At 40.9% G+C, this 113126-nt stretch overlaps 7 protein-coding genes across 13 annotated transcripts; 4 read left to right on the top strand and 3 right to left on the bottom strand.

Annotated features, from left to right (window-relative positions):
• Positions 1 to 3508: 3508 nt before the first annotated feature.
• Positions 3509 to 8716, bottom strand: LOC142968222 (scavenger receptor cysteine-rich domain-containing protein DMBT1-like). The gene is made up of 8 exons (XM_076108021.1): positions 8596 to 8716; positions 7754 to 7909; positions 7553 to 7660; positions 6535 to 6852; positions 6157 to 6441; positions 5520 to 5849; positions 3690 to 3772; positions 3509 to 3589 (listed from the first exon to the last, which is right to left on the bottom strand). The coding sequence occupies exons 1-8, from the start codon at positions 8714 to 8716 to the stop codon at positions 3509 to 3511; spliced, it is 1482 nt and encodes a 493-aa protein (XP_075964136.1).
• A 1038-nt stretch (positions 8717 to 9754) lies between these two features.
• Positions 9755 to 16097, bottom strand: LOC142968220 (scavenger receptor cysteine-rich type 1 protein M130-like). The gene is made up of 4 exons (XM_076108020.1): positions 16055 to 16097; positions 14557 to 14667; positions 13530 to 13847; positions 9755 to 10107 (listed from the first exon to the last, which is right to left on the bottom strand). Exons 1-4 carry the CDS (start codon positions 16095 to 16097, stop codon positions 9755 to 9757), a joined length of 825 nt encoding a protein of 274 aa, XP_075964135.1.
• Positions 16098 to 22610: 6513 nt separating this feature from the next.
• Positions 22611 to 30333, top strand: g2e3 (G2/M-phase specific E3 ubiquitin protein ligase). Its single transcript, XM_076108019.1, has 16 exons — positions 22611 to 22653; positions 23038 to 23135; positions 23725 to 23826; positions 23951 to 24075; positions 24217 to 24385; positions 24638 to 24744; positions 25072 to 25188; positions 25705 to 25829; positions 25935 to 26070; positions 26375 to 26545; positions 26668 to 26822; positions 27664 to 27848; positions 27919 to 28091; positions 28169 to 28208; positions 28433 to 28598; positions 28912 to 30333. Exons 1-16 carry the CDS (start codon positions 22611 to 22613, stop codon positions 29250 to 29252), a joined length of 2253 nt encoding a protein of 750 aa, XP_075964134.1. The 3' UTR covers positions 29253 to 30333.
• Positions 30334 to 31008: 675 nt separating this feature from the next.
• On the top strand, positions 31009 to 49711 carry scfd1 (sec1 family domain containing 1). 3 transcript variants are annotated; one of them, XM_076108212.1, is made up of 25 exons: positions 31009 to 31131; positions 31855 to 31925; positions 32017 to 32105; positions 32235 to 32325; positions 33268 to 33390; positions 33540 to 33627; positions 33949 to 34038; positions 34537 to 34592; positions 35648 to 35733; positions 35821 to 35920; positions 37684 to 37823; positions 39225 to 39315; positions 39697 to 39770; positions 41516 to 41597; positions 41982 to 42078; positions 42241 to 42311; positions 45038 to 45117; positions 45335 to 45397; positions 46182 to 46257; positions 47397 to 47450; positions 48238 to 48290; positions 48383 to 48416; positions 48826 to 48891; positions 49356 to 49424; positions 49522 to 49711. In XM_076108212.1, exons 1-25 carry the CDS (start codon positions 31101 to 31103, stop codon positions 49543 to 49545), a joined length of 1899 nt encoding a protein of 632 aa, XP_075964327.1. In that variant the 5' UTR covers positions 31009 to 31100; the 3' UTR covers positions 49546 to 49711. The 3 variants fall into 3 exon arrangements, with proteins under 3 accessions (XP_075964327.1, XP_075964328.1, XP_075964329.1); XM_076108213.1 differs by having other exon boundaries at positions 48810 to 48891; XM_076108214.1 differs by lacking the exon at positions 31009 to 31131 and adding an exon at positions 31155 to 31293.
• Positions 49712 to 57834: 8123 nt separating this feature from the next.
• coch (coagulation factor C homolog, cochlin (Limulus polyphemus)) lies at positions 57835 to 68204 on the top strand. The gene is made up of 14 exons (XM_076108494.1): positions 57835 to 57868; positions 57975 to 58019; positions 59227 to 59383; positions 61117 to 61250; positions 62094 to 62165; positions 62631 to 62687; positions 62793 to 62940; positions 63312 to 63415; positions 64580 to 64806; positions 65758 to 65872; positions 66487 to 66630; positions 66715 to 66871; positions 67857 to 67951; positions 68032 to 68204. The coding sequence occupies exons 1-14, from the start codon at positions 57835 to 57837 to the stop codon at positions 68202 to 68204; spliced, it is 1662 nt and encodes a 553-aa protein (XP_075964609.1).
• A 3596-nt stretch (positions 68205 to 71800) lies between these two features.
• Positions 71801 to 87709, bottom strand: LOC142967994 (radixin-like). 5 transcript variants are annotated; one of them, XR_012959008.1, is made up of 13 exons: positions 85267 to 87709; positions 82617 to 82683; positions 81032 to 81115; positions 79780 to 79875; positions 78756 to 79030; positions 78089 to 78172; positions 77666 to 77812; positions 77334 to 77430; positions 76732 to 76895; positions 76473 to 76603; positions 75516 to 75676; positions 74658 to 74775; positions 74112 to 74243 (listed from the first exon to the last, which is right to left on the bottom strand). XR_012959008.1 is itself a non-coding variant. In XM_076107690.1 (11 exons), exons 1-11 carry the CDS (start codon positions 85276 to 85278, stop codon positions 74764 to 74766), a joined length of 1263 nt encoding a protein of 420 aa, XP_075963805.1. In that variant the 5' UTR covers positions 85279 to 87709; the 3' UTR covers positions 74161 to 74763. The 5 variants fall into 5 exon arrangements, 3 of the variants coding, with proteins under 3 accessions (XP_075963804.1, XP_075963803.1, XP_075963805.1); XR_012959007.1 differs by lacking the exon at positions 82617 to 82683; XM_076107690.1 differs by lacking the exon at positions 82617 to 82683 and having other exon boundaries at positions 74161 to 74775.
• ehd4 (EH-domain containing 4) lies at positions 86928 to 111905 on the top strand. The gene is made up of 8 exons (XM_076107691.1): positions 86928 to 87324; positions 91876 to 92052; positions 94102 to 94199; positions 102485 to 102651; positions 102738 to 102871; positions 104492 to 104603; positions 105804 to 105968; positions 107491 to 111905. Exons 1-8 carry the CDS (start codon positions 87095 to 87097, stop codon positions 108055 to 108057), a joined length of 1650 nt encoding a protein of 549 aa, XP_075963806.1. The 5' UTR covers positions 86928 to 87094; the 3' UTR covers positions 108058 to 111905.
• Positions 111906 to 113126: the final 1221 nt, after the last annotated feature.

Raw genomic sequence — 113126 nt, 5'->3', positions numbered from 1 at the left:
CCTGTATAACAAGTTGGCTATGTCTGGCTTTATTTGCCTTGTAAGTTTTATTTCTGTCGAGAATTATTTCAGGTTTGGAAACCACACATGCACTTGTTCTTATGTTTTTGTGTGGAGTCCAGCTGCTATCTGTCTTGTTCAGTCCAAAAAAATAGAATACATTATGTAGAGGTTATGCATAGTGGTTATGCATTGTAACAGGGGTTCACAACCAGTTTGGCTTACAAGTACAACCAAACAATGATTAGTTTCCCTTGAACACGGAATCATTTTAGTGATCTGAATATGTAAAAGTATCATTATCTTAAGGAAAAATGTGGTATTTCAGAAATACAAACACACACCAACCTTGCAACGTAGCCTCCGATGAAGGTTTGTACATCTTACGACAAGTTATTCCTAATTTTTCATGCGTTTTTATTCAAATGCCCCACAACACCAATTTACGCTTGATACATGCATACAGTCTTTTCAAAATAAACTTCCGTCTTATGACCCCTATGACATATAGTGCAGCAATGATGCAGGAAAGAGCATGACAGTGAAGAAAATGTTCTAGTCTAAGCTATAAATGCACACAATTTTATATTTAAAATTGCTTGTCACTGCAACATCAAACAAGACCTGGCCCCGTGCCTTTGGATCTGCCTTCAGCCATTAGATGTGCACAGAAAAGCAACAGAAGGAGTATCCGTTTGACAAATCCCTGTATTGGCCCCCTGTGGCTGGACCATCTGCTGTTTTCTACTTTGGCCACAGACCTGACTATCTATGTCAAAGACAAAAATAGTTCCACAGAGGTCAGCTATGGCATTGCATCTCCTGGTAAATTCTCTGTTTTTAGAAACATTCAAGGAAGGTTAAAACTGTCTGTTTTTGATGAAGCCCCGAGCAGGAAGACCATTATTCATCACATCACATTTAAAGTTTGACAGTTTTTCGACAGTGGGAAATACTGTTCATTTGTTCTTACTTCCCATCTAACTCTCGGCAAGAACTTCTACGGTTGAACCATTCTCTCTACTGACCAGCAGGGGGCGACTCCTCTGGTCGCAAAAAGAAGTCAGATCGTATAGAAGTCTATGAGAAAAGGACCATAATTTACTAAATGAACATCATGCTGTATTGAAGAAGACTTGAAACTAGAGATTGAGACCATAAACTCATGTTTACAATGTTTACTGAGGTAATAAATCAAGAGAGAAGTAGAGTCATTTTCTCATAGACTTCTATATAATCTGACTAGGAAACGAGGAAATATGTTTTAACAGACATGAGACGTCCTTTCCTCAGTTGCGTCACGTGAAGCGACGTCTGTTTCTGATGACGGTGCTGATGATCACAGCTGGATCAGCTGTCAGTCGGCTTTAACAGCTGGAGAGAGTTTTGAGAAGTTTGTGTCTGTTCACATGATCACTGTACTTAATAATAGTAACTTATAATACTAATAAAGACACAGTAATCACCACTGTAGAGGTGTTGACTCTCTGTAGTCTGTTAACAAACTGCGACCTGTGTTCTGTTTATAAGCGCAGGATCGATTTCTACCGGCGGAATGCGATCGTCTTATTTATGAATTATTTGCGTCTGTACGTTTTGAAATTCAGATTGTGACGTCGATATCCGCCCCCCCCCCCTTCTTCATAATGAAATATAACGATTAGATATTTCAGAAATGTTTTTATTTATTAAAACTAAATTAGTTCTTCTATTTTAAAAACAGAAGTACATGAAATGGCCTGAGATTGACTTTTTGCACATTTTAAATAAATGTGTTTTAGATACAGTGAAACTAAAAATTGGATGAAACATAAGTTTATTTTAAAAAGGTACGTTCAAAGCAGAGATTCGACAAAAAGAACCTTGAACTTTATATCTATATATAGATATAAATATAGATATAAACTATTAGGTCCAAATTAATATTCTCTTGGTTATTGTAAGTTGACTTTAGCTTTCCAGGACAAACTTCTGCCGAAACAAAGAGACAAAAATAAATGGAAAGTTTGGAACAATTAAAACGGGAAATACTGATGGTAAATCAGAATTAAGAGTTTAATTTGATTTATTTATTGTCATATAAATTCCAGAGAAGCAGTCGGCAACAAACATCTTAGAACTCAGCTTCCTCAAACAACGTTCATTAAATATGTATAAAAAGAAAATCACACAAGAAATAAGAACCCGAAGACATAAAACTGTGCAGGTATAAAAAATATGGATAAAATATAACATGTATGAAATAAAATCAGATATATTTGTGATAGATTTGTATGACTTAATATCTCATAACCCTGAAAGTACTTTGCCAAAGAAGTACTAGTGCTACATTTGTCTGTTTTGTTTTTTATTTGTCATAAAATGTTTTAATGTCTTTAGTTGTGAGCATGCGTCTTAAAGTGGGAGAATAAACCTCTCATTTGTATTCATGTTTTCATCTAAATGATCTCAATCTCCTGCTACATGTGTTCATATTCTATTCAGATTATTTGCTTAGAAAGATCAAAAATAATCAAAGTAGAAAATTCATAAAAAGTCTTTTTCACAAAGAAATTACCTTAATTATAAAAAAGCTAAATCTTTCAGCACAAAAGTGAATACGTTCTTCCTTTAGTAAAAATGAATTGAAATTCTTAAATACAAAAATAAGGTAAATTCCTGGGACCGATCCTTCTTAATTATTGAATACACCGTGTGTTTGATTTACTAACTATCCCACAAACTCTTATTTGTTTGTTTTCTTCTTTTTTATTACTTGCCCACTCTTCTAATAATGTGAAAAATAGTCATGAACAAAAATAAAAAAGTAAAATTCATATGAAATAAGAAAATCCCGTAATAAACAAAATTAAGTAAATTCTTACGAAATAAGTAAAATCTTTAATTACAACTTTTAATCAAACTCCTTACTTCCAAATTTCTTAATCACAAAAATAACCTTTTATTTGTGCTCCCATTTGTATTATTCTGATTATCTTTTAGATAAATGTTGCTCACTACAATAACAGAGTCATGTGAACCACAAGGAGCGCTAAAGTGAAGTCATGAAGCTCATTATATGTTTTGAAGGACAAACAGCAACAGATTGTGAACATTGAGTATCGTTCTGCAGAATGTAGAAGATATACGTCAATGTTTCATGTTTATTCTAATATCTCACATTAACATTGTTCCTCATAGTCTTTGGTTTCTGCTTGGACTTGGTAAACCTGCTCTCAAGTCTACTTTTAAATTAAACTTTATATCTGTGAGGTGTTTTTAAAGATCCACGTCTTCAGCAGGAACCAATGGGCTTGGAGCTGAGAGCCACAGACAGGAAGTCAGAAGGTATGGAGAGACCAACACATTGTTGAGAGTAAGACAGACAGGCTATAATAATGTGATATCATATTCAGCCTTCTGGTTTAAGGGAACATGCGTATAAAAGGAAGCTGATGGTGGTAGAAATCCATCTGGATGTGAGATGAGCTCCTTGGAGGAGCTACTCTGCTCCCTGAGCTCCTTCTTCTTATTCAGCTGCAGGAACACCCAGGTTATACTGATCCAGCTCAGTGTTCTTCTGTCTGTACGGCATCCGCCCCCTGCTGGCCTGGAGAGACATGACAGTCCGTGTTTAGTGAACTGAAGACAGGACTGTTCTGAAAGCTTCATTTCAGTCGCTGGTCTAAACAACAGACGTGTGTCAGTACCTTGCAGTAGAAGTAAAGGGCAACGGTCACCAACAGCAGAGTCAGCGTCAGGACGACCGCTTTGATGATCAGAGGTGTTGGATCTGAACAAACACATGGACAGTCATCACATCACACGACATGAGTCCAACAGCTCCCATTGACCCTGAAATCTACAATCACTGACACGTATTGTTGGAATGCTGCTTCAGCATTCCAAGTATTGTTATCCTGTTCTTTATTGTTGGAATGCTGATTCATCAGAATCTTTATTCAACTACTATTTCTTCCGTACATTGTTTTGATCTCTTCTTCCACATTTTTTAAGTTACAGAAACCGTTCGAATAACAAAATGTTCAGCTCTTTAAGGACATGCCGTCTATGACTTTTCATATTTCTACCTCTTATGCTTTTTGAAATATTAAGCTTTTTTCAAAAAAGTTTTTAATGGGATCTCTATGGAGAAAATCTTCCAATCCTCTTAAACTTCTTTAACTTTCAAATCCTTCTTCTTCCTCATACTTTCAGCTACAGACAATATCTTAACTCTAACATGTTGAGAAAACCCTGAACTATTACCACATGATTTAGCTTTTTCATATCTTTTACATTTTTTGAACTGTAGCAATTTAACTTTTAGGATTTCTTCAGTCCTTTTCTGCTTTCATAATGGGTGTGTATTGCGCAGCTTAGAGTGCGTGATGTCATCGCCAGAGTGAGGAGGAGCTTCAGAATCTTGTGAAAAAAATATTTCTATTTTGCCAAGGATTCCACAATTTTCACTCTTCATGCATAATTTTTGGTAGAAAAGTAGCTAATCGTGTGCTGGTCTAAAGAAATGACTGTGGAATCCAACAGATTTACACATTTGGCACACCGGCCTCACATTTAGAGGAAGTCCAACTTTCTGCTCAGTAGAGACCAATGTCAATTGTTACTCCAAAAACATCTTCCACAGAACACGGTACTCCATTTCTAGATCGCCAGTGAAGCCACATTTTTTACACTACAGACACAAGTTTCACACAATCTGTTCTTCAAGTCATCCTTCCTCTCCAGTTCTAATATTGGAGCAATAGGAGCTACGGTTATGGGAGTTTTGAGGATTTGTTTGACAGGTGTTTCAGTTTCATCTCCATGAAAAAGCTGCAGTCTAAAGCAGTCACATCCCGACCTTTCCCAGCCATTAAGATGTTAATGTTAGCTCCACAGGTTTTTAGGTAGAAACGTAACGTTCGGGTAACAAGTATCACTACTACACAACGTTTAACCATGATGAGCTCCAAATCAACTAAACCATCCTGAAACCATTGAGTCTTTGGAGCAGAGCTGGACTATGCTACGCTGTGATTGGCCAGTCAGCAGAGGAGGGGCGGGACTTAGTGAAGAGTCAATTGAAAGTGTAATCACTATCATTAACGACTGTCTCAACGTTTGGTTTCCAGGGTAACTCTGGTTCTCTGAGTGAGGTATCGGAGCAAACAAGCCCTTCTTTCTTCTGATAGGTGGAGGAACTGCACTTGAAAATGGCGAGTTGGGGGCTAAGAGGTGTTATGACCGATGTGGTGGCAGTGGAGCTTTGTGATTAGTCACGTCAGAAGGTGCTTCAGTTCTCAGAGAACCAGAGTTATCCTGGTAACCAAACCTGCTCTGTCCTACAGTAGATTGTTAGCTGTTGCCATTTATAGACTGTGTTTAGGTTTGGTTACTATATGACATGTGTGACACAATGACAGGAGTCACAGTGTCATTCCAGAAACAACAACATACATGGACTCTGTGGTCAGCTGATCATCTTCGGTCAGTTTGGACCAATCATCTTCAAACCTGCATGTAAACAGTCAGCTTACCTGAGACAGTGATGGAGAGCAGACGGCTCTCAGAGGAAAAGTTATGAGAAAAACCATAGATGTGATAAACACAGCTGTAGCTTCCTTGGTGGGCGGGCTCTGCAGCAGGAAACAGGAAGTGGGCAGAGTGATTGACAGCTGGCTGGGTGTAGTTGTGTGCTGAGTTGGAGGAGGTGAAGGTGAGCTGGAAGGAGCCTCCTGGGTACTGTGGCTGGATAGAGCAGCAGATGGTGAAGTTGGAGCGTTTGAGCACCTGAGCCCCCTGCTGCTGGGCCTCGGAGACCCCGTACATTGAGGAGGACACAGAGATGATTGGCTGAAGCAGCAGGTCTGTAAACACAGAGAGATGATAAAAGTTCATGTTTACCCTTCGTTGAACAAGATGGAGCCTGAATAAGGACGTGATGTCACAGGTCTGACAGGTGTGTCCTCTCAGGTGGAGCTCAGCAGTCTATGGAGGGTTTGAAGCTTCCAGAAACAAGTCCACCTCTCTACACTTCAGGATTTCGTTGTCCTGGATAACTTTACAGTTCAGTCCAATGGAAACCCATTGACTGTCACTGTGACAGAGGAAGGAAAATACTGGAAACATTGCTGTCAGAGATGATGTCATAGATGATGTCACTGATGGGCTTACATGAGCAGGTGAGATCCAGGATGGAGGAAGAGGAATGTGATGTTAAACACTCTCTCAGAGCAGATCCAGACAGAACACAGAGAGAGTCGCCCCACCAAACAGATCTCTCTGAGGACTCCTCTCTCTGTCCTACAGAAACAGCAGAGCCACAGTCCAGATCTCTACAGAAAACAGCTGCTTCATTCTGGGTCCAGTCAGAGTAATCTACTGGTCTCCAGTCTCCTTGAAGTTTCACCTCGAGTGTTCCTGCACAGCGACTGTCTCCTCCCACCAACCTGACAGGTTCTGAACAGAAACAAGAGAGTCGTCAGTAAAAGAACAAAGTGAGTTTCAGGAGAACAGAAATTAACCAGATCAAAGCTGCAGCTCCTCTTCTACCTGAGCAGGTGAGTCCAACAGCTTTGCCAGGTGAGCAGGTGTTTCTATCTGAGCCTGAGCTTCTACAGTCCAGGAGAGCAGACTCATGGCCTCCACACTGGAACTCCTTGGTCCACATTGGAGCCTCCACTTCTCCATAGAGCGCCCCCTGGAGGACTGAAGGAGCCCCACAGCCAAGCTCCCTACAGACCACCTCTGCATCCTGCTGGTCAAAGTCATCTTCACACACTGGGGACCACCACTGGTTAGACTGGTTAGACTTCACCTCCAGTCTGCCTGAGCACAGACTAGTCCCATTCACCAGCCTGACAGAGTCTGGAGAGATGATAGAAGATGAAAGAGAGAGAGAGATAAAAGACACCAGACACTAAATAACATTCTGTCTTATCTGATCAGTGACCCAGAATATAAATCTGTTTATTAAATGATCCCTAAAGTGTAAAAGAGTTGGGGGCTGGACTCTCTCCTTAAGGAGTGTCCAGGGTGAAGGACGGTGTGGAGATACTAATGAGCCCCCCGCTGAGCTGAGCTGCTCTAAGTTGTGTCCAGTAGGTCATTGGTGCCTGTTATGGTGGAAACCAAAGAAGCTGCTGGTGGAAACCAGTGAATAAGAAAGCTGTGGAGCTAAAGGAGGAGTCCTTTCAGGCTGGTTGGTGGTTGGCCCAGAGGACTCCTGAAGCAGCACACATGGAGGTTTCATATATAAAGATATCTTGGTGCATTCAGCACCTGATTTACTGAGGCAGCAGCTCATCAGACAAGTCTGCTGTCATTCTAGCTGATGTGTGTGTGTGTGTCAACCTGGATACATTACTGTCATAGATGATGTCACTGATGGGCTTACTTGAGCAGGTGAGATCCAGGATGTAGGTAGAAATATGTGATGTTGAACACTCCCTCAGAGAAGATCCAGACAGAACACAGTTAGAGTCGATCCACCACACAGATCTCTCTGAGGACTCCTCTCTCTGTCCCATAGAAACAGCAGAGCCACAGTCCAGCTCTCTACAGAGAACAGCTGCTTCCTTCAGGGTCGTTTCAGAGACATCCACTGGTCTCCAGTCTCCCAGTTTCACCTCCAGTGTTCCTGCACAGCGACTGTCTCCTCCCACCAACCTGACAGGTTCTGAACAGAAACAAGAGAGTCGTCAGTAAAAGAACAAAGTGAGTTTCAGTAGAACAGAAATGAACCAGATCAAAGCTGCAGCTCCTCTTCTACCTGAGCAGGTGAGTCCAACAGCTTTGCCAGGTGAGCAGGTGTTTCTATCTGAGCCTGAGCTTCTACAGTCCAGGAGAGCAGACTCATGGCCTCCACACTGGAACTCTTTGCTCCACATTGGAGCCTCCACTTCTCCATAGAGCGCCCCCTGGAGGACTGAAGGAGCCCCACAGCCAAGCTCCCTACAGATCACCTCTGCATCCTGCTGGTCAAAGTCATCTTCACACACTGAGGACCACCTCTGGTTAGACTGGTTAGACTTCACCTCCAGTCTGCCTGAGCACAGACTAGTCCCATTCACCAGCCTGACAGAGTCTGGAGAGATGATAGAAGATGAAAGAGAGAGAGATAAAAGACACCAGACAATAAATAACATTCTGTCTTATCTGATCAGTGACCCAGAATATAAATCTGTTTATTAAATGATCCCTAAAATCTAAAAGAGATGGGGGTTGGACTCTCTCCTTAAGGAGTGTCCAGGGTGAAGGACGGTGTGGAGATACTGACAAGCCCCCGGCTGAGCTGAGCTGCTCAAAGTTGTGTCCAGTAGGTCATTGGTGCCTGTTGTGGTGGAAACCAAAGAAGCTGCTGGTGGAAACCAGTGAATAAGAAAGCTGTGAAGCTGAAGGAGGAGTCCTTTCAGGCTGGTTGGTGGTTGGCCCAGAGGACTCCTGAAGCAGCAGACATGGAGGTTTCATATATAAAGCTATCTTGGTGCATTCAGCACCTGATTTACTGAGGCAGCAGCTCATCAGAAAAGTCTGCTGCCATTCTAGCGGCTGCATGTGTGTGTGTCAACCTGGATACATTACTGTCAGAGATGATGTCACTGATGGGCTTACCTGAGCAGGAGAGATCCAAGGTGTAGGAAAAGGAATCTGATGCTAAACACTCCCTCAGAGGAGATCCAGACTGAACACAGTCAAAGTTGATCTTCCACACAGATCTGAATGAGGACTCCATTCTCCGTCCTACATAAACAGCAGAGCCACAGTCCAGCTCTCTACAGAGAACAGCTGCTTCCTTCAGGGTCGTTTCAGAGTAATCTACTGGTCTCCAGTCTCCTTCATGTTTCACCTCGAGTGTTCCTGCACAGCGACTGTCTCCTCCCACCAACCTGACAGGTTCTGACCAGAAACAAGAGAGTCGTCAGTAAAATAACAAAGTCAGTTTCAGTAGAACAGAAATGAACCAGATCAAAGCTGCAGCTCCTCTTCTACCTGAGCAGGTGAGTCCAACAGCTTTGCCAGGTGAGCAGGTGTTTCTATCTGAGCCTGAGCTTCTACAGTCCAGGAGAGCAGACTCATGGCCTCCACACTGGAACTCTTTGGTCCACATTGGAGCCTCCACTTCTCCATAGAGCGCCCCCTGGAGGACTGAAGGAGCCCCACAGCCAAGCTCCCTACAGACCACCTCTGCATCCTTCTGGTCAAAGTCATCTTCACACACTGAGGACCACCACTGGTTAGACTGGTTAGACTTCACCTCCAGTCTGCCTGAGCACAGACTAGTCCCATTTACCAGCCTGACAGAGTCTGGAGAGATGATAGAAGATGAAAGAGAGAGAGATGAAAGACACCACACACTAAATAACATTCTGTCTTATTTTTCTTTGAAGATCTGTGACCCAGAATATAGATGTGTTTATAAAATGATCCCTAAAATGTAAAAGAGATGGGGGCTGGACTCTCTCCTTAAGGAGTGTCCAGGGTGAAGGACGGTGTGGACATACTGACGAGCCCCCGGCTGAGCTGAGCTGCTCTAAGTTGTGTCCAGTAGGTCATTGGTGCCTGTTATGGTGGAAACCAAAGAAGCTGCTGGTGGAAACCAGTGAATAAGAAAGCTGTGGAGCTAAAGGAGGAGTCCTTTCAGGCTGGTTGGTGATTGGCCGAGAGGACTCCTGAAGCAGCAGACATGGAGGTTTCATATATGAAGATATTTTGGTGCATTCAGCACCTGATTTACTGAGGCAGCAGCTCATCAGACAAGTCTGCTGTTATTCTAGCTGCTGCATGTGTGTGTCAACCTGGATACATTACTGTCAGAGATGATGTCACTGATGGGCTTACCTGAGCAGGTGAGATCCAGGATGGAGGGAGAGGAACCTGATGTTACACAATCCATAAGAGCAGATCCAGACTGAACACAGTTAGTGTTGATGAACCACACAGATCTCTCTGAGGACTTCTCTCTCCATCCCATAGAAAAAGCAGAGCCACAGTCCAGCTCTCTACAGAAAACAGCTGCTTCATTCAGGGTCCAGTGAAAGCCATCTACTGGTCCCCAGTCTCCTTGATGTTTCATCTCCAGTGTTCCTGCACAGCGACTGACTCCTCCCACCAACCTGAAAGGTTCTGAACAGAAACAAGAGAGTCGTCAGTAAAGAAATTAATTAATAAAATATCAAACTAAAACTTGACTGCTGATTCTGCTTCATTGGTTCTTTATTTCTCTTTTCTTTCTCTATTTACCTGTTGATGAGTTAGTGCCTTCAGACTGGAGTCCTGGAGAAACAGAAACATATTTGTTCTTTTGAGTAAATGTAATAGAAATCCACAAATACATATTTTTCATTAATGTATTTGCAATTTTCATCAAAAACGTATTTGGATGCTGATACATTTATATTCAGACAGTTGAGCCTGCATTACAAACAAGACTGTTTTTTAGATGTTTCCATCCGTTTCAGCCAATCACAGAAGAGTAGATTAAAGGGTATTTGTTGTGAGAATACGAAAAACAGGAAATTTATAATTAAAAAAAATAAATAATAATTTTTAAATCTTATTAACAAGGGTGGCGTGATAGAAAGCAAAGCATCCTGAGGGGAGGGGCTAAAGAAAGAGAAATGTCCAAAGTTAAGAAGACAGCAGCTCACATCCAAACATCTCCAACACACCATTACATAGAATCACAACAAGCATTGTGTTGCTTGAGTATACTTCAGTGTGAGAACCTTTCAGACAGAAGCAGTCATTAGCTGAGAACTGCTGTTGAAGTTTCTCTGAGTACAGTTGTTTAGCAGCTCTCACCTCATGGCTGAACCTGTGCTTAGACTGTTTAAACCTGTCCTTGTCTCCTCTCCTAAACACTTCCTCCTTATTCAAGAGTGTGTTTTACGCATCGCTGTGTCCCGTTGAGTGTTGTGTAACATAACTGTTGTGCTTGTTGCTGCCGTGATATTGTTGTTCCACTCTGCTGAGCTTTGCTGTGTTAAAATCTGCCACTGCGAGCTCAGTCAGTAAACTGTACTTTATTAGTTTAAGATCCAGTGACCCGTCGGCCGAGCATGAGTTCACCAGTTGGGCTTCTGTGTGATAGAGTTACAGTTACTGTACTTTACTGCTGCGGTGAGCATCTGCCTTGTATTGAGTGCCTCCTACTCTTCCTTCTTCTATCATTTCTGGCAGGAACGTGTTTGAGGAGTCGCTCCCTGATGGACATTAGAGAGAATGCAGGTTTAAGACTCTTCATCATCGGCTTCACTAGTCAGAACTGGAGGTTGTCGCCTGGTTAGAATCTGATCTACTCGATGTCTTCATTGTGTTTGTTCATGTATTGTCCTACTGGTCCATCTGTATACTCTGTAAAGACCATATCTACTTCCTGTCTGTTCTGAAGACGGTTCTCTCCTCTGGTGGTCCTCCTGGTGTTTCTCTTTGGTTTTTTGTGGAGTTTATCTTCATCTGAACAGAGACTGTTCTTTGTTGTACAAATCATAAAGTCCTCTGAAAATAATCAGCAGGAATAAAACTGAGCGAGCCGTAGATGCTCTCATATTTTCACGTTCTTCCCAATGAAGATCACCAGCTCCTCAGTCGTCCTGAACGCTTCTACATCCAACTGTTCGCCGTCGTGGCTGTCAAGGTTGTACCCAAACATCAACCATCTAGTGGTGGGGTTTATATGTTTTCCGAAATGATTCATTATTGTTTGTCTTCCCTCTTGTCTGTAATATTTTATCTTAGTTTAATTATTAGTTGGTGGGGGTTTATAAGGTGGAGCTGGTCGTCCACCAATCACAGGCTCGGTGGTTCCATCCTCCTGTCCACATGTTGAATAAACTGATCCGAAAGTCACACCAGCAGCTTACATGGTAGCTCACAGCCATCTATGTGTGAGTGTGAATGAATGAGATGCAAACTGTAAAGTGCTTTGGATAAAGATCCTCTAAATACGCAGTAAATTAGTTTAGTTACCACTAAGTTACAGCAGTAAGTTAGCTGGCAAGCTAGCTTGATGTCAAGGGAACGCTTGTGGTGTTAATACTAAAGCAATCACATCCCGACCTTTCCCAGCCACGAAGGTGTTAATTTTAGCTCCACAGGTTTTTAGGTAGAAACGTAACGTTCGGGTAACAAGTATCACTACTTCACAACGTTTAACCATGACAAGTTCCAAAGCCACTACACCAGCCTGAAACCATTGATGAGAGTATTTGGAGCAGAGCTACGGTGTGATTGGCCAGTCAGCGCTAGAGGGGCGGCACTTAGTGAAGAGTCAATTGAAAGCGTAATCGCTATCATTAACGGCTGTCTCAACATTTGGTTTCCAGGATAACTCTGGTTCTCTGAGTGAGGTATCAGAGCACACAGCCCTTCTTTCTTCTGATTGGTGGAGGAACTACACTTGAAAATGGTGAGTTGGGGGCTAAGGGGTGTTATGACTGATGTGGTGGCAGTGGAGCTTTGTGATTGGTCACGTCAGAAGCTGCTTCAGTTCTCAGAGAACCAGAGTTATCCTGTTAACCAAACCTGCTCTGTCCTACAGTAGATTGTTAGCTGTTGCCATTTATAGATTGTGTTTAGGTTTGGTTACTATATGACATGTGTGACTCAATGACAGGAGTCACAGTGTCATTCCAGAAACAACAACATGCATGGACTCTGTGGTAAGCTGATCATCTTCGGTCAGTTTGGACCAATCATCTTCAAACCTGCATGTAAACAGTCAGCTTACCTGAGACAGTGATGGAGAGCAGACGGCTCTCAGAGGAGAAGTTATGAGAAAAACCATAGATGTGATAAACACAGCTGTAGCTTCCTTGGTGGGCGGGCTCTGCAGCAGGAAACAGGAAGTGGGCAGAGTTATTGACAGCTGGCTGGGTGTAGTTGTGTGCTGAGTTGGAGGAGGTGAAGGTGAGCTGGAAGGAGCCTCCTGGGTACTGTGGCTGGATAGAGCAGCAGATGGTGAAGTTGGAGCCTTTGAGCACCTGATCCCCCTGCTGCTGGGCCTCGGAGACCCCGTACATTGAGGGGAACACAGTGATGATTGGCTGAAGCAGCAGGTCTGTAAACAGAGAGAGATGACAAAAGTTCATGTTTGCCCTCCTTTGAACAAGATGGACCATGAATGCTGGATACATTACTGTCATAGATGATGTCACTGATGGGCTTACCTGAGCAGGTGAGATCCAGGATGGAGGAAGAGAAATGTGATGTTAAACACTCCCTCAGAGGAGATCCAGACAGAACACAGCGAGAGTCGATCCACCACACAGATCTCTCTGGTAACTCCTCTCTTTGTCCTACAGAAACAGCAGAGCCACAGTCCAGCTGTCTACAGAGAACAGCTGCTTCCTTCAGGGTCGTTTCAGAGACATCTACTGGTCTCCAGTCTCCTTCATGTATCACCTCGAGTGTTCCTGCACAGCGACTGTCTCCTCCCACCAACCTGAGAGGTTCTGACCAGAAACAAGGGAGTCGTCAGTAAAAGAACAAAGTGAGTTTCAGTAGAACAGAAATGAACCAGATCAAAGCTGCAGCTCCTCTTCTACCTGAGCAGGTGAGTCCAACAGCTTTGCCAGGTGAGCAGGTGTTTCTATCTGAGCCTGAGCTTCTACAGTCCAGGAGAGCAGACTCATGGCCTCCACACTGGAGCTCCTTGGTCCACATTGGAGCCTCCACTTCTCCATAGAGCGCCCCCTGGATGACTGAAGGAGCCCCACAGCCAAGCTCCCTACAGACCACCTCTGCATCCTGCTGGTCAAAGTCATCTTCACACACTGAGGACCACCTCTGGTTAGACTGGTTAGACTTCACCTCCAGTCTGCCTGAGCACAGACTATTCCCATTCACCAGCCTGACAGAGTCTGGAGAGATGATAGAAGATGAAAGAGAGAGAGAGATAAAAGACACCAGACACTAAATAACATTCTGTCAAATGTTTCTATGAAGATCTGTGACCCAGAATATAAATGTGTTTATAAAATGATCCCTAAAATCTAAAATAGATGGGGGCTGGACTCTCTCCTTAAGGAGTGTCCAGGGTGAAGGACGGTGTGGAGATACTGACGAGCCCCCGGCTGAGCTGAGCTGCTCTAAGTTGTGTCCAGTAGGTCATTGGTGCCTGTTATGGTGGAAACCAAAGAAGCTGCTGGTGGACACCAGTGAATAAGAAAGCTGTGGAGCTAAAGGAGGAGTCCTTTCAGGCTGGTTGGTGATTGGCCGAGAGGACTCCTGAAGCAGCAGACATGGAGGTTTCATATATGAAGATATTTTGGTGCATTCAGCACCTGATTTACTGAGGCAGCAGCTCATCAGACAAGTCTGCTGCCATTCTAGCTGCTGCATGTGTGTGTGTCAACCTGGATACATTACTGTCAGAGATGATGTCACTGATGGGCTTACCTGAGCAGGTGAGATCCAGGATGGAGGGAGAGGAACCTGATGTTACACAATCCATAAAAGCAGATCCAGACTGAACACAGTTAGTGTTGATGAACCACACAGATCTCTGTGAGGACTTCTCTCTCCATCCCATAGAAAAAGCAGAGCCACAGTCCAGCTCTCTACAGAAAACAGCTGCTTCCTTCAGGGTCCAGTGAAAGCCATCTACTGGTCTCCAGCCTCCTTGATGTTTCATCTCCAGTGTTCCTGCACAGCGACTGACTCCTCCCACCAACCTGAAAGGTTCTGAAGAGAAACAAGAGTGTCGTCAGTAAAGAAATTAATTTAATTAATAAAATATCAAACTAAAACTTGACTGCTGATTCTGCTTCATTGGTTCTTTATTTTGGTAACACTTTATAATAACTACACACTATGAAGCATTAGTTAAGTGTGAGTAAACACTTAATTCATCATCTATAAAGTTGTGTTCCTACATTAACACTCTATATAATTTATAACAACAGTTATAAATGTTTTATTCTTGATTAAAAGCTCGTCTATTATGTGTTTCATGATTTAGTTTCTTTACTTTATAATGATGGATTCCTTATTTGTAAATGAAGTATTATATATATTACAAATCAATTATTAAGGAGTTGTAGATGATTAATACGATCATTTATAAAGTGTTAGTAAATGAGTAAGAACTTATTTAGATGTACATTATTCATGCATTTATATATATAATGATTTAGATATGCACTAATGGTTAGGGACTATGTTAACTATGTATTAATACTGCAATTCATGATTCATGAAACACATAATAGACGAGCTTATTAATCAAGAATAAAACATTTATAACTGTTATAAATGATATACTAATGAGTATTAATGTTGGAACAATCCTTTATAAATGATGAATTAAATGTTTACTCATACTTAACTAATGCTTCATAGCGTGTAGTTATTATAAAGTGGTACCTTTATTTCTCTTTTCTTTCTCTATTTACCTGTTGATGTGTGATTTCCTTCAGCCCGGAGTCCTGGAGAAATAGACACATTTGTTTTTTGTCACAAATTCCACTGCATATTAGATTGTTTTGATCCTGCCCCCCCTTTTTCCTACACACACACGCACACACGCACACACCTCACCACGTGATTGTTTGTTGTCTTTAGGTAGTCTGCTTATAGTTGTGTAATAGATGTTTGTTGATTTATATTATTGGTTTTAATCAGTAATGTTAATTAAATAAACTGTTATATTTTAAGGAGCAGTGTCTGTGATTATTTCGTACATGTGTTGTAATAACAGCGTGATGTTATTCAAACCTTCACTGTTCACTCTGAACGTAGAATACTACTTTGACTGTTTAATCCACTGTTTGGTTATTGGTCCCTGATCCCAGAGTGGTGCCCCGTTATTATTGATATGTTAATAATCCGATTGATATTAATAATTGAATTAATGTTAATAACTTAATTGTCCTACTTGTCTAATAACTAAACAGGCTTCTGCCAGATCCCAACACGGCTCTGATACGGCTGGTATTTTAACTTCAATTTGCAAAGTTTAGGGCACATTGTTGCATTTTATGTGATTGTGGGTGTCTGTGTGTGTTCTCTGGTTTAAAGATACAACATAAATGTTGTAATAAAACACATCATCTCTAAATCAGAGTCCTACCTGAGCTCCACAGCAACAGCAGCAGCATCAACAGGTGATCCATGACGTCCAGGTAGACCGTCTCTCTGCCCGTCTCTCTGCTCGTCTCTCTGCCCGTCTCTCTGCCCTTCTGTCTCTCTGCCCGTCTGTGTGTCTGTCCTCAGTGTATATCTGCATACAAAAAGAGGTTGAGCTTTACTGATACTTGTCTTTAGTTTTACAGATCATATTCACACCACTCTGAACTGCGGTTGTGTAAAACTGAGATCACTGGAGCACTGTAGAGGAGAGACTTAGCAGCATCAAATGCATGACAGCATCAAATGCATGACAACACTCAAGGGTGGCACCCGAATGGACCCTGGAAAGACAGAGCAGAGAGAAGACACAACAAGGCACCACACACCCCCTCCCTTAAGACCTCACGGGTTGGTAACGGACTCTTTTACACCCTCAGGGTTCTTTAAGGTGCCGTTCACCGACCAACCAACAGGGGGAGACCTGTCCTCAGACAAAAGCAAACAGTGATTCAGATAAATCTACATCCTGAGCCTGTTTCTGGGCCTAGGCTCCAGTCAAAATGCTAACTTCAAACACATCTGAATAACTCAGCCAGATCATCATACGCAGACTCAGAAATAGAGACATCCACAACTTCAGGATAAACTTCACCTTCAGCCATATTGTTTCCCATGATGAAATCCACACCATCGACAGGAAAACTGAGCAGACAGTCACTGGGACGAAACCAGTAATTGGTTTGGTCTGCACATAAACACAGTGGAGAAGGGCAGGAACGAAACCCCTTTCAGTACCTCTCACCACTGCACTCGCATCACTTACAGACTCTGCACTAAAGGTTAGAGCACTAGAAAGGATGAAGGATTGTGAGCCACCAGTGTCGTGTAGCACCGTCTCTGGGCACTGGTCCTCTGCCTCTCCTGTGAGGGACACAAATCCTATAAAGATTAACAGGTTCAAAGCAAGCATCAGGCACTTTTGCAGCAGCGGCCTGGCTAACGGGGGTCACCGTTTTCACTAACTCCACCCCCTTTGGCTGCTGCCTGGAAGCTGCCTCCTGCTGCTTCTGTCTCCAGGCTGAGCAGTCTGCAATCAAGTGACCAGGATCATGACAAAATTAAAGCTGCAAGCAGCATTGAACAGGCCCTCGCACCTTCCCGCACGTCGAGAGTACTGGCAGGACTCTGGTTGATGCGGCCATGCATTTCTGTGACCATCAGACACTGCTTGTATGAGTTAGATTGTATTTCCTGTGTGGACCAGCGGCGTAGCCAGGTCATTTTACCAGGTCTTAAGCCTCGAATGTTATGAGTGTACCTCTGATACAATCATAAATGTAAGCCTGCAAATATTACCAAAAACCTGAATGTGTGTGAATGCGCTTTAGTGTTTGAAACATGACAGACTGTCAAAGTAAATGCAGGTCTTAAAACCAACTGTTTGTTTGTGCAGGTAGCTCTGACAATCACTGCTGAGTGACTCAAAGCTGGAAGAGTCGAGGAGAAATGGCAGAATTTATTGTTCCATTTGGAAAAAGAAACATCTTCATGTAGAGAAATAACTTTAAGCCAAAAAGTGATCCCATGTTGTCTAATTTACAACATGAATTAGGTTGGGTGCAGGTTGATTTTATTGAACAAACTTCACATATGAAATTACTTTACATTACAGCCTGGCTCCAAAACGAACAAAAACAATTCACTGTACTATTTATGATTTGAAAACTATTAATTACTAACTACTCATTTTTGCTCCCCAAACATCTTAGTTTGCACATATTTAGATCAGAGAAGTCTTTTTATGGTGGTGTGCCCACGAACCCTTTCAATAACTTCAGTGTTTGGACCGCTGTAATTATAGAATTCTGCTTACGTCCAAGGTTGCCAGTAGGTGGAGCTATGACTATGAGTCAATATTGGCATGCAGAAGTTCTCAAGCAATGACTCATCAAGCATGTCAAGTTTGGGACATTTTTGACAAATAGAGTCCAGTTAAAACAACTTGATGTATGATGGCGAACCATGTAACATTGCTGCCACACCACGTCCATGCCATTCCATGAAACCTCTAGCTTTTGAGAACTTTTCATCACATGTTTTTAAATTGTCTTGACCAAATTTGAAGTTGATCTGATAAATTCTCGAGCAGGAGTTTGCGAGTACAGCACCTGGAAATGGCAAAAAAACATTCAAACAAAACTCAAACCCGACTTCCGGTTGGGTTTAGAGCATAGTACTAACAGACCTTTTTTTAGGTCTACATATGATACATGTGCTTGCTAAATGTTGTACATCTCGGCCCCTCAAAACCGCTGGCGAAGAATGCGTCGCCACGGCAACAGCATTCCACAAAAGTTCAAAAGTTTCATCGGCTGGTATTATGAACATCTTATATTTGTCTGGAACCAATTTGAAGTCGATCTGATTAACTTACTAAGAGAAACAAGCCAAAGTATAGACTGTTACTTCCTGTTACCAGTAGGTGGCGCTACGACTATGATTCAAAATTGACGTGCAGATGTCTTCAGGCCTGGAGTCCCATCAAATGTGAAATTTGGGAAAGATCTGACCAGTTTATTCATTCACGGCGAAGAATCGAAATTCGCTGAGCCGCCACATCGCTGCCCTTTAACGAATTCTTACAATCTTCACAATGAAGCATTATCAAATGCTTAAGGCTTTTCTGACTAAATGTGAGATGAATCTGAATAATCTGTGAGGATTAGGATGTCAAAGTACACAACCTGTAACTTCATGTTGCCACTAGGTGGCGCTATTACTGTGATTCTGTTGTCATATAGGGTCAGGATGTTATGACATATGAGAAATTTGGAGCAGATTAGGCAATGTACGGCCGAGTTACAACAACTTCCTGTTTCATGGCCAATTGTGTTTTATTGCCGCCGGGCCACGGATACATAGTTCGATAATTTTTTGATCTTTGAGTAACCTTTCACTGCCAAGGTCTAAAGAGCATATACTGACCGAATTTGAAGTCAATCGGGTCAAATCTCTAGGAGGAGGAGTTCAAATATGACACCTTAAACATAAAAATATGACACAGACTTCCTGTTTGGTTTAGAGCTTTCTGCTCATTTAAATACATAACACAATCACGCACAATCTTTAAATTCCTCCAACATCACAAGCTCACAGATGTTCAGCCTTACACCATCAACAAGATTGCTTTTCTCTCCAGCAAAGTCAACATTGGGTGGTAATACATCAGAATCGCTGTCTGTAAGCCTCTGGCACTAACTTCTCCACTCTCATTAAGGCGCCTTTAACCTTCTCCTTATACCGGGCTATGTTCCACAGAAAGTGAAGCTTCCTCAGCTTCAACTACCAACTCACGCTGAAGAAGTTTCACCCACACATCTTCTGAATCAACGCAAAGCAGCAGTGATGCGCTCAAACGCACCAAAATATTCCAAATATACCAAAGAAATCTTACTGACATCAAATGCAGCAGGAGAACCCGATGTTCACTGTGCACGAGCAGAGGTTGAGACCAGAACTCAAATGCAGCTCTGACTCACACATCTGGAAAGCTGCCTCTGCCTCCAAAATGGCACAACTCTTAAATCCCTCCCTCGTGGATTTATCTCCTCCCAGGACTACTCCGAAACAAGAGAGGCACAATAAAAACAGAGCCCTGAAGGTAGGACTGATGGAGCCCAGCTGGACTGCTCACCTTTCTGGTCCGGGGGGGGGGGGGGGGGGGTAAACACATCCAGCACCTTCCTGTGTGTTGCTATGGTGATCATACATCATGTGTCGTCAGTTTGTTTCTCCTTCACTGAATAGTTTTATTTTGATTTATTAGTTCTGATGATTTAGTGAACTCCTGATTCAAACTGACTCTGCTGTCTGCTGCTCTTTATCAAGTTGCTCCTGTGAGAGATGGAAGAAGTACTCACATATCATCTTATACTTCAGTAAAAGTACTAATACGACAGTGTAGAAGTACTCTGTTACAGTAACAGTACTAATACGACAGTGTAGAAGTACTCTGTTACAGGAAAAGCACAATGGACCACTTCAGAATAATATTATTTTATTGTATTATAATGATTGAAGCATTAAAGAGGACCTATGATCTTTTCTGCTTCATCCCTGTCCTTTAGTGTAGAGATAGACTTTATTTCAGTCTCAGGGTCCAGATAGACAAATACATCAAATGACATACACAAACAATTAAAGTACGGAGGCCTAGCAATGACTTACAAAGAGACAGCTGGACCAATGTCTCCACAGCTGGACTGGTGTGCTACTAAACCTTATGTTGGTTAAAACAACTATGATCTCATTTTCAGAATCATTAAGTCGATAAATTAATTTGTACATGAGATTTCTTAAAACAGTTTGGAAAGTATTGACTCGTGCAGCCACAAACATTTCACTAGCACTACTCCATCTCGGTCTCTTTAACAGTATTCTCATGGCGTCATTATAAGCTACTTGAAGTCTCTGTAAGCTCTTTTTTTTGTAGTTTGACCACAAGTGTGCAGTGTATATAGAATGTATATTATATATATTTATATATATATCTTTGTACGTTAAAAGGTTGTAAAGTTTCAAAGCCTGAAGTCCACGACCAAAGGGAGTTACTCTCCCCTCAGAAACTCTTCTCCTGAGCTCCTCAATTCTTGTTTTACTTTTAAAGTAATGTCACAAGTCACACATCTGTATGACAGCTGTATGACAGCTGCCATAAAGGCGAGTTTAACTCCATTTTAATATGTTGGCTGTTGTGGCCATTTATCAGTATTTTCTTTTTTATGTAACTTGTAAGAAAAGGGAAAGAGCTCTGACCATTCAGCTGAATTATTCTCAGTGTCAATAATATACTTCAAGACATTTTGACAGTTTTTCATCATGTTTATTTCTCACAGGGAAATTAATACAAATAATCAACATGGCGACGAGGACGGGATCGGCGGAGTGATCTTAGCTGATTCCTCCTCAGACGGGGTTCGAGGTTGCCGCTCCGACGCTGGAAAAAAGAATTCCACCCGGGGAGAAAGAATTTAGTGATGTAACAGTAAACAGGTATTCTCACGCATTGGGGTGTGTGGGACAGACGTGTGTTGACTTGTAGTGTTTAAGACGTTTGGTGTATCCTTTCAAAGTTGTACCAGAATCTTCACCTCCAATAATAAAATGTATGTCAAAGACAGACAGACTGACGAACAAGTCGAAGAACGGATAAAAACAGTGTTTTTAGACTACAACAATTGTAACAACAACAATTCAACTCAGAACGTGTTTGGAGCAGAAAAGAGAAGTTATGTATGATGGACATTTATAGGACAAAAAATACTGCTGCTGCCTCTGTTTCTCTGTCTCCCACACAGTCTGAGTTGTTTTCAGGGCGAGCGCCCACATGTGCCACTGGCACGAGGCCCATGAGAGGAAGGTAAGGACACGTCTGACTCAACTCCCTGACTTCAGTCTCACAGAGGATCCTGGTAAACTGCACCGCCAATATTATAACATATTATACATATATAATACATATGTTATATTATAATATATTATATTATATTATATTATATTATATTATATTATATTATATTATATTATATTATATTAGATTATATTAGATTATATTAGATTATATTTTATTATATTATTTTAAATTATGTTATATTATATTATAATATATTATATTGTATTTTATTACATTATAGTACATTACATTACATTATATATCAAATTGAATTGTATTTTATTACATTATATGATGTATTATTTTGGTATCATTATAGGTTAAGACAAGACTTTATTGATCGTAGTGATCTGAGATATATTTGAGTAAAAGTATAAACTAGCAGAAAGTGGAGATACTAGCCTCGAGGCTATTCACCTTCCGTCCACCAGGGGGCGATGAAGCGTCAAACCGGAAACAAAGAGCCGAACTGCCGAAGAAGAAGAAGCAGCGGAAGCGGAAATGAGCTCCTTTTTGTTTTGAAAGAGGGAAATTTAAAATAACTCGACGGATCGTGAGAAGTACACAAACAATAACTCGTCACGAAACGAAGCGAATAAATCCAAATCTAACACGTTTCATCCCTGAATGTAAAAAGTAAGTTCTTCTTTTAATGTTATTCATAAAGAAGATACATTTAAGTTTGTTTTTTAAAACGTTGTGACTTTTGAGCTTCTTGTAAAACTCACTTTAACGTGTTTCTCTGATTATTCTAATTTTAATAATTTAATAAAAATATGTTTACGGAACGTTAGATGTATTTATATGGTTTGTTAATATGTTCGACGGTAACAGATACATCTTTGTAGCTATTTCACTTGAATCAGCAGCTTCATTCACTACAAGTTTATCTGGTAAATATTTTTAATACTTTCATTATATATAATAATTCATTGTCTTTTATCTTTGTTTCTATTTCTTGGCTTTGTTGAACTTCTTCAGATTTATAATTGTACTCTTAAAAACGAAATCTGTATTTTCAGTTTTCATGTCTCTGAAGCACTTTTTCTGTATAAAAAAGATTATTATTATTATTATTATCTTTGCAGAGCCGCGTCACATCAACATGAAGAAGAAGAAGACGATGAGGTCTCAGGTCTCAGACAAGTGTGAGTGATCGACTGTTAACTGTCACCTCTTCTTCTTTTTCTTCTGCTTCTGTTTCTTCTTCATCTTCATCTTCTTCTGTTTCTTTGTCTTCTGCTTCTGCTTCTTCTTCATCTTCTTCTGTTTCTTCTTCTTCTTCTGTTTCATTTTAAAGCAGTCATCCATAAGTGTTGTGGCTCCTCCATCTTCTGGATGTCTATTTGTTGTCTTCGCATGTGTGAAAAGATGTGAATGTTCCTGAATGTTCTTCATGTGTGTGAACATTGAAAATGTAAAAGATTAAACTCAGTAATTTATGAGGAACCGTGTGTGAAAGAAGCTTCGTATTTAAATGTGATCACCAGTATACTATGATAATACGATGATAATACTTTCTGTGTGTTCAGGTTGTGCTCTCTGCAGGCTCAGTGATGATGACCCGGCCATGTTTGGGGAGAAAGTGACTCTCAAAGAGCACAAACTCTCCGTCCACTACTTCTGTTTGGTGAGTCTGTGTTTTAATGATCTGAAGCTCTTCACACAGACCTGTTGGTACTCCTGAGGTATCAACAGGTTCTGATGGAGGTCTGGAGGTTGTGATGGAGGTCTGGAGGTTGTGAAAGAGGTCTGGATGTTGTGATGGAGGTCTGGAGGTTGTGAAAGAGGTCTGGAGGTTGTGATGGAGGTCGTAATAGAGGTCTGGAGGTTGTGAAGGAGTGATTTAGGTTGTGATGGAGGTCTGGAGGTTGTGATGGAGGTCTGGAGGTTGTGAAAGAGGTCTGGAGGTTCTGATGGAGGTCTGGATGTTGTGATGAAGGTCTGGAGAATCTGATGGAGGTCTGGAGGTCGTAATAGAGGTCTGAAGGTCCTGATGGAGGTCTGGAGGTTGTGAAGGAGTGATTTCGGTTGTGATGGAGGTCTGGAGGTTGTAATGGATGTCTGGAGGTTGTGATGGAGGTCTGGCTGTTGTGATGGAGGTCTGGAGGGTGTGAAAGAGTGATATAGGTTGTGATGGAGGTCTGGAGGTGTAATGGAGGTCTAGAGGTGTGATGGGGGTCTGGTGTGATACTTTGTTCTCCTGTGTTGTGTCTCAGCTGACATCTTGTGGAGTTTACCAGCGAGGAGAAGAGGACGAGGGCGTCTTCGGTTTCCTGGTGGACGACATCAAACAGGAGATCCGCCGCTCGGCTCGACTGGTGAGAGATTAAAGAGATCTTTATCTTATTTATCTCTGTATGTTTACTCTTTGTTCACTGTGTGTTTACTCTTCGTTTACTGTGTGCTTACTCTTTGTTTACTGTTTATTTACGTGTGTTCCAGATGTGCAGCGGCTGTAAGCGGAAGGGAGCGTGTGTCGGCTGTAACGTCAGAAGCTGCAGGAGGACGGTTCACTTCCCCTGTGGGAGGAAACGCAGCTTCATCTCTCAGTTTACGGGACTCTTCCCGTGAGTGAACACAGGAAACACCTTTGTTCTATTACTATCATTGCTAGCATTGACAGCATTACTAGCATTGATAGCATTGATAGCACTGATGACCTCTGACCTCCACCGGTTTACGTGGTCGCCCTGTCTCTCTGTATCCAGGTCTTACTGTCCAGACCACAGTCCTACTCAGTCTCTGTGTGGTGGTCTAGACCTCAGTCTGCCTCAGACCTGCTCCGTCTGTCTGGACCCCATCGATCCGGTCCTGAGCTACTCCGTCCTCAAATGTCCGTCCTGCCACTCCAGCTGGTTCCACAGAGACTGTGTGCAGGTCTGTTTTATTTTGTTATGTTCACCAGCCGTAAAGGTGTGGAGTCATAGTGGTGCCATCATAAAAAGAATAAATCATAAAATAATATTAAGAAGAACAGACAAAATAATTCATAAGCAGATAACACAATGTGGGAATATAAAGATGCATTTATTTATGTATATATATATAATATGTGTCTGTCTGTCTCTGTCTGTCTGTCTGTCTCTCTGTGTGTCTCTCTCTCTGTCTGTCTGTCTGTCTGTGTCTCAGCGTCAGGCCCACAGCGCCGGCCTCTTCTTCTTCAGATGTACTCTCTGTAGCAACAAGGAGAGCTTCCAGGAGGAGATGCTGAGGATGGGAATCTACATCCCAGAGAGGTAACGTGGTCATGTGATCACACCTGAACTCTACAACAGTAGGCAATGACCACAGAAGGCAAGGGATTGTGGGGAAAAATGAGGCTACATCCACACTAGTACGGAGGTTTAAAACCCCAAAAATCAGAGGCGTTTGAAGGCGCTACAGACGGCGTGTTAGTTTGAGAACTCCGGGGTTTTGTCTTAGTGTGGACGAACAGAAACAGAGACCTTTAAAACGATGCTCGTACATCCACACGAATACGTTTTAGTTTTTAAAAACGCGGTATTATTGTGGATGAAGCTTAAAGCAGGAGACCTCTTTTTTCAATTTCTTCTCGTCTGCAGAGATGCATCATGGGAGTTGGAGACCAACGCGTACTCAGAGCTGCTGGAGGTTTATGCGCGCTGCGACGCTCTCACCTGCCTCTGCAACAACGGGCGAACGCACTCTGCCAAGACGGGGTATTTAAGTTCTGATGTTCCTGTTTTCATTCACGATGTTAGACTCACACACTGTTTACCTGCAGTGGTGGAGAACTATGTTAAGAATGTAACTAGCTCCCCCTACAGGCTGCAGGGGTCATTACAGACACCATCCTGATCCTGCACATCGAGGCTGACAATCTTTCATTCAATTAATCTATTAAATTGACATATTAATGTAAAAAAGCAACAAAAAGAAAACTCACTAAGATGTGTAGCTAACTAAATAATCCACATTTCTTTATTGTTCTTGTTTGTAAACAAATAGTCTTGTTTTGAGTTCTAAAGTCTTTCAAATTAAAATGATCTTTCATTGATCATCCTGTTCTTCTAGAAGCATTCTCTGCACATCTGTCAGAGGAAGTGTTGCATTGTGGGTACTAGGCACCAGGTGTATGTCTGGTTCTGCTGCTTCATCGTTGATCCGGTTTGTAAACTAACTGGAGCAGCACACACAGTGTGTGACCATGTTGTTGTTGTTGTTGTTTGTTTCAGTTGGTTCGAGGTGATTCGCTGCCGGCTCTGTGGCTCCAGAGGGAGTCACAGGAAGTGTTCTGGGTTGAAGTCGGACACCAGAGACTGGGCCTGCAGCGACTGCACACAGGCGACTGATGGAAGAGGTCTGAGTCTCTGATGGACCCACTGTAGTTTATTAATTATGAATCACTGGTGGGAACCGGATCAGGTCTAGATCCTCATATAACGTCTGTGCTCGTTTCCTCCAGCCTCCCTGGTTTCATCTCCTCGGGGAGGACAGAGGAGGAGTCTGCTGTCCAAACGCCACCTGTCCCCCATCCACTCCTCCGTCGTCTGTAAGAGGTACACGAACCTAACTCACCTCTCCTCCGTCGGCTGTAAGAGGTACGCGAACCTAACGCACCTCTCCTCCGTCGGCTGTAAGAGGTACACGAACCTAACGCACCTCTCCTCCGTCGGCTGTAAGAGGTACGCGAACCTAACGCACCTCTCCTCCGTCGGCTGTAAGAGGTACGCGAACCTAACGCACGCACCTCTCCTCCGTCGGCTGTAAGAGGTGCGCGAACCTAACGCACCTCTCCTCCGTCGGCTGTAACGCACCGTTGATTAACCGGGTGATGTTCCAGGTGTTTGTTGTCATGATGAATGGTCCTTTGATTGACAGCTACGTGACTCCTCCCTCTCTCAGGCCGGCGTTACCTGTTGGATCCGGATCACCTGAAGAGATCCTGCAGGCTCTGGGCCCTCAGCTCGGTCCCCTCAGCATGCAGGTGGAGGTGGATGGGGACCAGGCTCTGTCTGCAGGGGTGGAGCTTGTGAGGAGTCCCGACTTTGACCCCACACGCACTCTGTCCGTCCGGTGAGCGGACGACAAACGCACCTTTTTATTTTTCAGTGACCTTAGTCTCCACCCGGTTATTAATCAACGTGTTTTACTCCTCTGAACATTTTCTTTCGTCTCTTCTCATTGGCTCCGTCCAGGTTCAAAGACGACCAGCTGACTGCGTTTCCCAGCAGCCTCCGGGACAGCGACACGGCCAGGCACTACTTCCTGAAGCTGCTGGTGCAGCAGATCCAGAACTCTGTGGTGTTCGAGGGTCCAGACGGATCCAAGAACCTGGCGCTGGACTCCCAGGGTATGGATCTTTCATTTTTCCGATGGTCCTTGAACACATCATGTATGACCAACACTTAACACAAAGAAAGCAACCGAAACAAAGTGTCAAAACACTTTATTCTTCATGTTCTCATTATAAATCTCTCCTCTAATAAAGCGTTTTCTTTAACCAGGGGAGGGGAGGCTGGAAACATGTTAATAGTTTAATATTTATAACACGTAGAGTCTCAGTTTATTTATCCAACATTGGGAACATGTTGGATATTTAGATTATATTGTTTTACATCTTTTGTAAAATAAGTACAGGCTTTTGTTCTGTTCAACAAAAGATTTCACTGAATGTTCACCATCGAACCTAAAACTACTTTATTTTATTTATTTCATCTATTTAAAGGATACATTTGTTTCTCCTCTTGTTTCCTCTCCTCTCTTCTCTTGTTTCTTCTCCTCCTCTCTTCTCTTGTTTCCTCTTCTCTTGTTTCTTCTCCTCCTCTCTTCTCTTGTTTCCTCTCTCCTCCTCTCTTCTCTTGTTTCTTCTCCTCCTCTCTTCTCTTGTTTCCTCTTCTCTTGTTTCTTCTCCTCCTCTCTTCTCTTGTTTCTTCTCCTCCTCTCTTCTCTTGTTTCCTCTCTCCTCCTCTCCTCAGTTGGGAGGAGCTCTATCTCGCTGCAGTTATCAAAGATATTAAACTTGCCTTTCTTTATTTTTAATGATTGATTTCATCATAACTGTGTTGTGCACTAAAGACTTGTTCTAGTTATCTCTACTTCTAGTCATGATGGTTCTGTAGAGGAGCAGGACTTTTATTTTGAAGGCCCCATGAGCCCCGTGGTTGGTTCATGGCGCTGTGTTCTGTCTGCAGCTGTGAGGGAGGACCTGTACTTCGACGTGGGCTGCCTGCTGGCTCTCTCTCTGGCTCACGGTGGTCCTCCTGTGGGCTTCTTCTCCCGCGCTCTCTACCAGTGTCTCTTCAACCACCCGGCCAACCGCCCGCTCTCCCTCACGCACATGACCCCTGACACGCACGTCACCCGCCGGGTCAGCCGGGTGAGTTATGCTTTACACACAGCACAGGCTGCTCACCAGCCAAAGGTTTAATGATTGTTGCTGGTTTCAGATGGCGGAGGCGGAGTCTGTGGATGAGCTGCAGGAAGTCATGGCGGCGAGTTGGGAGTTCCTGGAGTTGGCCGGCTGCAACCGACCAATTGGCAGCCTGGAGGAGAGAGAGGCTCTGGTGGAGGATGTGGTCGGCTTCACCATGATCACCAGGATGCAGCTTCCACTGCAGAGGTACGCCGACTTCTCTTGAGACTCTGATCCCTCCAACTAGTTATTCATTATTATTTGTAATGTTTTGTCTCCTGCAGGTTTCGGGCCGGTCTGCAGACGCTGGGTGTCTTTGATCAGGTGACTTAAAGACGTATTAACCCATCTGTGCTTCTTCCTGTGTCTGTTTAACCCACAATGCATCAGTGCAAAATCTGCTTCAAATCTGACGTCTCATTTAATCAGTAAATGAAAATGTTCCGTTCTTCAGTGATGATCGCTGTGAATATTATGAGAGAAAGATGTGACGTGATGTTAAATACTAAACCAGTACACAGACCTGAACCCTGTTAAACGTGGTCCAGGTGCAGCTCTACCCGTCGCTCTTCTGTCACGTCTTCTGCTCGGCTCGTCTGTCGGCTCAGACGCTCGCTCACATCTTCAGCGTCCTCGTCTCCCAGCAGGAGGACAGACGCAGCAGAGAGACGCCCGTCTGCAGCTTCTGGACACGCTTCCTGCTGGACTGTGAAGGTGAGACAGGATCCACTCGGGGTCCAGGATCCAGGATCCACTCAGGGTCCTGAACTTCAAGTCTGGACTCGGGTTCCTGAGTGGATCCTGGACCCAGGACCTCAGAGAGGTTTAAATGTAAACGTCTCCACAGCAACAGAAGCTTTGGTTTTGTTCACCATCGAACCAAAAACTACTTTATTTTATTTTATTTTATTTTATTTATTTAAAGGATGGAAATACATTTCTCTCCTCTCTTCTCTCTTGTTCCCTCTCCTCTCCTCCCATCTTGTTTCCTCTCCCCTCTCTCCTCACTCTGCTCTCCTCTCCTCAGTTGGGAGGAGCTCTATCTCCTTGCAAGACCTCCTTCGTTTCTCCACAGGAGGTGAGGAGCTCCCAGCAGCCGGCCTCCTCCCTTCTCCCTCCATCTCCTTCCTCCATCCCGTAAAGCGAGGAGGAGGAGGAGGAGGAGGAGGAGGAGGAGGAGGAGGAGGAGGGAGGATGAGACTGAGGATGAGGAGGGAGGAGTTGTTGAGGGACAAAGATCTCTTCCCTCAGAGCGAGCCCGACTCCAGACGCCTCCTCCTGCCCGTCTCCTCCTCATACGAGGCCTTCAAGAGCTCCATGGAGCAGGCAGTCAGCCACCACATGCACCTCCTCCTCACAGCCAGCTAGAGGAGGAGGAGGAGATGAAGATGAAGAGTCAAATGATTTTAAAAAATCTGAAACTTTGAATTCATAAAACAATACAAACTTTTTTTTTTTTCCTGCGATGTGATGTCGTGAAATATTCTCTGCATCATGTTTTGTAAATTGATAAATATCTTTTATGTTTTATGACTTTACAACTTTTATCTTCGGAGTTACTTTTGATTCTTATATTTTTATTGTACATAGTTTTAAGTTTTTAATGAGGAGCGCACCGTCAGCTGATACAGAGAACCAATCAGAGAGCAGCGTTTTATTATTGATCTGTGTGAACAGACTGGAATCATTGATCAGACTCTAACACTATGAGATATATTATATATTATATATATATATCCTGATATCAGTGTCGGTGCGTCCCTTCTGTTGTTTCTTGTTCTGATGAGATTTTCCGTATGTTTGTGTTGTTGTTTTTTGTTTTCTGAGAAATGAAAATGTAAAGATCCTGATTGGATCAGATTCTGAGGAACATTTATTATTATTTGTTCTCTCGTGTTGTTTGAAGACTTCACATCGCTGCCTCCTGATTGGCTCGAATCCCAAATTATAAAATGTTTTCAGTTTCAAACTAGACTTGAAACCACAGGATCCTCACAATATGTGTCTTATTAATACCCTCATTTAATAACTTTAACTAATTACCTTAGCGGTAATAAGGCACTTTGTATATATGTATATATCTATATTAGTGGATGCTTCTCATTTGATTTGGTATATTTTAAGGATTGTTTTTCTTTAACAATAACTATAAATATGCGCATAATCCGTCAGAAATACTGTGATATATTTTATATATTATAACCTTAAAACTACGTCCTTAACGGTAAATTCTGGAAGATTTACAGTAACAATGAAGTGCTGCAGTGTAGAATCATTTAGGTTTGTACAGGATCAGTTATAAAGTGTTTTTAATATCTTCATAATAATTTGTTCACTTCCTGATTATCACTTTATTTTTTTGTCATTTTCTTCAACTTTCTTGTTTTCTGTGTTTTCTTCATGTTTTAAACTTTTATCTTTAATGTGGATCATAAATACATTTATTAAACTTTAAAGAACTGAACTCAACATCTCTGACTCACATTATGAATATAATGTGTAGTTATATCCAATAGGAACATTTAATTATAATAAAGTTCTTTACTTGATTGAACCAAAAATTAAAACATTTCAGGAAGCAAATAAAATCAGAATTAGTTCAAAATACAATAAAATATCCAACAACCTGCATGTTTTTCTTTTTATACATATCTGAAGTGCAAAATGACTTGAAGCATATGAGGAATTAGCTTCAGTGTTTTAGTGCATAACAATAAACAGTCAAAAAAACATTAAATAGCAAAATTGAGGATCAAAATATAATAAAAAATATGTACATGAAGTTTTCAGATTCTTTCCTGCACTGTGAAAAAGTAAAATATAATACATATACATATATATATGTATTATATTTTATATATATTATTGATGATTAATGTCAAAATAGTGCTAATATAAACAACTTAATAAACTGTTTTGTAGTTTAATTTATAAGAATGCGTAATCATTTTAGAACTGATAATATGTGAAAGTATAAAGTAGAGTCAAGAAAGTCAAATCAGTTGTTTGTCCATGTTTAAACCAGCAGAGTGAGACCTCTTCGATTATTTCCTTATTGTTTGTCTCTGGAGAAACCAGCAGAGTGAGACCTCTTTAATTATTTCCTTATTGTTTGTCTCTGGAGAAACCAGCAGAGTGAGCCCTAATTGCATTTCTCTCCTCTTTGCCTCTCTTGCCACGTCATCAGACGCTCTGTCACCACCAACAACATCCAACATGGCGGCGTCCGTCCGGGAGAAGCAGACAGGTTGGTTCAAACTGATCTTATTCTTCATTTAACGGTTATTTTTCAGGGGCCGACAGCGACGGTAACCGCTGGCGGAGAGTTTAAACGACCCACAGCGAGTCAGACCGGAAGAGGTTGATCCGGGACTATAGCTGAAGCTAACCAGCTAAGGCTAGCTTTAAGGTGCCGCTCGTTGAGCAGATACACTGATTTCATCTCATCAAACATCTCTTTGACATTTACATTAATGAACTCACTAGACTGTCATCTAGTTAAATGAAGAGTTAACCAGGAGCGTAGCTTGTTGGCTAACTAGCTAGGTGAAGCTAGCCTGTTTCTACCGGTGAAGAAATCATTCAGCGTAGTGTCTTCAGATGTAAAACTAACTGAGTCAGGACTACAGGACTCTCAGTGAGGTCAAGGTTAATTTACTGTCGTTATACAACACAGGGCTGTAGTCCAGACAGAGCGAACATAGGGCTCAGGGAACAGAGGGAACATAGAGCTGAGGGACAGAAGGAACACATAGGACAGAGGGCTGAGGGAACACATTGGGCTGAGGGAAGAGGGAATATAGGGCTGAGGGAACAAATAGGACAGAGGGAACATAGGACAGAGGAGACGAAGAGGGAACACACGGGACAGAGGGAACACACAGGACAGAGATAGATTCTCGTAGATAACATGAGGACCCTCTGAAGGATCAGTAGTTTATCCACACGTTGTTTTTCTCTGTTTCTACAGTCGCTCTGAAGCGGATGCTGAACTTCAACGCGCCTCCTCTGAAGAACACAGTAGCTGAGCCAGTATGGAAGGTAACAAACACTCTGTCTCATTAAGTTAAGTACTATGTAGTTCAACTTTTTATTTAAGAGTACTAAGTTATTACTGTGTGTGTGTGTTCAGGTGTTGATATACGACAGGTTTGGTCAGGACATCATCTCCCCTCTGCTGTCCGTCAAAGAGCTGAGAGACATGGGCATCACGCTGCACCTGTAAGAGACTCACCTGTTCACAATAACACCAAGTTAAATCTCTTCATCAGCTCGGTCCTCACAAAGATAGAAAAGCTTGTTTGTAGGTTTAAGTATTACATTTACTTTGTGTGTTTGTTTTTTTTTCAGTCTGCTTCACTCGGACAGAGATCCGATCCCAGATGTTCCAGCCATCTACTTCATCATGCCCACAGAGGAGAACATTGACAGGATATGCCAGGTAGACACAGACAGACAGACAGACGCAATCAAAATAATTAGTCCGTCTCACTTGCGTGTTTCACCTGTCTGTCTCACTTGCATGTCTCACCTGTCTGTCTCACTTGCATGTCTCACCTGTCTGTCTCACAATTGGGGCGGCCGTGGCTCACTGGGTAGAGAGGGTCGTCCGGCAACCGCAAGGTCGGTGGTTCGATCCTTGGCTGCTACATGTCCTGTGCCGAAGTGTCCCTGAGCAAGACACTGAACTGCTCCCCGGGTGCTTCTCAGCAGCCCACTGCTCCCAATAAGCTAGGGATGGGTTAAATGCAGAGGACAAATTTTGTATATGTGTATACAAGTTTATTGTATGTGACTTAAAACTTAAAAACGTGCGTGTCTCACCTGTCTGTCTCACTTGCGTGTCTCACCTGTCCTCTCACTACAGGCACAAGAACATCATGAAAAACATTTTTTTGACAAATCAACCAGCAGTGAATATTAAAGACTTTATTGTTGTAAACATAACTGTTGCTGCTCCATTAACAATATTTACATATATTTTAAATATAAATTCTAATCCTGTTCTGAATTTATTTGTTTTAAAAATTCTACAAAAACAATAATTTCATTAGGAATAAGAGCAGAGTATTGATAAGAGCAGCTCATAGTAGTACTAACGTCCTCTCTCTGCCTGAAGGCCACCATAGTTTGTAAAAGGGGAGGGGCTTAGCTGAGGGATATTTAATTAGATGCAATCTGCAGCTTCACCACTAGAGGCCACTAAATCTCACACACTGTCCCTTTAAGAGCTGTGAAACACTCTAAAGCCATGTCGGCCAATCACACAAAGAAGAAGATGAAGATTTGTGGCCAATCAGAAGCCTGAAAGACGCCGTTAGCAGAAGGCCACCTAGGTGAATTAGTGATAATAATTAATAATAATGATTTCTTTTTGGTTAAGGACCTGAGGAACCAGCTGTACGAGTCCTACTTCCTCAACTTCATCTCGGCCATCAGCAGAAGTAAACTGGAGGACGTCGCAAGCGCCGCTCTGGCCGCTAACGCTGTCGCCCAAGTCACCAAGGTTAGCATGGTTAGCATGGTTACTCTGTATTATCTGACACCATCAGAGTATTATTATCATTATTATTATGTTGGAGCGCCAGAGATCCTCAGAGTTAGAGCTCACAACTATATTTATATCTATGAATTCTGTGTGTGTTTGTGTCTCAGGTGTATGATCAGTACCTGAACTTCATCACTCTGGAAGACGACATGTTTACCCTCTGCCATCTAAACAAGGAGCTCATCTCCTACCATGGTAATACACACACACACACACACACACACACACACACACACACACACACACACACAGAGCTCCAAAACACAAAGGATTATGGGTAGAGTGAGGTGGAATAAAAAGCCATTATTCAAACATTACTACAACTCTGTCCAATAAACAAGCTGCACCTGAGTCATGTGACCTTTTCTTTACTCCTGAATGGCTCCCGATTGGTCCATTTGAATCCAGTTGAACCCAAACAAACTACAGACAACATTAGTCCGTCTCACCTGTCCGTCTCCTCTGTCTCACTTATTTGTCTCACCTTTGTTTCTGACCTGCATGTCTCCCCTGCAGCCATCAACAGAGCAGACCTCCAGGACACGGACATGGAGGCCATCATGGACACCATCGTGGACAGTCTGTTCTGTTTCTTCGTCACTCTGGGTGAGTTAGTGTCTCTCTTGGTGAGCTAGTGTCTCTCTTGGTGAGCTAGAGTCTCTCTGGGTGAGCTAGAGTCTCTCTGGGTGAGCTAGAGTTTGGTTCCTACCAATGTTTGGTGACGAATAAAGAAGCACCCTGATTTCTCTATTTGACCCTTTTGAGTTATTGAACAAATGATTGAACTATGATTTAATTATATGTTTAGATTAGAGCAGCTTTCTACCACAAAGACATAACGCATCATCAGGTTTCATAAAGAACAAACTAACTTATCTCAGGCAGAAATTAACCTTTTCTCAGTGTAGTTTCTGTCCACCAGGGGGAGCTGTTCCCTCACTGTCACACTGATTCTCCTGGTTTAAAGTCTTTCTTCTTATACAGGTTTATGGATGATGTGACTGTATTTAAAGGGTTGTTGTTGTTTTGTTTCTTCTTCTATAGGTTTATGGATGATATGACTGTATTTAAAGGGTTGTTGTTGTTGTCTTGTTTCTTCTTCAGGTGCGGTGCCGATTATTCGTTGTCCCCGTGGAAACGCAGCAGAGATGGTCGCCGTGGTGAGTTCACGCTGACCTCAGTCGATCTGATTGGTTCAATGATGTCGGAACAAAAACTCTGATACAAGCAGACATGTTTGTAGTTTTTACACCTTTGTCTCCACCAAACTAACATTCAGTTTAAACTAGGAAATGTTATCAAGTACTCCTCCTCCAAATGTTTTGATATATAACTTATTGATCTTATTATTGTTGTTTGATGATGTGATGATATTTACGTTCCCTTTATAACACTTTAGCTTTCAAATGTATCAATTACTAATTTATGGTAAAATGGCATCAATATGACGAAGCGCCTTCATTTTATCTGCTACTTCATTTAAATGAAGTAGCATTTAACTTCCTTTCTAATAAACAGTTTATCAATGCAATTTTCAGAAACTGTACTATATATATATATATATATATTATAATATGATTTATTTATTATATATTATAATATATATTATATTAAAATTAGTGCTGGGCAACGATTACAATTTTTAATCGCGATTAATCTGCAAACCTATCTACGTCATGTTTTTATGTTTGTTAAATTCTCAGTAGCGATAACTAAATGATGCTTATTATACATATTACAAACAAAACACTTTAAAAACTCTGAAAAATAATTTAAATTAATCATTGCTTTTTTGGTATTTTGGTCAGACACATATGCAACGCTGATTACCGTGTAATATGTGTGGTATTTGTTATAAATGTGCGTTGGTTGATAGAGGGTGAGAGGAAGCGAGAGTGAGTATGTGGAGGGACCGACGGTGACGGAGTGTCGGAGGGGTTCCGGACCCGGGGGGGGGGGGAGAAGGGAGAGACGCCACACAAACAGCTGTTCACCGCTCGCTGCTCGGTTCTTGTGTTAAAAATGTCCGCTTAATAATAAAAAAAAAACTGCGTTAACGTGCGATAAAATAATTGTCGGCGTTAATTAATTTACGCGTTAACTTGCCCAGCACCAATTAAAATATATATTATAATATATATATATAAATAATATAATATATTATATTATATTATAATATATATTTTAATATAATATATATTATTTATATTTGTAGAAGTTGGACAAGAAGCTCCGTGAGAACCTGCGGGACGCCAGAAACAGTCTCTTCACCGGAGACAACATGGCCGCCGGACAGTTCAGGTAAACAGTGTGGGGGTCATGGGGAAACTCCACTTCCCATAGTGCAGTGCTCTCTGTGTGTGATGATGTAATGATTCTCCTCTCCAGTTTCCAGAGGCCTCTGTTCGTCCTGGCCGACCGTAACGTGGACTTGGCCACGCCCCTCCACCACACTTGGACCTATCAGGCGCTGATCCACGACGTCCTGGTGAGCTGTCAATCATACACATTAAAATGTTATAAATAACTGCGACCAAAGGGTTTTTACAAACACTGACTCACATTTAGTTTATCTGTCTGACTTCCTGTCTGTGTCTCTCAGCTCCAATCCCATTGGCTCCTACTGCAAACCTCCTAAAACAGCTGGTCTTTGTAGTTTTTAATCAAACAAACAGGAGGAAATAGAGACTTTGGGGTCTATTTTCTGCGGTGGATTAATCCACATGTTGTGCATTAGTGAGTACTCGTTAGGAGACCCACTCACAGCTGGTTAGAGTTCAACATGAAGATTTATTTTGACTTTATTTTAGAAAACTGAGACAGAAACATTGACCAGTTCCTCTTTCAAGACCTTTAACCTTTAACACAAACATGAAGCAGATGCTCCTGTTTGGAGTTTCAAAGGTACACACACACACACACACGCACACACGCAGAGCCAGAGCGCTGTCAGCTGCTGAGGTTACTGATGACAGCACAGGAATGTGGAGCTCCATGGATGTGTTACGTAACACGTCATCAGTCTCTGACACACACACTCTTACTGGCACCAGCAGAGTAAATCCGGCACAGTTAAAGGTTTAATAATATGTAACGTTTCCTCATTAAAACGTCTATAAATGAGCAGACCTGTGTTAAATATGTTGTTGAGTTGTGTTCTTAGTTTATCACAAATGTTTCCAACACTTTTCACACCAGACACATCTGTAATTGAATCCATATAAAGGTTTCATTCTTTCACCTTTCAGGACAAATTGTCCTTCAGAGGAACAAAATTCAGCTGGTTAATAATTCTACTGACTATTACCAATGTTTGAGACGTTAAAACATCGATATGATGCACTACATAAACAAATATATCATCAGGATCCACACATTCTTTTTGTTTTTGGGCCCTGATACAGGTTATTTATGACTGGATATCTGCTGGTACCAAGTCTCCTCTGATACATAAGAATATTTACATCAACATACATAAACCAGTCGTTGAGAGAAACGTGTTGCTGCATCAGAGTCATGAAAATAAAACTTGAAGATGTTTTGGAAACGGGTGACTACTTTGGATAACTTTCCTCCATCTTTTTGATTTACTTTTTAACGTCTGGTCCAGAATCCAGACCCTGGTCTGGTGTCTGTTATGGCCCCTTTATGCCAGCTTTCTGTATCTCTCTCTCCGTCTGTCTTTCTGTCTGTCTTTCTCTTTCTCTCTCTCTCTGTCTGTCTGTGTCTGTCTCTCTCTCTCTCTGTCTCTCTTTCTGTCTGTCTTTCTCTTTCTCTTTCTCTCTGTCTGTGTCTGTCTCTCTTTCTCTCTCCTATAAACTAGTCCAGAGTCTGAACTCACCCGTCTACCGCCCAGCAGGACTCTCATCCCTGGTCTGTTCCCATGATAACAGTGATATTTTGATCCACTGTAGTGTCTTCGGTCTGGACCTCGTCCCAGATATCCTGCACACTGCGGCGCTCTCTGGGCTTCAATCTGTTGGTGTCGGATCTGGTTTTATTTTCATTAGCTGTCTGAGGATCTCCTCCAGGTCTTTAGGGCTGTAAACTGAAGTTAATTAGATGACGTCTTTGGTTTTTATTTGTGTTTTTTTTACTTTGGATTCAGTGCGTTTAATAAGACTTAAAGAGCAGGTTTAGGTCATTAAACGCAGGAAAAACAAGTAATAACACAGAGAAGGGCATCAGCTGTGGGTTTATGAACCAAAACAACCACTACAGCCAACCTTTATGGATGTGTGTGTTTTGTAGGACTACCAGCTGAACAAGGTGGTGATGGAGGAGGGGTTGGGGGCGGAGCCATCTCCCGCCGGCGCCAGACCAAAGAAGAAGAACAGAAAGACCTATGACCTGACTGCTGCCGACAAGTTCTGGCAGAAACACAAGGGCAGGTGAGTTCTTTAAATGAGGCTTTAATTATTGGGTCCTTATCAATTCATCCGGTAATAACAAGTGTTTCATCCAATTCCAGACAGTTTTACTCTACATTTGTACATTTGGTTTTTGCACCTTTATCAATAATCTTTGTTTATATTTTGTTTTCATTTGCACTCTGTCCCTCAGAATATAAATAAAGTTCTATCTTATCATAAAGTAGCTAAAACTCATGTGCTCAAGAAAATAATAATTCATAGAAAAAGACAATTTTAGCCCTCGAAGAGCTGCTGTCTTTGTTCAAAAGCAAATGTTTCATATTTGTGTCTTTTAGAAACCCAAATAAAAATGTTCATGCTAACATTCACGTCCTTGAGTACATTTAAGTGTGTTTTTTTAAATGTCTGTGTGTTTCTTTCACACCTTGACAATGATTATTTCTTACCAGCATTAACTGTCTTATCTCCATATTAATGTAGGGCGCCTCAGCAGAGATGGGCGAGACTGTGGCTAAGTGGATAGCAGGGCCGTCTTTCAATCAGAGGGTCGGTGGTTCGAACCCCGGCTCTGCTAGTCGTACGTCGATGTGTCCTTGAGCAGGACACTTAACCCCAAAATTGCTCCCGTAGCTGTGCCTACGGTGTAGAAATGTGATAGAATCTGATCTGAATTGTAAGTCGCTTTGGATAAAAGCGTCTGCTAAATGACTGTAATGTAATGTAATGTTGATGGCTAACGTTAGCTAAACAAAGGGAAAATGCTAATTTAGTTCATTTTCAAACGGAGTAACGAGTATAAAGGTCCGGATTTACAGCTGGCTAACATTAGCCCTAATGACTATTATTAAATATAATTCGTATCAGTTTCTGGTTGGTTAGTTATTGATAACACAAATGCTCTATTACAATTCATGTAGGATGGTACCGGCTTGGCACCAATGTGGGTTCAGTTCCCTCTTGAGTAGGTTCTCTGGGTCTGGGGTTAGGGTCTGTTTGGCTCCACCCCATTTTGGATTTGGTCAGATTGTTCTTGTGTCCGTTTGAAAAAGGTCTGACTGTCTGCGGGTCCCTTTCGGATCAGGAGAATATTGAAAATTTGTCTTCACCTCATGCTCAGTTTGACATTCGATCAAAAATTCTCGCACCCTGAAACATTTCTAATTTGTGTAGTTGTGATTAATCAACACACATAAAGATTATTCTATGTACAAAAAGACACAATTATCCCATAATAGGCATTAAGTGCAGCTAACAACATCATAAGTTAAATCTATATGCTGATGATATCTTATTGTACTTGACGAACTCTTTTGTCCAACCGGAGTGTTGATGTTTTGGACAAACCCTTCAGGTTTCGATGTTGATGCATGTTTTTAAAGTCAGAAGCTCATTTATTGGTTTGGTCTTGTTGTGTTTCAGTCCATTCCCAGAGGTGGCGGAGTCGGTCCAGGAGGAGCTGGACACTTACAGAGCCCAGGAGGACGAGGTCAAACGCCTGAAGTGCATCATGGTGAGACGCACACATCATGGTAGTCAATGTGGTCAACAAATGGCTTGTAGTTAACAGAGGTCAGAGGTCACATTTGAGTCACAAATCGGTCGTTTTCGGGGTTCAATGTTGACATCCGAGTCAGTGAAGTCAGGTTCAAGTCCCCGAGTTAATGTGTCCAAGTCTTTAAAGGTGATATTTAAACCCTCAAGAGCTTTTCAGAGTCCCTGAAGTCATGTCCAAGTCATCAAGACAATGTCCAAGCCTCTAAAGGTGATATCGGAACTTTAAAGAGCTTTTCAGCCCTAGGGGTCACTTTTTAGTCCCTGAGTCCAACTCGTCAAGTTGGTTCCAGTTGATCCCAGTTCGGTATTGTTTGCTCATGTTGTTTTGTGTCTGCAGGGTTTAGAGGGAGAAGATGAAGGAGCCATCAGCATGCTGTCAGACAACACAGCCAAGCTCACCTCTGCTGTCAGGTACTGATCACCACAGAGTAGTTATTTTACCATTAGATTACACTTGCATGTCTTTAAAGAGAACAGACTCTCTATACGTCTCTGGTGTCGACCTGTCAATCACCGTGTAGCCCCGCCCTAAAGCATACCCTGCTTTATGGTCTGTTTGACTCTAAATGGACCATAATCTACTAAATGAACATCATGCTGTATTGAAGAAGACTTGAAACTAGAGATTGAGACCATAAACTCATGTTTACAATGTTTACTGAGGTAATAAATCAAGAGAGAAGTAGTCATTTTCTCATAGACTTCTATACAACCAGAGGAGTCGCCCCCTGGTGGACACTAGAGATAATGCAGGTTTTAAAACATGAAGCTTTGACTTCATTCAGCAGAACCTTTACAATCTTTAGTTTCTTTTATAAAACTACCAAGATCAAGTTTTATAGGGCCAAAGGAACAGAAAGATATTTTTATGAGAAACAAAAACCACTGTTGAAGGTCAAATCAGGTCTTAAAGCTGTGCAGAGAGAATTACTTCATTTCCTCTTTGAACAGCCTGTTAAAAATAGCATTGAATAGCTCTGTTTTTGTGGAAAATGTGACTTCCAGTAAGTTTCCCTTCAACAAATCCCCAAACAAACATCCATCAGACCACGCTGTGCCTGAGAATCCCTCTTTTTTTTAACTTCTTTTCCCCCCTCAGTGAAAACCTTCTCTGGTTCATCAATAAGGACAGATGAGCTCAGAGCCAGGGAACATCTGTTCAGATTTGTGTTTGTGTTTTCCACCATCACAACATCTGTAACCATGAAACTGTGATAGAGACTCAAAACAACCTGCTGCTCAAATAATTAAATTTAACTGTAAAAGGGGATTTACAGACGTGTTTGTGGTGACTTGTTGTGTGTTGGAGTTTTCTTATCGTGGCCCTGAGATCATTTTCTAAGTCTGATCTAAATACTTTTCTCTCCTCTGAATGCATTTTTTTGGCTCCTGTCACATTTCTCTCTCTGTGGTCTTGATTTTCCCTTCAAAATAAAAGTCCTGCTCCTCTATAGAAACAGAACCATCATGACTAGAAGTAGAGAGAACTAGAACATGTCTTCAGTGCAGAATAAGAGTTATAATGACATCAATCATTAAAAATAAAAAAACGCCCCTCTCTCCTCTCTGCTCTGTGTTCACTTCCTGAAGTTCAGTCAGAGTTTCTCTGATTTGTTGTCACATGACTGTTGGTCTCAGATGAATCAATCATGACTTCATAGTTTCACTGAGGAGCTCACAATTTAATGTTTTTACACAATCTGGTTAAAGTGAACGCTTTATTAGTGGAGAGATTTATAATGAGAACATGAAGAATAAAATGTTTTTGATGAAATATGATTTTAAGCTTAGTTTCTGACTGAAGCGCTCATCACACATGTGTTCAAGGACCTATAACGTTTTATTTTAGCAACTATGAAAGGTGTAGTTTTGGCGATTGTTTGAAGGAGCTGAAAACCAATGCCTGTTTCACTTCTGCCTCTTGTGGCCAAAATGAGTGTTACAACAACTGTTTCACAGATGGATAAAATACTTTATCCTGACAAAACCCTTTTTTTCACCTGTTCTTAAGACATAAACACAGTAAAGAAAACTATTTAGATCAGACTAAGGAAATTGATCAACAGAATTCATATTCTTCCCGCTCTGGGCTTCCGTAGATTTGGCTCCAGATGAAAGTGTTGAGGTGTTTGTTAGAAGTTGCTCTTGTGTTGCAGCTCTCTGCCTGAGCTGCTGGAGAAGAAGAGGCTGATCGACCTGCACACCAATGTGGCCACGGCCGTCCTCGACCACATCAAGGTACCACACGCTGCCGACCAATCACACGGCTCCATTCCATTACATGGGTTCATCATTACTGACCTCAGCCAACAGCCAGTTCCAGCAGTACTAGTACACGATGTATACAGCAGTACTAGTACACGATATATACAGCAGTACTAGTACATGATGTATCCAGCAGGATTAGTATACAATGTATACAGCAGTATTAGTACAGATTATAAAGCAGTATTAGCACACAGTTTATACAGTAGTATTAGTACACAGTTTATACATTAGTATTAGTACACAGTTTATACAGTAATATTAGTGCACAGTTTATACAGTAGTATTAGCACACAGTTTATATAGTAGTATTAGTACACAGTTTATACAGTAACTTGATGCTGTTTGTGTCTTCAGAGCCGTAAACTGGACGTTTACTTTGAGTACGAAGAGAAACTGATGAGCAAGTCAACTTTAGACAAATCTCTGCTGGACATCATCAGTGACCCCGACGGTACACACACACACACACACACACACACACACACATATATATATACACACACACACACACACAGTCTTGTACTTTATTTAATTTATACAATTTATAAATTAAATGTATTTAATTTCAGTAAAATAACAAATTAAAGTGTCTTTAAATGTTTGGGTTTATCAGCCGGAACCCCCGAAGACAAAATGAGACTTTTCCTCATCTACTACATCACTGCTCAGCAGGCTCCTTCAGAGGTAACACACACACATACATACATACATACATACATACATACATACATCCATACACACACACACACACACACACACACACACACACACACACACACACACACACACACACACACACACACACACACACACACACACACACACACACACACACATATATGAATGAACACCCTGCAGCCAATCAGAATCCAGTATTCACCCAGACCATGGTGTACAATAATATAAAGCATACTTTGATTTATATTCAGTATTAATTATCTCAATATGCAAAGTTACTGAAGTTCTCAAACATGTAGTGGAGTAGAAGTGTATGGTATACAGTGGAAATACTCAGAGTACCTCAAAAGTGTAGTTACATATATAACTACAGTAAACGGTATAACTAATAATATCACTGAGTAAAAGTACAGCTTCTTTTTGTTAACATCCAAATATTTTGCGTGATGAGGAACGTGTTTTCATTTCAATTCAGTTCCACTTTGTATTCTCCAAAAATGTGAGTGTGTCCAAACCGCTGCTGTGACGGATGTGTTCAGAAGTGGCTTACTGGAGCTGTCATTGTGTAATGAACTGGGACCACAGACCAGTGTGAGTCACTGAAACCAGCGACTGAACCACAACCGGAGCCACTTGGCTCTTGTGTCTCAATTGTTCTGGTGGTTGGTTGGGTGCTTAGGTGGTTGGTTGGTTGGTTAGGTGGTTGGTTGGGTGCTTAAATGGTTGGGTGGTTGGTTAGTCGGTTGGGTGGTGAGGTGGTTGGTTGGTTAGTTGGGTGGGTTGGTTGGTTAGGTGTTTGGTTAGGTGGTTGGGTTGGTCAGGTGAAAGGGTGGCTTGGTTAGGTGGTCGGGGTTGGGTGGCTTGGTTAGGTGGTCGGGGTTGGGTGGCTTGGTTAGGTGGTCGGGGTTGGGTGGCTTGGTTAGGTGGTCGGGGTTGGGTGGCTTGGTTGGGTGGTTGGTTGGTTAGGTGGTTGGTTAGGTGGTTGGGTTGATCAGGTGAAAGGGTGGCTTGAAACAACAGATACAACAGAAATCAGCCCACATGAACACGAGGACAATCGGATGCATCTTGCTGATCTGAGAAGCTTCAGACTCTGGTGGTTTCACCTCGGTGGATGTGGAGACTCGGTTTATTTCTGATATTCTTCTTCAGATTTGTTTTGTTGGAATCAAACAAACTAAGAGTCACTCTGCATCTCAGAAGACAGACCTCCAGTTCTTCCCGTGGGTTTTGGCAGAAGGTATAAATGGATTAAACAGATGTAAAAACCCCATAACACTGATCGATGGACTCATTTTGGACCGTGCTTCTTCTTCTTGGCTCTAGGTTCATTATGAGCCGTCATGATAGAACAAAGATGATTGAAACCAAGCTCCTCGAGACTCGGTTAGACCTGGATCAGGTCTGGTTTGGCAGAAAACGCCTCCCATCCTTTATGAAGTGACAGCGACTGTGATTGTTATTAGTTTCAGTTTGCTGCTAAAGATCTAATGGACCAGGAGGTCAGTCTTAGTGGTGGAACGGATGGAGTAATGGTTTAATAACACAGATTAACGTTAACCATCACAGTGTAAATATAGTTTTACCGTTAACCATCAGAGTGTAAATAAAGTTTTAACGTTAACCATCAGAGTGTAAATAAAGTTTTACTAACTCAGTAGAACATGTGTTTCTAGTCTCTGATCTGTGATCATGTTTCATTGTAAACAACCAATCAGTGTTTAAACCAACAGGAGGAGAGCTAGTAACGTTAGGTGCACCGCTAACAGCTAACCAACGGAGGTTCACTTCAGTTACATTATGATGCCTTCAGGCTCTGCTCAGTGAACATGAGTACTGGCTGAAGGTACATTATAACGTTATCATGATGTGTTCATGTGTAATCTGTAAAATGTAGTTTTGGTGATAAACTTGAATAAATCCAGTAGTTTGAAGGAGAGGTTTTCACATGAACATAAAATATATATTAGAGATGAATTATGAACTGTTTAACTTCCTAACACGAGCTCTAAGCACATTATTATACATCATTAATAATAATAATGACAATAAAATAAAATATTTAATTTCCTTATCTTTTGAATTGTGTGTTTTATGAAGAAAAAAACACCATAAATTACTATAACAAAGTAAAAGTATAACATTTAGTATTTTTGATGGTTTACTGACTTCAGAACGTTGAAATCATTTTTGAGACAGTGACGAAAACAAGAAATCTGGATCCTTGTAGACCAGCTGCTATAAGAAAATAAAACAATAAAAAGTAACTTCTTTAGCATGTTTTGACAATGTTTGCACTCATTCCCATGAACTCCAGAAAGTATTTGAATCAATCATGACCAGAGAACTTCAGCCCCAAAGGTTCAGAAGCAGTCATCAGTGGCTCCAGGAGAGTTCTGCTGGTCCACCTGCAGAACTAATCAGAACAATCCAGCTCCGTTAGTCAGTGACATCAGCTTTTGGGACGGAGAGGTTTTCACTCAGATACACATCTCAGCTTTTCCTCCATTTGACTTGGTAAACATAGCGTGAATGTTAGCATGCTAACAAGCTAATATGCTAAACATTACGTACCATAAATCGTGCTCGGGATGTCTCTTCTTCCACAGACGGACTGCTTGTCTCTTATATATTCAGCTTGTTAGGACGCTGCTGTGATTTTAAGAGTTTCTCTCTTTCAGATCGTGATGTTAAGTGTTTGATCTCTTCTTGTTACTTGATTTGTGTTTCAGTCTGACTTGGATCAGTATAAGACGGCTCTGTTGGACGCAGGCTGCGACCTTTCACCTCTCAACTACATCAAGCAGTGGAAGTAAGTCTGTGTTGTTTTAACTTTTATATTTGTGAACCAGACTCCATTGAAACAACTGGATTTATGTCCTATAGTCGTATAAAACCTCAGCTAGAAGAGAGCAGGTGACAGTAACGAGTCGTCTCACTTCTGAAGAATTCATTATAAATGAATTAAGTCATGTTTCTGATGTGAATGAAAGTGTTGAGTCATTCTGGTTTCCTCTCATCTTTTCCAGGGCGTTTACCAAGATGGCCGCCACCCCGGCTAACTATGGCAACAGTGGAGTCAAACCCATGGGGTAAAAAAAAAAAACAGTTTAACACTCTTTAACAGTAGATTTTTAGATCACATCCCTTTTTAATTTTTAAAACCTTCATGTTTTTATTTCTTATTTCATGACTTGTGAAATCAGTTTTTTTATATCGTCTGTTTTAGTCCCATTTCGATTTCATCACTTTTAAATAACAAACACTCGGTTACCTGTTTATTAACTCAACAGTCCTTCATTTACATCCTAACGTTCTTCACGCTTTCTCAGCTCTTTTCTTACAATAACACTTCTGTTAGAACGCTTGTTTTGTGAATGGAGTTTGGATCCTTTAGTGCTAAGCTATGCTAACATTGTAGCTGCCCCATCAACCCTTTAAATAACGTTGCCTCAGCGTAAATACGGCTGCGACATTATTGTATGTACCATAGACAGTCTGATTTATACATTATTATATATACACATAGTTTTGTCTGGTCTGTGTACTAATACGAGGTATCATACTTTTTATGTCAACGTGAGCACAATGTGACGGATGAAAGCAGTTGAAGTGTTTGTTGGTCAATAAATGAAAGTTAAAATTAGCTGAAGCGTTAATTGAATCTCTAAAAACACGTCATCACCTTGTAACTAGTAGGTTTTACAGTATAATATTAGTAGTAGTAGTAGTGGAAGTGTTGGTGGTACTCTTTGTAGTACCAGAGACATTAGCAGATGGTTTACAGGAATATCAGTATTAAATATCGAAACAGGACTTTTGTTCAGAATACCAGATTAACCCTCTCCTCCTCTCCCTCCTCATCCTCCTCCCCAGTCTGTTCTCCAGAGTGATGAACAGTGGTTCCCAGCTGGTGATGGAGGGAGTGAAGAACCTGGTGCTCAAACAACATGTGAGTGAACTGATGGATGAGTTTGTGGCTCCGATGCTTCACAGCCTGAAGGACTCGTTAGATGTTTGATGATGTTTTAAAGAGTCACACAAACTAACAGACCAGAGACTCCTGAGTTCTGAGGTCAAATCACTGCTTTTATGAATGAAGTCTGGTGTTTGAAGAGAGCAGAGATGAGAGCAGGAAGGTAAACATCCTAAATATAGCTGATATACTTTCTTTAAGGCGTCTAAAATACTACAGAAGAACATCACTTTACTCCAGCTGTTACAGTCCGGCTCTAACGACATAGAAGAGAAGCACACGTGAGGGATTAACTCAAAGAAGGTAGTTTAACAAATGTAACAAAATACAAATTCTAACAAGTGATATAAAATATACAACAAATCAAAAGTCTAAATATAAACTCAGTAAACTGAACTGATATTGAGATCTATATTTTCTCCAGACCTGATATGGAAATATGATTTAAAACTAGTGAAATTATTCAAATGAAATTGATAAAATGGTCAATATAACGTTAGGAAATTCATAAAATACAATGAAAAACATATTTTGTGTAAATAGTTTTTCACCCATCTTTTCTTAGATTACACAGGTGTGATTTAGATGGACTCTGGTTTTTAGTCAGCAAAACCTGTGATTTACATTTTTCTATTAGTTCAGGTGTTTTGAAGTGTCTGTCTGAGGCACACAGAGATGAACCGCTGTGGACGTATTTTAGCCAAATAGAACTACAAACGAACCGAACCACCAGCTACTCTAAAGTCACTGTTTTGTTGACATTAAACCGGTGAAAGTGTTCTAAATATAGCGTCATTCAAACTGATATTGATTCTATTTGGTGAAAAAAGGTTTTCTCAGCTACTTTAAAAACAGGTGACATTATTTTTTTATTATTAAGTGTTTGTTGTTGTAATACTCATTCTGTCCACAAGAGGCACCACTACCTCGTGCTCTTAATGAAAATGTTTAAAAGAATAAACACGATGTACATGTGTTGTGTGTTACGTTTGGTAAATAAGAACATGAGGTAGTGGTGCACTTCAGCCTCGTGTGGACAGAATGAGCATTACAACAACCAGAAAGGCTTCCGTACTGATTTAATCTGACACCGAAACACATGATCTGTGTTCCAGAACCTCCCCGTCACTCGGATCCTGGACAACCTGATGGAGATGAAGTCCAACCCTGTGAGTTTGTTTCTCTTCTCTCACTCGTCTTATTATTTATTTTTACTTTTTAACTTCCATATTTTACTAACATTTAGCCGGCGGAGTCTGGTGTTACTCTGTGTGTTACTTTATCGTTTAGCTCTCAGCTCATTGGTTCAGACTGTTTCATCGTTCAGCTGGTCTCTGTAGCTTTTAATCAGACAAGCAAACTGTGATGAGTTGAGACTATTTTATATCCCACATACAGTGATGAAGAGATTATATCACCAACACACACACACACACACACACAGAGACACACACACACACACACACAGAGACACACACAGAGACACACACTGCAGGTTTCTCAGTGTCTACAGTTACAGACGACCAACAAAGATCCTGTTGTTGTGAACCTGGAGGAGGAGACAGGACTGGGATGAAGATGAAAGAAATAGAAGAGCACATTCTTGTGTGTGTGTGTGTGTGTGTGTGTGTGTGTGTGTGTGTGTGTGTGTGTGTGTGTGTGTGTGTGTGTGTGTGTGTGTGTGTGTGTGTGTGTGTGTGTGTGTGTGTGTGTGTGTGTGTGTGTGTGTGTGTGTGTGTGTGTGTGTGTGTGAGAGAGAGAGATGATTCTTGCCGTAATCAAGCAGCCTCAGTCTGTATACATCAAATAAACCATGGAGACAGTTTATATGATGTATATATACATATTTATCATATAAACTGTCAGAACCAGCTGACGGTGTTTTTAACTGTAGAGACGCTGCTTGTTTCAGATCCAGAACAAATGAATCAGCAGTTTGTCTCTTTGATCTTTCAGGAAACAGACGACTATCGATACTTTGACCCAAAGATGCTGCGAGGCAGCGAGAGGTACCACTCTGACTGATCTTTATCATCTGTTGTCTAACTCTCAGTAACTTCTAGAGAGTTGAGTAATGTCTCTTCTTCTTCTTCTTCTTCAGCTCCATTCCAAGGAACAAGAACCCGTTTCAGGAGGTGAGTTCAGTCAGTTATTATTTAATTCATCTTCACATACAAGCTTTACCGTTTATCTCCTGACGAGTGTCGACTGTTGTTGGGTCATAACTAATCAATAATTATAATAATGTAAATGTTAACAATGTCCTTACCTTTGTAAAACTAATAGACGTTAATAATAGAAAACAAACCAGAAAAGTTACATTGAAAGATCATAATTAAATCATAATTAAATAGTTTGTCTGCTGTCAATATCTGTTAAAATGTCCAATAATTCTTTCTTTAAGATAAATACATAACATAAATAAAACAATAAAAACAAAGATTTGGTTATGAAAGAAATGTGAGCATGAAAGGTTCAGAGTTGAGAAACAGACTTGCAGTGCATGATGGGTAATGTTGTTGTAACAGTGTGGATGTGTTTCAGGCCATCGTGTTCGTGGTGGGAGGAGGAAACTACATCGAGTACCAGAACCTGGTGGACTACGCCAAGGTACTGTAGTACTGCTAGTACTACTGCAAGATACTCAGATTATTCTGTGTACAATTAGTTAGAAATGTGTCACGTCTGTTATTATGAAGTTGATCAGACGTCTCTGGTGTCGACCTGTCAATCACTGTGTAGCCCCGCCCTAAAGCATCCCCTGCTTTATGGTCTGTTTGACTCTAAATGGAGCATAATGTACTAAATGAACATCATGCTGTATTGAAGAAGACTTGAAACTAGAGATTGAGACCATAAACTCATGTTTACAATGTTTACTGAGGTAATAAATCAAGAGAGAAGTAGAGTCATTTTCTCATAGACTTCTATACAACCAGAGGAGTCGCCCCCTGGTGGACACTAGAGAGAATGCAGCTTTAACACATGAAGCATCTTCTCTTTAAAGAACTGGAGGTTGATGACTCGGTGAATTAGTTTTGTTTACCTTCACAGACTCTGTTCTGTGTTTTCAGGTCAAACAGGGAAAGAAGGTCGTTTATGGCTGCAGTGAACTCTCCAACGCTGCTCAGTTCACCAAACAGGTGAGACGCAACACCTGTCCTCTTTATCACCCGTCCTCCCGTCGCTCACCTGTCTTGTACTCAGTCCACCCTCTGACCTCTTCCTTTGTCTCCACAGCTCTCCCAGCTCGGTCAGAAGTGACGACCCCACCGATAATGTGAATCTCTCTCTCCGTCTCTGACCTCTTTATTCCAGATATTTTGTATTAAACTCTTCTTCTGTAAAAAAAAAATGGACTAAACACTTCCTGTCTTCATTGTGATTTCTGTCTCTTCCACTCAGCACTAATAAAGTTAAATAAAAACAGTCTCGGCCTCTTTCTCCGTCTTTCCCACGAAGCTAGATGGTTGAAGAACTGATTTCAGGTGATTCAGAATCAACGTGACGTCTTTCTTCTTCATCTGTTTGTATGTTTTTGGAGTTAGTTTGTGAGCTCTCTAACTTCACCTGTACGGAGTGTACAGTGTCATTTTTATTACTACGACACTTAAAGGAAAACATCAGCCAAGAAAGTTTTCTATCAAATTATCATTCAGGAGAATAAAAGACGACAAATAAAAGGTTAGAAAACGTCCTTGTTTTCATTTGTTTCTATTTTCACTAAATTAACATTAAGCGTTTTCTAGATGATCAAATACAGAAGAAGACTTTTAATAATTCTGATCAGAGAGTTTCAGATGTTTTACAGTCTTTTTTTATTTATTTCTGCCTCTGATATGTTTTTGTTAATCGGCGTTCCTTAAAGCCGTTTGATAGTAAACCTTTTCTGGGACCAAAGATCCTCAACTTATCTTGTTTTAATTTGAACTGTTCCTTTAACCTGATGCTGTGTATGTACAAAGAAAACTTTAGAAGAAAGCTAAACTCATGATTCATCTTCGGTGACAGTGCTAAAGTCTAAATGTCTTTAAAAGACAGTGAAGCTGTATTTTCCCAGCAGGACTTGAACACATCACATGAGCTGACGTTTCCTTCTGATCCGGAGAGAACGTCAGTGTTAAAGGAAAGGACATGAAGGTATCGATAAGGAACCAGGACATTATGACCAACAGAGACATAATTGGAATCCTTATTGAGGCCCAACGGAGGAAGAAGTTTAGAAAAGAGTCCAGCAGCTCAGTGTGTCCACATGTCCTCTGTGTCTCTATAGTGTCTCTCACTGCTCAACAAGTGGTCTTCATTTCCTCAGTACATACAATACTAAGTTTCCTCTTGTTTCCTCAACTCTTATTTCCTCTCGTCTTGCTCCCTCTCTTCTTGTCCCCTCTTCTTGTCTCCTCTCCTCTTGAGTATGAAGCAGCTTTGTTTGTCGTAACAATGTTTCAATCATCACTTTATTATATAATTTTTATTAGTTTTATTCAGTTTTTTAAAGAATACAAAGATGGAGGTAAAGCACATTTAAAATGGAAAGATGAGCCTTTAAAGTATTTAACTGCTACATCATATATATATTTATATGTATATATGTATATAATCATTTTATTTATAGTTGACAGATAGTGTGTTTTCATCTGCAGCAGCTTCAACTTTCCGCCTCATTTAACCCTCGACTGTTTTTATCCTGCAGACGAACTGGAAAAATCTGTCAACCGAGAGGACGAGTGTGTGGTGCTACACACACACACACCTACACACACACCATCACACACCATCCATCACTTTAAAGGCGGCCTGGCTCAGTGTGGTTCAGCTCTGCTGCCATGTTCCTTCAACACACCCAAAAAAACAAGGAGATCAATCTGAGGATTATGTCACCGTGGCATTTTTGTGTGTGTGTGTGTGAGAGAGAGAGAGAGAGAGAGAGAGAGAGAGAGAGACTTCATAGGTTGGTCTCCTGATGTTATTTCCACGAGGCCCTAGAAGAAAACAAATACAAGTTTAACTAAACTTCAATTAAACGCTAGATTCATGTAATTTAGGTCAAATAGTAAAAGTGTGTTTTTGAGACGATAAATTGGATTAAGGTTAAAACTTAAAGTTACTACGAAGAACTTTTATCTTGTGTTGATTCTGGTGGTCCCTGTGGACTAAAGTGGTAGTGTCTCTGCCCCTCTCAGTCCTGGTTCTGGTTCTCCCGTGCCTCCCTTCCCTCCAGCGGGTCCAGCAATACGTCCTGGGTTTCCAGCAGCGTGGTGTCGGTGTTGACTCCCAGAGAGGAGAAGCTCTGCTGGAGGAGGAGGAGGAGGCTGCTGCTGAGAGCTGAGCTCTCCTCCTCCCTCCGGAGCTCTGGGTCTGTCCACGGTGGACCGGTCTCTGCTGGAGGATCTGGGTCTGTCCACGGTGGACCGGTCTCTGCTGGAGTCTGAGCTGAAGGAGTTTCTGGTGAACCTGCATGATTTCATCTGGTTTCACCAGAATCCGAGCCGGTGGCTCCGATGACAAGCATTAAGAATAACTCTATAGAAATAGACCATCTTCTCTCTGATGGTCTCTTTACTGATGGAGGTCTGATAGAGGATCAGGACTAAACTGAGACTGGTTCATATAGAGGATCAGGACTAAACTGAGACTGGTTCGTATAGGATCAGGACTACAGTGAGACTGGTTCAGGACCAGTTAAAAGTTCCCTTCGTTCTTCTTCAAAACACACATTTTAGTGTTAAAGTTCATCTCAGTGTGACGGCACCATGAAACTCCACGTGTTTCTGTTTCTATTGTTTCTACTGCAGAGACCACACACACACTCACACACACAGAGTTAATCCCAGCTCGGTGTCGGTGATGTCGACTCTGTTATGTTGACTTTTTGACCCGTGAGCTGAAATAATGAGGAGGAAGAGGAACAGGAGGTAAAAAGGAAAAACATGGGATAAAAGGAGGAGAAGAGTAGCTGGTTTAAAATCTTATAGAAATTCCATTAATTCATTTTTTTTAAATGGGATAATTATTGGATAAGATATTGAATTGTTATATATTAAAGTTTAAAGAGTAAAGTTTATAGAATAAAGTTAATTTATTCCATTAAAATAAATAAATGATATAATTATTTTTATTTATTCAATAATTAATACCAACTACTAAATTAATGACAAATGAAGTCGCATCTTTAATTTTTTCTTTTCACACATACACCTACACACACGCACCCTTGTGACTGTCAGCAGCTGCTGATCAACGTGGGAGTTCAGTTTTAATGTGCTGGATGAGAGGAAACTTTAATTAAATGTTAACACCAATGTTCATATTTAATCAACTGGAACAATAACAAAGTTTTAGTGAAGAAAAGATTTAGATTGAAAGTCTGAAGATAGAAAATACAACGAGCCATTCTTCTTATTCTTTTTCTTCTCTACATATTCATTGTTTCTAAAGAGAGAACTTTTTATATACGGTTCAAGTCTCCTCTCCCTTTGTCTTCTCTCCTCTTGTCTCCTCTCCCCTTGTCTCCTCTCCTCGTCTGAAGCTCCTGGAGGACGTTCAGGTGAGATCAGAGAGATGAAGAGGACAGCACGTGAGGACAGATAAATGGAACCTGTCCTGTTTTGACGCCACTTTGTATCCACAGAAAACAAGAGCAGAGCGATCAATAAAACGCTGCTACAGCTGTTACTGTACATATAGTATATGTACATATATACAGTATATATATACATAAAAGAGCCCACACAGATCCTGGGTCAGCCTGGTAGCCCCGCCCCTTTTCTTTTTTATGTAACCGCTGTGATTGGCTGCTGCTTGTGACCCCCAGCTGACCATCAGAGTATCATGAAGCATGTCGGAGACGACATGGTGGTTCACACAAAGAGCCGTTTGTTGTGTCGGGACTCTCACGGATCAGGTGTCTGCCTCTCGGGGGGGGGGGGGGGGGGGGGGGGGAGGGGATTCGTGGCCGAGGTGACTTGAACTCAGCAAACATGGACGTTGAGCACTTTTTGAGCGTTATTATCCGAAACATCTCAAGTTTGAGGTTTTCTGGTACGAAGTCAGACTCAATAAATTGATTTAAAGGAGAACTTTAAACTGTTTAATGCTCCTTTAAATATCTAACAACATTTAGAAGATATTCTTAACCTAAACGCTCGTCACACAGGACGTCTACCAGGAGTGAAGTCAAAGCTTCATGTGTTAAAGCTGCATTCTCTCCAGTGTCCACCAGGGGGCGACTCCTCTGGTTGTATAGAAGTCTATGAGAAAATGACTCTACTTCTCTCTTGATTTAATACCTCAGTAAACATTGTAAACATGAGTTTATGGTCTCAATCTCTAGTTTCAAGTCTTCTTCAATACAGCATGATGTTCATTTAGTAAATTATGGTCCATTTAGAGTCAAACAGACCATAAAGCAGGGTATGCTTTTGACTTTCTATCAAAGAAGCAGATATTTTCTGAAACAGTTAACCAGTAGAGTTTCACATTTGTCAGAAACTTAAAGAGCTCCAGCTGTGAGTCACTTCCTGTTGTCTACAGGAACCAGACTTTCACGTCTAGAAACCCAGAACAGCTTCAATCAAATGGGAAACATGTTGAGGAGCTGAGACCTGAAACAGACTCACAAATACAGTGTAGTTTGTTTTCCATTTGAAACAAGTTGATAGTAAACTGCCCACAGAGATGTTTCTTAAGCATTGTTCTCGTGTATACTTCATATCTTTTTATCTGTGTCTCTCTATGAAAGCCTTTCAGAAAATGTCCTCCCTCTCTGCAGAAACATTCCTCCTCCAGACATTTTCTTGTTCGCCCTTCTCATTTTACTGGCGGCCGGCTGGGAGCTGGCCAACGCTGAATTCCTGACCGCTGCTGTCTGGTGATCCTGTACAGGTACCTCCACACAGGTAACGTTACCTGAGCCGGCCGTCCACATTGAGAAGAGCTTCAGAGGTGATAGAACGAGGCCAACATGACGAGTCCTGCAGCGACGAGTCGTCAATACGTGTCAGAAACCTTTGTAGAAGATAAAATATCAGGTTTTGTTTTGGTGCAAAGCAAATGCAACACTCAGGCTACATTCAACTAATTTGACCATTTTTGTCTAGAGTAAAGTCAGAAACATTCCTTGTCAAACCGTTTCACTCAAAACACCAGATTTTTCTTCAGAAAAATTTGCAGAGAAGATTACAAAAACTGAATAAACGCACCTGCAGAATATTTGTGCGGGCGGAAATATGTTTAACCAATGAAATGATTAGTTCCTCCCTGATCCTCAGAGTGTTTTGTTGGGACTCATGAACAAGATCACATCATCTGCCAAAAAACAGACTTTAATTCAGACTTTATTGTATATTGGAAACTCCCCCATGCCTCGCCAACACTGAGAGATTCTTTCCATGAAGATCACCACCATAGTTGGTCTAAAGGCACATTTCTTTACATTTTCATCTTTGTCAACAGAAGAACACTACAGCACTCACTACTAGAAACTGAAACATTTGTGAATTTAACGAAGTTTAACAGCAATTATTTTGTGTGCACAGATAAAACTTAGCTTGTTTTGTTTTATCCATAAATTTCAAAAGCATTTGTAAAGTCATGACTTTTTAGCTGTAACATCTGCTGACTAATGGACTCGTCTCTTTAGTTTTGTTGATTCTTTTGTATGTTTTACCCACGATGAGTTTATGGGAACCAGTTTTTATTAAAGGCTCTACATTTGGATAAACCTCAATATTAAATTGTCTTTTTTTCTAAACATGGGGAGAACAACACAACACTGTAAAGTAAGTTATGTTCAGACTGTAAACGCTTTAGTTTAATATGGACGCCATGAAGAGAACAACTTGTTTACAAAGTAACAACTATAAGTAAACAGTAAACATCACTCAGCTGTTGAATCATTAATGAACTGTGGAAAGTTTTTAATTTTTCTGTTTCTCTCTCTCAGGTCGACCTGTCAGTGAAGCCCCTCCCACCTCCCCCTCTGATGTCACAACTGTAAGGTGTGTGTGTGTGTGTGAGAGCTTATTTAAAGGGCTGCCTCTCTCTCTTGCGGGGCGATCGACACCAGCTCAGCATCATCAGCTTACCGGCTGCTGCTTCCAGGGAATAAACTCTGAATAGTTTTCATGAGAGACGGCTGCTGAAGAAACAGTAAGACGAGTTTACTGATTAATGGATGACTGAACTAATGAATGACTGGATTAATGGATGATTGAATGATTGATTGGCTGATTTAAATCCAAACAAAGTGACTCGCTGGCCGTTTTAACCCAACTTCTTTACTGACTGACTGGTTAAATAGTAATTAGTTTACTAACCGGCTGCTAAGTTAACTGACTGACCAACGATTAACTGTTTTTACTGACTGGTTAACCAGTTAGCTGTTGATTTTGCATTGTTTCACAGACTGGCTGAATTGTTTAATAACTGGTTGACTGGTTAACATGTAGTTTAGTTAGTAGTAGTAGTAGTGAGTGGTTTATTGTGTTAATTGGTTACTGAGTTAACTGACCTTTTTAACTAGTTACTGTCTGGTTTGCCCACTGGTTGAGTGATTTACTGGCTCACTGGTTATTGGTTTACTGGTTATTTATGAATTGTTTATTTGACTGCCCAATAGTTGGAAGACTGGTTTAAAGATTGTTTGCTGGTTGACTTTGTCTGTTAACTTGTGATCTCACTGGTTTACTCATTGATTGATAGTTTTAAATGACAGTTTTCTTCCTGGCTGACTGCTTAACTGTTGTCTTGACTAGTCTTTACTAGCTGACGTTTACCTGGTTTACCATTACCTAACTAACTGGTTCACCTATTGCCTGAATAGTTTGCTTACTGGGTAACTGGTTTACTGCTGACCAGTTTCACAGTTTATTCTCATTGTATTCTTGTTTGGCTGGATATCTCAGTGTAACCATACATCATGTATGAAACGAGTGAACTGACTGTTTTAATTAACTGAGTTAACTGTTGTTTTAACCACTCTGTTCTTAACTAGTTGACTAGTTGGTTTATGGCTGACTAGTTAACTGAGTTGACTGATCTGGTTTGACTGTTTACTGGTTTACTAACAGGGTTGGGAGGATAACTTTAGAAATGTAATCCCATACTATTACTAATTACCTGTTAAAAATGCAGTAACTACTCTAAACCCTCAGTATCACAATATCAAAGTAAAGTAACTTGATTACTTTCCGTTACTTTTGGATTACCTCAAAACCAAATTTATAAAGACAAAAGAAAAGTATTTTGTAAGTAAATCAGAAAAGATGAAGAACATCACGGCTGAAGTTCTTCCTTCCAACTGTGGAAACGTTCTCATCATCAGAGGACTTGAATCATTTCACACATTAGTGTTCCTGGATCTGAACTTGGAGCAGCAGCAGAACACTTTTATATCAAATTAAATGTGGTTAGTGACGGATTATGTTTGCTGGAAGCGGTTCTCTCGTGATATCTTGCGCTGTTCTGTGATGTTCTTCCTGTTTCCTGCGTTACGTACAATAAAATGGGAGAATTCGTAAAGTGTTGTAATGTGTTTGTGTGTGCGTGTTCGTATATATCTCTTAAATCTGACTTTCAGATCATTAATATCTCATCAAACAACTATCATCTATGTAAAGGTATAGTGGAGTAACGTCTACGCATCCTTCTGTTCGCCCTCAGGTAAACACTGTTAGCACCGTTAACACTGTTAGCACCGTTAGCACTGTTAGCTGCTAGCCGCCGGCTCAACAGTCACCATGTTGAGAGGCTATATAAATGCTCCTTGTATCTTGTATTTAGCACCTTTTAAAACAAATTTGGAAATTTGGAAACAAAATATTGGTAATCTGATTACATCTTTTTTTTTTTCTTTAACATCAACAGAGTTAATTATGTTGTATTCTAACTACGTAGCGCCGTTCCATGTGAATCGTTCCTCCCTCAGCCTGGTTATGTGTAACTAGAGTGGTTTGCTGTCTGGCCAACTGGTTTTGTGTTGTTTATAATTCATCTGTATCTTGTGTGTTGACTTGGTTACAGTTGACTTGTTAATTCATTGTTTAATGGTTTAACAGTCAGTCACTGTAATCTTTACTGTGACTGACCTTGTTTGATAACTGGTTCACAGCCTCTCTGACTGGTTTCATACACTTTACTCTATTTAAATCTTTGTTTAATGTTCTATCATGTACATAAACAGCCTGTAAAACTGAGTTAGTTGTTGATTTAACCAGTTTACTCAGTTGATTTATTGACTAACAGCTAATGTGTGAGTTAACTTAAAAAACTCGTTCCGTACCAGCTGACTGATTTTATTAACCATTTACTAACTGGTTCACCATCACTTACCTGCTTTGCTGACTGGTTTCGTGTTCTTTGATCGTGTCTCTTGTGTACAGTGTGAACTCATTTTGGTTGTCTGATGTTCTGATTGTTTACTGGTGAAGATGTGAATGTCTAACCCTGTTTCATGTGTATAGTTTAGTGTGAGTGTCATCATGTGTACAGATAGATATATAAACTTTTAATGACATTCATTATTGATGATTGATGACAGTTTCAGGTGCAGAAATGTCTCAGCTGTCTGTGCTGCTGCCTCTGACAGGTGAGCTGCTCTTCTTCTTCTTCTTCTTCTTCTTCTGTGGTTTAACTTGTCTGTCCTTCTTGTGTATTTGATGACGGGTTCATGTGATCTTTCTTTTTATCTGCAGGCCTTTTCTTCTTGATCTCCTCAACGTCTGGATCAGAATCCAGCGGTCAGTCCTGAATGTTTCTTTCTTTTTTCCTGAACCTAACTAACTAATTTAAGTAATTTATATGTGCTCTTCTCTTCTTCTTCTTCTTCTTCTTCTTCTTCTTCTTCTTCTTCTTCTTCTTCTTCTTCTTCTTCTCCTACTTCTCCTACTTCTTCTTCTACTTCTTCTACTTCTTCTTCTTCTTCTTCTTCTTCTTCTTCTTCTTCTCCTACTTCTCCTACTTCTTCTTCTACTTCTTCTACTTCTTCTTCTTCTTCTTCTTCTTCTTCACTTTGATGAATTGTTTCTGTTGGCTCTCAGAAACACATAGCGGTAACTTTAAACGTCTCTGTATGACTCCTTGTTGATCCTCAGAAGTTGTTTATTTTGAGCCTGAATCATACAAAATGTCTGAAGCTCTGTTTCTCTCTAATAGATGAAACAGATGAAAAGCTCCTTTTATCCAAAGTCAAAGAGGCGATTTATGATCCTGAATAATAATATAATAATTCTGACTCTCTCTCATGAATAGTGTTATGTAACAGTAAACCTGCTTTTTTAAAATCCTTTTTAAATGTGTTCTTTCTATTATTTTAACTTTAGTCTTTCACAAGTTAACAGCTGAAAACATTATAACCGAAAACATATTCAAATATATATATATATATATATATTTTTCAGTTTCTTTTATTTTCTTTAGCTTTTAACATAAAAACGAAGCTTGTAGAGGCCAAATGTTCCCCTCAGAATTTAGACACTAAATGCATGAATGTGTTGCACTATATCCGTACCGTTAGCATAATTCTCCTCACACAGATGTAGCGTTAGCAAGGCAGATAACAAAACAAATGAACTGATCAACAAAAAGGTGATCGACACATAATCTAGGGACTAACGTTATCTTAAACCTTAAAAGTGATGCAAGACTTCTTTACGTCTCTAAATGTTGTACGTCGCTCTGGTAACGTGAACTCCAGCGGTCACAACAACAAGCGATCGTGAACGCTAACGTTAGCTAATGTTTATTTAAATGTCTTTGTTGTTTTTATTATAATATTGTAACACATATTTACATGTATATGGACGGAGGATATGAGGATCCATTTTATTTAGATATAGAAAAACATGAAATAGAGAAAAATCACAAAGAAAGTACAACAAAACTTGAAGACAAACAGTACAGATGTATTTGCTTGAGTCCCTCTGATGTCGCTGTGTTATTGATCAGTGCCGTACCCGGTGACCTGTGTGACCCGTGGAGCCGACCTGGTGGAGGACGGCGTGGAGGTCTTGTGTCCTCCAGACTGCACCCAGTGGAGGGTGCCGGTGTTCGGGACGGGGATCTACGCCTCCGTCTCCTCCGTCTGCGGAGCTGCCGTCCACAGGTGGGTCGATTGTTTTCGAACCCTTTTGTTTTTGCTTTCTTGGCGTCCTCGTTTCACACTCGTCACACTAAAGCAGATCTCTGTGCTGATTGGTGGAAGTCAGGCTCGTCGGGCAGGTTAGCTCGAGGTTTGCGTGGACAGACACGTGGATCAAAGACTCTGCGACCGACTGCAGCTGCAGATGTGACATAATAAGGAGTCCTTCTGTCTGCTGAACCTCGACTAAACACCAACACCACGAAGGAATGTGCAGCGCTGAAGGATTAAGCTCTCAACCCTGAATGACCTCCTCCTTCCTCTGCTGAGGGCCACGGGGGGGAAACTCCTTCCTCCACTGCCTCACATCTCTTCTTCCTGTCCTCTCTGCTTTAGTTTCACACACTTCCCTCTGAAGTCTGAATCTCTTAAACGTATCGAACAATGTTTCCTGTTCTCAGATCCGGGGTCAGTCCGGAGACACCATTGTTTTTATTCTACTTTCATTATAATAAGGATTATGTGTCCTTTCCTTTATCATCTTATTTATATATTACAACTTATTGTGGTCTGTTCTGGCTGCCATGTGTCATGTTGGCCAAAGCACAAAAATATCATGAATGTAAAAAATAATAACGGCTGAGATCTGTGATGTTCATGTAAACAAACAAGATACAAAATGTGAGTTATTTAAGTGCAGTCATACCTGCAGCCTCCGGTATTCAGGAAAAAGAAAAAAAAAATTCAAAAAGTATGACCATGAATTATTGATATTCAGTTAAATAAATATAATTAAACGAAAAACAATTATCTTTTTAAAAGCGTAAATATTTCTAAATTCTTCTCAATTAAAAAGATATTCTCTCCCCATCACGTTTTAACAAAAAACAATTAATTTAAAATAATTTGATCAATAAACCATCAGGTAGCACCGGGAGGAGCTTGACAGACAGCGTCGTCATCCAATCACGACAGCGACTGTCATTCCATTTTTGATATTTTAAGTTGAATATTTAAAGTCATCATGTCACAAGTCGTTTATTTTCTTTCAAGTCACAAAAACAGAGACACGAGTCGACTCGAGTCCACATCTCTGGGACGGAGCCGGGCTAGCTGTTTCCCTCCATTTCAGTCTTTATGCTAAGCTACGCTAACCTGCTGCTGGCTTTAACTTTACGTTTTATTGGACAGACGTGAGAGTTATCAATCTGAACATCTAACTCTCAGCTAGAAAGCAAAGTGTATTTCCTAAAAATGTCAAACTGTTGCTTTAACACAGAAACTAATGTAGTAAAACATGTTAAACATGCTAAACATGTTAAGCATGTTGAACATGTTAACACAACAATTAGCCCATAAAACATCAACAGTCTGAAAAAGTTGACGAAAGATTAACATGGAAACATCACTTTGAACTCGTCTGTAAAAATAAGAGTTCTTAAAACTTCTTGAGAAGTTTTGCTAAAAGAACTCATGTTCTCTCAGCAGAAAAGACAATATTCAGTTTTTAATACCAGATTTGTGTATAAGAAATATTAATAACAAGTCTGTTGTTTGATTAAATCTATAACTCTTGTTTTAACACACTTTTAATTTGTTTGTTTATCATATTTGGTTGTAAGTTTTGATATTTTTTTATTCTTAAATGATTGCACTTGTATGTACAAACGTAGAATCAGAAGCAGAATAAAGTTTGTGTTGCTCAGCCGATGAACAGTTTAAACGTTTGATGTTCTGACCATGTCTCGGCTCTTCAGGGGGGTTCTGGGTCAGTCCGGCGGCCCCGTCAGGGTTCACAAGCTGCAGGGACGACACAACTACATGAGCTCCTACGCACACGGCATCCAATCACAGGCCCTGTCCCGCTGGACCGCCTCCTTCAGCCTCACCAGTAGGTCGGAGCCCGTTTTGTTCATCCAATCGATCGGATGGTTGATTGATTAGTTTATTGTCCTGTGAAGTTTAATCATTTTTGGGTTATTGGTCCGGAAAAAAACCAAGATATTTGAAGTCACATTGGACATTTTTTAGTGTCCTCAGCTGCTTTTATGTCTTTCACAAAACAATCTCAACTCAAGGTCCGAGCATGTTCTGGAGCTTTCAACAGCACCTCACCGTCTTCATCAGCTGATGGAGTTTTCTTCGTTGTTCAAACTTGAGCACTCTGAGGACTTTTCGACCACGTTAGTTTAAAAGTTGAAATTGGATCTTCGTCCTTGACCTCATAATCAGCAGTTTGACCAACAACTCAAGGTCCACTTACTCACTTGTTTAGTAGCTTTCAACCAGTAGATGGAGTTTACACATGCTGTGTAAGTAGAGTAGGCCTAAAGGGTCAAGGTTTACAGCTTGTTGTGGCGTTCCACCGCCTCCTAAAACAAGCCGCTTAATGCAGCTTTAAATGTTTATTTCCTCTCAATACCGTGTACTATACAAATATATTAATATCAATAATACTGCATCATCATTAACATCTTTGTCCAAAGGTTAAACTGGGAAACTGCTTCACTGAAATTAAGGAAATCTACCAGATATGACTGATGTTTGTTCATTAAATATACTTTAATATACAAAACTAATTTGCTAAACCTGTTTGCGTGTGTGTGCGTGCGTGTGTGTGTGTGTGTGTGCGCGCGCGCATGTGTTGTGTGTGTGTGCGCGCGTGTGTGTCTGTGTGTGTCTGTGTGTGTGTGTGTGTGTGTGTGCGTGTGTGCGTGCGCGCGTGTGTGACCAGAGCCTATTAACGTCCCACTGGAGTTGACCAGTGGGACCAGTACCACATCTCTGCCTGCAGCAGCACTACCAGGTAATGATACATATTATTACATCATTAAAAAGTATGTTATTTAAAGAGCTGTGCAACAAATCAATTCATTTCCTGAATCATCTAACGTAAAAGCTGTTCCAGAACCAAGAAGAAGCAACGTTAGGTTACTGAGCGTCTACAAAATGGTGGAAGCTCAAAAAACAATATGCAGATAATTATCAGATTACAAAATAAATCTGTTCATGCTGGTGATTATTGAAGAATGCTGTTATTTGAATTCCAGCTTTGTTTTGAAAATTTACAGAAATGATGCAGAAGTAAAGAAACACTTTTACTGTTGTTATCAGGACTCTTCTTCTTCTTCTTCTTTCCTGAAGCTTCCAGACACAACAGGAGTGTGATGTTTCCACCAGACATACTGTGTTACCCTAGATGACGTGTGTGTGTGTGTGTGTGTGTGTGTGTGTGTGTGTGTGTGTGTGTGTGTGTGTGTGTGTGTTGCAGCAAAGAAACCACTGAAGAAGCCGTCAGTGAAGAAAGCTCTGACAGGCGGAAATAAAGGTAAACTGTGTGCTCGGTGTATTTGATATTTTGGACTTAAAAGATTGAACATGAATTAAGATTGTTTTAATGTGTGTGTGTGTGTGTGTGTGCGTGTGTGCGCAGACTGTCAGATGGATATCGCCATAGTGATCGACAGCAGTAACAACATCGGGCAGCGGAGGTTCAACCTCCAGAAGAACTTTGTCACCAAATTGGCGGCCATGTTGAGAGTCGGATCAACAGGGCCGCATATAGGACTGATCCAGGCCAGGTGAGACACACTTAAACATAAATTGTGCTTTGTGTGTTATGGATGAAGCATTAAGTTGTTCAATTTTACTCATTTAGGGGATAGCTACTTAGCTAGCTAGCTTGCTAATTCCTTGCTCCTTTCATGCTACGGTTAAAGAACATCAAAAGCAATTCCTTCTACTTCTTCAGCTAAATAAACTCTTTCAAAAGCCTCTTGGATCAGCTGGAAAATGCATCGTCACAAAGCTGAAAATGGCTGTTTTTCTTTTGAGGGATTCGTGGTTCTCACGGGACTTTTACTTGAAGTACATGTTGTTCATAATACTTTTATACTTTTACTTGAGACAACATTTTCAACTGGCGTGTCTTTCACCTGGATTGCGTTTGCAGTGATTCTCCCAGGACTGAGTTCTTACTGACCAACTACACTCAACCTAAAGAGCTGCTGTTTGCCATCAAGGAGCTGGCCTACCTGGGAGGAGACACCAACACAGGTAACACACACACACACACACACACACACACACACACACACACACACACACACACACACACACACACACACACACACACACACACACAACATAAAGCATTGATGAGTCACTAACCTTTGAAGATGATCCCTAAAGCAGCCCTTTGAAGAAGTAAAGACAAAATGTCCTTACTTTCCTGGTCTGAAGTTGTAGTCCTCACATAGGCATATAAGAGAACTCACATACACACACACAGACATGTATGCATCCCTGTTGTGACCGTATTGACTTGATTTATAATGTTTTCTCTTTTAAACTGATGGTTCTGCCCACTTCCTGCATAACTTTAAAAAAATATATTTCTTTTGTTTTTTAAACTTCAAACAAAAGAAGAACATTGTTGGGATCTGGAAGGAGCATGTTCGGTTATCAGCAAATATGAAAACTAAATTATTAAGATCAATAGAATTATTAATGTCCATAAATGGTAAATGGACTGTACTTGTATAGCGTTTTTCTAGTCTTTCCGACTACTCAAAGCGCTTTCACACTACTTGTCATCATTCACCCATTCACACACTGATGGCAGACACCTGCCTATCAGACTAACTCATTCACACACCATAGGCACAGCTACGGGAGCAATTTTGGGGTTAAGTGTCTTGCTCAAGGACACATCGACATGCGACTAGTGGAGGCACCACCCTGACATTAGGAACCAATAACCAAACTATAAATTAAATCTCATATTAGTATTCAATGTCAACAGTCAAAGTACTATTCCACATTCAGAGTGAACAGTGAAGGTTTGATATCAGCTATAATCCCAATACACATGCACAAAGTAATCACAGAAAGCTGCTCTTTAAATCAATGATTCTCATGTATAAGTGTGTAAGAGTTAAAAACACACAAGTATGATGAGTTGAATTATAAGATATTGTAGAAATAAACAAGAAAAGAAGTTAAAATCCAACATTTAGAAATAGATCTCAAGCATTTCAATTAGGTGCAGTGAGATAAGGGTCCACATCCACTAGAAAACAAAACCTCATCATTTTAACCAAGATAAAACTACAAGGGTGAACTACAGCTCCCATGAGGCTTTGGCAGCCCCTCGGTGGCTGTAATGGTGTTAAACCTGCATTAAAGCGTCTCTTTAACTGGTTCCTCGTCTCGTTGCAGGTAAAGCCATCATGCACACGGTGGAGACCTTCTTCACCCAGGAGACCGGGGGTAGGCGGGGTCACCCTCGGGTCATGATGGTGCTGATCGACGGCTGGCCGTCTGACGACCTGGAGCGGGCGGCCATGTTGGCCAGAGAGTCCGGCATTAACGTCTTCCTGGTGTCTGTGGCCAAACCGGCGCCCGAGGAGCTCGCCATGGTGCGAGACAAGGACTTCATGAAGAAGGTGCCCGTGTTATTCACATCTTCTCTCATTTATTAAACATACGTATGTAATGTACACAACCGTTTTCTAAAAGTTATGAATCAGCTGTTATATTGATGAGCAATAACAACTATTCTAACAGAGTTTAATTCAGATACCAAATGTTTAATTTACATGTGAAATGATTCAGACTTCCTCACAGGGTCACATGACAGATTACTGTTGAATCAGTTTGATTATTGATCAGAAAATATTGATTGAAGAGGTTTAAACTGTGATTAGTTCAGATGGTATTATCGTGCTAAATAGACAAACCTTCTGTTTCTATTGTGAAGTCTGAAGAAGTTAACTCCAGCTTGTTCTGGGCTGGTTTTATCGTGAAACTGATTTCTTCTCTTTTTCTTCTGTTCCTCAGAGGATCTTTGTCTCTTTTAGGCCATGTCCACACTACTCCGTCCACACTGCGTTTTCAGCATCGTTTTCGAATTGATCTCCGTCCAGACGAAAACGACTGAAAACGAATATCACGTGCCTATTCACGTACACTGGGCAAGCGCTGGGTGCCGGTGTAAACAGGAAGTAGATTGGTTGCTAAGTTAAAAAAATACGACAGAGTAATAAAGTAGTCTTTAATAATGAAAGGTCGTGTTTGATACTTAAGATCTTCTCTAAAATCTTCCTCTATGAACTCAACCCAACCCGGAGTTTTCAAACTTATCCGTCTTCGGGAGCGTTTTCAAACTTATCCGTTTTCAGTGCTCGAAAACGCCGGCGTAGTGTGGACGCACAGTGTAAACGTAGCAAAACATATGCGTTTGAAATGGAAACGGAGTAGTGTGGATGTAGCATGAGTTGAACCATTGAACAGCATTTAGTTCTCCGTCGACTAAACATCTGTTAGAAAAGAGACTTTTTACCAGATAAAAGACGTGTAGAGTCTGAAACGTTTTGGTGTTTCTCTTCTTCCTGCAGGCGGTGTGTAAAGATAACGGTTTCTTCAGTTATTCCATGCCCAGCTGGTTCAGCACCACCAAACACGTCAAACCTCTCGCTCAGAAGCTCTGCTCTCTGGACAGCCTGCTCTGCAGTGAGACACAACTACAACACAGCACTCAGCACCACGACACGGTTCAGTTCAGCCTCTCACTGTGTTAGGACTGTGTTAGAAATTCAACATATGCTTCATGCAGAGTTGGATTTTAATACTGTTCTAAGACAGTTGTTGTTAGCTTAGCATTAAGACGGGGTAACAAAGCTCTGTCATTAACACGTTGTATCTTGTTTTGTTTAATTCGGAAAAAGTTTCTTACCATCAGCCCAACGTTTACTTCGTCAGCCTTATTTCTGCGTAAAATGACGTCAACCCTTTATCCAAGCACTTCTGACTTGAGGGGGATTTCACATGAATTTTCCCGGTCATTAAATACTTTTTCCGATTATTCCGACACTATATAAATGCAGCACAAGTGAAATGTGGTTGTAGTGGGCGAAGCTAGAGAAAAGGTCAGGAGGTCACAGAAATCCTTGTATTTCTGAGGAGGATTTAATTTCCACAGCAGATTTCCTGACAGACTGGACCTGCAACAAGTACCACAAGTCATAGAACATGTTGTATTACCACATGTTATGGATCCTGCACAGTTCTTGGTGGTAAAATAAGTTGAGTGCCAAGTTGAGGAAATGTTGATGTGTGTTCTTAAGGTAAAACCTGCTACAACTCGGTAAACATCGGGTTCCTCATCGACGGTTCTTCCAGCGTCGGGGAGGGAAACTTTCAGCTGGTCCTGGACTTCCTGGCGGGAATCACCAGAAGCTTTGACGTCTCAGACGTGGGAGCTCGCGTCGGTCAGCTTCACAATATGAAAATTAACTGATTTATTGATTCATTGACGAGCCGATTAGCCGGCTGACTGTGTGTTGGATGTCCAGGTGCGGTGCAGTTCACCTACGATCAGAGGCTGGAGTTCGGCATGTTTGACCACTCCAACAAAGAGGACTCCATTAACGCCCTGAGGAGGATCCCCTACATGAGTGGAGGAACGGCCACTGGAGCCGCCATCAGCTACACCACCCAGAACCTGTTCAGGTAACAACACATCTGAGTCCATTACAACACACCCAACCAGGTTTTAATCATTTAAAGGGCCAGTGTGTCGCATTAAGGGGGATCTATTGGCAGAAATGGAATATAATATTAGAAGTATTAAATATTAGAAAATCATTCTCCTACTCGCTTGGCACATGGGAGAAGTTTCAGTTGGTTGCAGTCTGCATCCTCACCACTAGAAACTGTCCCATTAAGTTGAAGTCTGGTGATAATTAGCATTTTTTTAAACACAAACTAAATATGAATTAATCCTACTAAATGTGGATTCATCCACTGCTGAAAATAGTCCCCAACAAATCCACTAGTTCCTCCCGTTTGTTTGATAAAAACTACAGTGACCAGCTGTTTTAGGAAATAACTGAGCCTTTTTGATACAAAAGGAAACTATCGTTTTGTGTTTTTAAGGATTCATATCTTCATTAGGAACCAGTGGGTTTGGAGCTGAGAGTCACAGGCAGGAAGACAGACAGTATTGAGAGACGGACTAACGAGTTGTTGGTTTGGATGTGCACGTGGGTTTTTTGATGATGAGAAAATATAGAATGATATGAGACACATTGAGAAACATTAAATGCAGCAATGTAAAACATGTTGATGCATGTCACAGGTGACCAGTTACCCAAAGAGTAAGTGAGGCTTTAGGATTAGATTTTAAAACAGAAATATATTTGTTTGTTTTTCTACCATGTTAGTCACCTCAAAACCCTGAAAGTTGCTGACTAAATGACAAAATGTTTGCCTGCGTAAAAACAACAACATTTGAATCGAACATTTTCACAGAGATAAAGAGAAAATTGAGATAAAAAAATGAACTCTGAAGTGCTGGAAGCTCCCTGCAGGGAAATGTGACCAAATCCTGAAGTGGTGTTCTGATTGTTGAAGTTTCTTTCAGCAGGGTTCATCGTGTCCGAAGGAGAAAAAACCACAAATACCTGAATTAGATTTGTTTGTTTTTCTTCACCAGGCGGACGGGACCAGGACGTAACTTCCTCATCGTGGTGACAGACGGCCAATCATACGACGACGTCAGACTTCCAGCGATGGCTGCACAGAGACAAGGTGCGTGTTGAAATAAAGGAAAAACAGCAGCAGCTTGTGTTCACTTCTTACACAAATGTCCTGTTTCCACCAATCACCAGGCATCACCATGTACTCGGTGGGCGTGGCCTGGGCACCCCTGGACGACATCAAAGCGATGTCATCAGAGCCGAAGGAAAGCCACACCTTCTTCACCAGAGAGTTCACCGGCCTCGACGAGTTGATCCCTCTGCTGGTCCGAGGCGTCTGCCGAGACTTCACAGAGAACAACTAAGAACACACACACACACACACACACACACACACACACACACACACACACACACACATGTTTGTACTTCTATACTAGTGATGACAAACGTAACTCAAACCTAAAAATCTGAAGCCTCAAAACATCCTGGCAATGAAAGAGAAAATATATTTGATTTACAAAATATCCTCACTTTGAGGGTAGAGAAATATACAAGTACACATTTGTACTTCTATACTCGACAAAAGTTGCCAAGACACTAAAACCAAGTCTTAACCCTTAAAAAGCCATTTTAAGAAGAAAAAACTAAATAAAATGTTGTTTTCAAAATGTCCTTACTTTGCAGGCAGAAGATCAGGTCTCCACAAAGATAGAAATACGTTCACACACACACACACACACACACACAAACACACACACATACACACACACGCACACACACACACACACTGTATATATACTGTATACATATACCAACTAGTACTGATACATACACATGTATATAAAATACATAGAAAGACACGCATATATACCAAATATATATATTTAATAAAGGAGATCATCATCATCAACAATAGAAACAATAGAAACCAAAATCATTCACTTTTCACTGAACAGTCCAGTGTGTTTGATTCTGTAATCAGATATAGTATAATAAATTGAAGTACAACAAAGAAACTAGTGAAAATATATTATAAATATATTATAATAAAATAATTTAAAAAATATTACTGAATTGATTTGATTAATTTGAACCCAGATAACTTTAAAAATAACTATAATCAGCACTAATTAATTTGAAGCGGAAGAATCTAATTTACATAAAATAGATTCTAACTATAAAATAAAAACCTGCTGGATCCTCTAATGAACTGCAAATTAAAGAGAAAGAAATGTGGTACTGGATACTGTAATTATGACTTTTAAGAATCTCATAATCAATAATAAAATAAAGTTTTTTGAGAACCGCATCTAGTAATTACAAAATAAAGATGTGATTATGATATATATTTCTCTTGATAAGATTTGTATGTTTTTATTATTAGATCTGTATCTTCTATTATTTTGGGATTATGAGATCTTTATCTTGTATTTACGATAAGGATCTCGTAAATACAAGATTTTATTTAGACTGTTATTTAACAAAAAGCTTAAATGAATCTGTTATAATCAAGATTCTGCAAAATAAACAAAAATACGCCAACAATTCTGAAATCATCTCATTGTATTCGCATTTCATTTTTTGATAATTTTCAGATTTTTATCATGAAACACAAATCAAAAATCTTTCTTTCTTTGTTCTAATCTTTAAGCTCCATCCTTGTTTACGTTGTAATCATCCCGATGTACATTTGCCAAACACGTTGATATCTTATGGTTTGTATGTTTCTGTGCTTTTGGGAAACAGGCATCATTCTTTAAAAAAAGACATAAAACATTTATAAATCTGATTTCCTGTCTGTGTAACTGAAACCTTCTCTGTAATTTGGATGTTAAATGCTGATTCTGTCCTTTTTCTGTATTTATTACCTCTTTTCTTTGAGTCTCTCAATAAAGAATAGTTATTTTTACAGCTTGTCCAGTGACGTTTGTTCAGGTAGCTGAAGCTCAAACTCTTAGACGAGGACGCTGCGCCCCCTGGTGTCCAAACGGCACATTACAAGACAACAAAGTGAGTCCTGAGAGAGAATCAGATGCAGTCAGAAGACAAAACTGTGTCCACATTTCACATCTGTTGATTCTCATCATGTTTGAATCTGTTTACATATAAATGCATCAAGTAGAGCATCTCAAAATCTTGATTTAAAAAGTTTAAATGTTAAAATATTATTTCTACATATTGATTCATATTGATATTGACATATTGGGTATTTTTGATCATTTCTCACTTTCCATCTGTTTTTTCTTTCTTTTCTTGTCAGAAATGATCTTCCATACCGGGTGAGTTTCATTCCAAACTGTTGCTCTCAATGAAACAGGAGAATATTTTAATATATCAAAACCTCAGGCTGCCTGTTTGCTCAGCAAATGAATCTAGTATTATGGTATATTCAGCTGAAATAAACTTCATGCCAGACTTCATATAAAATGTCCTGTTTAAACCTCTCTTGCTTAGCAAGAAGGGAACACAAGTCGTACGGCTTAATATAAGATGTTGAATAAATTAAGTCTTTTAGCAAATTCAGCAGGCAGGTGTGTAAAGTCATAATTATTAGTCGTTTGTCAGCGCTTCTAAACAGCAAGGATGTCTTAAACATGCACATTTTTCAGGAGTTTGGCATTGGTTTCATCTTCAGGGTCTTGACAAGTTGAACCTACAGTACAGTATGTGAAGCACTGCCCAATAAAGCCAGTATAGTTAGTGTGTACTATGTATTGCAAAGGCTTCTTCCAGCAGGGGGTGCTACGGCACACAGAAACATGATGACGATGATGATGATGATATCTATCTATACCTTATGCTATCATAAGTTGATGATTTATTTAACTTCAATTCAATGATTGTTTGAGTTATGGAGAGAGAGTTATGACGAGGTCGGACCATATAAGTGTATACTTGTATTTTTACTGAGGCTATTTCCGGGCTATTATGACTGGTCCGGGGTCACTGTAACAATAGTACACTGTACTGTGTGTTACATTTGATCACTTTTATTAAGTGGGATTGTGATGTTCTCAGATAAGCTAATATGTTGCATGTTTTGGTGCGTTGGAAAGGAAGGCGCCACCGGCCTTCACCCCAACAGAAACTGGCCTCTGGGTTTGACTTCTTTCCAGCTGAATGGGACATCGAGTTTGAACGAGTGTTTCTATTATTTTGTCTACCACCATTTAATAGAAACAGCTCTCTGTATAAATAAAGTTCAGCTGCAGAGAGCATCCCTCAAACCCTAACCCTCATGAAGGTAGGATTTATACTGCTACTGTAAGAGACTGCATTGGCTTTAGCTAGCTGTGTTTAATAAACTGCTAACTGAGTGAAAAAGTTTAGTTTTTCAAAATAGTCACTGATTATTAATTCGTTTTTTTAAGCTGTGTCCAAATCGGGGTTATTATAGTAAAAACTACATCCTTTAAGAAAAAATTAAATAAAATAAAAATCGTAAATCAATTTCAGTTTTAGTTTTTTAGCTAAAATATATCGCACCAAAAAAAGGAAAAAGCAAGAATACGGTCAACTCTCGAGACAGAAATTCAAGTCAATATTACAATGGATGGCGGATCAGACACTATATAGTATGACGATTATTAAACATTGGACAATAGAGTCCTCCCCATGTGTTCTGTATGTTGATGTAAACTTTTATATATTGTTATATAGATACATTATACCTCGCCCTAACAAAAACAAACCTCATGTATAAAAAGTAAACACGTCTGACCAACTGAAACTAAACTCGGAACTACGAAGCACACTAAAATAAAAACAAAAACTAATTAAAGATTCAAAACTATTAAAACCTCGGGCTGGATGCAAGCAGGTTTTGAGTTTATAGTAGCCTACTTGTGTATTTTTCTGGATATTATGTTTAGGCACCTTAACCTTTAATTTGAATTAAAACAAATGTTTTAATAGCATTGATAGGCCTCCATTACATGAGTAATACTGTAATTGTGGAAATTGAAAATTGCAGTGTGAAAAAAAGACTCCAGTTTGTAGATGTTGTTTTCACAGTATATTTTTATTGCTTTTTTGACAACCATCATTTCATAATGCAGGTTTATTTCTTAAAACATCATAATAATGCACAAATGCACTCTATCTGTATGACATCACTGCTGAGTACCACTGAATACTACCTGGATCAAATAATAGCTTTCAAAAAAATCCCAAACAATTGCCAGGTAAGCTTGGTATTGCATTTTTATCACTTCATTGCTACAAATTGACACGTTCACAGGAACATATTGTGTTGATGCAGTTAAACCTGAATGATTGTGGCTCACAGTTTGATGTGATTTACATAAATCCGTATCAATAACTTTATTACGCAGCTGTGTTCAGAGAACCATCACACTTTACCCTCCAGCTGCTTGATGTCAAAGGTCAATAAAACATCCACGTGACTGGAGTCTCCCGAGGCGGCGGCGGCCAGTTTCAGAGGTTGGAGACCGTTTCCACTGAAGACCTCGCCCTCCCAGACTCTGCTCTTATTCAGTTTCAGATCAGTCCACGTCTCTCCTATCATGGTCACGACCCTCTGGGCCCCGGGGACCCTCACCCTGAAGCGGACCCACGCCAGGGGCTCCAGCAGGCCCACGAGAGGCTCCAAGAGCACGCAACCTTTCCTCCAGGCGGAGTCGAAGCCGGGGAACGGAGGCCCCGGCTGATCGCAGCTGTTTCTCAGAACAAAGTCACACATGGGGCTGAAAGTTCTACCAGGGGTGATTTTGGCGTACAGGCCCAGCCGATACACCCCGGCGTCGGGCAGGCTGACGCTCACCGTCACCTTGCTGTCCGTGTACGTGCAGAAGAGCCGCCGTGACAGCGGGACGGCTGCCGGTTTGTTCTCCTCTCTGCTGAGCACAGTGTGAATCTCGAGGTCCCGCTGGTTGTGGAAGGTGACGTTCCACTTGCCCTGCTGGGTGCTCACCAGCGCTGTCGTGTGGCTGAATTTGGACAGCCCCGCCTCTAACGTGCGGGTCCCCGGCCCGCACTCTGAGCTCAGGTTAGGAGGGTAGAGCTCATCCGGTCCGACCACCTTCCCTTTGCAGTGCAACAGGAAGTTTCCAGCGTTCTGGAGCTCGACTTCTGTTTTCTCGTAGTCTCGCACAAACACCGACAGCCGGTAGAAGCCGCGCAGGGGGCACAGGACGTGGCAGGTCAGGACATCCGGTTGGATCTGCGTAGCCAGGCAGCGCTTGGCCACAGCAGCTTTCAGCCCTGGGTGGACCAGCTCACACACCACCATCAGAGGCCTGGACGTCTTCAACGCCAACTCGAAGACGCCTTCTACCGCCTCGGCGGCCTTGCTGCCCTGGCTGCTGACTTGGCTGCTGTCCGCGATGCCCAGAGATTCGGCAACGGGCTGCAGGCCCCAACACAAGAAGGGGTTCTCTGGGATCTCCTCCATGGCCCTGGGGATTGGACACTCCACCCTGAAGGAGCAGACCAAAGTCAGAGACGTGGTGGCCAAAGGCCCGGCAAACACCTCGACGTCGTACACGCCGCTCGCGGGTGGCAGCAGCTGCAGATTCATGCTCCGATGGGAAACCGTCATGAGGCCGAAGGAGGAGTTGCTGTAGTCTTTCTGCTTTGGAGCTCCATGATGTAGAAGGTCCTGGTGCTGTGTGATCTTATAGGTAAAAGTCGCTGGCCTGGAGAAGCTCAGGGACACGTTTGCCTCGCCATCATCTGAGAAGGAAACCAGAAGTATGTGTTTTTAAGAGCTTTTCTCTTTAACTGAAAATAGATATTGGTGGGGCATAATAGCTTGAATCCATTTCACAGAAGCAAATACTTAAATAATATGCATATCATTTGATTTCCAGTGCCTAAAATGACGTAAAAACGGGAGGATTGATACATTTGCACCCCGTGAGCTGAGGACGGACCTGTGACGATGTGGAAGTGGTGAGGCTGAATCAGCCGGAGCCCCATGGTGAAGAAGTCTGAGGTCTTGAGGACCCTCCTCTCGAACTCCTCCAGGGGGATGGGCGGGTCCAGGAGCTGCCACTTCTCCTCATCGGGGAAGTGCGATTCTATGAACTCCTCTGGGTCCGTCAGGAAATAGAAATCGTCTAACCTTGGAGGCAACAGATGGCGACGGCAGACTGGTTTGAGACTCAACTCGCTGCTGGTTTCGTGTGTGTGTGACGATAAGCGAAAGGGCAAACTCAATCTTAGCTTTTACGGAAACCTTCGCAAACCTTTTGATGAAGCTTTCGTGTTGCATATCTGTATGTCCGGCTCCCCAGCAGGCGTCCAATAGGAACCACTGTCCTCCCAGAAGCACAGAGTTCCACATGTGGTCGGATTTTACATTCTTGAGGCTCTGGCCCTGAAGGTACCCGACGCCCTTACTGTGGCCCGGCACTTCTTGGCAATCAATGCCCACCGCTCTGCACAAACCAAGCAGAGCGCTCACTGCTTCTTTTATTTATTGCTTCTTTTTTTTTTTATCCGGTGTTAAGCGCATGTTCAAGGTTATGTTTGTGCTGTAGGTCTTTAATAAAACCACATTATTTATACTATATCTTCAACTCAGAAGGGAAGGACGCAGCACAATGCCTAGGTGGAAGAATCTGAAGAGAATGAGCGCTTAGCGGGTTTAAACTTTGTATTGACTACTGTTGAACTCAGAAGAACTCAAACAGAAAAATGTGCTGCAATATGGAATCATATTTTGTGACATGTTTTTCACTTTACACAGGAAGCTCTTATTGCATTTTTATTCTTTCAACATCTCTTGAAAATCTCAATGAAGGCATAACGGTTTAGTCTAAGACATAAGATTTTAATTTAGTTGTGTTTACCTGCACATCTCTCTACAGAGGCTGGAGTAGCCACAGCACACGCCCCGACCGGCGGCTATCACCTCCTCCGGAGAGCACAGCATCTTTGAGCGGCCGAGGTACCCGCTCACATCGTACTCTATGAAGACAGCATTCCTTTTATCCCAAAACAACGAGTACAGTGCCTTATATTCCCCCTTCCTGGCGTTTTCCCTATTTTGTTGCATTACAAACTGGAATTAAAATGGACTTTTATTTGGATTTTATGGAATAGACCTACAAAAAATGGGGGAAATTGATGAGGTAAAATAAAAACGTTCAAAAAAAAAATCACATAATTAGTAATATATAGTCCTCTCTTGGCAGGTTTGCTGTGGAGCCATATTCTTTAATGGTGCTCCGTTGGGTCATGTGACACTTAGATTGCACACAGGTGAACTTTTTAAAACGAATTATGTGACTTCTGAAGGTAATTTATATCACTGGATCTTTATCAGAGGCTTTACAGCAAAGGGTTGTGAAAATGGACTGTACTTGTATAACTTGTATAGCTTCTAGTCTTTCCGACCACTCAAAGCGCTTGCACACTACATGTCATCATTCACGCTGATGGTTGGGGCTGCCCACCATCAGGACTAACTAACATTCACACACACACACACACACACCGTAGGCACAGCTACGGGAGCAATTTTGGGGTTAAGTTTCTTGCCCAAGGACACAACGACATGCGGAGCCGGGGACCGAACCGCCGATCCTTTGATTGAAGGCCGACCCTGCCGACCCTGCTCTCCACTAAGCCGCAGTCCCACGCACCGCTTTTCGGTTTTTTATTTTTTTGAATATAAGATTTGAGTGCTTCTTGCACCGTGTACTCACCAGCTGCTCCTGGCTCTTTATCTGGTCCTCAGCTTGCCTGACCAGCTCCTCCTTGAATATTATGACCTCCATCCTCTCAGCCTCCAGCCGGGCCGCCTCCTGCTCCGCCCTCCTCCTCTCCTCCTCCAGCCTCATGGCCCTGTCCAGCTGCTCCTGAAGCTCTGCAGGACAAAGTCAGTGAAATTATTCTACAGGGTGAACTCTTTACTGCATTCTGCTGCAATTATAAATCATTTGTTTTACTTGAGGTAGTGGTTCCTGTTCTTTGTGGCTTATAAACCCTAAATATGCAGCATTTTGAATGTAGGTGATGTAGTTTCTGATGTATTTGATGATGAATATGACACAGTGTCTATAAATACCATATAAGTTGATAATAATAAGTATGGCTTTTGTATTATTGTTTTTATGTACTTTTTCTTTGCATTTTATTGCATTGCTAATAGTTTGTGGATGTTTGATCACTCTGGTTCAACACCCAGGTTGGGAACTTCTGATTTGATGCATATGAGCAAAAGTGTTTCCCAAATCAGACCATCCCGCAGCCTGGGACTTGTTCTTTGTGCTTTGCATGTTGTCGCACCATTTTCTAGTGCAGGAAGCTGCATTCTTATTTGTTTTACGAAAATACTCGGTTATTTCTTGCTCAGAAATCAGCTGCAATCATTGTTTCAAAGCCATTTGATGCAAATTTAGGGAACTTTCAAAGACAAGTCGGCCCTGTTAATCTCTGGCTCAAGTATTTGTAAGCAAATACAAACATATTCACTTCACTGTTAACCTTTTTAATATAAAGATGTATTTCAGTAAACAGAAGAGGGCGGTAAAGCCTTGCTACTTATTTAAGTTTGAAACGTGTAAGACAATACAACATAACTTATACTGTTGATTTACTTCAGTAGCGTAATATGACCAGTATGGTCCATAAGGAGTCCGAGTTGAGCTTCTCTGTCTCACCTCTCTCTGCTCTCTTGGTTGTCTCTTCAAACTGGCAGAGCTTCATCATCAGCGCCTGCTTCTCTCTCTCCATCTCGTCCTTCTCTTTCTCCATGGTCGCCCTCTTCTTCTTCTCACTCTCCAGCTGATCCCTGCAGAACACAAGAACAAAAGACTGATCATACATATTAATCACGGCCTGAAGATTCAAATCCTAATGCTGAGAGACCATGACAGCAACACGTGTGACTTTAAAACTTTTAAAACCCCTCCCCCTTACCTCTCCATCTTCTTGTGCAGCCTCTCCTCTTTGGCCTGAGCCTTCATCTGCTGAACCTCGATGGTGTCGGTCTTGCGGCGGCGCATGTACACCTCAAGGTTGCCAATGCACAGCTGCCGGATGCGCTTGTTGACTCGCAGTCGTGGAGCGTAGAATAGAAAATCCTTTAGAAATGAACAAAGTGTCAGGGTTCGTCTGTATAGTTGTGGTTCCATTTTCTTAACCTCTAACTAAAATGTAGTATATCCAACTTATTTGACAAATAAACGTCCTCAAGGTTTATGTTTGATTTCCTATATATCAAGGATGTAATTATGAAAGGAAACGGTAAAAAGCTTTTCTTTTGTAAGAATGTTTGAATTGAACTTTAAGTGTGTCAGAGTCTCTTTGCACAGATACCTAAAAACATGTACATACAAATGTACCTACAATTGTTGCATATGGGCTTTTTCAATACGATTTGTACAACTTTAATCCCGTTCTTTTTCTGTAAATGTGCACCACATTACTGCTGCTTCATGGTGCAAATCTGCAGCATATCTTTACACATTTTTACATACACATGATATGCTACGGAGGACTAAGACTCGTTAAATACTTACAGGAGCTTTCTTATCTATGGGCTTGATGACGAATTTCTTTTCGTTGAAAGAAATTCTTCTTATTTCACTCCAGGGGAATCCAATCTTTGGAGTAAGTCTAGAGGACGAAGACAAATCAGACAAACTCAACAGGATGTTTAAAACGTTGGTTTGGGCTTACAGAATATTCACAGGCGGAAAAGTCTTTGCACGTAACATACTGACAACAGTGTTCATGTTGTAGTGGAATCAAGAGAATTCGGTCAATGGCCATTCGGTCAAACGTTATTTAAAACTTGACCGACTGGAAAGGGATAGCAGAGGTCGATCAAGTCACTGATTTGTTGACTCACTTGTCGTCCTTCTCATAGATGTTCAGTCCCAGAGCGTCGACTCCCAGCCACAGGTCTGAGCCCTTCTTGTTCTTGATCTCAAAGTAGTTGACGCCGTACATTTCCAGGTCCTGAGCGATCTTCAGGTACTCAATCATGGACTCTTCCCTGTTCAGGGTGAACAGACGGATGAAAACATGGAACAACACACACTGATTTCATCAGTTTATGGTAGCATTTCCTTTTTAATTAAAGCATTTATCTTTTACTCAAACAGGTGAGATGAAAGAGTTGATTCTTTTGAGTTTCATAGACTAACACAATAAGTAGGGTTGGCTTCCATTTCCAGCTCCATTTAGGTTCAAAGTTGGTAAAATACACAAACTTGTTTAAAAATGTATTATCGAATATTTTCAGTTTAACATCAGTGAATTTATCACTTACTTCAGCATCGATCTGTGCTCCTCGTGCCAAACCTGGATCCTCTCCTCCCACTGCTCCTTGGACAGCTTGTGTTGTTCCAGCACTCTGAGGGGAGAGACCGGTTATCAGCAACCCACTGGTGAACATGTAAACAGTCTGTGTATACCTACACAGCTAAATCAAACGCATGCTGCATTGTCTTGTCTTGTTATATCTATCGTTGGCGATTGCGAGTGTGTAATAGTACACAGGTTCATATTTGAGCCATTGAGGGAGCTATTCAGCTGGAGGATTTACATTATTTTCCAATTTATGGAAAGTAAATTCACAGTAAATGGTAAAGGTCCTTTTCTTTGTTGGTTAACCCTGTTTAAGTCAGTTAAAGCAATATATTTATCATTCTTTGCCCACAGAAATCAAAGCAAAGCACATATTTAGACACTTAAACAAGTTGCTTCTCCGACAATAGAACAGTCCTTTCATACATTGGTGCTTCATTAACTCATTTCACGTATAGTTACTGTCTGGAGAGCAGGGCTTCCACCAATATTCATTTATCAATACATTTATTATCAATTACACAGATAATTAACACTTTCAAGGATTGAAAAGTTGTACTTGACAGGTGATCTCAGGCAGTGAAGTAGACACCAGAGATCACACAGAGCTCATACATTCTCACACTCACCTCTTGGGCAGCAGGCGCTCGGAGGACAGGTAGCCGGGCTTAAGCGCCGACTTGTCCTGCTCTCCGTACTTGGACTGGACGGCGTAAGAGGCCAGCAGCACAGCGGACTCTGGAGGGCAGTAGATCTCCTCCCCCAGAACGTCCTCCTTCACCTGCAAGAAGAAAAGCCTGCGGGTGACGTCCTGGATCAGCTCCTCGGTCACGTCCTCTGGGTAAAACTTGGCCCTCAGCTTGAACAGCAGGGGAGTCTCCTTCCTCACATCCTGGACCATCACCTGAGCAGAGCACATGTCATAAAGGAGTAAGGCAAGGTGTTGGAACAAAGTAGAGTAGAGAAGGAAAAGAGTGAAGCAGTGTTCCATTACAGTCTGACGGAGTACAGTAGAAAAGACAATAGAGTGTGAACATATAGAGTAGAATACAGTACAATGGAGTGTAATAGGATACAGTAGAACAGAAGCAGGATAGAGTAGAATAAAGTTAAATATAGAAGTTTTGACCGAACAGAGTGAGAGAAAGTTTGTTAACTTATATTAATAATTAGTAAATTAAGATAGAAAGAATATCTTGGAGTAATAAAAAGTAGTTTTCCCAATCATGGGTACTTGCAGGAGTAAGTAAATATGTAATCCCACATGTTTGTGTTTAGGTTGAAAAGAAGCACACAAAATAGGTTTATAACCAACACACGACCAGATTAAGGCAAAAAAAGACTGCGAACCAACACAGTAGAGTAGAACAGAGTGAAGTAGAGTAATTGTAAAATAGAGTTTAGTAAGATTTAGTTCATTCCTTTATAATATATCAGAATATTCCAGGATAGAATTAAGCACAGTGTAGCAGTCAATGAAATAAAGTTAAAGAATATATTAGAGTACAATAGAGTAGAGTAAAGTAAAAAGATGATACTGTCACTGCAAGAAGAGCAGCAGAGAAACAGCAGGTCAACAGAACAGGATGATGAACAAGAGCAACACAATGTGTCAGTTATCATCACTCTGACTCAGTGAAATCACAGATTCACCTTCTTTTCAGAGTTCAGCCAGGTGATGAATCCTTTGGAGTCGATAAACTGAAGCCCAAAGTACCAAATCTCACGCAGTCCGATGGTCCTGGCAACCTGAGAGAGAGAGAGAGAGAGAGAGAGAGACACAGAGAGAGAGAGAGAGAGACACAGAGAGAGAGAGAGGGAGAAACTTCACTTCTTATTTTCTTCATTCTTCACACTTCTGCTCCTGAAGGAACAACCTTTGGTTTTAGGTTTATGCACAGACTGTAAATCAGTCTCACTTATGATAATGTCACTGTGAACAACTGCAACAGCAGCTGAGGTGGTGAATATACTTTAAAGCCTCGGGGACCCCTTCATCACCGAGCTGCCCGTCAAGTACAAAGGTTTAAGTTGTTTCACCTCTGATATAATTCATTACAATGAAGTTTTTTTTACCAATAGGATACATTTAAATGAAGTATTATCAATGAATAATTCAAATAATAGGAGTTTCTGGAAAAGCCTGGGAGTGCTACCTTTTACCTGATTTAAAGATCTGACGTCTAATTGCTCTTTCATAAGATATCACAAGTGGAGGAAAGTAACTGAGTACATTTACTCAAGTACTGTACTTTTTTGAGGTACAAAAAAAAAAAAAACTTTCATTTTATGCTGCTTTATACTTATTCCAGCACATTTCAGAGGGAAATATTGTGCTTTTTACTGCCTTTGGCCGACAGCTGTAGTTACTTTGCTGATGGAGATTTTACATTGAAAACATCTGATTATCTCATAAAAAGCACATTTGTAATGGATTAAACAACCCAACGGTATTAAGCTACTTCCATATTAATTCAGGAGTAACAATAATCCAATAATATTATAACAGTGTAGTGATTATAGGGGCCATTTTTGTGCATAACAAATACTTTCCTTTTTTATATTTTTAGTATATTTTGCTGATAACACTTCTGTGTAAATAAGATTTTGAATCCAGCACTTTTACTTGTCGGCAATTTTTTTCTACACTGTTGTATTTCTACAAAATATCTGAATACTTCTTCCTCTACTGAAAACAACAGCATCAAGTCGGGTCTACTGACCGACTTACTACAATCAAATACTTTGCCAAAAATGTTTATGGCTAGACATGAACAGAACTTCCGGTGCAGCTGTACTCTCTGTGCTCAAGAAAGCTGAAACCACTGAGTTGAAGTTCCCAACTAAGACAACAATGATCCCATGAATCTGCGTCCTGGTGCTTTTCATACAGTAACATACGGACCTGGTCAAAGAGCTGCTTCCCTGTGGTGTTGGGGTGGAAGGAGAACTCCAGCTCTGCGTCCATGGTGGTGACGCGAACGTTGACCTGAAGCAAAAAAAGATCAGTGAGTCTCGTGACGACACGGATATTGGTTTGGATACATAACTCTTCTCATTCACGTTCATTTCGAGCATTTATCTGTTTTCACTGATATGTATCGGAATCCATCAATCCTGCATCTCCCATACCTTTTCAGCATGCCCGATTTAGCAGAAATATTGCTTTTTATTTCGGGCACATTTGACGGTTACATTATGAAACAACTTTTTCAAAGTAAAAAACTTAAATAATAGAGTCAGTTGTGAAAGCTGAGCTGTGAAAAGGATTGTTCATAAACCATAATTGCTCACTATCTCATCAGACTTTGGACTACCTTTGCGAGGTGCCACAAGGTTGAACATACGCAGATTAAAATATCAAAATACTCCCTGTTTGCCAAGTTGCCTTTAGACTTTACCATTGTTAGTAAGATCAACCTGTTTTATAACAACAGCAATTAAACTGCCACATAAATCTGACTTTTAATTGTTTCTAGAATTAATAATTAAGTATTATTCTCAATATTTTCCACAAAAGCCCAATAAACTTTGAATAAAAATTGCATGACCCTGGCCTGCAGACCAGATTGGGCTTGTAGCAGTTACACAATCATTTTATGAAGTTTCACGAGAGCACACCCTGGGTGTCATAAAGATAAACCCACTGAAACTTAGGCAACAAGAACTGGAGCATCTATTTCTGAAACCTCCACCATGTTTCTCAACTGTTTCCCCTTTCCATGATCACAAGCGTAAGATAACTTCTTAACTCCACGACGTCCTGCTGATGCATTGCTTCCACTTTGAGTTCCAAACTTTGGAGGCTTTTTATGTTTAGTGTATATTTGTTTTGGTATCTAATGGTTAACTGTTCAAATTACAGACAGAGTTCAACTCTTGAATCACGTCTTCAGCATTTTCCAGAACACAAGCGATACCTGCCACCATGACTCACAATGTTTGAACTCAAGTTAGTTTAACATCAGTGAAATCATGGAGGCAGACGTCAGCATGACCTCTTAAGAGGGGCTTTCTCCTTGGAGAGTCCTGGGACCCAGCCTATTCATTTTTGTCCTCTGTAGTGGACAGTTTGGTTTTGCATCTCTCCTTTTACGCATTTGAGTTACCCTATCAAGTCCTGCTGTACTCTAAAGAGGACACCCTGGGCTTTCCAGTGATATCACATGGTAGGGGTGGGATGATGACAACTTCCTCTTCCTTTTGACACAAGATGGCGTCTGTATCAGCCAGCACATTTTATGGAAAGTCAAAGGGTAAGTCAAATATTGTTTAGTTATTGTTTATTTACTATGATATTCATATATTTTCTTGTTTATTAACATGTCAGGAATGATATATTTAGTTCTGAAAGCACTTCAGTTATTTGTTTTTTGAAATAATAGTCATTTTATGAATGTCAATTATAGTGGACACCAGGACAAGATTAATGTATTTGATGACTCAACATTGTTGTAGGAGACAGAACCCAAGCAGAAAGGATTCTGTACCGGATAGTTGAGGGAGAGTCAGATTTGGAGCTTTCAGATGATGAGAGAGATGAGGATGAGTGTGAGCCTGGTGAAGAAGAAGAAGAAGACGATACAGGAGGCTCAGATGATACAGACACAGAGACAGACAGGGATGAGCAGGAAAGACGTCGTCCTCTGTGGGCCAGGAGTAGCACGTAGGCCTATGTTTTATCCCAATGATGCACTACGACCTGACTGCATTTAATCCAAATAGATTTGTGTGAGGTTTAATTATTATTCCTGTTATTACCTTTCATTTATTGGTGTTATTTTCCATCATAATAGATTCACACCTGTGCTACCTGGGCTTCCTGACTGTCAAGATGACTCTACAACCCATGCAGACTGGAGTCCAATTCAGTACTTTTCCCAGTACATTGACAACAAAGTCTCTGAAGATTTGGCAGCATTCACAAATCAAAGAGAGCTGCAAACTAGAGGAGTGGCTCTGAATACTACTCCACAAGAAATTAAGATCTTCTTTGGCATATCAGTCCACATGGCCTGCCTTGGCTACCCCAGAATTAGAATGTATTGGGCCAAAAAAACAAAAGTGCCAGTTATAAGCAGCAAAATGGCAAGGGATAGGTTCTTCAAGCTGAGAAGCTCACTCAAGATTGTGGATGACCTGGATGTAACAGAGGAAACAAAGGAGGCAGACATTCTTTGGAGAGTCAGGCCATTACTTGACTGCGTGAGGCAAGGCTGTCTCAGCCTTACAAAGTCTGAGAAGGTCTGCATTGATGAGCAAATCATCCCTTTCACAGGCCGCTGTCCAGTCAGGCAATATGTTCCAGGCAAGCCAAACCCGACTGGCCTAAAGGTCTTTGTTCTTGTCCTTGCTTCTCCAAATGGTCTGATGCTGGATTTCGAAGTGTACCAAGGGAAGAAGACATTCAGCGGCCAAAGATTGGGCGTTGGAGCAGCATCAGTCCTACGCATGGTTGAATCTGTTTCCACAGGAACTCACCTATTCTTCGACCGATACTTCACAACAATCGATCTCATGGATGCATTGCTGGCAAAGGGCCTTCCAGCAACTGGAACCATAATGAAGAACCGAGTCCCAAAGCCGTGCCAGCTGCCAGGAGACAAGCAGTTGCGAAAAGAGGGGAGAGGAGCATCAGTGTCTGTGGTCAGAAAGAGTCCTGAGCTGGCAATCACGAAATGGTTCGACAACAAACCAGTGCTGATGGCTTCCACTGTACATGGGAAAGATCCTGAAGATATCTGCGGCAGATGGTCCAAGAAAGAAAAAGTCCATGTCCATGTGGGAAGACCAGCAGTGATCAGACAGTACAATGACAACATGGGTGGTGTGGACCTATGTGACCGCATGCTGAGCTTTTATCGCATGTCAAGCAGGACCAAGAAATGGACATTGCGTGTGATTACTCACTTCTTTGACGTTGCCATCACAAACTCCTGGATCCAATACAAGTCTGACAGCAAAGCGCTTAACCGACCAGCGAAGAACACCCAACAGTACTTGGACTTCAAATTACACCTGGCTGAAGAGCTGTTGGATTGTCCAGAGCTTGATGACAGCGGTGAAGACAGTGAAGAAGAGTATGAGCCACCAACCAAAATGAGGATCCCACAACCAGAGTCATCTGTGCGTAGACTAGGAGCCAGGCACATGCCAGAGATGATGGATACCAAGCATGCAGAACGATGCAGAAATAAGGGCTGCAGAAGCAAGACGTACATGAGGTGTACCAAATGCAAGATGTTCCTCTGCATCACCAAAAAGAGAAAATGCTTCCAGGATTATCACCGCTAAAAATAAAACATGCTAAAGAAGAAATGAAGAACAATAATATGGAAGCCCATTTCTGCCACTGTGAGGAAAAAATAAAGGTCCTGTTATCTCGAAATTTCGACTCACTATCTCATAATTTCGATTTACTATCTCATAATGAGATTACTTACTATCTCAGTAAATCGAAATTATGAGATAGTAAATCGAAATTATGAGATAGTAAGTAGAAATTTCGAGATGGTAAGTCGAAATTTCGAGATAGTAAGTAGAAATTTCGAGTTAACAGGGCCTTTATTTTTTCCTCACAGTGGCGGAAATGGGATCCCATACTATAAAGAATGATGAACAAAAGTAGATTGGTTTAGGTAAATATCTGTTCTAATTTAGTTCTACTGTTCACTCTTCAAATAAACCAGATGGATGAATGATTTTGTTTTTTAATCAAGTTGAATGTATTATTGGTTTAATATCACTCTACAGCCATAATTTGTTAATTTTGTTATCTTCTATATTTGGCTGTCTTTTCACACTAAAATGGTCCTGTGGTCCACTACAGTGGACATGCTGTAAAATTAAAAATTAAAATAATTTTTGAAAAGTCTAAATTAAAAGATGTTTTTTTTTTAACTCAAAGTAGGTAGGAAATCACAAAAAATAAGAAGTTGGAAGACTTAAGCAGCGCTGCAGTCGTAATGCACAATCCGGCCTTTCTGATCAGTTTTCCTACAGACTGATGCTGAATACTTAAGTACATCTAACTGGAAGAATTAGGGACTTATAGCAAATAAATGCATAAGGGATTCTTTTGTTTAGGATGGAAAATTGATTATTGTAATAATCTGTTCACCAAAATCATGAGAGTCTTACTGTTTTGGGCATCTTGGCTCTGGTTGGTGGACGAGGTCCAGCAGAAGAAAGTGTTTCCCAGGTAGACCGAGGCTGCAGTGGTCGACTCCCAGCAGAATCTCCACCTGATAAAGAACGCAGCTCCGCTCTCGCCGGCAGACTCAAAGGCAGGGCTTGTGTCCTTTGAACTCGAGTGTAGAACACTCAAATTGACGTGGGAGGTTCAACTTGGCTACGATCACACAAACAGACAGACTTACCTCCAGTGTGACCATCTGGCAGGGCAAGACGCACGGCTCTACCTAAAGTCAATCACCTCATCTTATATTCGTAGGATTTTTACTTGTAACAGTATTTTTGTACAGCCAAGAAATATTCTGCCTTAAATAAAAGTCCTGCATTCACAATTTTACTGAAGTAAAACTACAGAAGTATCAAAGTACTGTGAAAGTACCAGACGTTAAAGTACTCATTATGCAGAATGGCCCATTTCAGAATGACATACATTATATTATTGCATTATAATCATTGATGCATTAATGTGTACATCACTTCAATGTCGCAGCTGGTAAAGGAGCCGCTAATTTTAATCACTTTATAATTTATACCGCCTGGTAGTTTAGCTCTTATCTGATCTTAATAATATATAATAATGTATTTGTTGATTGTATTTTGTATTACTAATCTTAATCAGAGTAATTTAAGGTGTCGAATGAATGTAGTGAAAGTACAATATCTCCCTCTGAAATAATACCAACGTGACGGCAAATCCCTGGAACTCTGTCGCCATTCTGTGTGGCGTCTTCATGGCTCTCTTCAAGGCTGCAAATTTTGCCAAACTCACGATTCAGTGGATAATCAGAATGCGTAAGAGGCATCTGAGGAACAAAACTCGGGAACTGAATCAAATAAACTGAAACGTTTTGCATAAAAACACTGATGACACAATCTGACAAGATCCGAATTATCCAAGTGGGTTTTATTTTCACAAGACTGTGATTTTCTTTTTAGGTCAATACTTAATAATCTTTTAATGATTGGTAAATATTCTCCACACTAGGGAATGTTTATTCATAACATGTTTTATAGATACAGGGATATGCTCTAACTGAATACTATGATGGATTAATCATTTAACCTCCATGCAGTGTGTGTGTGGAGCGCTGTGGTACAGAGAAGGTGTGGTGATGTAATGCTGGGCTTCATCCAGCAGGGGGCGCAACAGGACACGTGATGAAGATGACGATGACGATGATGCAGACGCACACATTTATTTATTTAAGAAAGCAAACCAGTTTAAAGAGAAACAGATTTTCTATCGTCTCTTGTTCTTCGTTATTCATTGATTTCATATTGATTGTGAGAGTTACTTCTTTACCTCCGAAATAATAATAATAATTATTATTATTTTATGTTTATTGAGAACTTCATTCACAAATGACCAAATTATGAATCTGTAGCGTACATGTGTTCACACTCCAGCGATCAGCTGATGTGGCTGGTTTATAATAATAAACAAAATGCATATGCGCGTGTGTCCGCGTGTGCGTCCGTTAGGCTGCGTCACAGGAGGCGAAGGGCGGTGCCCCCCCTCCCCCCTCCCCCCTCCCCCAGGTAGGGCGCACCAGCAGCGGTCACGTCACCACAAACACGCGCACAGAGGAGGCAGTGTGTGCAGAGCAGCGGAGACTCCCAAGGTGCCAAACACACACACACTCACAAACTCACACTCACTTTCCTCCGCCTCCTTAGTCTGGAGGAGGAACGACGGAGCGAGAAGGAGCCGAAAACATCCCGGAACATTTGGAAACATCGAAACAGGGAAGTTGCGGAGCGCGTGAGCAGCAGCATGTTCAGCTGGGTGAAACAGGAGCAAGGTGGACGCAACAAGGACGGAGAGATGTACCAGACGGTGACGGAGGGGCTGCAGAGCCTCTACCTGAAGAAGCTGCTGCCGCTGGAGGAGACCTACCTCTTCCATGACTTCCACTCTCCGGCCCTGGAGGCCGCCGACTTCCAGAGCAAGCCCATGGTGCTGCTGGTAGGCCAGTACTCCACCGGGAAGACCACCTTCATCAGGTGAGCGCGCGCCCCGCCTCGTACAGTCCGTATCATGAGTTCTAGAGCAGAGGTCTTCAACAGGGGGTCCACGACCCCTAGGGGGTCCGCGAAACGTTTGGTTGATTAGACAATTTTTTATTATTTTTTATTATTATTTTTTTTTTTCCAATCATGAATCTTTCCATTATTTTAATAGTTCAGTATTGTATGCAAGATAACAGGTATGTTTATGCATGACAGTGGCACTAATAGGCCATCACTCATTTTCGTTTCCACATTTATGTTTAAAATGAAAACATAAATTTGAATAGCTTGTATGCATGATTATCATGCAATTGACAGACAATGTTGATATTGGCATTGGTATCAGTTGACAAGGTCTGTTTCTAAATGGCAGTGGCACGGCCTCCCTACTCACTGCACCTTGCACATGTTTAAAATAAAAACATGAATATATGAACCTGTGTATTATTTGAATAGCTTAGTATTGAATGCACAATAAAGAGGTATGTTTATACATGGCACTAGGCCCAGTTTAATATAAAACACAATTTTATACAATATATATAGTCGGGGGTCCCTGCTCCATCTCTCTATCAGTTTGGGGGTCCTTGGCCTGAAAAACGTTGAAGACCCCTGTTCTAGAGAGTTCCTCTGCATGTGGAGAAGCAGCTTCATCAGGTCACACTAGTCCCGGTCTCTGGTCCTGTAGACCTGTACAGTGAAGCTCTCTTCTCCTCAGGTGTGCTTCAGAGTGTCAGCACGAACATCTGAGGAGGCAGACTCGTGTGTCGGGTTTCTGGAGAATTCGGCAAACATAAAATCCAACAAGACCGATTCTTTTATTTTATTTGAGTTAAGTTCTGTGTTCCTTCACTGCGCGGATGGAAGCCACATAAACACTTCAAAGATCATTAAAAGACACAAAGTTGACCTTCTGTAGTTGATGCCGAAGTGGATAATGTAACGGTAGTAAGTACAGCATGTCTCCAGTCTTTCTCTCTAAAATGCAGAGCTTTGCTAAATAACACGAAGGTCTTAATAAAGACACTTCTTAAACGCACTTTGGCGTTATGTCCCCTTCAGGGTGTTGAAGGTATTTCACTCTGAGGACACATTTGAAACAGTCTGCGTGTGTTTACTGACTACCTGACATGTGGGCTGTTGTCTCTAAAATGTGCCTTTATTGTGAAAGCCTGAGCACCAGCTGAGGCTCATGGGAAGTGTAGTGCTGTTAACAGCCTGTCAGACGTGTGGGGTGAAGGTGTCCTGGATGTGATGACGGCTTCCTTTCGGTGTCACTGATCTGCTATTGTTCTGTGTATTTACACGACCTCTCGTCATGCTGCTGTTCCGGCAGACGCTTCTGATATTTCCTGCACTTTTTAGTTGTTGTTGAAGATGAGAGGTCTGATGGGGTCCTGCAGCAGTCCTGTGGGGGGTTTGCATCCTGCTTCTATGTGCTGACCTTTGTTTTAAACCAGGAAATCGTTCATGTACATATTGAAATGCTGTAGTGAGTGCATGGCCTCCACACGGTAACATGTTTGATTAATAAGATGATTAACACATAAAAGCACTACATTCAGAGCGTTGGTCACTCGTTGGTGTCTTATTGTGTCATGAGTACAACGTGATGAACCAGAACCACAGCACATTAAAACAGTGAAAGAACTTCAACAATCAACGCTTCAGACCTCCGCTGTCTGCAACAACATTCATAAACCACTGACAAACATTTACTATCTAGAACAATCAGAGTGAATACTAAATACTTTCTCCTTCTTTTGCAGGATTTTGAGACAAAGTTAACAAACAAAATGAAATGAAAATACGTTTTTTGTTTATTTGTACACCCGAGTGTTTCAGGGTGTTTTTGTTGACCCATTAAATGCACAATATGTCATTTTTAAATGATAGTGTATCGATATGTCCACGACTACATTCGACACAACAAAAATTCTGTTTTAAACGGATATAAAATTGGCTCGAATCCCTGTGTGACAAACAACCCCCTCCTCCGCGCCTGTTACGCTAGATATCGCTAACTATTACCTCTTATATACCTATAATATTACCTCTTATATAGGTATATAATATTACCTCTTATATACCTATAACATACCTATTCTAAGGTCAGTGACCTCCCGGCCTGTCACATGACCCGGCCAAAATCACAAGCAAACGACCGTGACCCCGACACGTGATGGATGTAGCAGTGTAGTGCCCAGGACTTGCGTATCAATACACAGCTCTAATGCTAACGTTAGCTCAGCTTGTTTCTCTGATAACTTAAGATTCAGACATCTGATGCTAACGTTAGCTCAGCTTGTTCCTCTGATAACTTAAGATCCAGACGTCTGATGCTAACATTAGCTCAGCTTGTTCCTCTGATAACTTAAGATCCAGACGTCTGATGCTAACGTTAGCTCAGCTTGTTCCTCTGATAACTTAAGATCCAGACGTCTGATGCTAACGTTAGCTCAGCTTGTTTCTCTGATAACTTAAGATTCAGACGTCTGATTCAAACGTTAGCTCAGCTTGTTGCTCTGATAACTTAAGATTCAGACATCTGATGCTAACGTTAGCTCAGCTTGTTCCTCTGATAACTTAAGATCCAGACGTCTGATGCTAACGTTAGCTCAGCTTGTTTCTCTGATAACTTAAGATCCAGACGTCTGATGCTAACGTTAGCTCAGCTTGTTGCTCTGATAACTTAAGATCCAGACGTCTGATGCTAACGTTAGCTCAGCTTGTTCCTCTGATAACTTAAGATCCAGACTTCATAATAATAACCGTCATTTTCTAACCAACCCAGGCAAAAGAAAAATACAGACTTTTTATCCATAAAAGCTGCATGTTAGACCCATGACCTCAGTTCTAGTTAATCCTGGCGTTTTTAGCCTGGAGGCTGGTACGTAGTCATGAGTTAAAGAGCTGATCAACACACACACACACACACACACACACACACACAGAGGCTCAAACCTGTACAGTGATGCAGACAAATCTCACTTACACACACTAAAACATGAACACACTCAAGAGGTAGAGAATATTCTTGGAGTCGGTAAATTTAGGCTTACGTAGAATTCCCCCTGCAGGTCTGTAGTGAAAGTGAAAGACTTGACCTTAAATCTGTCTCTGCTATAGAAATAGTAAGAGGGCCTTAAATAGGCAGATCTTTCAGTGGAGTTTGGTATGACTTTATTTCGGGTCTTGACGTGTTTAATGGCTTAAAAAGCACAAATGTCAAACATTCTTTGCTTCCAGCTTCTTAAATGTGGGGGTTGCTGCTTTTGTCTTTTAAATAGGTTTACTGGATATATTAGAGTTTTGAAATGTGGTTGCGGTGCCAGACTTCATGTGGAAATCTTCATATTTAAAGCGGTCTTGCTTTGGGTTAGATTCATGCTGCTGATTAACTCCTGACACCTGTGGGACAGACTGTATGAAGTTTAAAACCAATATTATTAACAGCTTGATTGTGTTACAGCCTCCTCTGTTTACTGTTCTGCTATGTGAACACATGATTCTACGGTGACCTGGAAGGAAAGAAGTCAGCGTGGTCGTTCTGTCTGACTGAGCTTATCTCATGTCTGAGAGAGAGAGAGAGAGAGAGAGAGAGAGAGAGAGAGAGAGAGAGAGAGAGAGAGAGAGAGAGAGAGAGAGAGAGAGAGAGAGAGAGAGAGAGAGAGAGAGAGAGAGAGAGAGAGAGAGAGAGAGAGAGAGAGAGAGAGAGAGAGAGAGAGAGAGAGAGAGAGAGAGAGCCCAAACAGTCGTACGTTTTGGAAGCAAACCAGACCTTCAGAACTAACCTGCAGTCAGTTTACGTCAAACACGAGCTGCAGAGTAATAGCTGCTGCTGCTACAGTGTGTGTGTTCCGACGCCCCACCCTGCCCCAAGGAATGCTATGAATCATGGGAACTGAAAAGAATGCAATGAATCATGGGAAGAAGTTGCCAGTAAATTGCAGAGTCAACATATTTTTTGTTCGTTCTTCTTCTTTGGTGGAGGTGAAGTGAAACCGGCGTCGCAGCGCGGCCTCTGATTGGTCCACACGTGTGGACAGAACTTTATGCTTTTAGTTTTCCTTATTTTGATCTTTTTATCATGTGCTTGAATCTCCTGTCAGATTGAAGCTTTGTCAATAAGGTTTTGTGAACCTGTGATGTGTGTTTGTGTATATAATCTGGATTTGGACAAACTCCTGTTGATGCAGGTGAAGACAAGTTTAAACACCGCCCGACTCTTCCTGTTAGCTCAAGCTACCTGTCAAAATAAAAGTTCCAGACGACACCAGGGTCATGTGACCTACGGGTGTAGCCGAGCTAGCGCTTAGTGCTAATTTAATATAGTGCAGAAGAAATGTGTGATGGCAAACAGAGTTAAAAATGAAAATATTGGTTTGTCTCTCGTTGAAGTCCAAACAGGAAGTGAAAGGAAAGAAACACGTCCTCCATCTCTTCCTTTCTTGAGATGAAAGGATACCTGGGAAATGTAGTGTGTGAGGAGGCTGCAAAACTAAATCTCTCTCTCTCCCTCTCCCTCTCCCTCCCTCCCTCCAGGTACCTGTTGGAGCAGGATTTCCCAGGTATGCGTATTGGTCCTGAGCCGACCACCGACGGCTTCATCGCCGTGATGTACGGTGAGAACGAGGGCATCATCCCCGGTAACGCTCTGGTGGTCGACCCCAAGAAACCGTTTAGGAAGCTCAACGCGTTCGGAAACTCCTTCCTCAACAGGTACACACACACACACACACAGGTATACACACGCAGGTATACACACACACATTGTCTGTCAATTGCATGATGATCATGCATACAAGCTATTCAAATTGACTTTTTCATTTTAAACATAAATGTGGAAATGAGTGATGGCCTATTAGTGCCACTTCCATGCATAAACATACCCGTTATCTTGCATAAAATACTGAACTATTAAAATAGTAGACAGATTCATGTTTGGGAAAAAAACAAATTTGTCTAATCATCCAAAAATTTCGCGGACCCCCTTCAGTGGATCCCCTAGGGGTCGCAGACCCCCTGTTGAAGACCTCTGTTCTAAAGGATGTGAAGCTTTTCTTTGATATGACCTGAATATCTTTAATAACACAAAACAATAACTGGAATACGTCCCGGTGAGTCTCTGATCGGCTGATTAATCCATAATCATAATGAAAACACTCGTTAAGGTTTTTTCACAATAAAATTGTTAATATTAATATTACGTGTAATTTTTTTCTCCAGAGCTTTCTAACCACGACTAAAATCAACAACCAAACTCCGTTTAAGCTCCGTTAAAACTTGCGCTTGATACCGATAGTGATCCTCCACGGATGGCGAACAAGCTCCGAGGACACGCAAAGGAGTTTATGCTCAACGAGCTCTTCGTTGCTTTATTCTCTGAAACGTCAGAGGATGAACAAACAAAATTAAATGCGAAGAATCAAAAAGACGATGAGTGAAACCAACAAAACACCATAAACCAACCTGTCGAGGAGGGATTGTAATTATCAGTAAACTCATATCTCGTATTCATATACTACTTTATCACCTTCATACAAACCCTGTAAAGAAAGAAGTCAAGTATTAAATGTGTTATAAAGAAACAAAGGTTGAATATCCTGTAAACTCTTTGATTTGGCTGCAAAATATTTACTATAATGTAGATTTTAAACACCTCCTGTTTCTAAAGCATCTACAAACTAACCTTCTTTGTTTAATCCTCAGAAATGTAAATAACGTTTTTATCAGTTAACTATTTGTCACATCGCCAAGTTACAAAAATCCAGAGGTGCACAACAAAGCGTATAAACGAAGCTTTCTTCTTCAGTCGTAGAACTCTTTTTCTGACGTACGGCTGCTGAAAAACCGTCCTGACTCCACACACTTAGATCAGCTCTTCACACTGCTGTCACTGCTTTCCTCAAAACACCCACGACCTGGGAAATGACCCCTCCAGGCCTGATTGACATGTAAACACACACACACACACACACACACACACACACACACACTGTTAGTTCATAGCGAGGATTTAAATTTAGCTAAAAACACTCCGATCCAAACGTATTTCCTCCGTCCCAAAATATTTCTCAGAGTGGCAGCAGGAAGTGGAGGAGACAGTCAACCCTCGAACTGTGTGTGTGTGTGTTACAGTGTGTGTGTGTGTGTGTGTGTGTGTGTGTGTGTGTGTGTGTTAATGTGTGTGTGTTGAAGCGCATTCCTTTAACCAGGAATCCCACCTCGTCCCTGTGTGATGGAGGAACCACAGTAAGTTATTGTTTCCAGGGGGAAGTGTGTGTGCGTCACCACGTGTTGGCGTGGCCGTTTTGTTTTTTCCCCGGCGCCGCAGTCAGTCGGCTAAATTTAAGTTTATATTTATGACGAGGTAACAAGGAGGTCACACACACACACACAAATATAAGTGAAACAAAAAGTTTATTTTTCGTCTCTAGATTACATCCTTTAACGGTTTAACATTTTGGTAAATATTCTTTTTCTCTTTGATGTTCACCATAACCAGGACGTGGTTAGCCTATCTTAGCATAAAGACTGGAAGCGGGGGGGAAACTGCTAACCTGGCTCTGGACAAATTAAAAAACTACTCCTATTAACATGTTTTATCCGGCTTGTTAAATGCAAACACAAAATGTAAAAAACAGTCATATGCTGTAAATGAACGTGCATATTTTTAAAAATATCTGTTTATTGTTTTCTCTGAGATATAACCACACACACACTCATGATAGACGATACTCTGATGGATTCCTGTCTCTCTGTGTTCAGGTTCATCTGCTCTCAGATGCCCAATCAGGTTCTTCAGAGCATCAGCATCATCGACACTCCTGGTATCCTGTCTGGAGAGAAACAGCGAATCAGCAGAGGTAATAACCTCTCTCTCTCTCTGTGTGTGTGTGTGTGTGTGTTAGCTGACTAAGCTCTCGCTCCTTTCGTGTTGTGGCATAATAGTCCTTGAGATTCTTTCACTTCCTCATATTGTATGAAGTCAGAGAGCAGTCGGCCTCTTGGGATCCAAACAGTTGTTTCGTTCGTCGCTCACAGTTTAAACTCACAGGCAGCAGAGGTCAGAGGTCACAGTACCCCGACAGATCAGGGAGCGGGCTTATTATTAACACTGTTCACTCCCAGGAAGTTGGCACTTAATTCACCCTTTTGTTTATGAGTTCACTCGTACTTGTTTTAACAAACTTATTTTAACAGATTAATAAAAAATCATTATACATTAATTGAATGTATTATTACTTGGGTTGGGTATCGTTTGGGTTTTTTCCGATACCGGTGCTAAAACGATACTTTTAAAACGATACCGGTGCCTAAACGGTGCCTGAACCGATACTTTTTTCTTCAAATTGAACAATATATTAACTGTTTAAAGTATACTATAAATATAAATAAATACAAAACACTTGGCTTCAAACTTTTTAACTTCAAACTATGAACAATACTGTTAACAGTTTACAGTATACTTAAATAAATAACAATAAATACAAAACACACACACACACTCTGTACACACACTACAGCTTCAAATTTCAGCAATTCTTTTGCAGAAATATGAGCATATTTGCCCTCTCTGGCGAAATATGACCTCTCCTGACTTATTTTATTTTATTTAACCAGTTGGTGGCGCTAATGCGCCAATTCATCGTTTGCCAACCGCCACTACACCTCAAAGAAGAAGAAGAAGAAGCTTCCGCGTGCCTGTGTTGTTGTGCTTATGAGCGGCAGCGGGACCGATGAGCTAACCTAGGACGGAGTCATCAGAGTAGTGTAAAAAAAGTATTTCAATCTGCTCAGGTACCGAAAGGAAGCACCGAAATCTGCGTTGCATTTCAGTCCGGTAGATACCGGTCGTATAGGAACCGGTACCATACCGGCACCGGTTTTCGGTACCCAACCCTAATTATTACTCTGTTGTTGAAATTGCAAAACAGAGTCCATTCAGACTTGCTTATGACTCAAAATTCAAAGTTTGGGATTCGGGATTTAACAGTCTTGATTTGGGACTAGACTGAATCCTAATGATTTTGGGAACCTTCTCTAGCACCACCATCGGGACATAATTTCTACTTTTACCCCAAAAAACACAGATTTTCATAAACTGTCCTGGTCCTTGGCACCAACAGGTGCAGAAGGTTTTTCACAGTAAAATGTTCTTGTGAAATTCTTCATCCCTCACTTCCTGTTTTGTCTCTCGGCTGTTTCCTCTGATGAATCACTGCTGCTGATCTTTAACCACAAGAGTTACTAAATGAGGACCTGAAACCAGAGAAACTATCAGGATGTTTCTCATCTAATCTGTTTTAAGATCTGCAGTAACAATACAGGATTAGTACTTATGTATTTATGTACCTTTACTCTTTGTGCTAGTGTTACGACCGGCTCGGGTGTCGCAACATATAGGAGGGACACAACACCAAGTTATGTTAAAAACAACCACAGCTGACAGTTTATTTACAGGACACAAGTAAACTGTAGTGTGCAAATCCCACTGCAGACCAGGGTCTGGTGCCAGGCAGATGAGAGAGAGAGCGAGGGCGGAGCAAGGAGGTGCTTATATAGGTAAACCACATCCTCATCCAGGTGCCTTCAATCACTCGTTAGGGAGCTGCACCTAGAAGTCAAAAGACACAGAATACACACACACACACACACACACACCCAAGCACAAACATTCACAGCAGGATATAGAACCATACGTAACAGCTAGTACTTTGTTAAACATTAAACATCCTAAAAAATATAGGATATTATAGACGGATACATAAATATAAAGAATTCAGTGAATTAGGCTGTAATGTATACGTAATACTGAAATATGGAGTATTTAATCAATAAAATTGCATCCATCTACAGATCATTATGATTTATTGACAGGAGGTTTTAAACATGTTTTGGAGTAACACCGTATAAAATGTGCAAAAGCTGGCAATTGTATGAAAACACAGCAAACCGACTGTATATTTACACACTTATTGATATATGCTTTTTTAGTTGCATGTGGGTAAAAAAAAAGGCATGGAAGAATAAAAAAGACAAATTCAATCTGACTTCCATAAAGACGCGTTGTAGCCGGCACCTAGTGGCCATGAGAGGAACTGCACCGAAACACTCAGAGACATTGTTGGTTTTAAGTTAATGACAGCAATGAGACCTCCAGTATCTTGTGTGTGTGTGTGTATATATATATATATATATATATATATATATATATAAATATAAATGACCTCAGGAGGAAGCTGAGAGTAGAAGTTGTTACAAATCTGGCAAGTGAAAGTCAGCAGAGAAACAGATGTGTGGCCTCGATGACAGCTGGATTCTCTGATACAGATTTCTGGTGGATGGAAGCAAAACATTTGGGATGAGGAGGCAGGAAATGTTACTGAGACACAAAAAACGCAACTTTTGTCTCCAAATACACAACTGTGGACATGTTCTGAATCAACAAACTCATTTAGAGAAAACGTCCTTTAAAGAGATGTTTAGTTCAATTACAGACATTTAGAAGACACTACAGGTGAATAGGTTCAAAAAATGTACTCATAGATATCACCATGAAACTTCACCAGTTCATTACTCACATTAAGAAGATTATTTATTGTATTACAAGTTTTCTGAAATGTTATGTTTCAATATAGAAATGAGGCATTATGTAATGGCCGACTGTGGCTAAGTGGAGAGCAGGGCCGTCCTTCAATCAGAGGATCGGCGGTTCGATCCCCTGCTCCGCTAGTTGCATGTCGATGTGTCATGCTCCCGTAGCTGTGCCTACGGTGTGTGAATGTGATAGAATCTGATTGTAAGTCGCTTTGCATAAAAGCGTCTGCTAAATGACTGTATTGTAATGTAATGGTAACTTTTGGTGAATTTAGGAGAAATCTACAGACGTAAATAAACAAAGTAGTAAAATAAATGTTTTATTTCCACGAGTCTAAAAGAAGACGTGTTATGGAAGAATGTTAACTACAAACTGTCCTTCATTGTCTTTGATTTATGTTTAATTTTAGGAGAATATTAGCTGTTATGAACCCTAAAAAACATGCAAATGAGGAGGCAGTGCCTTGGCTTGTTCTGCACAGAGATGATGAAGTTTCTCCTGCTGCTCTCGTAGCGAGTCATGATGATGATGATGACAGCATCCGTTAAAGGCCTCAGCTGGACGGGGGGGGGGGGGGGGGGGGGGTTAGAGGGAGGGGCCACAGGAAGCGGCGGCGGGCGTTCCCTCCATCTGGAAACATTTAGATTTAAATTCCTCCTGAATACGTTAAACACACACATTACATCAGCATCATCACTGACAGATTACAGCTACTGCTCTGACAGAACGTGTTTGTGTGTGTGTGTGTGTTCTGCAGCTGCTTCACTGTACACACGTTTTATTTTACCACCTGTTGTGTCGAGGTGTCGACCTCCATGTTTGTTTTGTAGAAGTTCTTGTGTGTCAGATTCTTTTTTGTTTTCTTGCTCAGTTAGATTTATTTCAAACAGTCAAATTGTTCTGCAGTAATAAAGTTGAGGTGAGTCCTCTACAGCGTCCACACTTAACCTGCAGAAACATGAGACCAAACGTGACGTGTGATATCTACGTTTGTAGTAGAGATGAATGGCAGGCTGGTCTCATCCAGCAATCATAGCAAAAGCTACGAAAAATAATGCGCCGTGATTCGTAGATTTTGTTATTGACGTAATCATGAACCAGGAAGTATAAATACCACAAAAACACACACAAGGTGGGAGGGGGGGTGGTAACATTAGTACTTCAGTAATGTGAGTAGTACTGCAGTAATGTGAATAGTACCGCAGTAACTTTACTGCAGTAAAGTGAGTATCGCTGTAATTTGACTTGCTGTAACTAACGTTAATACTTCAGTAACGTTAGTACTGCAGCATTAGTTGTTTGTTTTAGTTGTGTAGAATTGTGTTTGGAGCATGTAAGAATGGCTTACATGATCTTGTAGCCCAGACTTTTTTCTTTAATTGGGTATATAACATGTGTGTAACATTCATTATATTCGTTCCTGATAAGTGCATTGTACGACGCGCTGTACGCTAAACTTTCTCCGTAAAATCGAGAGCCCCCTACCTGGTTCTTCTCCTCTTGTCTTTAACCTTTTCTTAGTTTTTGTTCTTGTTCTTGTTCTTGTTCTTGTTCTTCTTCTTCTTCTTCTTCTTCTTCTTCTTCTTGGGTTTAAATCTCTGTATTTCATAAACCTGACAGCTCGTCCTCCTGGGCTTTCAGCCAGTAGTCCCTCCCTTCTTCCCCAGAGACTCTGTCCTCTGTCCCACCCTTTCCAGTCCAGTCCAGTCCTGGTTTCTGGTTTCACTGGTCTGCTTCAGTCCTGGTCCCGTAAATGAACTCAGTGACCAACATGACATCGCTTCACTTCTACAGCAGGAATTATTTATTAAAGGAACATTTCTGTTTGTATTCACACGAAACAAACCAGCATGTTAATTAGTGAACTTTAGAGGACCTGCTCTCTGTGTGTTTGGCCTTTAGACAGAGCCAGGCTAGCAGTTTCCCTCTGTTTCCAGTCTTTATGCTAAGGTAAGCATAAAGATACATCTCTTTCTTTCTGTGTTTCCCAAAATGTTTGACTGTTCCTTTTAAATGTATTTACCAGGCATCAAACACATTATTCCCAAACAAAGAGAAGAGATGCTTAATAGCACTTTTAGCTACTTTTTTTCCCTCGGTGTGGAGAAGTTGGGAGACGAAATATGATCTAACCGTCCCCGTCTGGATTTAAATGTAGTTTTATGACTTCTTTAGAAACTGAAGCAGTTTTGTTGCAAATTAAACATGAAAAGTTTGGATCAAACAACTTGTTTGGCTCGTAGCTTTCTCTTTTAAATACAGCCTCACGGTGTGTCAATCACGTTTTTCACACCGTCTACATCATTATAGTTTATGGAACAGGTTTGATTTTCTGCTTTTTATTCACATCTGTCTGAGTTGTTTGACCACTCAGAGACACCGTACATGCATCATCGAAAATGACATCTAGTAAACCGATTCACTTTGACAAACAAATGAATGAATACAGAGATGCAGAACTTAAAGATAGATTGTGGCAGGTGATTGTACGTAGAACAACTGTGATCACAAAACGAAGGATGTACTAAACATTAGAGAAGTGGTTGAGCTCTAATTGGTAGCTTCCTGCTAAAGTCGTTCATTATTTAGGGACTAGCGCTGTCCTCTGCACCCACGTAACTAATTCAGTTTTGTTTTGTATTGTGAATTTTCACATTGAATAGAAAAATACAATGAACTCATTGCAACAATTTGTATTTAGTGATCCAAAAAATATGAACTTAGTGCTAAGAAACTTAAAGTGTTTTGTTTTTGTTAGCTATTTTCCTCTATTTAGTCTTCGTCTGGTGTCAAATGTCCTTTGTTAGTTTTAACATTTAGTCACGTCATCCTGCTTTTTAAGTCAAGTTTGGGCATTTTAGTTTTCTCTTCATCAAAGAAACGGTAACTATTTTCTTATATTCAACGTTTTAACCAAAATATCAGCTGGTTTCTGTTGTCATTGTTAACTTTAAGTTACCCTGAGTCCTCCTGACTCGTGTGTCGATGTGGTCCTGATGTGGATCTTTTTTTGTCAGTGATATTACCACAGTTAGTGTTTGATGACTTCGTCATTGTCACGTCTTAGTCGTGAAAAAAAAATGTCATTAACCAACATATTTAGTTTTCGTTAAGGAAATAAACACCGGAGACAGTTTCCTCTCGTTAAGTTCACTAGCAACATGAATTCAGTAAACGCCCAAATAAACATTGCATACTTATGGTGCATTGTCATGTGTACACTATATTTTATTAATTTTAAATCCTATACCAGTTTAGTATTTATTTACCGGTCCTACGTTGTAGCACGGTCCCCTGTTTGTATCCTAAACACCATCGTGTGTGTGAGTAGTGAAGCTTATTTTTAAAATAAATTTTAAAAAAATGATGTGTGCAGAGTGCAACAGAGGAAACATAAATGAATTCCTCTGTTGCACTCTGCACACACATCATTTTTTTCCAGGACATGAATACAGTATGTTGCAGCTCTAAAGAGGAAGTGGTATTGTTAGTCTGAAGGTGTTTCCCTTTGGAACAGGAAGTGGAACAAGTGGAGCAATCAGTCGTCCTAGAGAACCGTTTTTAAAACCTGGAAGGAAGTGTTTTCAGTCTCAGAGGTGCAGGAAGTTTCTGATGAAGCTGATGTATCCTTCAATCACTCACTCACTCACTCCTTCTCTCTTTCACTCACTCACTCCTACTCACTCACTCACTCCTACTCACTCACTCACTCCTTCACTCAGCATCACAAACACCTGAACAGGTGTAACCTGAAGCTGTTCCTGACACCTTCACACATCTTTTATTCAGGATTCCTTCCAGCTGAGCAGCAGGAAGAAGAAATAAAAACCTTGTCACTTTATTCTGAAGAGGTCGAATAAAAACCAAAGAACAACTTTATTCATAAAAGTTTTTATCTGAAACTGAAAGTGAAACTAAAATGATTGTGCGTAGACTGAATAAAAAATATATATTCTTTAAGAAAAACGAAACTGAAACAATATTGTCTGGCTAAAAATAAACAATAAAAATTAACATGAATTAATTTTAGTTGTGTAACAAGGGTTAATAACTGTGTGTGTGTGTGCGCGCGCTGTGTTGTGTTGAGTTGTGCGTGTGTTGTGTTGTGTCCACAAACAGTGTTGTTGTGATTGTGGACAGCAGCTCCTCCACGTTAAAGGTTGAAATGTGAAACCTATTGTTCAACACGGCAGCGTCACAGACATTGATCAGGTGACTGATTGATTGATTCTGTTTTAATGAATCAAAACTGCAGATGTTATGTTCAAGTGTTGATTTTAAAAGTTCTGAAGCCGTTTTAAAAGGAGTCTACAGACTGAAGTGAACCTGGATGGTGGTGTGTGTGTGTGTGTGTGTGTGTGTGTGTGTGTGTGTGTGTGTGTGTGTGTGTGTGTGTGGACTTTAAAGGTGACCTTGAAGACAAATACTGAAGTGCGTCAAAAGAGAGATCAGCTGATGTGAGTGTGTAGTTTTCTAGATGTCCTAACAGGAAGTGGAACTTTCCTCCTGCTGGTGACTCATGGATGATGTTCTTGCTTCTATAACTCTTAAAGGGACAGTTCACCTAAATATTCCTCTCTTCCTTCTGCTCGTGTCCCTGCAGTCGGATGGTTTTGTTTTTATATGTCTCTGAGATGTTTGTGTTGTGTTGTTGTGTTAGTCATGATAAACCACAGAACAGTAAAGAACACAGTAAAGTAGAACACAGTAAAGTAGAACACAGTATAGTAGAACACAGTAAAGTAGAACACAGCAGATTCTGAACTCTGAGCAGGATTTTCCAACATCAAGACAACTTTAAAAGCTTTTGTCTCAGTTTAGCTTCAGAGCTGAGTGTCACCAAGTTTGAGAGGAACCACACCCAAACTGCTGCCACATATCACTTTACACACACACACACACACACGCACACGCACACACACACACATTTAAAGACATAGTGTAGCAGCTGTAATGCCCTCGTTGCTCTGTTGTCCTGTTCTCAGTTGCATGTTTGCGTTTCCGTCATTGAATATTGGAAAGCTTCCTACTCCGTCATTACTATCATGATATTATATTAATATTACATTATTCCATCATTAATATAATAATACTACAGTTACCAAAGGGGCACTGGGATGTCAGAAATCAGCTGGTGCGATCACTTGTTAATATAAGATTAAATATTCTGGGAACACATGTGAATTTGCTGTACTTTTCCTTTTCAGTTTTCTTTTAACTTATTCCTTCAGAGTGGTGCTCAATAGAGACTCCAATAGTGTCCTCGATGACCCCTCAGTCTAACATGGACCCTGTTTGACTGGTTTACACACACTGTAGTTAAACCAGGCATCTGAAAAGTGAAGTCAACAAATAAATCATCAATAACTAGACATTTGTTGGAATATCCAAGTAATTAGAAAAATAAAATCGCAACTAAATATAATTGAAATTTAAAGCAAATTCTTTGTCACAGAAGTAGAAATTCTTACCTTCACCTTCACATCGGTCAAAGTGGGTTTAAGTGTTCTTACAGACTTTATTCTGAAAGGATGAACTTCCTGTCTGCAGGTTATGACTTTGCGGAGGTGCTGCGTTGGTTCGGGGAGCGTGTGGATCGGATCATTCTGCTGTTCGACGCTCACAAACTGGACATTTCAGATGAGTTCTCCGAAGCCATCCGAGCCTTCAAAGGACAAGACGACAAGATCCGAGTCGTCCTCAACAAGGCCGACCAGGTAGGAGGACGATGAGGATGATGAGGACGATGAAGACATGATTGGCATTGTGAAACAAATAACCTCTTCCTCACCTGCGCTCTCAGGTGGACACGCAGCAGCTGATGAGGGTATACGGCGCCCTCATGTGGTCACTGGGGAAAGTGATCAACACTCCAGAGGTGGTGAGAGTCTATCTGGGATCCTTCTGGGGCAAACCGCTGCAGAACTCTGAGAACAGGTCAGATATTCATCCATCCATTCATACATCCATCTATTCATTCATCCATCTATTCATTCATCCATTCATCCATCCAAACCGCTGCAGAACTCTGAGAACAGGTCAGATATTCATCCATCCATTCATCCATCTATTCATTCATCCATCTATTCATTCATCCATCTATTCATTCATCCAAACCGCTGCAGAACTCTGAGAACAGGTCAGATATTCATCCATCTATTCATTCATCCATCCATTCATTCATCCATTCATTCATCCATCCATACCGCTGCAGAACTCTGAGAACAGGTCAGATATTCATCCATCCATTCATCCATCTATTCATTCATCCATTCATTCATCCATCCAAACCACTGCAGAACTCTGAGAACAGGTCAGATATTTATTCATCCATCTATTCATTCATCCATCAATTAATTCATTCATCCATCCAAACTGCTGCAGAACTCTGAGAACAGGTCAGATATTAATCCATCCATTCATTCATCCATCTATTCATTCATCCATCCAAACCGCTGCAGAATTCTGAGAACAGGCCAGATATTCATCCATTCATTCATCCATCTATTCATTCATTCATCCATCTATTCATCCATCAATTCATCCATCTATTCATTCATCCATTCATTCAGCCTACAATAGCCAACGAGAGTCCCCGTTGAAGGACAGTGCCTGCCCCTCTTCTTTCGTGTAACGCTCGAGCCAATTGCAACCGATCGTTCTGATGACTCACGCTTCGTATAGCCAATGAAATTTCGAAAATAACGATATACGGATTCAGGGGTTAGATTTAGAGGCAGAACGTGGAAGTCACTGCGTAACCGCGAGTCAGGTCCCTGTGTCCGTGCGTTAAATTCAAAGTGTGGTTTTTAAGAGTTTTGTAGAATTTGTGAAAGTGAATAATGGTGAAATAACTTATAGATTACTGTATTTAGACATAAATAAGCTTTAGTTTGAATTATGAATACACATTTCTACACAGCCTAGGTATGTTACTATGGTTACCATGGGTCCCCAAATGTACTTTTTTGGAAAACGCCTATACATACCCTTATTAAAACATGTGTAAAATATTAATTTTCTGTGGTATTGTTATCAAATTTGAACTTGGACTAGGTAAGGCTTCATGCTGTGGTCCCATTGTGTTTTCCAGCTAATAAATCCCAGCTATAGTCATCTGCAGGCATCTGTTTGCAAAAACATATTCAGGCAGAAATAAAAACCTTCTCCTTCAGTGTGTTCAAACTTCTATTACTCAATGCCAGTAGCATTTACAGTGATTCCCACTGTTGGGGAAAAAACTTCAGAGTGTTACCTTTCAAAAGAGACCAAAACCATGCATGTACTCCAAACAGTTCAAGAACAGCTTTCAATTTACTTTGAGTATGCCTTGGATAGGTGTTTTAGGCAAATTTTACTGGAGTGGTAACAGGATAATTCATTCATTCATTCAGTTATGTAGCTGTCCAGGAACACATGTCTGTTTTGTTCATTCATTCATTTGTTCACTCATTTGTGTTGTTGATTATTTTATTGATGATTTAGTTAATTCTCTCCCTTATGTTTCGTTTTATTGATGAGTTAATGAATGAATTCACTTGTTCACTTCCTCCTCAGGCGTCTGTTTGAGGCGGAGTCTCAGGACCTGTTCAAAGACATCCAGAGCCTCCCGAGAAACGCAGCGCTCCGTAAGCTCAACGACCTGATCAAGAGAGCGAGGCTGGCCAAGGTGAGACAGGAAGTGACCTGTTAACACAGAGGCCTTCAGGGGTTTAAACCTGCTCAGCAATGCTGGGAATGTTCTGGGATGTTTGGTTGTGTTTCAGAGTCTGGGAAAAAAGTCAGGAAATGAAAGCACTCTCTCATAAAAGATGAAGTTTCAAGAGTCAGCAGTTTCAGTTTCATGTCTGAGCAATCAGTTCAGACAGGGAGGGGGTCAGCGTAGATATTCATTCATTCATTCATTTATTCATCCATTCATTCATTCATTCATTAAGTTATTCATTAATTCATTCATGTATTAATTCTTTCACTCATTTATTCATTATTTCAGTTATTTATTCATTCTTTCATTTATTAAGTTATTCATTTATTCATTCATTTATTAAGTTATTCATTTATTCATTCATTTATTAAGTTATTCATTTATCCATTCATGTATGCATTCATTTATTCATTCATTCATTCATTATAGTTTTATTTTAAAAAGGAATCAGGAGAAGCTTTTATTTATGCCTCCTTAACTTACTTCACCTCCTTCACTTACTTCACCTCCTTCACTTACTTCACCTCCTTCACTTCTTTCACCTCCTCGAGCATCAGGAGTGATGGTTGTTTTCATTCACTTCCTGCTGTGTTCTGATTGGTTGGTTTGTGTGTCGTAGCAGAAGTCACATGGTCAGGCTCCTCCTTCTTGAGAGTCTTTCAGTCCCTCACTGGTTTTGTGATGAGAGGCTCATGGTGGAGCTCATCCATCACTCGTATGTCTGTCCTCCCTCCAGAAGATAACCCTACTCCCTCCCTCCTTTCCTTCCTTCCTTCCTTCCACCTTAATGCTGTTAACTGGTATGAAGGATTGAAGGGTTTTTGAACTCCTCCATTCCTTCCTCCTCCTCCTCCTCAGTGTAGTTAACCCTTTAGTCTCCTGTTGTTCTGTTTGACACCTGAATCTCAGATGTATGAGATATAAAGTATTAGACTTTATAAACCAGCGGATTTTGATGTTTTCATAACGTGAATGTAGAAATATGTTGATTCACTTTTTGCATTTAGGCCTTCATCACCGTCAACTCACCTTCTTCTCCTTCTCCTTCTCCTTCTCCTTCTTCTTCTTCTCCTCCTCTTCCTCTTCCTCCTCCTCCTTCTCCTAAATCTTCATCTCCTCCTCCTCCCCCTCCTTCATCTCCTCCCTCGGTCTTTACTCCTGCAGGTGCACGCTTACATCATCAGCTACCTGAAGAAGGAGATGCCGTCTCTGTTTGGAAGAGAGAAGAAGAAGGAGGAGCTTATCTCCAGGCTGCCTGAGATCTACTGCATCCTTCAGAGGGAGCATCACATCAGCCCCGGAGACTTCCCCAACGTCACCAAGATGCAGGTACTTTATGTACTTATGTATTTATTTACATCCTCAGCTCATACATTTGAGTTTTTTTTTTGTTTGTTTTTGACATACAGTATATACATTTATTTATAAAAGTGAATAAGTGCTAGAGGTTTATATCGTGTTTCAGAGGGTTAAAGGCAAGTATGTTGGTAGTTTTAGCTAAATGTACTTAAAGTATGAAAGTAAAAGTAGTCACTATTAGATCATTATTGTTGATGCAGTAACATGTATTTTAATGTTGTAGCAGTGGAGCTATGATTTTTATTTATTTCTTATTCTGGTGGTGTGTTAATTTATATTTCCTCTGTAAAGAAACTACAGATCCCTGATAAACGTAGTGCAGTACAAGTACACGTTATCCTCTGAGATGTAGTGCAGTAAATGTACACGCTATCCTCTGAGATGTAGTCCAGTAAAAGTACACGTTATCCTCTGAGATGTAGTGCAGTAAAAGTACACGTTATCCTCTGAGATGTAGTGCAGTAAAAGTGTAAAGTACAGGAAAGAGGCGGCGACACAGACGTGGCCTTTCAAAATAAAGGTGATGATATGTGTTGATGTTTTAACTTTGCATCGATGACACTGGATCGATGAATCGATCGATCGTTACAAATATGAGGACTTTAGGCTAAATGTGTTGCTCATATTTGTGTTTTGACTGCAGTAAAAGATCAGAGTACTTCCTCCAGCACATGAGAACAAAATGTGATCTCAACTGAACGCTGTCACTCTGCAGCTGGTCTGTCGTGTGTGTGTGTGTGTGTGTGTGTGTGTGTGTGTGCGTGTGTGTGTGTGCGTGTGTGTGTTCCCCAGCTGCACTTTTATTTATTGGATTATTGACGAGAGGGAATGTTTCAGATTTTTTGGTTCCCTGGTGAGATGTGTACTCTCATGACACGCACTCACACATATTCTGACACGTGTTGTGAGTTATCTGGATCCTCCTGCAGACACACTGTGTGCGTGTGTGTGTGTGTGTGTGCTCTTCTTCAGAGGTCAGAGGTCAGACCACACTGTGTCCAGCTGCAGAAGGCAGGAGGTTTGACCCTCTCAGCTCTGCTCAGTCTCATGTGATTATCAGTGTTGGAAGAAGTATTCAGATCCTTTACTGCAGTAAAAATACTAGTACCACACTGTGAAAATACTTCCCTACAAGTAAATGTCCTGCATTTAAAACCTTACTGAAGTACTGAGATGTAGAACAGTACAAAGTACAATATGTACCTCTGAGATGTAGTACAGTATAAAGTACAATATGTACCTCTGAGATGTAGTACAGTATAAAGTACAATATTTACCTCTGAGATGTAGTAGAGGAGAAGTATACAAGTACCTTGAACTCGTACTTGACTACGTTTGATGAACTAACTTGTTTTTGTCGCCATCTGTCAGCGACAGAGAGGAACTACAACAGACAATCAATAATCTCTCGTCAATAGAAAACACTTTTCCTAAAAGAGAGAAAGTCAATGATGTGAAACAGGAACAAACTGTGTTTTTTTGTCTCCTGCAGGACATGTTGCAGCACTACGACTTCAACAAGTTCCCGTCCCTGAAGATAAAGCTGGTCGAGTCGGTGGACAAGATGTTGGCCACCAAGATCGCCGGCCTGATGTCGATGATCCGCGAGGAGGAGTCCAAGGCGCCGCCGGCTATGGTGTCCGGCGGCGCCTTCGAGGGCTCCCAGGAAGGGCCCTTCGGTCAGGGCTACGGCGAGGGCATCAGCGCCGGGGCGGACGCCGAGGACTGGATCGTCAGCCGCGAGAAGCACCGCTACGACGAGATCTTCTATATGCTGATGCCCGTCAATGGCAAGATCACCGGCGTCAACGCCAAGAAGGAGATGATGAACTCGCGGCTGCCCAACACCGTGCTGGGGAAGATCTGGAAGCTGGCCGACTGCGACCGCGACGGCATGCTGGACGACGAGGAGTTCGCGCTCGCCCAGCACCTCATCAAGGTGAAGCTGGAGGGCTACGAGCTGCCCGGAGAGCTGCCCGAACACCTGGTGCCCCCGTCCCACCGCAAGAACCCCACCGACGCCGACGAAAACACCCTGTACAACCACAGCGAGGACTAGAGCGCCAACGGGGGGGACACTGACCGAGTCCAAGTGTACAAAACCACCTGATGTTCAGACTCACTGGAGAACCAATCAGCCAACTGACGGACGGTCAAAGATTTAGGATTTACTCGCCACCGACACGGATCATATAGATATATATCTATATATAGATATATATCTCTTTATATATGTACATATATATATCTATATATATATATATATATAGATATATATAGATATATATAGATATATATATATATATAGATATATACAAATTCAATTCACCAAAGAAGAAAAACACTCCTGCTTTAATCTGGACGCTTTTATTTTGAAAGAGGACACTGTTGTAAAGACATTTCAACTTCCTGTCTTAATTTTTTCCGTCATGTTCCCCTGAATGTCTCAATGGGTACTTCTCAAGTCTCTTAATTGTCGTTTCCTCGCTCCTCGATCCTCGCTTGAACCGGAAGTTGTTTCTGCGCCGCCATATTGACGGCCGTCCCAAAGCTCTAATGTAGCTCAGAGGAGCGAGGAGCGAGGATGGAGGAGGGACCTCAGAGGAGCCATGAGTGAGGAACCACGAGAACAGACTTCCAGGAAGTGATTTAACGGCCGACACGCCCCCTCATTGTTCATCAGTTATGTGATTGGACGCCGCAGCCGATCGGACTGACTGACTGAGTTTAACACCAGAGTGAAGATAGATCACAGAATAAACTCAAGCTTTATATTTGATATGGTTTCTGATTCACCGTCTGGTTTAAATAAATGTTCATTGTAGTCTGAACAACAAAACGACCACAAACAACTTTCTTCATTTATTAGAAAGATTTGTCTTTTCATGATCTGATATTTCCCTCAATAACTTTTATTATGAATACAATTAAAGTCAGAGGGAGCCGGAGAGACGAAACACTTTTTACATCATTCCTGAGTGTTTGATGAGTTTTATCATTTAAGAGAAACAATAATCATATTCTGGGTTATTTAATAATGACGCCACAGTCACAATTTCAAAACGTACAGACGCGAATAATTCATAAATAAGACGATCGCATTCCGCCGGTAGAAATGGATCCTGTGCTTATAAACGGAACACAGGACACAGTTTGTTAACAGACTACAGAGAGAAACACCTCTACAGTGGTGATTACTGTGTGTCTTTATTAGTTATTAGTTACTATTATTAAGTACAGTGATCATGTCAACAGACACAAACTTATCAAAAGTCTCTCCAGCTGTTAAAGCCGACTGACAGCTGATCCAGCTGTGATCAGCTGATCCTCCGTCATCAGAAACAGACGTCGCTTCACGTGACGCACCTGAGGAAAGGACGTCTCGTGTCTCTTAAAACATATTTCCTCGTTCCTCTCTCCTCGCATGGTTTCCTCCATGCATCCCTGGTGGGAGGGACTAAGACGCAAGGAAAGGACGCAAGTGAGGGAAACGGGGATGCAATTAAGAGACTTGAGATGTACCCAATGACTGAATATTCGGAGGCAAACAAACGATACAGATCTCATGATAAAATGACTTCACGGGTACTAGCTCTGACCTTCAAAATAAAAGTGCTAGAGGTTTATATAGTGTTTTTTTGATAATCAGTGTCAGAATAATTCCATAGTTTTCTGAACAGAGTGTAAACTAGTCCTGTTTGGTTATTAAAGTGTTTTCACTATTTCTCTGTCCCGACAATCCGATGCTACGTTACATTTCGATTTTTACTGAATTATGATTATTTGCTGCTTTTATTCTGAAGGCCAGAAGCTTTACTTTAAAGTGTCCCTTAAACCGTCGTTTCTCGACCTTGTGACCTGTCGCTGTAAAATACTTTGTTGTTAAATATTAACAGAGCTGATCTGCAGTCAGTTTCGAATTTTGACTTCCTCCCTTTTTTATGTTTTTACATCCGTAGTAACTGAGTTCACAGACAAAGAAGTGATCACATAGAGACGAATAAGACAATAAATTATCCTAAATGAGTCCGAACTACATTACCCATCATGCTGCTGAAGCGGAAGAGTTTTGCAACATTTTTCATTTGAAAACAAATTAAATCAAACTATTTTTGTGACATTTAATCTCTTTTATTAATAAATATAAAATATATAAAGCGATATATAATTACAAAATCCATGTCAGGCCTTCCAATAATTTACCCTCCAATAATAATAAAACAAAGAATATATTTTTGTATTTTAAAGAAAATCTTAAATATTTTATTACATTTTCTTTGTTTTTATTTACATTTTCAAAGAAAATAAAAACATCATTCCACTGAAAAATGTGCTTGTTGTTTTGTAAGCAGCAATTATTTCATGATTTAAACTTTTTGAATTAGTAAAAATAATTAATCAGGTATTTAAAATTGGCATCATTTGACTTCCTGTAGATGGGTTTTCTAAATAAAAGATGAATAACACTGTAAGGTGATGTAGTTCACGTCCACACGTTTGAGAACAGGAAGCAGTTACAGACCGTCTGACGGGGTTTCCTGAGGTCGTCAGAGATCAAAGGTCAGAGTCTGTTTAAACAGCGAGGAGACGACGCCCACCTCGGCCTCCGGGGACGACTTAACCCTCGTCCTGCGGCACGTTTTACTGTCCACGTTTGTGTTTCCTCTCATTGTAAACGGCAGCGTAGACGGTGACCTCAGTTTCCTCCTCAAGACCTGCGTAACGTATTATGAAAGAAATGCTGTGAATGAAAACAGCAAGTTATCCTCCGGTTCTTTAAAGTGAAGTCAAAGCTTCATGTTTTAAAGCTGCATTCTCTCTAGTGTCCACCAGGGGGCGACTCCTCTGGTTGTATAGAAGTCTATGAGAAAATGACTCTACTTCTCTCTTGATTTATTACCTCAGTAAACATTGTAAACATGAGTTTATGGTCTAAATCTCTAGTTTCAAGTCTTCTTCAATACAGCATGATGTTCATTTAGTAACTGATGGTCCATTTAGAGTCAAACAGACCATAAAGCAGGGGATGCTTTAGGGCGGGGCTACACGGTGATTGACAGGTCTCTACCAGAGACGTATACGGCGTCTCTACGTCACTCCTCCTCAGTCCAGATATGGTCACTTCCTGTTTACTGGTTGCACGATGACTTTGTCCTCTTCTTATGAACAGTTTATTGTTTATACCAACGAATATTTAACACATTAAGACACAGTGGCATCGGACAAAAACATGTTCCTGGACATAACACACGAACATCTGGCTTTATTTCTTCTTCTTCTTCTTCTTCTTCTTCTTCTTCTTCTTAATGAAAGAGGCTTCCTGTTACTGTAGACTTGAGTCAATGAAAGTGAAAACGTTTCTGAATGTGCCTTAAATCACAACTAAAAAAGTTAAATTTGCCTCTTTTTTCTGTAAGCAGCATCGACGTCAGATCCACAAATCAGCAGAAAGACGACAACGTTCTGAACCGTAAAGATGCATTTAGACGTTAAAATTAACGTTAAAACCAAAGACGAACTCAAGCAAAGAGTCCGACTCACATTACAAAGCGTCTTCTTCATGTTGCTCCGTTAGTGCCGGTTGGTTTCAAAGCCTCTCACTCTGTTCTCATGACGGGACGGTCGGCGTCCTCGAGGATTCAGTCTAAGAGAACGTCTGTAAAGTAGACTTCAGTGGATAAACGTGTCACTTTAATGAGCAGGTATATTCAGTTTTAAATGTTTTAAAGATGTTTCTGTCGGTCTTCAGACTTCAAATATAAATATTCATCTATCTAAAATGTAAAATTTTTTATTTTTGTGACTTTGCTGTATTTTGCATTATTGTTGTTTAAACTGATGATGTTTGACTCCTCGTCCTGTTATCAGAGCTGGAGAACAATAAAGTTTATTCAAACATGTACTCAACATCTTCTGCTGGTTTGAGGTCAGTTTGTGTTTAAAGTTTCTATGTTTCCTCCGATTACAACTCTGTCCTCACCTGTCTGTCTGTCTGTCTCCTCACCTGTCTGTCTCCTGACCTGTCTGCCTGTCTCTCTGTCTCCTCACCTGTCTGTCTGTCTCTCTGTCTCCTCACCTGTCTGTCTGTCTGTCTCCTCACCTCATCACAATGAGTACATTTTAAGTCTTAAATCTTTTAAGATTTATGCTTAGTATGTGTTTTGTAAATTAGCGCTATGTGTCTGCTTTCACAACTTGAAACAGCAAACGCTGTGAATTTAAGAACTTTAATTAAGAATAGGAGTTTTATTTTGAAACAAAATTTTGAACTGAGCCATGTTGGTTTTTAAAAAGCTGACTTTTCAAAATGAAATGGAAACTGTCTGTCTCCTCACCTCTCTGTCTCCTCACCTGTCTGTCTGTCTGTCTCCTCACCTCTGTCTGTCTGTCTGTCTGTCTGTCTCCTCACCTGTCTGTCTTGTAAAATGACACATTTTGGTGAATAGGGTAAAAATTAACGTGTGTGTGTGTCTCTCTCTCTTTACTGTCAGTGTGAACTTTGACCCCTGTACCTGCTGTCAGGTGAGTAGAGCTGCTCATGCTGTAAATCCAAAGGCTTCAAAGGTCACACACACACACTTCTTCTTCTATGGTAACATTTGGTTCAGACTGTGTGTTTCTTCTTATTCCAACACGTCTTTGGATCTCTCACTCTGTCTGAGATTCTACAGCAGTAAAGAGGACGAGTTAAGGTAAGAAACAATAACTTTATGTTCTTTATGACCTGTGCTTACATCCGTAGTGTTTTATGTTCTCACATGTTTGTAAATCTGCAGGATGAATTATTTATTCCTGTGTGTCTGTTTCCTGTAGATGTGTGAACACAGCAGAGATGAATATATATTTATTAACATATTTATTAGGGGTGTTTTAAAAGTGTAATTGGTTCTGAGTATGAGAGACAAGAAAAATGCAAATCAGAGTTAAAGGCATAGTTCTACATTTTCATGTCCGTACGTTTAATATGAAGCTACAGCGAGCGGTTGTTAGCTTAGCTTAGCATAAAGGCTGGAAACGGAGGGAAACAGCTAGCCTGGCTCTGTCAAGAAGTACATTTACTACAATACTGTATCACTTAATTTCCATGTAATTCTGCTTTATACTTCTATTTCACTATTTTTATTTGAT

Source organism: Anarhichas minor, unplaced genomic scaffold (assembly GCF_050575085.1).
Source record: "Anarhichas minor isolate MPS153535 unplaced genomic scaffold, ASM5057508v1 ptg000040l, whole genome shotgun sequence".
Classification (NCBI taxonomy): domain Eukaryota; kingdom Metazoa; phylum Chordata; class Actinopteri; order Perciformes; family Anarhichadidae; genus Anarhichas; species Anarhichas minor.
This window is presented reverse-complemented; position numbering and strand designations above follow the sequence as displayed.

What these genes read in the sequence shown, in the direction of transcription:
- LOC142968222 (XM_076108021.1), bottom strand. Translation starts at nt 8,716, where the DNA reads ATGGAGTCCTCATTCAGATCTGTGTGGAAGATCAACTTTGACTGTGTT. An exon ending in TGTTGGACTCACCTGCTCAG is followed by an intron (nt 7,661 to 7,753) that starts GTAGAAGAGGAG and finishes GTTTCTGTTCAG; the next exon opens with AACCTGTCAGGTTGGTGGGA. An exon ending in CCCTTTACTTCTACTGCAAG is followed by an intron (nt 3,590 to 3,689) that starts GTACTGACACAC and finishes ATGTCTCTCCAG; the next exon opens with GCCAGCAGGGGGCGGATGCC.
- LOC142968220 (XM_076108020.1), bottom strand. Translation starts at nt 16,097, where the DNA reads ATGGATCACCTGTTGATGCTGCTGCTGTTGCTGTGGAGCTCAG. An exon ending in CTGGACCCTGAAGGAAGCAG is followed by an intron (nt 13,848 to 14,556) that starts CTGTTTTCTGTA and finishes CTATCATCTCTC; the next exon opens with CAGACTCTGTCAGGCTGGTG. An exon ending in TGTTGGACTCACCTGCTCAG is followed by an intron (nt 10,108 to 13,529) that starts GTAGAAGAGGAG and finishes GTTTCTGTTCAG; the next exon opens with AACCTTTCAGGTTGGTGGGA.
- g2e3 (XM_076108019.1), top strand. Translation starts at nt 22,611, where the DNA reads ATGAAGAAGAAGAAGACGATGAGGTCTCAGGTCTCAGACAAGT. An exon ending in ACAGGCGACTGATGGAAGAG is followed by an intron (nt 25,830 to 25,934) that starts GTCTGAGTCTCT and finishes CGTTTCCTCCAG; the next exon opens with CCTCCCTGGTTTCATCTCCT. An exon ending in TCACCCGCCGGGTCAGCCGG is followed by an intron (nt 27,849 to 27,918) that starts GTGAGTTATGCT and finishes TGCTGGTTTCAG; the next exon opens with ATGGCGGAGGCGGAGTCTGT.
- scfd1 (XM_076108212.1), top strand. Translation starts at nt 31,101, where the DNA reads ATGGCGGCGTCCGTCCGGGAGAAGCAGACAG. An exon ending in TGGCAGAAACACAAGGGCAG is followed by an intron (nt 37,824 to 39,224) that starts GTGAGTTCTTTA and finishes GTTGTGTTTCAG; the next exon opens with TCCATTCCCAGAGGTGGCGG. An exon ending in AAGCTCACCTCTGCTGTCAG is followed by an intron (nt 39,771 to 41,515) that starts GTACTGATCACC and finishes CTTGTGTTGCAG; the next exon opens with CTCTCTGCCTGAGCTGCTGG.
- coch (XM_076108494.1), top strand. Translation starts at nt 57,835, where the DNA reads ATGTCTCAGCTGTCTGTGCTGCTGCCTCTGACAG. An exon ending in GTCTGGATCAGAATCCAGCG is followed by an intron (nt 58,020 to 59,226) that starts GTCAGTCCTGAA and finishes GTTATTGATCAG; the next exon opens with TGCCGTACCCGGTGACCTGT. An exon ending in ACAAGGACTTCATGAAGAAG is followed by an intron (nt 64,807 to 65,757) that starts GTGCCCGTGTTA and finishes TTCTTCCTGCAG; the next exon opens with GCGGTGTGTAAAGATAACGG.
- LOC142967994 (XM_076107688.1), bottom strand. Translation starts at nt 74,863, where the DNA reads ATGCAACAAAATAGGGAAAACGCCAGGAAGGGGGAATATAAGGCACTG. An exon ending in CTCTGTAGAGAGATGTGCAG is followed by an intron (nt 74,244 to 74,657) that starts GTAAACACAACT and finishes TGGTTTGTGCAG; the next exon opens with AGCGGTGGGCATTGATTGCC. An exon ending in CACGAAAGCTTCATCAAAAG is followed by an intron (nt 73,928 to 74,051) that starts GTTTGCGAAGGT and finishes GTTGCCTCCAAG; the next exon opens with GTTAGACGATTTCTATTTCC.
- ehd4 (XM_076107691.1), top strand. Translation starts at nt 87,095, where the DNA reads ATGTTCAGCTGGGTGAAACAGGAGCAAGGTGGACGCAACAAGGACGGA. An exon ending in CTGCAGAACTCTGAGAACAG is followed by an intron (nt 102,872 to 104,491) that starts GTCAGATATTCA and finishes CTTCCTCCTCAG; the next exon opens with GCGTCTGTTTGAGGCGGAGT. An exon ending in AGAGAGCGAGGCTGGCCAAG is followed by an intron (nt 104,604 to 105,803) that starts GTGAGACAGGAA and finishes TTACTCCTGCAG; the next exon opens with GTGCACGCTTACATCATCAG.